Here is a 121,896-nt window from a genome sequence, read left to right as displayed (position 1 = left end):
GCCCTATCCCTAATACCTACATGTCAAAACCCTAATATTGATATAATCATGTCTTGATTTTTTATACTGTACCATGTCTAATATATTGTATAGAGCCCCAGCTCATTTCCAAATACATCTCAACTGAAAGATACTCTGCAGGCAACCATGTTAAACACTTTTTCTATCCTTCATTCCATATATTGTACCTGTTAGTAGTTACCTGTAACTGAACCGTCGCCTGCACACTCCAACTCTGCTATACAGATATACCTTGTGACCAATGAACCCTAACCATAAAATAGATACATACTCCAAACTAAATACTACTGTGTTCAAGTCCCATTCACTAATCCACCACAAATGTATAACCACAAAGGGTAAAAGGAGGGACACTATTCAGGCAGTGCATACCATTATACCTGTATGATCCAGGAATACCCATACGCTCAATAACTAATACAAACCAGGTGTATCTCTGAACATAAGGTCTAATACTCATTAAAAACAGGCATTTTGACTTTCTTTTAGCTCTATACTCCAACAGTTTGGATGTGAAATCAAACAATTACTATGGGGTCAAAGTAGAGATTCTCAGCTTTAATTCAATGGGTTTTATTTTCAGATTAGGTTCATCATTTAGAAAGTATATCCTTTTTTAAACATACTCCCCCTATTTCAGGGCTCCGAACGAATTGGAAAAAAATCATATAATGTCTAAATAAAGTATGGGGTCATAGAAGAGCCATCCAAAGAATTTGGAGGCATTTGCTTGTACTCAAACAGACAAGGTGTTTCTGTACAGTTCAGAATACTTTTTTTTTCTTCTTAATAATTATGTTAGAAACTGTTGATTTTTGCAAGCCTAAGGTTTTCGATATGTTACTGGTAGTTCTTTCAAAATTTTCAGCCACAAAACGGCTTCCTTGACTTTCAATGACAACGCGTAAAAGGTACATTATTCATGGTTGTTATCCATTGGTTGTAGGCCATGTTTCACTGATGTAGTTGTGGAGACATCGCAGCTCGATCATGTTTTGCCAGGTTCCATATTTAAATCTCACTGCCTCTCATCTCTTTTTGTTTGTGTTTTACTTTAAGCAGTGCCTTAGAATTAGCATTAGTTCCTTGGAAACCATTGTATGCAAAACTTCACATCTTCACATCTTAATTTTAGAAGCACATACAGTATATGTACTGTATTTATTTTGGCATGTTGGTCTTGTATAAGCATCAAGTATATAGAGGGAATTGCATTCTAATATTGTGGATGAGGCTCGTGAAAAATATGTACTTCAACAGTCAAGAGGTTTGACATCTCGTTTGACATCTCGTTTGACTGAGTCTCTGGTGTTTCATAATCTGTTCCCTCAGGAAAAGTTGAGCAATCAAGGATTTTTGGGAAACCTCTGCCTGGAGGTAATTCATGTTTATTGTGCTAGAGTAAATAGTTTAAAAGTGGGTCAACGGTCAGCATTCATAAGATTGTTTCCCGGCTGTTATTAGAGGTTTTAGCAAAGGGTCACTTACAGTAGCCTACTGTTTATCATGCTAATTAATCAAATGGTGGCTCCATACCAAGTGGATGACAATATACCCATTTAGAGTGACAGACAAAAACTATTGTTCTTTTTAGGCTCTTTAGAGATTATCAACACATTTGTCATGTACTATGTATAATCAATGTGTCTAGGATCATTTGGATAACTTTCATATCTTTTCTCAAAGTGGTCACAATAATAAAATGCATTGTCTCTTTTAAGGAGGGATTTGTCATCAGGTCTCTTAATTTAACTCTTTCAACAAATACATCTATGAAATAGAATGACATTTTATTTGTAGATATACTGTTTTTTTTTACCCATGGGATAGTACAAACCTGTTATTTCCTTTAACAGAATTTTTAGATTAGGACATGTTATGGATATACATTATCTAAATGATTCTACACATGATTTTACAATTACCTGAGTACAAAATGTGCTTAAATCTTTTGGGGAAACTCTTTTTGGGTTGAAGGGTTTGGGTTGAGGTGTGAGTGAAGAGCCGTTATATCACATACAGTGAGAGAGGCCATTCAGGATGGAGTTGTGGAGTTTACATGATTCATGTTGTAATAGTCTCTTTTCAAAATTAGGCCCAAAAATCCTGGATTGCTTAACTCCGGCTTTTCCTGAGGAAACAGACTATAAAACATCAGAGACTCAGTGTTCGACACGCACACTTGGAAGATGAAGGCTCCGGTGAATTTGTTCCTCTTACTCACGGTGGCTTCCCTGCTGGTCAAGGCTCAGACACCGGCTGAGAACTATGGAGACTTCATCACAGGTCTGTTTGCTAAGAGACATGGGGATGACAGGACTTTCCATCCACTTCTGGACCAAGTCCAAGTCCATGCTGTGAGTATGACAGGAGGCTGAACGTTGCCCTCTCAGTAAGGATACACATAGGGCTCATGGAAGGAAAGGATCATTTCTTAATTATAATTAAGCATGTTCCACATTTAACAAAATGAATTGTTTCTATTTATATGAATTATATCACATGATATTCGGAACAGTGATACAAACTTCTACAACACATTGAATTAACTATATTTATTGAAATGACTAAGCTTTTGCTGTTTGTTGTCTCTGATCCTAGATGTACCCGAAGGATGTGGACCTCTCTACTATGTCTGTGAGAAGCCTGACCTTCCCTGTCCAGGAAACCCTGTGTGATATGGAACAGGGGCAGCAAGACAAACCATGCCCTCCCAAGACAAATGGGGTAAGAGCAAGTCAAAGTTTTGATAGGTTGATACAAAAACCATTGCCAACGGCAATTGTTATTTTATTTGTTCACTTGTCTGTCAAACACAAAACTACAGCAAAATACTATTTTCCAACTGTGCTCACAGTATGCATCCTGGCTGGTCATCGCACACACTTCTATCGAAAGACATAGACCAAGGGCTTCGCTTGGTGCATGAGGAACAGAATGTATTAGTGAGATAATACACCTTTGTCATTCTTGGCTAACTGCAGACACCTCTCTCTTTAGGAACTATCCTTGTGCAAGGTAAAGGTCACTCATCCAATCCAGGAGGTCAGCAACATCCTCACATGGACTCTGGATTGTGAACCCTGGAGACCAGATGAGGCTTTGCAGGTACTGAGAGCATTGGACATCCTTTCTCTAAGTCACTCTAAATTGGTCAGAAAATGGAATAGTGTGAATAGAACTGACCTTACACCAATAGGATTTGGCTGATCACTGACTGTAAATGTTTTATATATTTATATATTTACTTGATATAGTTTCTCTGTTACAACGGAACCATGGAAAAGTCCAACAAGTGCAAACTTTATGATAAATTCAATAAGATTAAATAAGTACATACCAAGTACATCAAAAGTTCCTGACACAGGGCAAATTGTCAAATACAATGAATTTTTACACCATCTTTTTTTTTTCTCTTGATTACAGCAGAGGATTCGAACAAGAAGAAGCAAGGGCGGGAAAAAGGGAAGGAAGCCAAAGACACGTCCTGGGAGTGGGTCCTCCACCAGCCACCATGGGTAACAAAGGATAACTCCAAGATAGCCCAACTATGAAACTAAATGCATTAGATCTTAAAGTGATGGCTAGCAGGTTATTGTATGCATTAATTCAGATAACGGAGAAGGTCAGAGGACAGCGGGACATGGGCTCTAAATGTTACCTTTAACTTATTTTCCCAAAAGGTGAACTTTGTTTACAATTAGTTTTATACCTTTTCTTCATGCCATTTGTTGCAGTTTAATGCTGAGTATGTTTTTGTGTGAAATGTTTGTTAAACAATGTAATAAATGGCACAATAGGTAAAAATAGTCTCAGTGCATTATGGAATATCTTTCATATCTTGGCAGTGGATGAACTGCTTTGGAAAACAATCTGTGAAAGTAGTGCCAGGACAAAGAATGTCAAGAGAACTGAAAAATGTAAAGCAAATTCACCTTTTTAGAATGTATATTAAATTTTTATTTAAAATGAAGTACATTACATCTTGGGACAAACTTCAATTAATAAATACACACAAGATAAGATTGTTTTGCCTGTATTGAATTACAGAAAAACAAATCAAATGTGTATGGAACTATTACTGAGCAGAGGTAACAACAAGCAGGTCTGTGATTGGCCACAGTGCCTCAGAGGGTCTGGTGTGGACATTAACAATACTACACATGGTCATGCTATGCACATATATTACATACAGTGAGAGAGGCCATTTTCCATCCTAAATTGGACTCTCTGTCCCTTAGCAAGAAAACAGAATATGCAAAGCTATGCAACCTTATTAGAATGTACCGTATATTACACCTGTAAATTTGATTTTAATTTCAAATCAAGCACATCACATCTTGGGACACTGTGATTAGATATACACACATTTAGATTAATTTGTCTCTACTCTGTAACACAAACTAAATGTGCAGAGTAAAGCTGTGTTGAAATTTCTTTATTTTGGCAGAGTTCATTTTCAGCGAGTGTTCTTTCAAAATCAACATAGCAAAAGTTGCAAAAGTGAATTTTGTCTAACCTCAGACAGGATTCAACACTACTATGAAGACGTAGCACCTTATACCAGTCAAATTGTTCATGCTTTTTCATTAGCTTGGTATAGCGCCACCATGTGGCCAATTTACATGGTCTTCTATACGTACGTGCAAAGTTACCATGTAAAAGCTTAAGATATTTTTCATAACACCAACAGAAGGAGGATAACTGGCAAAACAAAATTGAACTGCCATGTCTCGACACCTAGAACTCAGATCAGTGAAACATGTCGTGACAACAAATTAATGACAATAGCAATACCAACGTAGCATTTTGTTGAATACGGCCCTAATTCAATCATGATAGCGGGTTTCCAGGATTATGCAAAAACATATGATTTGCAATAATACATGTGTGGGGGGACATGCAGCTTTCGGCCTGTAGAGGGAGCTACAGGACCGTGGCCAGGGTGACGTCGGCGAGGCTCCGTTGCACACCTGTTGCAAATGAAGCCTCGTTGACTAGATGGTTTAAGATGTGTGTGCCTCTGCGTTCGAGGAGGAAGGAGGGCGACTGGAAAGTCGCCGAGTGTTTGGGTTTTACGAACTTTATGAAAACATTACGTTTATTTTATAAAATGTTCGTAATGTTTTCATAAAGTTCGTAAAACCCAAACACTCGGCGACTTTCCAGTCGCCCTCCTTCCTCCTCGAACGCAGAGATGTTTCTATAAAAGACAAGAAATCCAACATCATAGACACTTAGTTGAACACAAGAATATGATCAATAATGGAAGGTTTAAGAAATATGATAAAAGAGAAACTGTGGGGTTTATTCAACATGATTCCTGCTGTAAGAGATCAAATAACATAATTTGAGAAGATGTCATTGCGTTACATTTAAACAACAGGTATGCCCATATTTTGTTGCTTTTACTTTTACTTTGAACTGTAGCACAGTGAATACAGGCAGAGGTTTCCCAAAATTACTCCCAAAAGTCTGTGGTTGCTCAACCAATTGTTTCTGATTGGATCGTCTTTCAAACAATCACTTCAAATTAGTTTTGCGTCATACCACCAGACTCAAGGGGGAAGGTCAGAATGATTATGGGAAGTGAAACAGAGTGAATATACCAATCAGGCTCATTCCACCAAGCTACAAACCACTGACAATACTACACACAGGACTTTAATGAAATGACTGAATAAAAGTACTGTAATGTTTTTGAATCTGTTCCCAGCTGGACACCAAGGATCCGGACCTCTCTTCTATGTCAGAGAGAACTCTCACCTTCCCTATTCAGGAGACCCTGTGTAATATGGAACAGGGGCAGCAAGACAAACCATACCCTCTGAATAAAATGGAGTAAGAGACAGTAAAAGCCAATACAAAAAGTAATAAAGAACCAATAATGTTGGTTCTGGATTTTCACTTCCCTGTCAAACAAAAAATCATAGCATTTGCCTCGAACTGTGTTAACCATCTGCATCTTCGTTGGTCATAACCCTTCATAACCCATAACTTGTTCTCCTGACCTGGAATCATTTTTCATCACCTGCAGACCGTTTTATTCTCCACGTGAATTCACTTCTTTTATATTGGCTGGCATCTACATCCCTCCGCAAGCTGATGTGAAAGTGGCTCAATGTCAACTCGCCGACCAAATATTAGGAGTGGAGAGAAGGAGAGAGAACATGTATTCCCCAGTTATTGTCATTGGGGACTTTAACAAGGGCAACTTAACTCACAAACTCCCTAAATATAAGCAGTTAATCAAATGCCCGACCAGGGAGGAGAAGATTTTGTATCATTGTTACAGCACCATCAGCAGAGCTTATCACGCAGTTCCCCGCTCGGCTCTGGGACTATCTGACCACGCTCTTATTAATCTGATCCCGGCATACAGGCAGAAACTAAAACTTTCTAAACCTGCTGTGCTGAGACCTAAGAATTGGAGCAGCAGAGAAGTAGTGGAGGAGCTGCGTGACTGCCTAGATAGCACAGACTGGGACATTTTTAAGACTGCTTCCAACAGCCTGGACGAATAGAGTCTGTGACGTCATACATCAGCTTCTGTGAGGACAGATGTATTCCAACACGCACCAGGGTGAGTTACATCAATGACAAGCCCTGGTTCACAGCAAGACTCAAACAGCTTCGTTTGGAGAAGGAGAGGGCTTTCAGGAGAGGAGACAAGGAAAGATTTAGACTGGCTAAGTACACGTTTGGCAAGGAGATTAAGGAGGCCAGACAACAGTACTCAAAGAAGCTGGAACAACAATTTGCAGCCAACGACTCCTCATCAGTCTGGAAAGGCCTTCGAGAGATCACAGACTGCAAAACCAAATCCCCCCACTCTATGGATGACCTCAGACTTGCAAACGACCTGAATGACTTCTACTGTAGATTGACAGACAATGGAACAGTCCTGACTCTGACCCACACAACCAACCCCCCTCCACAGCTACTACCCCCCCTACACGATGGACCCAGACAGCTCCCTCCCCCCCCCCCCCCCCCATCACACTTCTCTCCATCCAGGAGAGAGATATCAACAAACTGTTAAAGAATCGGAACCCCTGCAAGGCAGCTGGACCAGACGCTGTCTCCCCCTCCACACTAAAGCACTGTGTGGTGTTTACAGACATCTTTAACACCTCACTGGTCAAATGCATGGTACTTGCCTGCTTCAAAACATCCACCATCATCCCAGTTCCCAAAAAGCAGAGGATCACAGGCCTTAATGACTACTGACTAGTCGTCCTGATCTCTGGGGTAATGAAGACCTTTGAGCGCCTCGTTCTCACCCACCTCAAGGCCATCCCCAACCCCCTTCCTTGACCCACTGCAGTTTGTCTACAGAGCCAACAGGTGACGACGCAGTCAACATGGGACTCCACTTCATTCTCCAGCACCTAGATTCCCCCGGCACCTACACCAGGATCCTGTTTGTGGACTTCAGCTCCGCAGGACAAGCTATCCCAGCTGAGTGTGCCTGAGCCCACCTGCAGGTGGATCGCTGACTTCCTGACACACAGGAAGCAACACGTGTGGCTGGGCAAGACCATCAGCACTGGAGCCCCACAAGGCTGTGTGCTCTCTCCTCTACTCTTCTCCCTCTACACCAACAGCTGCACCTTTCCACCCTTCTGTCAAACTCCTGAAGTTTGCGGATGACACAAGCCATTTACATTTGTTTACATTTATGGCATTTAGCAGACGCCTTTATCCAAAGCGACTTACAACAAATACACTTGTTTTAGTAAGTGAATCATCTATCCAACAGTCATCATAAGACAAAGTAATCAATGCTCACGCCAGGGGCCATTGGCAGTCGTAATGCCAGAAGCCTTTTTTTTTTTATTAAGAGGAGAGAACTTGTACAGGGGGGTAGTGGGGGTGAAGAGGTCTCTAGGGTTGGGGCTAGGGTTAGTACAGGGGGGGTAGTGGGGGTGAAGAGGTCTTTAGGAGGGACTGTTAAGATGTAGCCTGAAGAGATGGGTTTTCAATCTACAGCGGAAGATCGGTAGTGACTCTGCAGTCCTGACAGTAGTGGGAAGCTCATTCCACCAGCGGGGCGCCAGGACAGTGAAAAGCTGTGACCAAGTGGCGCGGCCGCTGCATCCACATAGACCCAGCGGTGCCAGGCGGGCAGCCGAGGTGGAAGAGCGGAGTGATCGTGCAGGAGTTTGGGGGCTAACCATTGCTTGCAAGTAGGGAGGGGCTGTTAGGTAGGCGAGCACCAGGGTCTTGAATCTGATGCGAGCTGCTACCGGGAGCCAGTGGAGGGTGCAGAGGAGGGGCGTGACATGGGAGAATTTGGGGAGATTGAACACCAGATGAGCAGCAGAAGCCTGATGGCGGAGGCGGGGAGTCTGGTCAAGAGTGTGTTGTAGTAGTCAAGGCGAGAGAAAGTGTTTGGACCAAAAGCTGTGCTGCTTCTCTGGTGAGGAATGGACGTATCCTTCTGATGTTGTAGCAGGGGTGTCAAACTAATTTTCACCCCAGGCCACATCAGCATCATGGTTGCCCTCAAAGGGCTGGTTGTAACTGTAAGTCTGTGTAGCCCTATGGAAAATTAGGCCTAACTATTAAAAGTTCATTGATTAATAAATAGGAATTAATAAATAGTATAAATAGAATAAGTTCATTAATAGAATACATAGGACTTAAAAAGGGTAAATCTATTACTATGTTTGATATTGAATAGAGTTTCATGGGTTAAGTCCATGTATTGAATTATTTACATGATGTAAAATGTATTTTGTTTTCTTAAATACTATGTTCACAATGCTGGCAATATTGTAAAGGAATTTACTTTTGATTTCTGTGAGAAAAGATTCAAATGTAAAGTTTGTGCATTTTGTTTATTTTCATGAGCCAATGAAAATGTGAGTTGAAGGTCAGGTGTCAGGTGGATGAGAAGGAGAAGTTAGATTCGGGATGGCGAACAAAGAGAACGCATGGAATGTGCTGCTGTGCTGAGTAAGGTTAATAGTGTGGAAATAGGTAGCCCACTTATTTCTGTGTTTAGAACAAGGTAATAATGCGAGTGCACAACCCATGAACTTTATAAGTTATTACGTTCGGCGTATGACCTGTTTTGGAACAATTTCTCTGCAGAGGAGTAACCGTTCAGACGGTCAGCCACCTTGCTTAGCCTAGCCTAGCTCAACAGTGAGATAGCTAGCTTTCTTCGGAGTGCATATGGACTGTGATCGACCAACACGGGAGTTCAAGACGTCTATAGCAACCGGGAGAGACAGTGGCACAAAAGATTCCTGCCGTTCGAGAAAACTGCACCAGTTGCCGAGAGAGGAGCTTCGCGCGGCTGCCTGCTCAAGGAACTGGGAGTTTCCGGTTTTGTCTTCTCGCTCGTGAGAGTGAAGGAGCCGCCATTTTAGGTGAGCTGCAACGCACTGGACTTTGGTATTGTTATCATTGCCAGCTTTAGAATAGGTTTTATTTCTTTTCATTGAGGTTTACAGTGTTTACCATTTACATTTGGATATTTGTATGTGCACGTTAAGTGTTATTGTATTTCATTTCATGCAATCTATTTTGGGGATTTAATATCAGTGAAAGAAGACTGATTTGAATAAAATAACAAAAGACATGGAATTGGTGGGACTGTGTTAATGTGAATAGGTAGATGACTTATGGACTGTAAGTTATAAAAGTAGTGCAACCTAGTTATTAATTATAGTGAACAGACAAAGTAAAAATACAATAATAGTTAGAGATAACATTTTATTTAAAGAATTCAGGTTAGCCACCCCTATTAATTGCCCAGACCAGCAAAGGGGCGCTACAACTGTATACATGTTACTTCTCCTTAACATATTGTAACAAATAACTGTCAGCATTTGATTATTGTTTATTCAAGTATACAAATATAGTACATACATTTACATAAATGTAAAAATATATGTAAGCACATTGCACTATTATAACATAAATCCCTTTAATTTATCAGGTTAAGAAACCCACATTACTCCATCAATCAAAGATCAAACTTTTCAAGTGAATAACAAAGACAAATATGATTAAACAAGTTATTACAAATCAACTTTTTTTAAAACTTTTTTTGCCACAGTTGAGAAGGGCAGAACTATGGTAGAACAAATAATTGTGAGCTGCTAAAACATGTGGGACATGTGTGGCATTTAACAAAAACAAATAGCTGTAGACAGCCTTACAGAGGGCATACATCCAACTAATGAGTGTACTCCTCCATCACCGACACTGCCTCGTAACACAGAAGACACATCTGTTTTTCTCCTTGAAGCAAAAACATGTATTCGCCTTCCCACCTTTCATTAAATTGCCTTCCCTCTGCATCACATGTCAAACTCAAGGCCCGCGGGCCGAATCCGGCCCGCCACGTCATTTTATGTGGCCCGCGAGAGCTTAAAAATTACATAATTGTCTAAAAATAAAAGTCTACGCAGCTTTACAGCATACAGTGACCATAAACTACATCTCCCACAATGCATGTGAAATTTGTGACGCGCAAAATGACGGGATCCTGCCGCTAGATCGCATATCGGCGTTTGACTAAACCGGTGATGGATATGAAAAAGATCTACAAATAATCCCAAAATGTCCAAGAAGAGAAAAGTCGACCACGCGCCTGGAACATGGTGGAACACAATTTGATGATAGTTGGAGTTCCAACTCTGATGACCTCTAACCCGAAGTCCTCAGCATCTGCTATACATATTGACTGGCTTGAAATATAGACTCAAATGATGTCCTAGTCATCAACTTGTTTTTAATGGATGATGCGTGTGTGATGCTTTTGTGTGTGTGCAGGTGAATAGAAAAGAGGTTAAAGGCCCTCTGTTTGATTTCGGTCTCCTCATGTTCCACTGAGGAAAGCTGCCTCCTTTTCTCATTCCCATTGCTGCATGACAGATTGAGGTTTACCTGGAGGCAAGACTATGGAAAAACTAAATATTCGTCTGGACGGACAGGCAGATTCCTATCCGCTAGACCATTTAGGAAGACGTGATATTGGCACCCTAAGATCTAAGTGTAATTTCGATGAGGTCTATAGCCGAGGCCATAGAGCACACCAAACAAATAATCAGGTGTTTAAATATCCTTGTCGTTTTGAAAAATGACCATTGTCACCTGCACAGGAATGCCATGCGGCCACCATTGAAGAAATGTGCTTCTCGAATCTATCATTAACGACTGTTTCCACACGCTTTTTTCATTGCATTGCCGTATAATCAATTGGTCATTGATGCGTCACGAATAACGACAATGCGTCGAAAATTAAAGAAATGTAAACATGAATTATGTCATTACTGTCTAAGCATCGCAAAGCTGTATGCGTAAAGGCGTCTGACGTCACAGTGGCTTGCCTGAAACAAAGGAATTGGAGAAACATGTGCTTACAGGGGCGTCGAAGCGGCGGCTGTTACGGTTGTTACATTGACAAAGACAAGCTCCGCGCTCATGGGCAATTCATATGGGGCAACTGTGCTGCGAGTATCTAAGCAGTCGTATTGACTGGATAAAATGCAATGTTTCAAACAGATCTGATGAATTCACCTGCTTTGAAAAAGTGTGCGTCAGGGAGTGCTTTTGACACGAAGCAAAAATCTACAGTCAAGCGTCCTTCAGCAGACAGCCTTGTGTTCTTTAGCCATGAGACTGTTGTCAAAACGGCAGAAAAAAATGGTCACAAACGAAATATTGTTTCTACACTTAAAATGAACAAAGAAAAAATGAGCTAGCCTGATATAACTCATGTTCATGACGATTGTTATTTATTAACAGGGAAATTGAAATGTCTTTAGATCCCCAAACTACAACAAAAAGGAGGCAAATTCCCTATGGGCGCAGGGGAAATCAAAGAAACAAATAAACAATAATCACAAAAGAAAACTGGACTCCAAAAAGAGTGAGTCCCTGCTCCTATATGAGCTAAAATAAAAGTAAATACCAATAAACCAAAACCTCACTAACTAAACAACAATCTCAAACAAAAGTACATAAACCCACAGTCGCCCTAGTGTTTCTAACATTAACAAACTACGTTACAAGGTGAAGTTATGTGAATCAGTGACTAATAATAATAAAGTGAAATACTGTTACCTGTTCCTCAATCTAAACCTCCTCAGAATCACACACACACAGCAACCAATATCCCTAAATGGATAATCACTAATACACTAAACAAGATGCAAATCGAACAAATACACGCAAAGTGGTGAGCTAGCACAGCTCCAGAACAGTGACTCAGTAGGCTTTTTATAGTTCATGTGGCTTGGGCTGATTGGTGGAATGGATTGATCAACCAGGAAGTGGGCGGAGCCTTCGGACCATGGACCATATGGAGCCTGCTGCACAACATTCAGGAAACAAACACAGAACACACACAACAACAAACACAGACCCGGGCGGAGTGTAGCTGCGACCGTCACAACGATGCAAATGTAAAGAGATTTCGAACTGGTCTGTTGCACACGTTGGGACTCATTTTATTTTTCTACGAGAATCATTGTCTGTAGCCGAGGCCATAGAGCACACCAAACAAATAATCAGGTGTTTAAATATCTTTTTAAAATTTAGTGAAGCCCAATTGCCAGATGCACGAAAACCACGATTTGACTACCACTGCACTATGCAGTTTGACTCAAATTGCGACTCCTACCAAGAACAAATTTGGCAGGAGCAAACTAAAAATGTGGTTGTCCCATTAATGTCACAATACATCATAGTGGGAAAACAGGGAGCAGCTATGCAAATAGATGAGTCAGAATTTGTACAAAAATGGTATAATATACCTAATGCTGCTCCTCATGTGTCATTAATGGTAAATAAAGGGTATAGAGCAAGAGACTTGGGACCAATGATGAGAACCGCATTCAAAAGTGATTGGAAAAAAACAAGTAACCCATTGGTAAAACATTCTGCAGACCAGGAATTCATAAAAATAATATGTGCCACGCCTATGAATGGTATACCACAGGAAGTAGCCATATTGGTTAAACAACAAGTTCAGATGAAAGAAAAATCAGATAATCAATTGAGAGATGACATGGAAAAACAGATTCCAGAAAGTCTCTGGTCAAAACATGACACTTACGTGGGCTTAGTAAAATCAGCAAGCCCTATAATTATAAGAACAAAACAGGGCAGTGTATTACCAAGAAAAGCCCAATATCCTATGAAACCTGAAGCTGAGGAAGGAATAAGCAAAACAATAGAGGGTTTGATAGCAGCTGGAGTTTTAGAAAGAATAAACAGCCCGTGCAATACCCCCCTTCTTCCAATTCTAAAAGCAGATAAGTAAAAAATGGAGATTGGTGCATGACTTAAGAGCAGTAAATGAGGTGGTGCAGGATTGGCCAGCAGAAGTACCAAATCCTCATACACTGTTAACAAATGTTCCTCCGACAGCCAAATACTATACAGTGATAGATTTATGCTCAGCTTTTTTCAGTGTACCGTTAGCAGAAGAAAGTTGGTACTTGTTTGCATTCACCTACAGAGGACAACAATACACATACACTAGAATACCTCAAGGGTTCAAACATTCGCCTCATGTGTTCAACCAGGTGCTAAAAGCAGATCTAGAAGACCTGGAGATAAACAGCACAGTAATCCAATACGTGGAAGATTTGATTGGAACAATGTCATGAGGACTCCATAAGAGTTCTCCAAAAATTGGCAAAGGGGGGACACAAAGTGTCAAAAACTAAATTGCAGTATTGCTTACCTCAGGTTGACTATCTGGGAAGAACTATAGCGCATGGGTCAAAAGCAATGTCACCAGGACAATTAGAAGGCATAAGTAAAACACCAAAACCAGTAAATGTGGGCCAAATGATGACATTCTTGGGAATGACAGGATTCAGCGGAGATTGGATAGAGGACTATGCGATAAAAACAGCAGCTCTGAGGGTGCTGATGAAAACAGCGGGTCAGCAGAACTTAAGAGCCCCTTTAATATGGACAACAGAAGCTACAATGGCATTTGAAATGTTGAAAAAAGAAATGCAACGGGCACCAGCATTGGCTGTGCCCGATTATAACAAACCATTCCTATTGTATGTGGCAAACAGAAGGAGTGGGTATGCTTCAGCAGTGTTAGTACAGGAAACGTGTAGTGGTAGGAAAAAGCAAGCGTTAGCCTACTATAGCACCAAACTAGACAGTGTTGCCCAGGGGTACCTGCCCTGTTTTCAGCAGCTATGCACTATGCCTATGAGAAGGCCTCGTCAATCACAACGGGCTACCCAATAACAATATACACACACATCACAAGACAGTGGAACTGTTAGAACAGGGAAGGTTTGTTCTAACACAAGCTAGGAACCTGTCATATTTGTCGTTATTAACATACCCAGACATCACTATCAAGAGATGTAGCACAGTAAATCCAGCTGAGTTAATACCACTGGCAGATGAAGGGGAAGAACATGATTGTATAGCACACTCGCTAACATTCACCAGGTTAAGACCAGATTTAGAATCAACACCCTTACTATATGCAGAAGAGACATATTTTGTAGATGGTTCATGTTATAGAGATCATTTAGGAAATCATGCAGGGTACGGCATAGTCAAACAAATAGGGCAGACATTCAGCTGTCCACAACCGTGTTCTGCCCAGTTGGCAGAACTAAGGGCACTGACAGAAGCCTGTAAAATGGGGGAAGGCAAATCAGTGAACATTTTTAATGACTCAGCGTATGCGCATGGAGTCTGGATTGTGGAGATTGCATGAGGGTACTATAGTGGCACCTACGGTGCTACTGGGGATTTTGATCGCTGATGCGTATGGTTTTGACCATTGGGCAAGGAGGGAAGTTTTGAGAAACATAAAACTCCAAGGGTATTGGTCACCCTATTTACAGGCAATGGTAGAAAATGCATTGGCAGAATGCACAGTATGCGCACAAAACAATGTGAGAAAGGAATCAAAACACCCTTCGGACACATACCGGTTCCAGACGGACCATTTAAACATTTGGTAATGGACTATGTAGACAGGATAAAAAAGGTCAATGGAAAAGATACATGCTTGTTGTCATAGATAGATTTAGCAGATGGGTAGAAGCAACGCCATCGGCAGAATTAGGGGCAGGAACAGTGGTTAAATTTGGTTAAAAGTGGTTAAAAACAAGAGAAGTAATACCCAGATTTGGAATACCTAATGAGATTAGCTCAGATAATGGTGCAGCATTTATTCAGAAAACTGTGAAACAAGTCATACAGCAGTTAAGGATAAAGCAAAGATTGAGTTGTGTCTACCATCCACAATCACAAGGAACGGTAGAAAGAATAAATGGTACCCTCAAAACAAAGCTGAATAAGATATGTGCCTTATAATATATACCTTACTAAGGACCACCACTGGAACAACTCCAGATGGAACTAAAGCAGTACATGAAACAACTAACTGAGATACATAAAGTTATATATTCACAGGAAAAAGACTAGCAGCCGGAGCCGGAGCCACCCCTGCCCAATCCGATAACTCCAGGAGACCAGGTGTACATCAAAGTCTTCCGGAGGAAGTGGAACGAGCCAAGGAGGGAGAGACCGTACGAGGTAGTGCGAGCCACCCCCACTGCAATACAAGTCCGAGGGAGTCTAACCTGGTACCACTTGAACCACTGCACCAGGGTCCCGAGGCAAGAAGAAAAAGCAAACCAGAGAAGAAGACGAAGGAACGGGTAAGATCGAACAGGAGCACAGAGTAAATGAAGGAACAGGTACAGAGGCTGAACATGGGCCGGAAATCCAGCCCCCAGCCGAACGGGAAGGACAGTAGAGCCTGGGGGATCCTGGGGAAGTGACTAGTGATATATAAAGTAATAATACTAATCTATATGCTGTCCCAAATAGAACAGGCCCTGCCTAGAGAATTGAGTCAGGAAGTGAAGCAAACACAGGTTGAAACCAAAAGAGATAGGGACAGAGAATATAAGGTAAATACATTATGGGAACAGGCAAAGCAAAATTATTGGTATAAATGGGTAGAGTTTACAGCCCAGTCAGTAACAGAAGGAGATTGCCTCATGTGTAGTCCATCACCACTTAAAAAACTATGAGTTGTACCTAACCCACACACATACCAGGCATGTGTCCTGTCCCATAGAAGAATCAAAACGACCATATTGTCCAGCCGAATGTTTGGGTATCTTAAGCAACACCAGATACCATCCGTTTTATGATCAAACTTTTAGAGACCAATGCAGAAAAATAGATGTGAGAATAGATGAGAAAAAGAGGGAGATCCCCGGATTCAATTGATTGGAAGCAAAAGTTTGAATGCTTCGACAAACCACTTAACACAACATATGGCACCGCAAACCAGGGGAAATTTAAAGGGGACTGTCACGTCACGTGGCGTATTGTACCTTGGAATATGGAACAACCTAGGCCAAAAGTACCTTATAACCAAGCAATATACCAATGCGACCCGTAAGGTAGTACTAAAGTAGCCCTAACATGTTTGAGACAGAAGAAGTATCCAATGAGAGGCGCAGGATAAAACAAGATAGGCAAAGAAACTGTTCTGGACCACTGGTACTGAGATTAGGGGCTCCTGGGGCACCAGGAGGCATACCTCTAATCGATATACAGTCATGAGAAAAAATTAGGACACCCTATGAAAACCTTTGTCTTCTTCAACATATTCAAACATATGGACATTTGATATTCATTTGAACAATATTGAAAAATTGAGGTAATATAACTAAACAAATACAACTGAAACAAATTATTTAAAAAATGATTGGTAAAATGTAATTAATAGAAATGCAATCTTCTTGTGAGGAAAAAGTTAGGACACCCCCACATTTAGTTCCACTTAAAATGCCTAAAATTATAATAAAGAGCACCACATCAGGTGCAAATGATTAGAACAGCGTTACAGAGGATTTTGGAGGAGCCTGTCCTATTTAAACCTCAGATATTTAGTTTGGTTTGCTCTTGATTGTTGAAGTGAGTTGCATCACCATGGCGAGATCAAAAGAGCTCTCTGAGGCCTTCAGAAGAAAAATTGTAGATGCATATGAGTCTGGGAAGGGATATAAAAAGATCTCCAAACTATTCGAAATTGGCCATTCCACTGTCCGGAAAATAATTTACAAGTGGAGAACATTTAAAACCACCACCAACATGGCCAGGTCAGGCCGCCCAAGCAAGTTCAGCCTAAGAGCTGACCGAAAGATGCTTAAAGAAGTCTCCAACAATCCCAGAATGTCATCACGAGACCTACAGGTATCTCTTGCCACAATTGATGTCAAAGTACATGCATCCACCATAAGAAAGAGACTGAACAAGTTTGCATTACATGGGAGGTGTGCAAGGAGGAAACCCCTGCTGTCAAAAAAAAACATCAGGGCAAGACTAAAGTTTGCCAGAGAACACCTAGAGAAAGACCAGAACTTCTGGAACAATGTGCTTTGGACAGATGAATCCAAAGTTGAACTATTTGGGCACAGTAAGAGTAGACATGTTTGGCGCAAAACCAAGACAGCATTTGAGAACAAGAACCTTATACCAACTGTGAAGCATGGGGGTGGAAATGTCATGGTTTGGGGCTGCTTTTCTGCAGCAGGGCCTGGTCAGCTCACCATCATAGAATCCACTATGAATTTTGTATTGTATCAGAGGGTGCTTGAGGAAAATGTGAGACCATCTGTTCGAAAGTTGAAGCTGAAGCAGATGTGGACCATGCAACATGACAATGACCCAAAACATTCCAGTAAATCTACCAAGGAATGGCTCAAGAAAAATAAATTGAGAGTTCTGGAATGGTCAAGTCAAAGCCCGGATCTTAATCTTATTGAGATGCTGTGGATTGATTTGAAACTGGCTGTGCATGCAAGACACCCCTCGAACATCACACAGCTGAAAGAATTCTGCAAGGAGGAGTGGGAAAAACTTTCTCCCAATTGATGTCAGAGACCTGTAGACAGTTATAAGAAACGTCTAATTGAGGTTATTTCAGCCAAGGGGGGCAATACTAGCTATTAGGGCATAGGGTGTCCTAACTTTTTCCTCAGTAGGAATTGGCATTATTGTTAATTTTTCGTTAAATAAATGATTACAAAGTTACATTTTCATAGTTTTTTGTTCAATTACATCCCCTTTATCTATAGACATTGTTAGAAAGAAGATAACATATTGATATGTCCATATTTTTAAGAGAATAACTTAATATTTTGGGGGGTGTCCTAACTTTTTCTCATGACTGTATATCTTAGCCAGAATGAGCCAGTGGCAGATTACTATTGGGTATGTGGAGAAGGAAGGCTAATGGCGGCATTACCCGCTGATTGGTCAGGAATATGTGCTAGGGTTCGGAATCGGAATAAATATCATGACTTTAAAATACCTCTCCGCACGTTTTAAAGTTTGATTAGTCTAAATAGCTTGAACGCTGTAGGAGGAGTAGCATACCAAAAAATCGGAAGAATTGGAATAATAATGATAAGAAAAAGAAGAATAAGTATGAGCAATAACAATAGTTAGACTCTCTCTGAACCACTCAATATTTGTTGTGAAACAACACAGCACAAGTCCAAAATGCATGTAGGTGACTAGCAAGCTAGCTAGTTCAAGCTAAAGCTAACAATGCTACCATTGCTACTAACTGACAAATAGTCATGCCATTACCCAGATACATTTGTTGACTGTGTCTACTACTGTAAAATGTAATTAAACGTCACACAGCCCTGCAAAAAAGAAAACAACAACAACAACCTGTCGTAGAAACGGCTGCCCCAGTCCACGCACAGCCAATCCTGAAAAACACGAAGGCATTTTTCAGGCCTTCCTTGCTAATGCTCGTGTCGTAGAATTTAAGTTATAATACTTAAAAATAAAATACCGTTAACCAGAGCTGTTGATTCATTCAAAGACTTTATTCCCGCAGAACATGAGAGCCGACCCCGTTATCTCCTCAGTCACCTGTCTTTATAGATTTCACACAGGTTAACGCCTTCTATTCAACGTGTTTCTGATTCCTGTCTACATACACCAATAACATTCAAGAACTACATTTCGTCATCAAGTTGTCTAATCAGGCCTTTTGTTCTGACTGTTTGACTTTGTTTATTACTTAATAGTCTTAGTCTTGAATGTTAGTCTTGGTTGCGATAAAAGTTTCCTCTGCACAGCCTCAGCTTTTAACCCACTAACAAAACGGTCACGGAGTGCATCATTAAGATGTGCACCAAACTCACAAAGAGTTGAAAGTTGCTTCAAAGCTACTATGTAATCAGACATAGACTCACCGTCTTGTTGATTTTTTTTTTTGAAAACGGAAACGTTCCGCGATGACAAGCGGTTTCGACTTGTAATGCTCACTGAGCGACTCGCTTAGCTCCTCGCAGGTTTGTGTGCTAGGTTTTTCAGGACTGACTAATTCTTTGCTAAGTCTGTAGGCATCCGCTCCGATTACCGACAGAAACACGCTGACCTTTTTGTCAGTGTCCACCTCGTTTGCGATCATCCACTGTTCCAGTCTTTCCAAGTAAGATTCGAAATCTTCCTGTCCTTCTTTGTATTCAGCTAACGCACCGATTTGGAAACTAGCTATCTTGCTAGCTTGTAGTCGCCTTTAGCTACTTAGCTTCCGTTTGCTAGCCTCTTTCTTTCGAGCTACAAAGTTCGTTTATTGCGTTCTACTTGCTGCAAAGTTGTCTCTCGTCACTGGGATCAGCTTTCATTAGATATCCCATCCTCGTCGCCAAATTGTAATATATTTAGAGTTATATATATATTCACGGTTTCAATAACGGAGACAGAACATTACGTGGATGCTCGTTTACTGATCAATTTTGAGACAGAATACAGCGCATGTGCACAACAGCTAAGGACTCTTACACAGCCAATAGGGAAAGCCCTTATTAATACATTGGAAACACAAAGTTGTAATAATGCCAATACATTAGTGACGTATTTTTGAAAATTGTTGAAAATACATGTCATGCATCATTATTACAAAATTAGTGCTACTGACAATTGTCGTTGCTAGGATTGCGTCTTTCTTGTGCCATTTCCCCAGCAACGTGTGTGTAAGACTAGAGTGGTAGGTTAGAACAGAGCCAAATGAGGTGTAATTAAGCCATTACAACAACAACAATCAAATGACCACACACACCTGACATCACTGTCCTGCCCTCCCATCAGGCAGAATATCTAGCATGTGTGTGTGAGTGTTGTACATAGTCAGAAGGTAGTCCTAGATGATGTACCAGGAAGAACGAAACCCAGATAACAATTCCCAAACCTATCACTAGGTAACATAGAGTAGGCCATTAGAACACAAATCCAATAAGTGTTGTTCAATATGCTTAAGCTGGGTAGTTGAGACCTAGTGACTTTGGAGTCTGCTATTGATGTCTGTCAACATGAAATCTGTCAAGAAATCTGCCTTATTTCACTCTATGGGAAATCCCATAGGAATGACTTTCGTCCAGTGGAGAGATGGAAATAGAAATTTAGTAAAGTGTCTTATTGGTCAATAATGGTCTGTAATGAGAGTTGGTGTCATTACAGATTCACACAAAACAAACTCAAGCAGTAGTCAGTCACCATTTCAAGTTATATTTAATAGTCTAAGACAGTTCAGATTAAAATACATGTTCATCTGGGTTTAAAGGTGAGAGCATAAAACCTCTTCTGATAGAGAGGGACTTCAAAAATGTAATTGGATATAGGGCCATCGCAGATTTTGTCCACAGCCACTCCCATGGCAGTCATAAAAAACAATTCAAAAAAACATTGCTAATGCTTATATGTGAAATACCAAATTTCCTGATTCATGGCTCATTCTGAGAATTGGAATCACATACCAGCTATATACTAACTATGTATAACTTTGGTTTGTGGTCTCACTGAGGTCCAGCTCTCCACCCAGGGCACTGCAGAGGGACACAGCACGCCTCACCGGGACCAGGTACAGGAGCTGCAGGAGGAGGGCTTTGCTGGAGCTGAGGAGAGACAGAGGAGGGAGCGTACATTGTACAATGAGAAATCCTCCTCATCAGAGATCAGTGTGTCTGTCCTTACGCCAGACGGACTGTGTCTAAGTGGAATAGCTGGTCTAGTCTGGCCTCCTCTACCTCACAGTCTTAGTTAAAGCTAAAGCTAACAATGCTACCACCGTTGCTACTGACGGACTAACAGTCATGCCATTACACAGATGCATTTGTTTACCACGTGTCTACTGTAAAATGTAATTAAACGTGACATACCTGCTTCGAAGTCGCTGTACTCTCAAAAAGAAAACAGGAACAACAACTTGTCGTAGAAATGGCAGTCCGCTATCCATGCACTCCCGCAGCCAAACCTGAAAAACACCGAGGCATTTCTCAGTACCTTTCGTTGCTAATGCTCATGGCTTAGTTATGCTAGCTCTCAGAAAACCAGCGGGTTCTCCTCAATGTAAACATCAACAGAAGTGTGTTGCTGCGTAGCGCTGGATCAACCATTCCATAGAATGCTGCTCATGTTCTATTTCTAGAGGTCACATGGTAACGCATTTTTGAAAAGTCTTTATGATACATGTCATCTATGATTATTATGAATTATTTTCAAAATGGTGTGTTGCTATGCAACCTTTCAATATAGAACATTAGCAACATTCTATGGAATGTTCAATCCGCTCCAGATAACAACAAACTTGAGTTGATGTTTACATCGACACAAACCAGCTGATTTTCGGAGCAAAACGGGCTGAAAAATGCCTCAGTGTTTTTCAGGTTTTGACTGCGGCCTGCCGTTTTTACTTCCGTGTTTTCTTTTTTGCTGGGTCCGCGATCGTGAAGAGGGAAGCGACGGCAGCGACCTCGGAGAGGGTATGTGACGATAGTTGGATCATATCTGAACGATAGTTAGACAACCACTCGATACGTGTTGCTAAAACAACACGGCACAAGTCGAACATGCATGTTGGTGACGAGCAAGCGAGCTAGTTCAAGCTAAAGCTAACAATGCTACCACCGTTGCTACTGACGGACTAACAGTCATGCCATTACACAGATGCATTTGTTTACCACGTGTCTACTGTAAAATGTAATTAAACGTGACATACCTGCTTCGAAGTCGCTGTACTCTCAAAAAGAAAACAGGAACAACAACCTGTCGTAGAAATGGCAGTCCGCTATCCATGCACTCCCGCAGCCAAACCTGCGTTTCTCAGTACCTTTCGTTGCTAATGCTAGTGGCGTAGTAATGCTAGCGCTCAGAAGACTAGCTGGGTCTCGTCAATGTCAACATCATCAGAGGTGTGTTGCTGCGTAGCGCTGGATCAAACATAGAAGGCTGCTCATGTTCTATTTCTAGAGGTCACATGGTAACGCATTTTTGAAAAGTGTTCATGATACATGTCATGCATCATTATTACTCATTATTTTCAAAACGGTGTGTTGCTATGCAACCTTTCAATATAGAACATTAGCAACATTCTATGGAATGTTCAGTCCGCTCCAGATAACAACAGACTTCAGTTGATGTTCACATCGACACAAACCTGCTGATTTTCTGAGCAAAACGGACTGAAAAATGCCTCGGTGATATTCAGGATTGGCTGCGCGAGTGCGTGGACTGCGGTCTGCCGTCTCTACGACGGGTTGTTCGTGTTTTCTTTTTTGCAAGGTTCGCGATCGTGAAGAGGAAAGCGACAGCGACTTTGAAGAGGGTATGTGACATTTAATTACATTTTACAGGAGACACATATCTCACAAATTGTGTGTGCAATGATTATTTTGCCAGTTAGAAGCAATGATAGCATTGTTAGCTGCTAGGTGGCTAAGTAACCCGTTGACAGTGTCTAAGGGCGTTGCTAAGAGTTACCTTTAGCTTGAACTAGCTAGCTTGCTAGCCACCTCCATGCATTTTAGCTAAAGAGATGTGTGTATGTGTGTGTGTTGTGAGTAGCAGACAGACATCTCTGTGGTGAATACCGTCCTGCGTATGGGACCGGATGGGCAGCTGTCCTCCACTGCGTGGTCGGGGGCTGACTCTTTCTCCACACCCGCTCAGCAGCAGTACACTGATCCTGAGCCACAGGGCCAGAACTGCTATGAGGTCAAACTTAACACTTAAGCCTTTACCATATTATCAAGCCTTTACCATATTATCACTTAGTAACTCCACCGGTTTACATGCGTCATTCTCTCCCATAGCCTCTATTTGACCACCAAGAGGACTGAGGACATTGCCCTGAGGGTCACCACCCTACGCCAGGCCTTCACAGTGAGTCAACCACCCTTTCTCTGTGCTTTCTCTCTTCTGTCTTCTGTCAGATGGTGTCTCACTATTTTTTCCCCCTTTACCAGACCCTGCGCAGTTCCACCCAGAGCAAGAACCAGCTGTACGTGGCTGGGAAGGTCCTGCTGGGAGCACTGGTTCAGGCCAATCACAAGGTAAGACATTGGCTTCCTCCAACAGAGTGAATTATCAAGAGAAAATGTAACAACCGTTTACTGACATTGTCTCTCTTGTTCTGTATAGGACGAGGCACAGTTCATCCGTGCCTATGATGACCTTGTTGGGTACCTGAGTGATCCCTCCAAACAGGGTGACATTGAGATGGAGCTGGCAGAACATCAGGTTAGTTCATTCACTTCAGTAGTCTCACATTGATTACCTGTGCCTGTATTGGGTCCTTCTTTTTAATATCATTGCTATTTTGTTGTAAATGTTTTTGTCTTTTGTTAGATTAGCCATGTCAACCTCATAGACATCCTCTATGAGCTGGTTCTGTTTGGGGTGATGGTGGGGAGGCCCCTGGTGGTGGTGAGTACTGTTCTTATACTGAAGACTGTTACAGGGTGACTTTGTTGACAAGTTCATATGACTCTCTGCTCTCTCCTCCTATGTTTGCTGTTAGCAACCTGGTGGTTTTGTGGAGCGTCTGTACTCTCTCCTACACTCCTGCCTGCCTGCCAGCAACATGAAACCAGAGGCTGAGCGATGCCTGCTGCACCTGAAGGTACAGACAAGTTCTGATGTTGTTACTGTTCCTTCTCTCAAGTATTTAGCATCCAATCTATTGTTCAGTTTAAATGAGTACTGTGAACTAGCAGTAACTCAAGAGCCTTACCTCAGGGCGGGCTGATGATGCTTCTGGACGACATGTTTGGTCAGGAGGTTCCCTGGTACTTCAACACGGAGTCTCTGGTCGTTGGAGTCTCGAGCCTCCTGGAGCACCACCTTCAGCTTCTCATGGCGTCCTTCTGAGGGGGCACGCACACACACACACACGCTATTAAGTAATCGGAATAAGTCATTTTAAATGATTGGAAGTAATTTTATTCTTACCACTAAAGTTGCACTCCCCCTCCCCCTCTCTTTCTCTTTTTTTCTGTCTTTCTTTTTTAGGAATTCCACAGGGTCAAACTCCATCAGTAACCGCAAAGGATACTTCAGTGAAATCCAATAAGTATTCTAGTTAAAGTTTAAATAATAACCTCACATGCCTTCTTGTTATGTCCCCCCCTCTCTCCCTTTCCCCTCTCTCTCTCTGATATGCAGGGCCACAGGAGTCTCATTGTCTTTACTTACAGACACTTATTACATATATTTGCAAATAAATGAGTGATGGAGTATCTCAAATTGATTTAATGTCTCTGTGTTTTCTTTTCTTTTGGTGACACTTAACACTAAGGTTTCCTTTTATAATGGGTTTATAATTCAGTTTGCACATTATAAGCATGTGTTGCATTTATAGCATTAGTAACAGTGCAGCCACATATTTTCAAATTATTTGAATTGTCACTATCTATGAATGAATCATTAAAGAGAAGCTACGGGATATGGCAATAACTATTTCTGTATTATTTAACCTCTTATTTTGTGTGAATTATCAATGCATAGTTTGTACAAATATAATCAATTGAATCACTGTTTTATCTCATTCAGCCACAGACTCCCTAGTTTATCATCGCCAACTTTAGAAGCAGCATTACTGTTAAGTGTGTCGATGTCACTGGTCTACGTGGAATCCACACACATACGCACCACACTGAGGGCATGTAACAGGGACCCGTTTCCAACTCATTAGCGCTACATTGAGAACTGTAGGCTGAGATTATAGAAATTATCTCGTAGAATCACTTTAATAGTCAAGAAACTACTCAGAAATCATACCACAATTAAACTTGAAAAAGTTCCAGAAGAAACATTGTTTCTCTTTAACAGAGCAATATCCAAGACTGCGTAAAGAGGGAGAAAAATATCTTTCTTAAAGATCAGATTTTAGTAAATAGATATTATTGCACACAATTGGGCTATAAGAATCTCAAAGACAGAATCAAACATTTCACTCTCTAGAGTAGTGATTTTGGTGTCTAGTGTCAGAGGAACATATTTCATCCCCACATTAAGTAAACACAAATAAACTAATTCATATGTAATGTCCTCCAACTTTCCATCAAGAATAAAGACACACTGTGTACTGTGTACCAGTATAGTAACACTACTACTAGAATATATAGACTTGCAATGGAATTTGGCCTTGGAGGGCTTCAGGTCCTAGGCCCCCCATTCCCTAGCATCTGATTTCATGTCTCTGCATTGTGTACTGGTTATGGCATGGTACCACTAGGTGAAAGGTCGAGAGGCACATAGAATATTGTACAATTCCAACAGTCCCCTCTTTGATTATTTTAAACAAAGTATAATAATCAAGAATTACCAAAATGAATAATAAAAACATGAAAAAATATGACAGGAAATATAAAAGAACCACTTTCCTCATCTTACTAGTGAGTGAGATCTGCTTGTCCTATTTTACACATACAATACGTTGAGTTGACACCATGAGCATCATGTACAGGACTGAGTGAGCGCTGCAAAACATGTTTGTCTACTGATGCTGTATCTTGAACCGTCATCTGCGTTTAACTCACTCACCGCCAAAGAATTCCGGTACACTCACCACCTGGAGTGCCAAGTGTTTTATGTGGTATTCACCTAGCAATAATACTTGGATTGGCTACAAAATGAAGTCGCCCTTGGTGCTCTAGAATGTTGACAATTTGGCGCAAACAACGCTTAGGTTGTGGGTTATATTTCTGCTGGGACCATACATACTGAAAAAATATGCACTCACTGCAATGTAAGTCGCTTTGGATAAAAGCGGTAGCTAAATTGCATATATTATTATATATTAGTCTCATTTCCCAATATTTCTCGTGATTACGTGGTACCATTAGCCAATTTATCCATCTCCTCTGCCAAAGTCCTGATATCAGTCAGGGCATAGTAAACACCTACAGGAGCTACAACAGAGAGAAGAAAATGTTGAATACCTGTAGTGTGAGACAGTTTGAATATTACATCAGTCTTAAGTAAACGTCTAGTGTACTGTCCTCCTTCAAGTGTATCTAACCAAAATTAGACAGCCCAAAAATTAGACAGACACGCAAACACAAAATAAATATAACATTGAGTGCTAAAAACAACGCATTAAATGCAGAGCAGAATAATTAGTGCTATTGACAATTGTCGTTGCTAGGATTGCGTCTTTCTTGTGCCATTTCCCTAGATTCACATGACCGTACCTGTTTTCAATTAGTGGCATTTTGGTTAATAAAATGGAGAGCACGCTCCGAAGTTTCAGTCTCCGTTATTAAAACCCAACACCTATCACAGAGTTAGAGTAGTAACATAGAGTAGGCCATTAGAACACAAATAAATAAGTGTTGTTCAATATGCTTCAGCTGGGTAGTTGAGACCTAGTGACTTTGGAGTCTGCTATTGATGTCTGTCAACATGAAATCTGTCAAGAAATCTGCCCTATTTCACTCTATGAGAAATCCCATAGGAATGATTTTCGTCCTGTGGAGATAGAAATAGAAATGTAGTAAAGTGTCTTATTGGTCAATAATGGTCTGTAATGAGAGTTGGTGTCATTACAGATTCACACAAAACAAACTCAAGCAGTAGTCAGTCACCATTTCAAGTTATATTTAATAGACTAGGACAGTTCAGATTAAAATACATGTTCATCTGGGTTTAAAGATGAGAACATAAAACCTCTTCTGATAGAGAGGGACTTCAAAAATGTAATTGGATATAGGGCCATTGCAGATTTTGTCCACAGCCACTCCCATGGCAGTCATTAAAAAACAATTTAAAAAAACATTGCTAATTATGTGAAACACCAAATTTCCTGATTCATGGCTCATTCTGAGAATTGGAATCATATACCAGCTATATACTAACTATGTATAACTTTGGTTTGTAGTCTCACTGAGGTCCAGCTCTCCACCAAGGGCACTGCAGAGGGACACAGCACGCCTCACCGCCCCCCTCTCACCTCCCACAGGGACCAGGTACAGGAGCTGCAGGAGGAGGGCTTTGCTGGAGCTGAGGGGAGACAGAGGAGGGAGCGTACATTGTACAATGAGAAATCCTCCTCCCTCCTCCTCATCAGAGATCAGTGTGTCTGTCCTTACCCCAGACGGACTGTGTCTAAGTGGGATGAGCTCTGTGCTGTGTCCCTCTGCTCCTATGCTGACAGGTCCACAAAGGAGGAGCAGGAAAAATCCAGCCTGTGCTGCAAAGCCCTGAGCTGCTCTGCTGCTGCCCCCTGCTGGATGTGTGAGGCAGTGCAGCAGTGGAGGAACCTCAGCAGCAGCCTCCTGTCAACACTGCAGCAAGGGATACAGGGTCAGCTGTACCTGGTGGAAGACCTCGTTGATGAAGATGATGTTGTCCCGCCAGCCGGACAGCGTGCTGCTGTTGGAGTGGCTCTTCTCTGGCTCGGCAGGCCCGTTGGGCTCCCCCTACTCTCCAGTCCTTCTCCTTCCCCTGGAGAATTGCACAACTTTTTTTTATAGATTGGTGTTACAAATTCTTTAGCTGAGTAGTTTTACTGAGTTAATACCTATGTCTGATCTAAATTTCATGTGAATGGCTGCAATGGAAATATGTTGAATTAAACATTTGTTGATGTGTTGAATACTTATTTTCCCGCACTGTATATACACAGTCACTGAGCACGTTATTAGGAACACTATACTATACTCGGTAGGGCCTCCCTTTGCTCTGAAAACAGCCTCAATTCTTTGTGGCATTGATTCCACAAGATGTTTATAACATTTCTTTGACATTCTGGTCCATGATGACATGATTGCATCACGCGATTGCTGTAGATTTTTCAGGTGCACTTTCAAGCTGTGAATCTCCCGTTCTACCACATCCCAAAGGTGTTCTATTTGATTCAGATCTGGTGGCTGGGAAGGCCACTGAAGAACACAGAACTCATTGTTATGTTTCTGAAACCAGTTTGAGATGACTTTTGCTTTGCGACATGGTGCATTATCATGCTGGAAGTAGCCATTAGAAGATGGGTAAATTGTGGCCATGAAGGCATGCACATGGTCAGCAACAATACTCAAATAGGCTGCGGCATTCAAGCAATATGATTGATTGGTATTAACAGGCCCAGAGTGCCAAATAAACATTCCCCACACAATTACACCACCTCCACCATGAGAATGTGTACAGGTGTTCCTAATAAAGTGTTTGTTGAGTGTATATAATATATATATATATATATATATATATATATATATTTGTATTTATTATACTACAGCATGTATTATACTTCATCACTTTCATATTTATTTGTGTCTCTGTGTGTGGTTTACATATGTATGTATATATAGTGTGTGATTTTCTCGAATTGTAGGACATCAGCACTTATTACCGTCTACCTTTTTCTAAAATGTTTGTTAATATATCACAACACTTACGCATGGCCACTTTATTATGGGGGTTTTACGTCCTGTTATCTCTAATTGTCTTATCACTATGCGTATTACTAATTTATTACATGTCCCCAGCATTTTCTTTTTATCTTAAAATTGTTATTATCTATTTATATAGGCAGGCCTATATTTGCACTTTCGCCCACGTAGCACTTCATCTCCTAAAGACCATTTGGGAAGACGTGATATCTGCACCCTAAGATATCTAAGTGTCATTTCGATGAGGTCTGTAGCAGAGGCCATAGAGCACAGCAAACAAATAATCATGTGTTTAAATATCCTTGTCGTTTTGAAAAATTACCATTGTCACCTGCACAGGAATGCCATGCGGCCAACATTGAAGAAATGTGCTTCTCAAATCTGTCATTAACACTGTTTTCCACACGCTTTTTTCATTGCATTGCCATATAATCAATTGGTCATTGATGCGTCACGAATAACGACAATGCGTCGAAAATTAAAGAAATGTAAACATGAATTATGTTATTACTGTCTAAGCATCGCAAAGCTGTATGCGCAAAGGCGTCTGACGTCACTGTGGCTTGCCTGAAACAAAGGAATTAGAGAAACATGTGCTTTCAAGGGCGTCGAACCGGCTTGTCCCCCTGATGGAGCAAAGTTGCTACAGTGACAAAGACAAGCTCCGCGCTCATGGGCAATTTGTATGGGGCAACTGTGCTGCGAGTATCTAAGCAGTCGTCGTGCATGGATAAAATGCAATGTTTCAAACAGATCTGATGAATTCACCTACTTTGAAAAAGTGTGCGTTAAGGGAGTCCTTTTGACACAAAGCGAAAATCTACAGTCAAGCGTCAATCAGCAGACAGCCGTGTGTTCTTTAGTCATGAGCCTGTTGTCAAACGGCAGAAAAAAATGGTCACAAACGAAATATTGTTTCTACACTTAAAATTAACAAAGAAAAAATGAGCTAGCCTGATATAAGTCATGTTCATGACAATGCAAATGTAACGAGATTTCGAACTGTTCTGTTGGACACGTTGGGACTCATTTTATTTTTCTACAAAAATAATTTGCCATGACGGGAATCGAACCCGGTCCGCCCTGCGTTACAAGGCAGATTCCTATCCGCTAGACCATTTGGGAAGATTTCATATGTAAACCCTAAGATATCTAAGTGTCATTTCGATGAGGTCTGTAGCAGAGGCCATAGAGCACAACAAACAAATAATCATGTGTTTAAATATCCTTGTCGTTTTGAAAAATTACCATTGTCACCTGCACAGGAATGCCATGCGGCCAACATTGAAGAAATGTGCTTCTCAAATCTGTCATTAACACTGTTTTCCACACGCTTTTTTCATTGCATTGCCATATAATCAATTGGTCATTGATGCGTCACGAATAACGACAATGCGTCGAAAATTAAAGAAATGTAAACATGAATTATGTTATTACTGTCTAAGCATCGCAAAGCTGTATGCGCAAAGGCGTCTGACGTCACTGTGGCTTGCCTGAAACAAAGGAATTAGAGAAACATGTGCTTACAGGGGCGTCGAACCAGCTTGTCCCCCTGATGGAGCAAAGTTGCTACAGTGACAAAGACAAGCTCCGCGCTCATGGGCAATTTATATGGGGCAACTGTGCTGCGAGTATCTAAGCAGTCGTCGTGCATGGATAAAATGGAATGTTTCAAACAGATCTGATGAATTCACCTACTTTGAAAAAGTGTGTGTTAAGGGAGTCCTTTTGACACAAAGCGAAAATCTACAGTCAAGCGTCAATCAGCAGACAGCCGTGTGTTCTTTAGTCATGAGCCTGTTGTCAAAACGGCAGAAAAAAATGGTCACAAACGAAATATTGTTTCTACACTTAAAATGAATAAAGAAAAAATGAGCTAACCTGATATAAGTCATGTTCATGACGATGCAAATGTAACGAGATTTCGAACTGTTCTGTTACACACGTTGGGACTCATTTTATTTTTCTACAAGAATCATTTGCCATGACGGGAATCGAACCCGGGCCGCCCTGCGTTACAAGGCAGATTCCTATCCGCTAGACCATTTGGGAAGATTTCAAATGTAGACCCTAAGATATCTAAGTGTCATTTCGATGAGGTCTGTAGCAGAGGCCATAGAGCACAACAAACAAATAATCATGTGTTTAAATATCCTTGTCATTTTGAAAAATTACCATTGTCACCTGCACAGGAATGCCATGCGGCCAACATTGAAGAAATGTGCTTCTCAAATCTGTCATTAACACTGTTTTCCACACGCTTTTTTCATTGCATTGCCATATAATCAATTGGTCATTGATGCGTCACGAATAACGACAATGCGTCGAAAATTAAAGAAATGTAAACATGAATTATGTTATTACTGTCTAAGCATCGCAAAGCTGTATGCGCAAAGGCGTCTGACGTCACTGTGGCTTGCCTGAAACAAAGGAATTAGAGAAACATGTGCTTTCAAGGGCGTCGAACCGGCTTGTCCCCCTGATGGAGCAAAGTTGCTACAGTGACAAAGACAAGCTCCGCGCTCATGGGCAATTTGTATGGGGCAACTGTGCTGCGAGTATCTAAGCAGTCGTCGTGCATGGATAAAATGCAATGTTTCAAACAGATCTGATGAATTCACCTACTTTGAAAAAGTGTGCGTTAAGGGAGTCCTTTTGACACAAAGCGAAAATCTACAGTCAAGCGTCAATCAGCAGACAGCCGTGTGTTCTTTAGTCATGAGCCTGTTGTCAAACGGCAGAAAAAAATGGTCACAAACGAAATATTGTTTCTACACTTAAAATTAACAAAGAAAAAATGAGCTAGCCTGATATAAGTCATGTTCATGACAATGCAAATGTAACGAGATTTCGAACTGTTCTGTTGGACACGTTGGGACTCATTTTATTTTTCTACAAAAATAATTTGCCATGACGGGAATCGAACCCGGTCCGCCCTGCGTTACAAGGCAGATTCCTATCCGCTAGACCATTTGGGAAGATTTCATATGTAAACCCTAAGATATCTAAGTGTCATTTCGATGAGGTCTGTAGCAGAGGCCATAGAGCACAACAAACAAATAATCATGTGTTTAAATATCCTTGTCGTTTTGAAAAATTACCATTGTCACCTGCACAGGAATGCCATGCGGCCAACATTGAAGAAATGTGCTTCTCAAATCTGTCATTAACACTGTTTTCCACACGCTTTTTTCATTGCATTGCCATATAATCAATTGGTCATTGATGCGTCACGAATAACGACAATGCGTCGAAAATTAAAGAAATGTAAACATGAATTATGTTATTACTGTCTAAGCATCGCAAAGCTGTATGCGTAAAGACGTCTGACGTCACTGTGGCTTGCCTGAAACAAAGGAATTAGAGAAACATGTGCTTACAGGGGCATCGAACCGGCTTGTCCCCCTGACGGAGCAAAGTTGCTACAGTGACAAAGACAAGCTCCGCGCTCATGGGCAATTTATATGGGGCAACTGTGCTGCGAGTATTTAAGCTGTCATCGTGCATGGATAAAATGCAATGTTTCAAACAGATCTGATGAATTCACCTACTTTGAAAAAGTGTGCGTTAAGGGAGTCCTTTTGACACAAAGCGAAAATCTACAGTCAAGCGTCAATCAGCAGACAACCGTGTGTTCTTTAGTCATGAGCCTGTTGTCAAAACGGCAGAAAAAAATGGTCACAAACGAAATATTGTTTCTACACTTAAAATGAATAAAGAAAAAATGAGCTAGCCTGATATAAGTCATGTTCATGACGATGCAAATGTAACGAGATTTCGAACTGTTCTGTTGCACACGTTGGGACTCATTTTATTTTTCTACAAGAATCATTTGCCATGACGGGAATCGAACCCGGGCCGCCCTGCGTTACAAGGCAGATTCCTATCCGCTAGACCATTTGGGAAGATTTCATATGTAGACCCTAAGATATCTAAGTGTCATTTCGATGAGGTCTGTAGCAGAGGCCATAGAGCACAGCAAATAAATAATCATGTGTTTAAATATCCTTGTCGTTTTGAAAAATTACCATTGTCACCTGCACAGGAATGCCATGCGGCCAACATTGAAGAAATGTGCTTCTCAAATCTGTCATTAACACTGTTTTCCACACGCTTTTTTCATTGCATTGCCATATAATCAATTGGTCATTGATGCGTCACGAATAACGACAATGCGTCGAAAATTAAAGAAATGTAAACATGAATTATGTTATTACTGTCTAAGCATCGCAAAGCTGTATGCGTAAAGACGTCTGACGTCACTGTGGCTTGCCTGAAACAAAGGAATTAGAGAAACATGTGCTTACAGGGGCATCGAACCGGCTTGTCCCCCTGACGGAGCAAAGTTGCTACAGTGACAAAGACAAGCTCCGCGCTCATGGGCAATTTATATGGGGCAACTGTGCTGCGAGTATTTAAGCTGTCGTCGTGCATGGATAAAATGCAATGTTTCAAACAGATCTGATGAATTCACCTACTTTGAAAAAGTGTGCGTTAAGGGAGTCCTTTTGACACAAAGCGAAAATCTACAGTCAAGCATCAATCAGCAGACAGCCGTGTGTTCTTTAGTCATGAGCCTGTTGTCAAAAAGGCAGAAAAAAATGGTCACAAACGAAATATTGTTTCTCCACTTAAAATGAACAAAGAAAAAATGAGCTAGCCTGATATAAGTCATGTTCATGACGATGCAAATGTAACGAGATTTCGAACTGTTCTGTTGGACACATTGGGACTCATTTTATTTTTCTACAAAAATCATTTGCCATGACGGGAATCGAACCCGGGCCGCCCTGCGTTACAAGGCAGATTCCTATCCGCTAGACCATTTGGAAAGATTTCATATGTAGACCCTAAGATATCTAAGTGTCATTTCGATGAGGTCTGTAGCAGAGGCCATAGAGCACAACAAACAAATAATCATGTGTTTAAATATCCTTGTCGTTTTGAAAAATTACCATTGTCACCTGCACAGGAATGCCATGCGGCCAACATTGAAGAAATGTGCTTCTCAAATCTGTCATTAACACTGTTTTCCACACGCTTTTTTCATTGCATTGCCATATAATCAATTGGTCATTGTTGCGTCACGAATAACGACAATGCGTCGAAAATTAAAGAAATGTAAACATGAATTATGTTATTACTGTCTAAGCATCGCAAAGCTGTATGCGCAAAGGCGTCTGACGTCACAGTGGCTTCCCTGAAACAAAGGAATTAGAGAAACATGTGCTTAAAGGGGCGTCGTACCGGCTTGTCCCCCTGATGGAGCAAAGTTCCTACAGTGACAAAGACAAGCTCCGCGCTCACGGGCAATTTATATGGGGCAACTGTGCTGCGAGTATCTAAGCAGTCGTCGTGCATGGATAAAATGCAATGTTTCAAACAGATCTGATGAATTCACCAACTTTGAAAAAGTGTGCGTTAAGGGAGTCCTTTTGACACAAAGCGAAAAATCTACAGTCAAGCGTCAATCAGCAGACAGCCGTGTGTTCTTTAGTCATGAGCCTGTTGTCAAACGGCAGAAAAAAATGGTCACAAACGAAATATTGTTTCTACACTTAAAATTAACAAAGAAAAAATGAGCTAGCCTGATATAAGTCATGTTCATGACGATGCAAATGTAACGAGATTTCGAACTGTTCTGTTGGACACGTTGGGACTCATTTTATTTTTCTACAAAAATCATTTGCCATGACGGGAATCGAACCCGGGCCGCCCTGCGTTACAAGGCAGATTCCTATCCGCTAGACCATTTGGGAAGATTTCATATGTAAACCCTAAGATATCTAAGTGTCATTTCGATGAGGTCTGTAGCAGAGGCCATAGAGCACAACAAACAAATAATCATGTGTTTAAATATCCTTGTCGTTTTGAAAAATTACCATTGTCACCTGCACAGGAATGCCATGCGGCCAACATTGAAGAAATGTGCTTCTCAAATCTGTCATTAACACTGTTTTCCACACGCTTTTTTCATTGCATTGCCATGTAATCAATTGGTCATTGATGCGTCACGAATAACGACAATGCGTCGAAAATTAATGAAATGTAAACATGAATTATGTTATTACTGTCTAAGCATCGCAAAGCTGTATGCGCAAAGGCGTCTGACGTCACAGTGGCTTGCCTGAAACAAAGGAATTGGAGAAACATGTGCTTACAGGGGCGTCGAACCGGCTTCTCCCGCTGATGAAGCAAAGTTGCTACAGTGACAAAGACAAGCTCCGCGCTCATGGGCAATTTATATGGGGCAACTGTGCTGCGAGTATCTAAGCAGTCGTCGTGCATGGATAAAATGCAATGTTTCAAACAGATCTGATGAATTCACCTACTTTGAAAAAGTGTGCGTTAGGGAGTTCTTTTGACACAAAGCGAAAATCTACAGTCAAGCGTCAATCAGCAGACAGCCGTGTGTTCTTTAGTCATGAGCCTGTTGTCAAAACGGCAGAAAAAAATGGTCACAAACGAAATATTGTTTCTACACTTAAAATGAACAAAGAAAAAATGAGCTAGCCTGATATAAGTCATGTTCATGACGATGCAAATGTAACGAGATTTCGAACTGTTCTGTTGCACACGTTGGGACTCATTTTATTTTTCTACAAAAATCATTTGCCATGACGGGAATCGAACCCAGGCCGCCCTGCGTTACAAGGCAGATTCCTATCCGCTAGACCATTTGGGAAGACGTGATATGTGCACCCTAAGATATTTAAGTGTCATTTCGATGAGGTCTGTAGCAGAGGCCATAGAGCACACCAAACAAATAATCATGTGTTTAAATATCCTTGTCGTTTTGAAAAATTACCATTGTCACCTGCACAGGAATGCCATGCGGCCAACATTGAAGAAATGTGCTTCTCAAATCTGTCATTAACACTGTTTTCCACACGCTTTTTTCATTGCATTGCCATATAATCAATTGGTCATTGATGCGTCACGAATAACGACAATGCGTCGAAAATTAAAGAAATGTAAACATGAATTATGTTATTACTGTCAAAGCATCACAAAGCTGTATGCGTAACGGCGTCTGACGTCACAGTGGCTTGCTTGAAACAAAGGAATTAGAGAAACATGTGCTTACAGGGGCGTCGAACCGGCTTGTTCTTCAGTGGCTTTCCCAGTCACCGGACCTGAATCCAATAGAACACCTTTGGGATGTGGCAGAACGGGAGATTCACATCTTGAAATTCCACCTGAAAAATGTACAGGAATTGCGTGATGCAATCATGTCATCATGGACCAGAATCTCAAAGGAATCAATGTCACAAAGAATTGAGGCTGTTTTGAGAGCAAAGGGAGGCTCTACCCAGTATTAGTATAGTGTTCCTAATAAAGTGTTGGGTGAGTGTATATCTAACTATCTTTGTTTTTGCTGGTCTGTAGGATCTATGATGGCTGTCAGCCCGTCCTGTGTATCATGGACACAGCCATGATCTAAACCATCCTCATCAAGGAATGCTACCATCTTTTCAGTAACAGGAGGGTAATACGCTAAATTGAAGTTGTTGTATGGGGAAAAAAACATAAGGGCTTCTTAAATAGATAATATCCTTGTTATTATAGCATTATTAATATTAGGTTAATCTTGCAGTATATAATAATTATTATTTTTCTAGAATTTCTATCTCAACGGGCCTCTGTATGACGCCGTGTTTATCGCTGAGGATGATACATGGAGACGGATCCGCAGTGTCCTGTCTCCCTCCTTCACCAGTGGGCGGATCAAAGAGGTACAGTCCCATCTCTCCTCTCCTTCTTTTATTCATTCCAACAACACAAATAAATGAATGACTAACAACTCTGACGTGTGTGTGTGTTTATGTGATTTGTACTATGTGTATAGTGTGCATTCATTGTTGTTTGTTGTTGTGTGAATTAGCAACTTTAATTGTCCAAGACAAATTTCTATCCGGGACAATAAAGCATATTTAATCTTATCTTAGATAAGTTCAGTGGTCAGATGACAGTATAGAATAATAGTTCATCTTTGGAGTCACTTATTCCTTGACTATATACATAATGTATCCTGTATGAATGTATATTCTCAGGCTATATAAATATTAAAATAATTCCTGTTTCAAACATGATATTAACCCATGTTTTGCACATATTAATCCATGTATCAATCATCATGTTTTTCCATGTATCCTTCCCAACTCAGATGTTCGGGATCATGAAGCAGCACTCTGGTAATTTGGTCAGCAATCTGAAGAAGACGTCCGATAACGAAGAGCCCATTGAACTAAAAGAGTGAGTATTTCTCTCCGAGAAGATAAGGTGAATTTGTAATTTCAGTGAACTCCCCCTTTAATTTTGTGGTTGTGGTTCTGGTGGTCAAAGATTGTGTGGTTGTGTTCCAGGGTCTTTGGACCATACAGTATGGATGTGGTCGTCAGCACTTCATTCAGTGTCGACATCGACTCAGTCCACAACCCCTCTGACCCCTTTATGACCAACATCAAGAAAATGCTCAAGTTTGACATCTTCAGCCCACTGTTCCTCACAGTCGGTAAAACTGCCCCCATATAGCTTTCAGTCTAAATCATTTTGTGCTTAATAAATGAAGCTATCGATTTCATTGATTAGACTGACATACACTGTGGAAACACTCTAATAAGTCCCTTTCTCACACCTACCACCCCATTTCTCCCACTCTCTCCATCGTCATAGGATTGAGCGATCATGAGATCTTGTCCCAGGCGATGATTTTCATCTTTGCTGGCTATGAGACCACCAGTAGCTCTCTGTCCTTCCTGGCCTACAATCTGGCAACCAACCCTCACATCATGACCAAGCTGCAGGAGATAAACACTGTGTTTCCCAACAAGGTAACCCCTCTGCAGACTCCTATATAGTACTATTCATGTGGAACAGGAAATATGATAGTGACAGTATTTTAGAGGGTACTGATGAGTGTGTAACCCCTGTGCACTGTAGACTCCTACAGTATATATTACTGTTGCTTTGGAACAGATGGTTAGATAGGTGACAGTATTTTGCAGTGTGCTAATGTGTCTGTAGCATCCCTGTGCAGACTTCTGCCCAGTGCTATTCATTTGAAACACGAAGTAGATAGGTGTTGTTGGAATCTTCAGAATAGTTAAAAGGCCAGTACCTGAGGACCTGAGGGATCTACAGGGTATATACCTTAAAAGCATGTCTGACATGCAGTGGTGTGCGTGACCATAGACTCTAGAATCTAGATCAAGAGAAGGCTGAGTGAGTCACCAATTCTTAGCAGGTGGTTTTGGAGCAAATTGGATAAACTGTTCAAAATAGCAATATGAAACTGGAGCTGTGTTCACACTACAGCACTGTTATAACTACAGTGGTGATACAATAGTACACCCTACTGGTCGAAATGAGGAAAAGCTTACGGCACCGGATCCTCAACCGACCAATGGTTGAGCGCCGTTGAGCAAAGTTGAGCGCTAACCCACCAATGACTTTGTCTTTTCTATTCCTAAATGAACCAGCTGATCAGGTTTTTTTGTTGAATTGAAAGATGTTTTAATATTTTGTAGCGCTCAACTCACCAATCATTGAGCGAGGAATTTCAAACGTCATCTAATGTATACGGCTCCGGCGGCCACTATCGGTGAATCTCATGTACGATGTCCCTGTTACTCAGGTAAGTTTTATCCTCTTCATCCTTCGCTAGTTAGACATTTGTTAGGCATGTATAAAGCTGTGCCGATTTTGTCAAAAGATAAAAAATTGTCTGGAAATCAGCAACTGACCATACCATCGTTGACATATGCGGGATTTGGCTTGTTAATGTGTAATGACAACGTATTGACAACCTGTCAGTAGGCTAGCTGGCTAGCGCTAGCAGCTAACGGGTCTGGTGACACGGAGTTGAGAACGAACAAACATCCCATAAAAAGTGTACCCACACACTTAGAACAAGCGCATGGCGAGAGGTCTCATTGCCCGGTTTCGACGTGCCAATGCTCCTGCGCCAAAAGTCTTATATGCAGACAACAACTGCTGTCGGTAAGTTTAATAACAATTCCATTGAAACCTATGATGAAATTGATAATCCAAGTGATGTACATATCAGTTAACTTCATATAATTTTTTTGCAAGACACACATGGATAACACAGTTATAAAAACATGTAACACACGTACACAAAATGTTGATATAATTTCAGTGACAGCGGTTCATCCTTCCTGGAGAATCTGTTTGGTGACTGGGTGCAGAGGGGTACTGTGGTCAGGCTGGACATCCGACACTGGCTGCACCGCTGGGATACTGTTGTCATCAAACAGAGCCACGCCAAGTACGGTGTGTTCATGAGTGCCTTGGCAGGTGCGGTGCTCGCCTACAACAAGGTGGACATGATGCTCCTAGTCCAGGCGGTCAGGAGTGGCAATCAAGAGCTGTACGCCAGGTATTCGGACGAGGAGATGATGGCGTTCCTCAAGCCTCACCAGGTCAGGTCGTATGTCAGGCGCATTACCCGCGGGGTTGTGGTAAGTGTGATATTGATCCATGTATGAATTTCATGAATAAGAAGCAAACATACTTGCTTATTTGTCAATATGGATTCAACTGTACTGGACTAAGGTGCCACTCAGATCTAGTTTTGAAAATAAATGTAAGATCATTAGGAGTAACGACTGATTTAACACTGTGACGGCCCGCTGGCCTGTGCCTTTCCCTTCACCATATTTAACCCTCTGTTTGTCCTCGTTGTTTCTGTGAGTATTCCAGGTGTGCAGACTCTACCTGTGTCATGCTGTTTCCTACGTTGCAGACGTTTTGCCCATTTGTTTGTTTGATAATTGCACCATATGGGAAAATAAAGCCAGTTTTGTTATTGGTAAAACCTACTCCGTCCATCAGTTGTGTTACACTCATTCTAGTTGTGACAACACTCAAAGCTGAGAATATATATGTTACAGGAGACCGCTTTGGTGATTGAGTCCATCATTGCCGAGTTCAGGGGACCAGCAGGCCTTGACATTGACGGAATCCACCTGTTCAAGTCGACAGAGGCAGTTGATGCTCACTGGGCAACTGCAAGCAAGCATCTCAGTTGCATGCAGGTGGGTTAATGTCTTTGCAGTCATCGTGTGTCATTATAAAACCATTCAAACTTGTATGGCAACATTTCAAAGGACACCAGAATAAATAAGGAACTTGCAATTCGTTGTGCTTTACAGGATCCCCCTGTGCTGAATGGCGTTCGGCTGAACAAGCACAGGTGCCGGCGAGGCAGTAACTCTTTGGAGGGGTTGCACGCACACCTGTACAATGCCATTCCTTCACAGAGATGTGGGATTATGCCATTCCAAGTGAGTAATTAAAAAAAACAAAAACACTTCGATATAGCGTAGTTTCAATGATGCATTTTATTTCACAGCTTTAGTCATCGCTTCTAAGCATATACAATAACAGTCAAAATGGTCATGTGTTTCAGGTATACCTGATGGCCTTTGCTGTGCAGTGGAACAACCGCATGGCATCACTCCGGGTTGCTGGTGGTCAGGGTCGGCAGACGTCGTGCATGGACGTGCGACAGATCCAGCGCATCAATCAGCAGGCCGAGGTTATCTTCGGCAAGGATCACATCCTGGAGCCCAACTTTGCTGCTCCAATGCCCGTCCCTGATGCGTACGAGCACCCAGACGAGGAGGAGCTCCTTGGCGTGGAGTATGCCATGTGCCAGTCCACCAGCTTCACTCCTAGGGACTACTATGTCCAGAAAGGTACAGTACTTAATCACACACTTACGCAAGGTTATCCTTAGTTATCCATAGTTTTTCATGCATATTCTAGCAATGACGACAAACATGGTATAAAGTTACGTTTTAAAAGCAAAGAAGCAAAGAAACCGTGCAAATTATTGAATGAATCCACAAGTGGTTGTTGTAACTACGCAGACATATTTGTGATTAGTACAATTACATATTTGCAGTTGAGGAAGAGCAGTCTCGTGAGGAGTCGGAGTCGGAGTCGGTTGAACAGGAACAAGGTGAAGATGAGGAGATGGCAGACGAGGGTCTTGGCATGTCTGCAGAGTCAGAGGAGGATCCTATCGACAGCGTCTGTAGGAAGCATGCCATCCTAACCCAGGCAGAACAGGTGGAGGAGGAGGATAGTCCTGCTCTGCAAGATGTGCTCATGAGCCAGAGACATCTGCATCTGCCAGGAATAGAGGAAGTGGAGACACTGGCCTTGCTGCTTCTAGAACTGGCAGACAACAGCGACCTCCACCTAGTGCCAGCCGACCTCAGGCAGAAGATCACCACCGCCGCCAGCTCTCTTCACGAGCACGACAAGACCGCCGCCCTATTCGTCAAACAGTATGAGTCCAGGTGGGGCTACACCTTGTTTGGTCGGTGCCTTGTTTGAGTCAGTGTTTCAAAGTGTTTTAGCAAGTAGAGCAATACAGTCAGCCTATTTATTTATATTGTAGTTAAAAATGCACTTTGTAGTTTAATTAAAGAATGTTCTTGTCTTTTTTTATTATTTATATTGTAGTTAAAAATGCACTTTGTAGTATTTTTTTATACAAACATGTTCTGGTCTATGTCCAATATCCGGTCCAATCTAACCTCTGTTTCAATCTAACACAATTCATTTACATACCCTTTATTGTTAGTTTATGTTCAATTAATCGGTGTTTTTGTCATGCGTGTCCTCGTGCCGTTTTTTTGTGTGCATGTCCTTGTGATGTTTGTATGTCTTTGTCAGCTCCATGTTTAACTAAATGTTTGTAAATGTTTGTCTCTCGTCATCTCACTCATGGCCTGTACCTTGACGTGGTGAGTGGGCTTTCAACTAAACAGGTCTGCCTACTTGTGTTTGTGTGTCATAAAAATAATATATCTGTGCCCCATACATGGAATCTGAGTGCATATGTAGTAAATGGAAAAATGTGCATGTTGAAACCTTTACATTGGGTTCTTTGTACATTTTGAATGCATTTTCGTTTCACAAAATGCACTGTTCTCATGTCTTATTCAGTAACTGTTGGTGACCATCTGCGGCATTTTAGCAACATTTTAAAGAATAAAACTGTAATACTATTTGGTAATTTGTGAATAACATTTTTAAGTAATAATATAAATAAAAGTATTATAAAAGTATTTCAAGTATTTTGGAGTCTCTGTATGCTTGGGTTTCAGAAAAAAAGAGGAGGGTGGGACATGTCAAAAATGATTGTAGGTGAAACACCTAGAGTATAAGCTCTAAGAAAATACTTTTACCAACACCCAGTTTATTAATTATGGGCTGCATGGTAAGTAGGATGGTGGGGCATATCTCATGTCACACATCATAACACGAGGTGCAAGCATTCAGAAATGGTATGGTTTGTAAGATCAGTTTCCCCTTATAAAGGGGAAATACACTATGGTATTTTTTGGTCAAAGCAATGCATCAATGGTGATCAAGTATTATAGACTACAATTTAATCTGACTCCAATAAGATTAGTAGGTTGACCTCGAATGTAGTTTATCAACTAATAACACATGAGTAAGGCTAAGAAGGGCTACGGAGGAAAGAGATATGAATGATGGTTTATTTAACAGTTACCAATAACCTTAAATGTAACCAAGTAAACCAAATGAGAGAAATCAAGTTACATAAGTTAAAACCAGATAAAACAGAGAAGTTGTCTTTGTGTCTTCTCCCAGACTCAGAGGTGTCAATATGCATTGCTAATTAGATTGTGCTGGCTGCACCCCCTCGGTGGTCATTACAATGAGTCGTGTGAATGGCTCAGATGTCTTCCAGACAAAGTGAGAGTGCATTAAATACATTCTTACACCCTTTATAGTTCAGGCCAAAAATGTAATAAATGTACACTTTTCCACCTAAATATATAAATCTCATCAATCTACATACCTGTTTATACCTGTTTATACTGTTCATACGGCATTCCATTTTTATATTTATTCTGCTATCTACCCTATTGTTACTGTTAATACATATATACTGCTAGACTGCATTGCCTATACAACTCATATGCTGATACACTGTTCATACTGTAACCTATTTATTCTGCTTATAATGCTACTGCTATTCATTTACTGCTTACACTGCACTACTATACTATACTGCACTACTTACTTCTCACATACTGCACTACTTGTATATACTGTTCATTGCACTTTCTGCTTTTTGCACTTCTGGTTAGACGCTAACTGCATTTCGTTGTCTCTGTACTTATACTCTGCACAATGACAATGAAGATGAATCTAATCTAATCTAATCATCTACATCAACTCAAACTATGCAAATAATGCAAACAACATTCAGCAGCCAAGTGGATTTCAATCAATTCTTATACATGACATTTCTGTAAATAAAACTTCAGGCCAGTGAACACCAGGGGGCATCCTTCTTTCTGATCAATTTTCATCCGATCCCAGGTTGAGCAATAGGGACTTGGGGGGGTCATGAGCCATTCCCAGGCGGTCACCCATCCAAGTACTAACCCGGCCCGACTCTGCTTAGCTTCCGAGATCGGACGAGATCGGGCGTGCTCAGCGTGGTATGGCCGTAAGCGAAGGAACCAGCCCTCTGCACTGTATATAAAGTCGAGGAAAGGAGACGCCCGCCACTTGACAACACAAACAATACTGCAGTTGATACGCAGAAGGCAGGGAGTTATCTGGGGGGGACAAAACACCAAAACTGCAATTGACATTGCTTTACCACTCCACGGCTCATAGTTCATAGTTGTCAGTCTAGAATCGAGCTCAAGAGAAGGCTGAGTGAGTCACCAATTCTTAGCAGGTGGTTTTGGAGCAAACTGTATAAACTGTTCAAAACAGCAATATGAAACTGGAGCTGTGTTCACACTACAGCACTGTTCAAACTACAGTGGTGATACAATAGTACACCCTACTGGTCGAAATAAGGAAAAGCTTACTGCACCGGGTATTCCCAGGCGGTCACCCATCCAAGTACTAACCCGGCCCGACTCTGCTTAGCTTCCGAGATCGGACGAGATCGGGCGTGCTCAGCGTGGTATGGCCGTAAGCGAAGGAACCAGCCCTCTGCACTGTATATAAAGTCGAGGAAAGGAGACGCCCGCCACTTGACAACACAAACAATACTGCAGTTGATACGCAGAAGGCAGGGAGTTATCTGGGGGGGACAAAACACCAAAACTGCAATTGACATTGCTTTACCACTCCACGGCTCATAGTTCATAGTTGTCAGTCTAGAATCGAGCTCAAGAGAAGGCTGAGTGAGTCACCAATTCTTAGCAGGTGGTTTTGGAGCAAACTGTATAAACTGTTCAAAACAGCAATATGAAACTGGAGCTGTGTTCACACTACAGCACTGTTCAAACTACAGTGGTGATACAATAGTACACCCTACTGGTCGAAATAAGGAAAAGCTTACTGCACCGGGTATTCCCAGGCGGTCACCCATCCAAGTACTAACCCGGCCCGACTCTGCTTAGCTTCCGAGATCGGACGAGATCGGGCGTGCTCAGCGTGGTATGGCCGTAAGCGAAGGAACCAGCCCTCTGCACTGTATATAAAGTCGAGGAAAGGAGACGCCCGCCACTTGACAACACAAACAATACTGCAGTTGATACGCAGAAGGCAGGGAGTTATCTGGGGGGGACAAAACACCAAAACTGCAATTGACATTGCTTTACCACTCCACGGCTCATAGTTCATAGTTGTCAGTCTAGAATCGAGCTCAAGAGAAGGCTGAGTGAGTCACCAATTCTTAGCAGGTGGTTTTGGAGCAAACTGTATAAACTGTTCAAAACAGCAATATGAAACTGGAGCTGTGTTCACACTACAGCACTGTTCAAACTACAGTGGTGATACAATAGTACACCCTACTGGTCGAAATAAGGAAAAGCTTACTGCACCGGGTATTCCCAGGCGGTCACCCATCCAAGTACTAACCCGGCCCGACTCTGCTTAGCTTCCGAGATCGGACGAGATCGGGCGTGCTCAGCGTGGTATGGCCGTAAGCGAAGGAACCAGCCCTCTGCACTGTATATAAAGTCGAGGAAAGGAGACGCCCGCCACTTGACAACACAAACAATACTGCAGTTGATACGCAGAAGGCAGGGAGTTATCTGGGGGGGACAAAACACCAAAACTGCAATTGACATTGCTTTACCACTCCACGGCTCATAGTTCATAGTTGTCAGTCTAGAATCGAGCTCAAGAGAAGGCTGAGTGAGTCACCAATTCTTAGCAGGTGGTTTTGGAGCAAACTGTATAAACTGTTCAAAACAGCAATATGAAACTGGAGCTGTGTTCACACTACAGCACTGTTCAAACTACAGTGGTGATACAATAGTACACCCTACTGGTCGAAATAAGGAAAAGCTTACTGCACCGGGTATTCCCAGGCGGTCACCCATCCAAGTACTAACCCGGCCCGACTCTGCTTCGCTTCCGAGATCGGACGAGATCGGGCGTGCTCAGCGTGGTATGGCCGTAAGCGAAGGAACCAGCCCTCTGCACTGTATATAAAGTCGAGGAAAGGAGACGCCCGCCACTTGACAACACAAACAATACTGCAGTTGATACGCAGAAGGCAGGGAGTTATCTGGGGGGGACAAAACACCAAAACTGCAATTGACATTGCTTTACCACTCCACGGCTCATAGTTCATAGTTGTCAGTCTAGAATCGAGCTCAAGAGAAGGCTGAGTGAGTCACCAATTCTTAGCAGGTGGTTTTGGAGCAAACTGTATAAACTGTTCAAAACAGCAATATGAAACTGGAGCTGTGTTCACACTACAGCACTGTTCAAACTACAGTGGTGATACAATAGTACACCCTACTGGTCGAAATAAGGAAAAGCTTACTGCACCGGGTATTCCCAGGCGGTCACCCATCCAAGTACTAACCCGGCCCGACTCTGCTTCGCTTCCGAGATCGGACGAGATCGGGCGTGCTTTTTTTTAAACTTTTTATTATCAAAAATACATATTACAAAGCATATTTTACATTATTTACAAAAGGTGTTCAATACATCTAATATGGACATGACATAAACACACTACATTAAACGTGACGGACATAACACACACAGAACATTTGTGAAATTGTATTCAAAACCCCAAAAACAAATCAAAGAACTAAAAAAAAGTGCCCAATGCTACACATTAAAAACTAAATCCCCAAATCCGGTTGCTGATATCAGAGTGCTGTTTTTTACAAAGTGTTTTTCAAAATCCACCCTCCCAAAAGTGTACACTAATCTAATATTCTTTTTAAAAAGTGACACAAACAGATCCCACACCCTCATAACTCTCACCTCATAATGTGCTACATTCCTCCTACATACAATAGCATACCTTACATTACTCATTATTACATTCACCAAATTAACATTAACATTTTTCTTTATTCCACACATTCCAAACAACAATAGTTTCTTCCATTCCTTTTCATTTCCGACTTTCACCCCACAGTGTACATTCAACACATTTTTCACATTCTCAAACAGTACAGACAACATTGAACATTCAAAAAATAAGTGATTAAAATTTTCATCTTCTCTTTTACATACATCACATTCCCTACATACATTCTTGTCAATTTGGTGCAAAACAACATTTGTGTAAACCCTATTGTGCCTAATTTTAAAATCATTGTGCTCACAGTCAATACTATTATATTTTACATTCAAATTTCCCCATACCTCTTTGACATTTAACCCCTCAAAAACCTTTTCCCACACCTTTTCCGACGCTGGCCTCTCCATCCCATCACCCAGTAAATCCGTGTATATACATTTAGTTGTGACATTTTCAAATTTAACCCTAAAACCCTTCCTCTCTACACTCAACTCTACCATCCTGTTTGATTCACCTACCTCTCCCTGTCCTAACATTAATATTTTCCAACCCTTACTAATGCTGTCCCTAATTCTCTTGTACATTCCTATAATAACCTGCCTTCTTACATCCTTATCTACTCTTCTTATTCCCTGTATGATTTCCTGTTCTGATTTGAAATTGTTATTGCTTTTGGATATTAAATGTTTGACCTGTTTTATTCCTGCTTTTTCAAAATGTTTATTTACCAGAATTGCATTGTTGTGAGTTATTTTTGTGTTGTGAAAGATTGGTTGATTTAACACCTCCCCCTTGTCCACACACTCATACTTTACATGTTTTAAATATTTCCCCCACGCTTCAAAAACCTCCTTATAAAAATCTGATACTCCCTCACACCTTGGTTTGTTAAAAATCATACAAAGACCATTCACACCACATCCACCACACCTGTGCAAGTAATCCTCAAAAAAACCCATCCAACAATACTCATCCCTACTATATAAATATTTTTTAATCGTTTTAACCCTCAAAGCCCTTTTTTTCACCTCTACATCTATCAATTTTAACCCTCCATCCTTAAACCCATTCATTAATACCCTGTGCCTAATTTTTGCCTGCTTCCCATCCCACAAAAAACTATTAATGGCCCTATTTAACTCATTTACAACCCACAACGGCAGCTCTAGTGCACTCAACACGTGATTCACCTGTGATAAAATTAAACAATTTACTACTATCACCCTGCCCCTCAACTTTAACTTCCTCATTTTCCATAAATTCAAATTCTGCTTTACCTTATTCACTACCCCTGCCCATGTAACATCCCTTGCTTCCTTTTCATTCTCACCTACATTCACTCCTAACACTTTTATCATCCCTTTCGCAACTTTCATTGGTACCTTAAATTCCCTCATATCTACCTTCCCTACACACATAATTTCTGACTTCTCTATGTTCATTCTCGCCCCTGATGCTTTCCCATATTTCTCTAATAAATACATAACCCTATTTAAACTGCCTACATTTTTCACTGTTATGTTTGTATCGTCTGCATATTGATGAATTAAACTCCTCCCTCCCCCTGGAATATTGATGCTTTGTATGTGTTGATCTTTTTTTAACATGGTGGCTAATGGTTCTGCTGTTATGCTGTATAATAAAGATGATAATGGACACCCCTGCCTAACTGATCTTTCTAAACTAAAACTATCTGTCACTACCCCATTACACTTCACCCTACTCTTTGCGCTACTATACAATAATCTAATCCAGTTCACTAATCTATTTCCAAACCCAAATCTCTCTAATGTCCTAAACATAAACTCGTGTTCTACTCTATCAAATGCCTTGTTGAAATCTACACTCAAAACTATACCTCCCTCTTCCTTCATATGCCTCACTACATCCCTGACTGACCCTATCGTATCTGCTATATCTCTCCCTGGAATACTGTATGCTTGTGTTGATGAGACTATGGACCCTACTACTGACTTAATTCTATTTGCTAATACTTTTGCTAATATTTTGTAATCCGTATTTAATAAGCTAATCCCTCTGTAATTCCCTAACTGCAACTTGCTACCCTTATTCTTATATAATACTGTAATTAAACCTGTTGACATTGTTTCACTAACCTTCCCTATCCTTTCCATTTCCCTATATACCTTTAACAAAATTGGACTAAATAACTCGCTAAAACATTTATAAAACTCACCTGGCAGGCCATCAGAGCCTGGGCTTTTGTTGTTAGATAGACTTCTGATGGCCGCATTCACTTCAAATTCTGATAACTCACTCTCACACACTCCCCTATCACTATCTGATAACCTATGCTCAACTGTCCCTAATACCTCATCTACACTATCTTTATCTACACTACCTTTCTTAAATAAATCACTATAAAACCCCTGTACTGTTTCCAATATCCCTACATAATCATTCACTATCTCTCCTCTTTCATTCTCTATTTCTTCTATATAACTCCTACACTGTGTCCGTTTCTCTAACCTCAAAAAAAAAGATGTGCATTTTTCCCCTTCCACCGCATATTGTGCCCTACTCCTAACTATTGCTCCTTTACATTTTTCTTTTTCATGTGCTTCTAATTCTCCTTTGATACCTATATATTCTGCTATGTTTCTATTCGGATTCCTATCTATTTGTCTTAGTTCTTCAGCCATTCTTTCTCTCAATACCCATTCTTTTCTCTTTCTTGCTTGATTCCTTTTCCTACAATATCTCATACTTAAACTTTTCACTTGCTTTTTTACACATTCCCACCATTCACACACATCCTCCTCATATTTTTCACACATACTTTGCTCCACAACACACTTCATCACCATCTCTCTATACTCCTTTTCTGCTAACACACTCGCATTCAAACACCACACTCCCCCCCCTTTCCCTTTCTGCCTGTTTCCAAATTGAAATGTGATTGCTGCATGATCGCTATATCCTGTAAATGTGTACTGTATATTAGTTATTTCCCTTGTGATTTCTTGAAAAGCTAAAACTAAATCTATCCTACTCTGTTTCAAAACCCCATTAACTATCTGCCTCCTTGAAAATTCCCTTTTACTTGCATTTCCCTCCCTCCATACATCTATCAAATTCCTAACCTCAATCATTTCTAATAAGCCCCTCCTCCCTGAATCTTGCTTAAAACTATCTACCCTATATGTATCTAACTTGGTGCAACATACATTGAAATCCCCCACCAGAATACAATTTCCCTTACAGTGCACACCCAGTGAAACAAAAAACTCTCTCTTTTCAATCTCCCTATTTGGTGCATACACATTTATCAATCTATACTTAACATTATTGACATCAAACTCTACACCTAGCACTCTCCCTTTCCCATCATTCAAAACCTCTGTTATATTTTGCACCGCATTTTCTTTTACAAATATTGCAACCCCACATGATTTCCCCAATCCACAATTTACAAACAACAAACCCCTCCATTTTCCCTTGACTTCTATGATTTTATCTGTTGACCACTTCGTTTCTTGTATTAGTAAAATGTCCGTTGTAAAACTTGCCAGGACTTCCTCTAATTTCTCCATGTCATTTAAACCATTGACATTAAGCGAGGCAATCGTGACCATTATAAACAAGTTAAATAGAGTGTATGTCATTTTCAATATCATTTTTTCTTTTTCCCTTTCCTCCTTTCTTTGATTTTCTGCCAGCTGGCCAATTTGTTCGGTTGTCCTGCATATGCCCTCTTTCTCATTCCTTTTCCCATCAACATTTCCTCCTCAGACCCACTGTCACTCTTCTCCTCCTCAGTTACCATTGACACCATCGAGTCAGACATTTGGGGTGGGGGAGTTTTAGGTATTCCACCTCGCCAGCTAGCCGTTTGGTCTAGCGTGGGTGTATGGGTCGCCTCTCTAGACTCCATAGCTGCTTTCTTCCCTTCATTCGGGCGCACAGTTCTCGGAGGCAAAGGCTCCCATTGAGATCCTCTCCCTCCGGTCTTCTGTCCGCCCCCTTCACCCCCTGTTGCCGGGTCCACCAATGCAGCTACTTCCTCATCTAGGCTCGACCCTATACCCCACTTCTCCCCCGTCTGCTCCTCCATCTGGGTGTCTGGCACACCTATCACCCCTTCATTAATTGAGTCCTCTACCACTGCCCCTTCCTCATCCTCCTCACTCCCCGATTTACCTTCCTCCTCCGTCTCTACCGCGAGAGCGCTTCCCTCCTCCTCCCCTGCTTTACATACACAACCCGCTTCCCTATTTCCACACACTCCACACTTGTTTATAATGGTCACGCATTCCCTCGCATAGTGTCCCTGGTCCCCACATTTCCTACATAGGAAGTCCGGACACTCACGTACAATGTGTCCTGGTTGTAGGCACATCCTACAAACTTTGACCTGTCTATCGTGAATAACGCGGAAAAACTCCGCTCCCTTTTCTGTATCGAATCTTGTTGAATACGGTAAAGACCTAACTACGTCGTTGAATTTTACTTTGACAAACCTTGTTCCTTCACATATCCTCGTCCCCGGCCACATTCTCCTTTTTATCGGCGACACTGCCATCACTCCCCAGTCCATAAGCTTCTTTAAGATTTCTTCGTCCGTTGTGTATACAGGCAGCCCCAGGAACGATACCACCATCTCATCGCTCGTTAGCTCCTTAGCCATGATCCTGGTCTCGCGGATTTTGAAGCCGTCCATCAGGCGCCTCTTCCCATTAGGGTGACTCATAGTCAGTTCGTATTTGTTTATTCCAATGAACCGACATCCAACCACCAGCCCACATAAATCCTTCGTCGTTTTCAGCATCTCCATCATCGTAATCTTCTCTTCTCCTACTAATTCCAACAACACCGTTAAATCTTTGCTGTAGCTTGGCTCGTCCGCCGCCTTTTCGTTCCCTCTCACTCTCTCTCCTTTCTCCGCATTCACCGTCTGTCTCGTCTCCACTCCAGCTTTCTCCACCACTCTCGCCTTCTCTATGTTTTCGCCATTCGTCTTGCCGTCATCCGTGTTCTTAGCCATGTCGTCTGTCGTTGTCCTGTTCATATCCATTTATCCAATCCGAAAACAAAACTACACTCAAACTGAAACAGATATCCCCCCAAACAGCAAGCTGTTGGGGGAATACACAAAACAAAACAAAACTCACTTCTTTTTTTTTTTTTTTCACTATTTTTCACATAAACAAACAGAAAACACTAATCTCCACAAACGCTGTTTCAAATTCTCCCGCTTCCAAACGCTCTCGACTTCCCAGAATCCTTTGCACTGTGACGTGTTCAGGGTGGTATGGCCGTAAGCGAAGGAACCAGCCCTCTGCACTGTATATAAAGTCGAGGAAAGGAGACGCCCGCCACTTGACAACACAAACAATACTGCAGTTGATACGCAGAAGGCAGGGAGTTATCTGGGGGGGACAAAACACCAAAACTGCAATTGACATTGCTTTACCACTCCACGGCTCATAGTTCATAGTTGTCAGTCTAGAATCGAGCTCAAGAGAAGGCTGAGTGAGTCACCAATTCTTAGCAGGTGGTTTTGGAGCAAACTGTATCAACTGTTCAAAACAGCAATATGAAACTGGAGCTGTGTTCACACTACAGCACTGTTCAAACTACAGTGGTGATACAATAGTACACCCTACTGGTCGAAATAAGGAAAAGCTTACTGCACCGGGTATTCCCAGGCGGTCACCCATCCAAGTACTAACCCGGCCCGACTCTGCTTAGCTTCCGAGATCGGACGAGATCGGGCGTGCTCAGCGTGGTATGGCCGTAAGCGAAGGAACCAGCCCTCTGCACTGTATATAAAGTCGAGGAAAGGAGACGCCCGCCACTTGACAACACAAACAATACTGCAGTTGATACGCAGAAGGCAGGGAGTTATCTGGGGGGGACAAAACACCAAAACTGCAATTGACATTGCTTTACCACTCCACGGCTCATAGTTCATAGTTGTCAGTCTAGAATCGAGCTCAAGAGAAGGCTGAGTGAGTCACCAATTCTTAGCAGGTGATTTTGGAGCAAACTGTATAAACTGTTCAAAACAGCAATATGAAACTGGAGCTGTGTTCACACTACAGCACTGTTCAAACTACAGTGGTGATACAATAGTACACCCTACTGGTCGAAATAAGGAAAAGCTTACTGCACCGGGTATTCCCAGGCGGTCACCCATCCAAGTACTAACCCGGCCCGACTCTGCTTAGCTTCCGAGATCGGACGAGATCGGGCGTGCTCAGCGTGGTATGGCCGTAAGCGAAGGAACCAGCCCTCTGCACTGTATATAAAGTCGAGGAAAGGAGACGCCCGCCACTTGACAACACAAACAATACTGCAGTTGATACGCAGAAGGCAGGGAGTTATCTGGGGGGGACAAAACACCAAAACTGCAATTGACATTGCTTTACCACTCCACGGCTCATAGTTCATAGTTGTCAGTCTAGAATCGAGCTCAAGAGAAGGCTGAGTGAGTCACCAATTCTTAGCAGGTGGTTTTGGAGCAAACTGTATAAACTGTTCAAAACAGCAATATGAAACTGGAGCTGTGTTCACACTACAGCACTGTTCAAACTACAGTGGTGATACAATAGTACACCCTACTGGTCGAAATAAGGAAAAGCTTACTGCACCGGGTATTCCCAGGCGGTCACCCATCCAAGTACTAACCCGGCCCGACTCTGCTTAGCTTCCGAGATCGGACGAGATCGGGCGTGCTCAGCGTGGTATGGCCGTAAGCGAAGGAACCAGCCCTCTGCACTGTATATAAAGTCGAGGAAAGGAGACGCCCGCCACTTGACAACACAAACAATACTGCAGTTGATACGCAGAAGGCAGGGAGTTATCTGGGGGGGACAAAACACCAAAACTGCAATTGACATTGCTTTACCACTCCACGGCTCATAGTTCATAGTTGTCAGTCTAGAATCGAGCTCAAGAGAAGGCTGAGTGAGTCACCAATTCTTAGCAGGTGGTTTTGGAGCAAACTGTATAAACTGTTCAAAACAGCAATATGAAACTGGAGCTGTGTTCACACTACAGCACTGTTCAAACTACAGTGGTGATACAATAGTACACCCTACTGGTCGAAATAAGGAAAAGCTTACTGCACCGGGTATTCCCAGGCGGTCACCCATCCAAGTACTAACCCGGCCCGACTCTGCTTAGCTTCCGAGATCGGACGAGATCGGGCGTGCTCAGCGTGGTATGGCCGTAAGCGAAGGAACCAGCCCTCTGCACTGTATATAAAGTCGAGGAAAGGAGACGCCCGCCACTTGACAACACAAACAATACTGCAGTTGATACGCAGAAGGCAGGGAGTTATCTGGGGGGGACAAAACACCAAAACTGCAATTGACATTGCTTTACCACTCCACGGCTCATAGTTCATAGTTGTCAGTCTAGAATCGAGCTCAAGAGAAGGCTGAGTGAGTCACCAATTCTTAGCAGGTGGTTTTGGAGCAAACTGTATAAACTGTTCAAAACAGCAATATGAAACTGGAGCTGTGTTCACACTACAGCACTGTTCAAACTACAGTGGTGATACAATAGTACACCCTACTGGTCGAAATAAGGAAAAGCTTACTGCACCGGGTATTCCCAGGCGGTCACCCATCCAAGTACTAACCCGGCCCGACTCTGCTTAGCTTCCGAGATCGGACGAGATCGGGCGTGCTCAGCGTGGTATGGCCGTAAGCGAAGGAACCAGCCCTCTGCACTGTATATAAAGTCGAGGAAAGGAGACGCCCGCCACTTGACAACACAAACAATACTGCAGTTGATACGCAGAAGGCAGGGAGTTATCTGGGGGGGACAAAACACCAAAACTGCAATTGACATTGCTTTACCACTCCACGGCTCATAGTTCATAGTTGTCAGTCTAGAATCGAGCTCAAGAGAAGGCTGAGTGAGTCACCAATTCTTAGCAGGTGGTTTTGGAGCAAACTGTATAAACTGTTCAAAACAGCAATATGAAACTGGAGCTGTGTTCACACTACAGCACTGTTCAAACTACAGTGGTGATACAATAGTACACCCTACTGGTCGAAATAAGGAAAAGCTTACTGCACCGGGTATTCCCAGGCGGTCACCCATCCAAGTACTAACCCGGCCCGACTCTGCTTAGCTTCCGAGATCGGACGAGATCGGGCGTGCTCAGCGTGGTATGGCCGTAAGCGAAGGAACCAGCCCTCTGCACTGTATATAAAGTCGAGGAAAGGAGACGCCCGCCACTTGACAACACAAACAATACTGCAGTTGATACGCAGAAGGCAGGGAGTTATCTGGGGGGGACAAAACACCAAAACTGCAATTGACATTGCTTTACCACTCCACGGCTCATAGTTCATAGTTGTCAGTCTAGAATCGAGCTCAAGAGAAGGCTGAGTGAGTCACCAATTCTTAGCAGGTGGTTTTGGAGCAAACTGTATAAACTGTTCAAAACAGCAATATGAAACTGGAGCTGTGTTCACACTACAGCACTGTTCAAACTACAGTGGTGATACAATAGTACACCCTACTGGTCGAAATAAGGAAAAGCTTACTGCACCGGGTATTCCCAGGCGGTCACCCATCCAAGTACTAACCCGGCCCGACTCTGCTTAGCTTCCGAGATCGGACGAGATCGGGCGTGCTCAGCGTGGTATGGCCGTAAGCGAAGGAACCAGCCCTCTGCACTGTATATAAAGTCGAGGAAAGGAGACGCCCGCCACTTGACAACACAAACAATACTGCAGTTGATACGCAGAAGGCAGGGAGTTATCTGGGGGGGACAAAACACCAAAACTGCAATTGACATTGCTTTACCACTCCACGGCTCATAGTTCATAGTTGTCAGTCTAGAATCGAGCTCAAGAGAAGGCTGAGTGAGTCACCAATTCTTAGCAGGTGGTTTTGGAGCAAACTGTATAAACTGTTCAAAACAGCAATATGAAACTGGAGCTGTGTTCACACTACAGCACTGTTCAAACTACAGTGGTGATACAATAGTACACCCTACTGGTCGAAATAAGGAAAAGCTTACTGCACCGGGTATTCCCAGGCGGTCACCCATCCAAGTACTAACCCGGCCCGACTCTGCTTAGCTTCCGAGATCGGACGAGATCGGGCGTGCTCAGCGTGGTATGGCCGTAAGCGAAGGAACCAGCCCTCTGCACTGTATATAAAGTCGAGGAAAGGAGACGCCCGCCACTTGACAACACAAACAATACTGCAGTTGATACGCAGAAGGCAGGGAGTTATCTGGGGGGGACAAAACACCAAAACTGCAATTGACATTGCTTTACCACTCCACGGCTCATAGTTCATAGTTGTCAGTCTAGAATCGAGCTCAAGAGAAGGCTGAGTGAGTCACCAATTCTTAGCAGGTGGTTTTGGAGCAAACTGTATAAACTGTTCAAAACAGCAATATGAAACTGGAGCTGTGTTCACACTACAGCACTGTTCAAACTACAGTGGTGATACAATAGTACACCCTACTGGTCGAAATAAGGAAAAGCTTACTGCACCGGGTATTCCCAGGCGGTCACCCATCCAAGTACTAACCCGGCCCGACTCTGCTTAGCTTCCGAGATCGGACGAGATCGGGCGTGCTCAGCGTGGTATGGCCGTAAGCGAAGGAACCAGCCCTCTGCACTGTATATAAAGTCGAGGAAAGGAGACGCCCGCCACTTGACAACACAAACAATACTGCAGTTGATACGCAGAAGGCAGGGAGTTATCTGGGGGGGACAAAACACCAAAACTGCAATTGACATTGCTTTACCACTCCACGGCTCATAGTTCATAGTTGTCAGTCTAGAATCGAGCTCAAGAGAAGGCTGAGTGAGTCACCAATTCTTAGCAGGTGGTTTTGGAGCAAACTGTATAAACTGTTCAAAACAGCAATATGAAACTGGAGCTGTGTTCACACTACAGCACTGTTCAAACTACAGTGGTGATACAATAGTACACCCTACTGGTCGAAATAAGGAAAAGCTTACTGCACCGGGTATTCCCAGGCGGTCACCCATCCAAGTACTAACCCGGCCCGACTCTGCTTAGCTTCCGAGATCGGACGAGATCGGGCGTGCTCAGCGTGGTATGGCCGTAAGCGAAGGAACCAGCCCTCTGCACTGTATATAAAGTCGAGGAAAGGAGACGCCCGCCACTTGACAACACAAACAATACTGCAGTTGATACGCAGAAGGCAGGGAGTTATCTGGGGGGGACAAAACACCAAAACTGCAATTGACATTGCTTTACCACTCCACGGCTCATAGTTCATAGTTGTCAGTCTAGAATCGAGCTCAAGAGAAGGCTGAGTGAGTCACCAATTCTTAGCAGGTGGTTTTGGAGCAAACTGTATAAACTGTTCAAAACAGCAATATGAAACTGGAGCTGTGTTCACACTACAGCACTGTTCAAACTACAGTGGTGATACAATAGTACACCCTACTGGTCGAAATAAGGAAAAGCTTACTGCACCGGGTATTCCCAGGCGGTCACCCATCCAAGTACTAACCCGGCCCGACTCTGCTTAGCTTCCGAGATCGGACGAGATCGGGCGTGCTCAGCGTGGTATGGCCGTAAGCGAAGGAACCAGCCCTCTGCACTGTATATAAAGTCGAGGAAAGGAGACGCCCGCCACTTGACAACACAAACAATACTGCAGTTGATACGCAGAAGGCAGGGAGTTATCTGGGGGGGACAAAACACCAAAACTGCAATTGACATTGCTTTACCACTCCACGGCTCATAGTTCATAGTTGTCAGTCTAGAATCGAGCTCAAGAGAAGGCTGAGTGAGTCACCAATTCTTAGCAGGTGGTTTTGGAGCAAACTGTATAAACTGTTCAAAACAGCAATATGAAACTGGAGCTGTGTTCACACTACAGCACTGTTCAAACTACAGTGGTGATACAATAGTACACCCTACTGGTCGAAATAAGGAAAAGCTTACTGCACCGGGTATTCCCAGGCGGTCACCCATCCAAGTACTAACCCGGCCCGACTCTGCTTAGCTTCCGAGATCGGACGAGATCGGGCGTGCTCAGCGTGGTATGGCCGTAAGCGAAGGAACCAGCCCTCTGCACTGTATATAAAGTCGAGGAAAGGAGACGCCCGCCACTTGACAACACAAACAATACTGCAGTTGATACGCAGAAGGCAGGGAGTTATCTGGGGGGGACAAAACACCAAAACTGCAATTGACATTGCTTTACCACTCCACGGCTCATAGTTCATAGTTGTCAGTCTAGAATCGAGCTCAAGAGAAGGCTGAGTGAGTCACCAATTCTTAGCAGGTGGTTTTGGAGCAAACTGTATAAACTGTTCAAAACAGCAATATGAAACTGGAGCTGTGTTCACACTACAGCACTGTTCAAACTACAGTGGTGATACAATAGTACACCCTACTGGTCGAAATAAGGAAAAGCTTACTGCACCGGGTATTCCCAGGCGGTCACCCATCCAAGTACTAACCCGGCCCGACTCTGCTTAGCTTCCGAGATCGGACGAGATCGGGCGTGCTCAGCGTGGTATGGCCGTAAGCGAAGGAACCAGCCCTCTGCACTGTATATAAAGTCGAGGAAAGGAGACGCCCGCCACTTGACAACACAAACAATACTGCAGTTGATACGCAGAAGGCAGGGAGTTATCTGGGGGGGACAAAACACCAAAACTGCAATTGACATTGCTTTACCACTCCACGGCTCATAGTTCATAGTTGTCAGTCTAGAATCGAGCTCAAGAGAAGGCTGAGTGAGTCACCAATTCTTAGCAGGTGGTTTTGGAGCAAACTGTATAAACTGTTCAAAACAGCAATATGAAACTGGAGCTGTGTTCACACTACAGCACTGTTCAAACTACAGTGGTGATACAATAGTACACCCTACTGGTCGAAATAAGGAAAAGCTTACTGCACCGGGTATTCCCAGGCGGTCACCCATCCAAGTACTAACCCGGCCCGACTCTGCTTAGCTTCCGAGATCGGACGAGATCGGGCGTGCTCAGCGTGGTATGGCCGTAAGCGAAGGAACCAGCCCTCTGCACTGTATATAAAGTCGAGGAAAGGAGACGCCCGCCACTTGACAACACAAACAATACTGCAGTTGATACGCAGAAGGCAGGGAGTTATCTGGGGGGGACAAAACACCAAAACTGCAATTGACATTGCTTTACCACTCCACGGCTCATAGTTCATAGTTGTCAGTCTAGAATCGAGCTCAAGAGAAGGCTGAGTGAGTCACCAATTCTTAGCAGGTGGTTTTGGAGCAAACTGTATAAACTGTTCAAAACAGCAATATGAAACTGGAGCTGTGTTCACACTACAGCACTGTTCAAACTACAGTGGTGATACAATAGTACACCCTACTGGTCGAAATAAGGAAAAGCTTACTGCACCGGGTATTCCCAGGCGGTCACCCATCCAAGTACTAACCCGGCCCGACTCCGCTTAGCTTCCGAGATCGGACGAGATCGGGCGTGCTCAGCGTGGTATGGCCGTAAGCGAAGGAACCAGCCCTCTGCACTGTATATAAAGTCGAGGAAAGGAGACGCCCGCCACTTGACAACACAAACAATACTGCAGTTGATACGCAGAAGGCAGGGAGTTATCTGGGGGGGACAAAACACCAAAACTGCAATTGACATTGCTTTACCACTCCACGGCTCATAGTTCATAGTTGTCAGTCTAGAATCGAGCTCAAGAGAAGGCTGAGTGAGTCACCAATTCTTAGCAGGTGGTTTTGGAGCAAACTGTATAAACTGTTCAAAACAGCAATATGAAACTGGAGCTGTGTTCACACTACAGCACTGTTCAAACTACAGTGGTGATACAATAGTACACCCTACTGGTCGAAATAAGGAAAAGCTTACTGCACCGGGTATTCCCAGGCGGTCACCCATCCAAGTACTAACCCGGCCCGACTCTGCTTAGCTTCCGAGATCGGACGAGATCGGGCGTGCTCAGCGTGGTATGGCCGTAAGCGAAGGAACCAGCCCTCTGCACTGTATATAAAGTCGAGGAAAGGAGACGCCCGCCACTTGACAACACAAACAATACTGCAGTTGATACGCAGAAGGCAGGGAGTTATCTGGGGGGGACAAAACACCAAAACTGCAATTGACATTGCTTTACCACTCCACGGCTCATAGTTCATAGTTGTCAGTCTAGAATCGAGCTCAAGAGAAGGCTGAGTGAGTCACCAATTCTTAGCAGGTGGTTTTGGAGCAAACTGTATAAACTGTTCAAAACAGCAATATGAAACTGGAGCTGTGTTCACACTACAGCACTGTTCAAACTACAGTGGTGATACAATAGTACACCCTACTGGTCGAAATAAGGAAAAGCTTACTGCACCGGGTATTCCCAGGCGGTCACCCATCCAAGTACTAACCCGGCCCGACTCTGCTTAGCTTCCGAGATCGGACGAGATCGGGCGTGCTCAGCGTGGTATGGCCGTAAGCGAAGGAACCAGCCCTCTGCACTGTATATAAAGTCGAGGAAAGGAGACGCCCGCCACTTGACAACACAAACAATACTGCAGTTGATACGCAGAAGGCAGGGAGTTATCTGGGGGGGACAAAACACCAAAACTGCAATTGACATTGCTTTACCACTCCACGGCTCATAGTTCATAGTTGTCAGTCTAGAATCGAGCTCAAGAGAAGGCTGAGTGAGTCACCAATTCTTAGCAGGTGGTTTTGGAGCAAACTGTATAAACTGTTCAAAACAGCAATATGAAACTGGAGCTGTGTTCACACTACAGCACTGTTCAAACTACAGTGGTGATACAATAGTACACCCTACTGGTCGAAATAAGGAAAAGCTTACTGCACCGGGTATTCCCAGGCGGTCACCCATCCAAGTACTAACCCGGCCCGACTCTGCTTAGCTTCCGAGATCGGACGAGATCGGGCGTGCTCAGCGTGGTATGGCCGTAAGCGAAGGAACCAGCCCTCTGCACTGTATATAAAGTCGAGGAAAGGAGACGCCCGCCACTTGACAACACAAACAATACTGCAGTTGATACGCAGAAGGCAGGGAGTTATCTGGGGGGGACAAAACACCAAAACTGCAATTGACATTGCTTTACCACTCCACGGCTCATAGTTCATAGTTGTCAGTCTAGAATCGAGCTCAAGAGAAGGCTGAGTGAGTCACCAATTCTTAGCAGGTGGTTTTGGAGCAAACTGTATAAACTGTTCAAAACAGCAATATGAAACTGGAGCTGTGTTCACACTACAGCACTGTTCAAACTACAGTGGTGATACAATAGTACACCCTACTGGTCGAAATAAGGAAAAGCTTACTGCACCGGGTATTCCCAGGCGGTCACCCATCCAAGTACTAACCCGGCCCGACTCTGCTTAGCTTCCGAGATCGGACGAGATCGGGCGTGCTCAGCGTGGTATGGCCGTAAGCGAAGGAACCAGCCCTCTGCACTGTATATAAAGTCGAGGAAAGGAGACGCCCGCCACTTGACAACACAAACAATACTGCAGTTGATACGCAGAAGGCAGGGAGTTATCTGGGGGGGACAAAACACCAAAACTGCAATTGACATTGCTTTACCACTCCACGGCTCATAGTTCATAGTTGTCAGTCTAGAATCGAGCTCAAGAGAAGGCTGAGTGAGTCACCAATTCTTAGCAGGTGGTTTTGGAGCAAACTGTATAAACTGTTCAAAACAGCAATATGAAACTGGAGCTGTGTTCACACTACAGCACTGTTCAAACTACAGTGGTGATACAATAGTACACCCTACTGGTCGAAATAAGGAAAAGCTTACTGCACCGGGTATTCCCAGGCGGTCACCCATCCAAGTACTAACCCGGCCCGACTCTGCTTAGCTTCCGAGATCGGACGAGATCGGGCGTGCTCAGCGTGGTATGGCCGTAAGCGAAGGAACCAGCCCTCTGCACTGTATATAAAGTCGAGGAAAGGAGACGCCCGCCACTTGACAACACAAACAATACTGCAGTTGATACGCAGAAGGCAGGGAGTTATCTGGGGGGGACAAAACACCAAAACTGCAATTGACATTGCTTTACCACTCCACGGCTCATAGTTCATAGTTGTCAGTCTAGAATCGAGCTCAAGAGAAGGCTGAGTGAGTCACCAATTCTTAGCAGGTGGTTTTGGAGCAAACTGTATAAACTGTTCAAAACAGCAATATGAAACTGGAGCTGTGTTCACACTACAGCACTGTTCAAACTACAGTGGTGATACAATAGTACACCCTACTGGTCGAAATAAGGAAAAGCTTACTGCACCGGGTATTCCCAGGCGGTCACCCATCCAAGTACTAACCCGGCCCGACTCTGCTTAGCTTCCGAGATCGGACGAGATCGGGCGTGCTCAGCGTGGTATGGCCGTAAGCGAAGGAACCAGCCCTCTGCACTGTATATAAAGTCGAGGAAAGGAGACGCCCGCCACTTGACAACACAAACAATACTGCAGTTGATACGCAGAAGGCAGGGAGTTATCTGGGGGGGACAAAACACCAAAACTGCAATTGACATTGCTTTACCACTCCACGGCTCATAGTTCATAGTTGTCAGTCTAGAATCGAGCTCAAGAGAAGGCTGAGTGAGTCACCAATTCTTAGCAGGTGGTTTTGGAGCAAACTGTATAAACTGTTCAAAACAGCAATATGAAACTGGAGCTGTGTTCACACTACAGCACTGTTCAAACTACAGTGGTGATACAATAGTACACCCTACTGGTCGAAATAAGGAAAAGCTTACTGCACCGGGTATTCCCAGGCGGTCACCCATCCAAGTACTAACCCGGCCCGACTCTGCTTAGCTTCCGAGATCGGACGAGATCGGGCGTGCTCAGCGTGGTATGGCCGTAAGCGAAGGAACCAGCCCTCTGCACTGTATATAAAGTCGAGGAAAGGAGACGCCCGCCACTTGACAACACAAACAATACTGCAGTTGATACGCAGAAGGCAGGGAGTTATCTGGGGGGGACAAAACACCAAAACTGCAATTGACATTGCTTTACCACTCCACGGCTCATAGTTCATAGTTGTCAGTCTAGAATCGAGCTCAAGAGAAGGCTGAGTGAGTCACCAATTCTTAGCAGGTGGTTTTGGAGCAAACTGTATAAACTGTTCAAAACAGCAATATGAAACTGGAGCTGTGTTCACACTACAGCACTGTTCAAACTACAGTGGTGATACAATAGTACACCCTACTGGTCGAAATAAGGAAAAGCTTACTGCACCGGGTATTCCCAGGCGGTCACCCATCCAAGTACTAACCCGGCCCGACTCTGCTTAGCTTCCGAGATCGGACGAGATCGGGCGTGCTCAGCGTGGTATGGCCGTAAGCGAAGGAACCAGCCCTCTGCACTGTATATAAAGTCGAGGAAAGGAGACGCCCGCCACTTGACAACACAAACAATACTGCAGTTGATACGCAGAAGGCAGGGAGTTATCTGGGGGGGACAAAACACCAAAACTGCAATTGACATTGCTTTACCACTCCACGGCTCATAGTTCATAGTTGTCAGTCTAGAATCGAGCTCAAGAGAAGGCTGAGTGAGTCACCAATTCTTAGCAGGTGGTTTTGGAGCAAACTGTATAAACTGTTCAAAACAGCAATATGAAACTGGAGCTGTGTTCACACTACAGCACTGTTCAAACTACAGTGGTGATACAATAGTACACCCTACTGGTCGAAATAAGGAAAAGCTTACTGCACCGGGTATTCCCAGGCGGTCACCCATCCAAGTACTAACCCGGCCCGACTCTGCTTAGCTTCCGAGATCGGACGAGATCGGGCGTGCTCAGCGTGGTATGGCCGTAAGCGAAGGAACCAGCCCTCTGCACTGTATATAAAGTCGAGGAAAGGAGACGCCCGCCACTTGACAACACAAACAATACTGCAGTTGATACGCAGAAGGCAGGGAGTTATCTGGGGGGGACAAAACACCAAAACTGCAATTGACATTGCTTTACCACTCCACGGCTCATAGTTCATAGTTGTCAGTCTAGAATCGAGCTCAAGAGAAGGCTGAGTGAGTCACCAATTCTTAGCAGGTGGTTTTGGAGCAAACTGTATAAACTGTTCAAAACAGCAATATGAAACTGGAGCTGTGTTCACACTACAGCACTGTTCAAACTACAGTGGTGATACAATAGTACACCCTACTGGTCGAAATAAGGAAAAGCTTACTGCACCGGGTATTCCCAGGCGGTCACCCATCCAAGTACTAACCCGGCCCGACTCTGCTTAGCTTCCGAGATCGGACGAGATCGGGCGTGCTCAGCGTGGTATGGCCGTAAGCGAAGGAACCAGCCCTCTGCACTGTATATAAAGTCGAGGAAAGGAGACGCCCGCCACTTGACAACACAAACAATACTGCAGTTGATACGCAGAAGGCAGGGAGTTATCTGGGGGGGACAAAACACCAAAACTGCAATTGACATTGCTTTACCACTCCACGGCTCATAGTTCATAGTTGTCAGTCTAGAATCGAGCTCAAGAGAAGGCTGAGTGAGTCACCAATTCTTAGCAGGTGGTTTTGGAGCAAACTGTATAAACTGTTCAAAACAGCAATATGAAACTGGAGCTGTGTTCACACTACAGCACTGTTCAAACTACAGTGGTGATACAATAGTACACCCTACTGGTCGAAATAAGGAAAAGCTTACTGCACCGGGTATTCCCAGGCGGTCACCCATCCAAGTACTAACCCGGCCCGACTCTGCTTAGCTTCCGAGATCGGACGAGATCGGGCGTGCTCAGCGTGGTATGGCCGTAAGCGAAGGAACCAGCCCTCTGCACTGTATATAAAGTCGAGGAAAGGAGACGCCCGCCACTTGACAACACAAACAATACTGCAGTTGATACGCAGAAGGCAGGGAGTTATCTGGGGGGGACAAAACACCAAAACTGCAATTGACATTGCTTTACCACTCCACGGCTCATAGTTCATAGTTGTCAGTCTAGAATCGAGCTCAAGAGAAGGCTGAGTGAGTCACCAATTCTTAGCAGGTGGTTTTGGAGCAAACTGTATAAACTGTTCAAAACAGCAATATGAAACTGGAGCTGTGTTCACACTACAGCACTGTTCAAACTACAGTGGTGATACAATAGTACACCCTACTGGTCGAAATAAGGAAAAGCTTACTGCACCGGGTATTCCCAGGCGGTCACCCATCCAAGTACTAACCCGGCCCGACTCTGCTTAGCTTCCGAGATCGGACGAGATCGGGCGTGCTCAGCGTGGTATGGCCGTAAGCGAAGGAACCAGCCCTCTGCACTGTATATAAAGTCGAGGAAAGGAGACGCCCGCCACTTGACAACACAAACAATACTGCAGTTGATACGCAGAAGGCAGGGAGTTATCTGGGGGGGACAAAACACCAAAACTGCAATTGACATTGCTTTACCACTCCACGGCTCATAGTTCATAGTTGTCAGTCTAGAATCGAGCTCAAGAGAAGGCTGAGTGAGTCACCAATTCTTAGCAGGTGGTTTTGGAGCAAACTGTATAAACTGTTCAAAACAGCAATATGAAACTGGAGCTGTGTTCACACTACAGCACTGTTCAAACTACAGTGGTGATACAATAGTACACCCTACTGGTCGAAATAAGGAAAAGCTTACTGCACCGGGTATTCCCAGGCGGTCACCCATCCAAGTACTAACCCGGCCCGACTCTGCTTAGCTTCCGAGATCGGACGAGATCGGGCGTGCTCAGCGTGGTATGGCCGTAAGCGAAGGAACCAGCCCTCTGCACTGTATATAAAGTCGAGGAAAGGAGACGCCCGCCACTTGACAACACAAACAATACTGCAGTTGATACGCAGAAGGCAGGGAGTTATCTGGGGGGGACAAAACACCAAAACTGCAATTGACATTGCTTTACCACTCCACGGCTCATAGTTCATAGTTGTCAGTCTAGAATCGAGCTCAAGAGAAGGCTGAGTGAGTCACCAATTCTTAGCAGGTGGTTTTGGAGCAAACTGTATAAACTGTTCAAAACAGCAATATGAAACTGGAGCTGTGTTCACACTACAGCACTGTTCAAACTACAGTGGTGATACAATAGTACACCCTACTGGTCGAAATAAGGAAAAGCTTACTGCACCGGGTATTCCCAGGCGGTCACCCATCCAAGTACTAACCCGGCCCGACTCTGCTTAGCTTCCGAGATCGGACGAGATCGGGCGTGCTCAGCGTGGTATGGCCGTAAGCGAAGGAACCAGCCCTCTGCACTGTATATAAAGTCGAGGAAAGGAGACGCCCGCCACTTGACAACACAAACAATACTGCAGTTGATACGCAGAAGGCAGGGAGTTATCTGGGGGGGACAAAACACCAAAACTGCAATTGACATTGCTTTACCACTCCACGGCTCATAGTTCATAGTTGTCAGTCTAGAATCGAGCTCAAGAGAAGGCTGAGTGAGTCACCAATTCTTAGCAGGTGGTTTTGGAGCAAACTGTATAAACTGTTCAAAACAGCAATATGAAACTGGAGCTGTGTTCACACTACAGCACTGTTCAAACTACAGTGGTGATACAATAGTACACCCTACTGGTCGAAATAAGGAAAAGCTTACTGCACCGGGTATTCCCAGGCGGTCACCCATCCAAGTACTAACCCGGCCCGACTCTGCTTAGCTTCCGAGATCGGACGAGATCGGGCGTGCTCAGCGTGGTATGGCCGTAAGCGAAGGAACCAGCCCTCTGCACTGTATATAAAGTCGAGGAAAGGAGACGCCCGCCACTTGACAACACAAACAATACTGCAGTTGATACGCAGAAGGCAGGGAGTTATCTGGGGGGGACAAAACACCAAAACTGCAATTGACATTGCTTTACCACTCCACGGCTCATAGTTCATAGTTGTCAGTCTAGAATCGAGCTCAAGAGAAGGCTGAGTGAGTCACCAATTCTTAGCAGGTGGTTTTGGAGCAAACTGTATAAACTGTTCAAAACAGCAATATGAAACTGGAGCTGTGTTCACACTACAGCACTGTTCAAACTACAGTGGTGATACAATAGTACACCCTACTGGTCGAAATAAGGAAAAGCTTACTGCACCGGGTATTCCCAGGCGGTCACCCATCCAAGTACTAACCCGGCCCGACTCTGCTTAGCTTCCGAGATCGGACGAGATCGGGCGTGCTCAGCGTGGTATGGCCGTAAGCGAAGGAACCAGCCCTCTGCACTGTATATAAAGTCGAGGAAAGGAGACGCCCGCCACTTGACAACACAAACAATACTGCAGTTGATACGCAGAAGGCAGGGAGTTATCTGGGGGGGACAAAACACCAAAACTGCAATTGACATTGCTTTACCACTCCACGGCTCATAGTTCATAGTTGTCAGTCTAGAATCGAGCTCAAGAGAAGGCTGAGTGAGTCACCAATTCTTAGCAGGTGGTTTTGGAGCAAACTGTATAAACTGTTCAAAACAGCAATATGAAACTGGAGCTGTGTTCACACTACAGCACTGTTCAAACTACAGTGGTGATACAATAGTACACCCTACTGGTCGAAATAAGGAAAAGCTTACTGCACCGGGTATTCCCAGGCGGTCACCCATCCAAGTACTAACCCGGCCCGACTCTGCTTAGCTTCCGAGATCGGACGAGATCGGGCGTGCTCAGCGTGGTATGGCCGTAAGCGAAGGAACCAGCCCTCTGCACTGTATATAAAGTCGAGGAAAGGAGACGCCCGCCACTTGACAACACAAACAATACTGCAGTTGATACGCAGAAGGCAGGGAGTTATCTGGGGGGGACAAAACACCAAAACTGCAATTGACATTGCTTTACCACTCCACGGCTCATAGTTCATAGTTGTCAGTCTAGAATCGAGCTCAAGAGAAGGCTGAGTGAGTCACCAATTCTTAGCAGGTGGTTTTGGAGCAAACTGTATAAACTGTTCAAAACAGCAATATGAAACTGGAGCTGTGTTCACACTACAGCACTGTTCAAACTACAGTGGTGATACAATAGTACACCCTACTGGTCGAAATAAGGAAAAGCTTACTGCACCGGGTATTCCCAGGCGGTCACCCATCCAAGTACTAACCCGGCCCGACTCTGCTTAGCTTCCGAGATCGGACGAGATCGGGCGTGCTCAGCGTGGTATGGCCGTAAGCGAAGGAACCAGCCCTCTGCACTGTATATAAAGTCGAGGAAAGGAGACGCCCGCCACTTGACAACACAAACAATACTGCAGTTGATACGCAGAAGGCAGGGAGTTATCTGGGGGGGACAAAACACCAAAACTGCAATTGACATTGCTTTACCACTCCACGGCTCATAGTTCATAGTTGTCAGTCTAGAATCGAGCTCAAGAGAAGGCTGAGTGAGTCACCAATTCTTAGCAGGTGGTTTTGGAGCAAACTGTATAAACTGTTCAAAACAGCAATATGAAACTGGAGCTGTGTTCACACTACAGCACTGTTCAAACTACAGTGGTGATACAATAGTACACCCTACTGGTCGAAATAAGGAAAAGCTTACTGCACCGGGTATTCCCAGGCGGTCACCCATCCAAGTACTAACCCGGCCCGACTCTGCTTAGCTTCCGAGATCGGACGAGATCGGGCGTGCTCAGCGTGGTATGGCCGTAAGCGAAGGAACCAGCCCTCTGCACTGTATATAAAGTCGAGGAAAGGAGACGCCCGCCACTTGACAACACAAACAATACTGCAGTTGATACGCAGAAGGCAGGGAGTTATCTGGGGGGGACAAAACACCAAAACTGCAATTGACATTGCTTTACCACTCCACGGCTCATAGTTCATAGTTGTCAGTCTAGAATCGAGCTCAAGAGAAGGCTGAGTGAGTCACCAATTCTTAGCAGGTGGTTTTGGAGCAAACTGTATAAACTGTTCAAAACAGCAATATGAAACTGGAGCTGTGTTCACACTACAGCACTGTTCAAACTACAGTGGTGATACAATAGTACACCCTACTGGTCGAAATAAGGAAAAGCTTACTGCACCGGGTATTCCCAGGCGGTCACCCATCCAAGTACTAACCCGGCCCGACTCTGCTTAGCTTCCGAGATCGGACGAGATCGGGCGTGCTCAGCGTGGTATGGCCGTAAGCGAAGGAACCAGCCCTCTGCACTGTATATAAAGTCGAGGAAAGGAGACGCCCGCCACTTGACAACACAAACAATACTGCAGTTGATACGCAGAAGGCAGGGAGTTATCTGGGGGGGACAAAACACCAAAACTGCAATTGACATTGCTTTACCACTCCACGGCTCATAGTTCATAGTTGTCAGTCTAGAATCGAGCTCAAGAGAAGGCTGAGTGAGTCACCAATTCTTAGCAGGTGGTTTTGGAGCAAACTGTATAAACTGTTCAAAACAGCAATATGAAACTGGAGCTGTGTTCACACTACAGCACTGTTCAAACTACAGTGGTGATACAATAGTACACCCTACTGGTCGAAATAAGGAAAAGCTTACTGCACCGGGTATTCCCAGGCGGTCACCCATCCAAGTACTAACCCGGCCCGACTCTGCTTAGCTTCCGAGATCGGACGAGATCGGGCGTGCTCAGCGTGGTATGGCCGTAAGCGAAGGAACCAGCCCTCTGCACTGTATATAAAGTCGAGGAAAGGAGACGCCCGCCACTTGACAACACAAACAATACTGCAGTTGATACGCAGAAGGCAGGGAGTTATCTGGGGGGGACAAAACACCAAAACTGCAATTGACATTGCTTTACCACTCCACGGCTCATAGTTCATAGTTGTCAGTCTAGAATCGAGCTCAAGAGAAGGCTGAGTGAGTCACCAATTCTTAGCAGGTGGTTTTGGAGCAAACTGTATAAACTGTTCAAAACAGCAATATGAAACTGGAGCTGTGTTCACACTACAGCACTGTTCAAACTACAGTGGTGATACAATAGTACACCCTACTGGTCGAAATAAGGAAAAGCTTACTGCACTGGGTATTCCCAGGCGGTCACCCATCCAAGTACTAACCCGGCCCGACTCTGCTTAGCTTCCGAGATCGGACGAGATCGGGCGTGCTCAGCGTGGTATGGCCGTAAGCGAAGGAACCAGCCCTCTGCACTGTATATAAAGTCGAGGAAAGGAGACGCCCGCCACTTGACAACACAAACAATACTGCAGTTGATACGCAGAAGGCAGGGAGTTATCTGGGGGGGACAAAACACCAAAACTGCAATTGACATTGCTTTACCACTCCACGGCTCATAGTTCATAGTTGTCAGTCTAGAATCGAGCTCAAGAGAAGGCTGAGTGAGTCACCAATTCTTAGCAGGTGGTTTTGGAGCAAACTGTATAAACTGTTCAAAACAGCAATATGAAACTGGAGCTGTGTTCACACTACAGCACTGTTCAAACTACAGTGGTGATACAATAGTACACCCTACTGGTCGAAATAAGGAAAAGCTTACTGCACCGGGTATTCCCAGGCGGTCACCCATCCAAGTACTAACCCGGCCCGACTCTGCTTAGCTTCCGAGATCGGACGAGATCGGGCGTGCTCAGCGTGGTATGGCCGTAAGCGAAGGAACCAGCCCTCTGCACTGTATATAAAGTCGAGGAAAGGAGACGCCCGCCACTTGACAACACAAACAATACTGCAGTTGATACGCAGAAGGCAGGGAGTTATCTGGGGGGGACAAAACACCAAAACTGCAATTGACATTGCTTTACCACTCCACGGCTCATAGTTCATAGTTGTCAGTCTAGAATCGAGCTCAAGAGAAGGCTGAGTGAGTCACCAATTCTTAGCAGGTGGTTTTGGAGCAAACTGTATAAACTGTTCAAAACAGCAATATGAAACTGGAGCTGTGTTCACACTACAGCACTGTTCAAACTACAGTGGTGATACAATAGTACACCCTACTGGTCGAAATAAGGAAAAGCTTACTGCACCGGGTATTCCCAGGCGGTCACCCATCCAAGTACTAACCCGGCCCGACTCTGCTTAGCTTCCGAGATCGGACGAGATCGGGCGTGCTCAGCGTGGTATGGCCGTAAGCGAAGGAACCAGCCCTCTGCACTGTATATAAAGTCGAGGAAAGGAGACGCCCGCCACTTGACAACACAAACAATACTGCAGTTGATACGCAGAAGGCAGGGAGTTATCTGGGGGGGACAAAACACCAAAACTGCAATTGACATTGCTTTACCACTCCACGGCTCATAGTTCATAGTTGTCAGTCTAGAATCGAGCTCAAGAGAAGGCTGAGTGAGTCACCAATTCTTAGCAGGTGGTTTTGGAGCAAACTGTATAAACTGTTCAAAACAGCAATATGAAACTGGAGCTGTGTTCACACTACAGCACTGTTCAAACTACAGTGGTGATACAATAGTACACCCTACTGGTCGAAATAAGGAAAAGCTTACTGCACCGGGTATTCCCAGGCGGTCACCCATCCAAGTACTAACCCGGCCCGACTCTGCTTAGCTTCCGAGATCGGACGAGATCGGGCGTGCTCAGCGTGGTATGGCCGTAAGCGAAGGAACCAGCCCTCTGCACTGTATATAAAGTCGAGGAAAGGAGACGCCCGCCACTTGACAACACAAACAATACTGCAGTTGATACGCAGAAGGCAGGGAGTTATCTGGGGGGGACAAAACACCAAAACTGCAATTGACATTGCTTTACCACTCCACGGCTCATAGTTCATAGTTGTCAGTCTAGAATCGAGCTCAAGAGAAGGCTGAGTGAGTCACCAATTCTTAGCAGGTGGTTTTGGAGCAAACTGTATAAACTGTTCAAAACAGCAATATGAAACTGGAGCTGTGTTCACACTACAGCACTGTTCAAACTACAGTGGTGATACAATAGTACACCCTACTGGTCGAAATAAGGAAAAGCTTACTGCACCGGGTATTCCCAGGGGCGGTCACCCATCCAAGTACTAACCCGGCCCGACTCTGCTTAGCTTCCGAGATCGGACGAGATCGGGCGTGCTCAGCGTGGTATGGCCGTAAGCGAAGGAACCAGCCCTCTGCACTGTATATAAAGTCGAGGAAAGGAGACGCCCGCCACTTGACAACACAAACAATACTGCAGTTGATACGCAGAAGGCAGGGAGTTATCTGGGGGGGACAAAACACCAAAACTGCAATTGACATTGCTTTACCACTCCACGGCTCATAGTTCATAGTTGTCAGTCTAGAATCGAGCTCAAGAGAAGGCTGAGTGAGTCACCAATTCTTAGCAGGTGGTTTTGGAGCAAACTGTATAAACTGTTCAAAACAGCAATATGAAACTGGAGCTGTGTTCACACTACAGCACTGTTCAAACTACAGTGGTGATACAATAGTACACCCTACTGGTCGAAATAAGGAAAAGCTTACTGCACCGGGTATTCCCAGGCGGTCACCCATCCAAGTACTAACCCGGCCCGACTCTGCTTAGCTTCCGAGATCGGACGAGATCGGGCGTGCTCAGCGTGGTATGGCCGTAAGCGAAGGAACCAGCCCTCTGCACTGTATATAAAGTCGAGGAAAGGAGACGCCCGCCACTTGACAACACAAACAATACTGCAGTTGATACGCAGAAGGCAGGGAGTTATCTGGGGGGGACAAAACACCAAAACTGCAATTGACATTGCTTTACCACTCCACGGCTCATAGTTCATAGTTGTCAGTCTAGAATCGAGCTCAAGAGAAGGCTGAGTGAGTCACCAATTCTTAGCAGGTGGTTTTGGAGCAAACTGTATAAACTGTTCAAAACAGCAATATGAAACTGGAGCTGTGTTCACACTACAGCACTGTTCAAACTACAGTGGTGATACAATAGTACACCCTACTGGTCGAAATAAGGAAAAGCTTACTGCACCGGGTATTCCCAGGCGGTCACCCATCCAAGTACTAACCCGGCCCGACTCTGCTTAGCTTCCGAGATCGGACGAGATCGGGCGTGCTCAGCGTGGTATGGCCGTAAGCGAAGGAACCAGCCCTCTGCACTGTATATAAAGTCGAGGAAAGGAGACGCCCGCCACTTGACAACACAAACAATACTGCAGTTGATACGCAGAAGGCAGGGAGTTATCTGGGGGGGACAAAACACCAAAACTGCAATTGACATTGCTTTACCACTCCACGGCTCATAGTTCATAGTTGTCAGTCTAGAATCGAGCTCAAGAGAAGGCTGAGTGAGTCACCAATTCTTAGCAGGTGGTTTTGGAGCAAACTGTATAAACTGTTCAAAACAGCAATATGAAACTGGAGCTGTGTTCACACTACAGCACTGTTCAAACTACAGTGGTGATACAATAGTACACCCTACTGGTCGAAATAAGGAAAAGCTTACTGCACCGGGTATTCCCAGGCGGTCACCCATCCAAGTACTAACCCGGCCCGACTCTGCTTAGCTTCCGAGATCGGACGAGATCGGGCGTGCTCAGCGTGGTATGGCCGTAAGCGAAGGAACCAGCCCTCTGCACTGTATATAAAGTCGAGGAAAGGAGACGCCCGCCACTTGACAACACAAACAATACTGCAGTTGATACGCAGAAGGCAGGGAGTTATCTGGGGGGGACAAAACACCAAAACTGCAATTGACATTGCTTTACCACTCCACGGCTCATAGTTCATAGTTGTCAGTCTAGAATCGAGCTCAAGAGAAGGCTGAGTGAGTCACCAATTCTTAGCAGGTGGTTTTGGAGCAAACTGTATAAACTGTTCAAAACAGCAATATGAAACTGGAGCTGTGTTCACACTACAGCACTGTTCAAACTACAGTGGTGATACAATAGTACACCCTACTGGTCGAAATAAGGAAAAGCTTACTGCACCGGGTATTCCCAGGCGGTCACCCATCCAAGTACTAACCCGGCCCGACTCTGCTTAGCTTCCGAGATCGGACGAGATCGGGCGTGCTCAGCGTGGTATGGCCGTAAGCGAAGGAACCAGCCCTCTGCACTGTATATAAAGTCGAGGAAAGGAGACGCCCGCCACTTGACAACACAAACAATACTGCAGTTGATACGCAGAAGGCAGGGAGTTATCTGGGGGGGACAAAACACCAAAACTGCAATTGACATTGCTTTACCACTCCACGGCTCATAGTTCATAGTTGTCAGTCTAGAATCGAGCTCAAGAGAAGGCTGAGTGAGTCACCAATTCTTAGCAGGTGGTTTTGGAGCAAACTGTATAAACTGTTCAAAACAGCAATATGAAACTGGAGCTGTGTTCACACTACAGCACTGTTCAAACTACAGTGGTGATACAATAGTACACCCTACTGGTCGAAATAAGGAAAAGCTTACTGCACCGGGTATTCCCAGGCGGTCACCCATCCAAGTACTAACCCGGCCCGACTCTGCTTAGCTTCCGAGATCGGACGAGATCGGGCGTGCTCAGCGTGGTATGGCCGTAAGCGAAGGAACCAGCCCTCTGCACTGTATATAAAGTCGAGGAAAGGAGACGCCCGCCACTTGACAACACAAACAATACTGCAGTTGATACGCAGAAGGCAGGGAGTTATCTGGGGGGGACAAAACACCAAAACTGCAATTGACATTGCTTTACCACTCCACGGCTCATAGTTCATAGTTGTCAGTCTAGAATCGAGCTCAAGAGAAGGCTGAGTGAGTCACCAATTCTTAGCAGGTGGTTTTGGAGCAAACTGTATAAACTGTTCAAAACAGCAATATGAAACTGGAGCTGTGTTCACACTACAGCACTGTTCAAACTACAGTGGTGATACAATAGTACACCCTACTGGTCGAAATAAGGAAAAGCTTACTGCACCGGGTATTCCCAGGCGGTCACCCATCCAAGTACTAACCCGGCCCGACTCTGCTTAGCTTCCGAGATCGGACGAGATCGGGCGTGCTCAGCGTGGTATGGCCGTAAGCGAAGGAACCAGCCCTCTGCACTGTATATAAAGTCGAGGAAAGGAGACGCCCGCCACTTGACAACACAAACAATACTGCAGTTGATACGCAGAAGGCAGGGAGTTATCTGGGGGGGACAAAACACCAAAACTGCAATTGACATTGCTTTACCACTCCACGGCTCATAGTTCATAGTTGTCAGTCTAGAATCGAGCTCAAGAGAAGGCTGAGTGAGTCACCAATTCTTAGCAGGTGGTTTTGGAGCAAACTGTATAAACTGTTCAAAACAGCAATATGAAACTGGAGCTGTGTTCACACTACAGCACTGTTCAAACTACAGTGGTGATACAATAGTACACCCTACTGGTCGAAATAAGGAAAAGCTTACTGCACCGGGTATTCCCAGGCGGTCACCCATCCAAGTACTAACCCGGCCCGACTCTGCTTAGCTTCCGAGATCGGACGAGATCGGGCGTGCTCAGCGTGGTATGGCCGTAAGCGAAGGAACCAGCCCTCTGCACTGTATATAAAGTCGAGGAAAGGAGACGCCCGCCACTTGACAACACAAACAATACTGCAGTTGATACGCAGAAGGCAGGGAGTTATCTGGGGGGGACAAAACACCAAAACTGCAATTGACATTGCTTTACCACTCCACGGCTCATAGTTCATAGTTGTCAGTCTAGAATCGAGCTCAAGAGAAGGCTGAGTGAGTCACCAATTCTTAGCAGGTGGTTTTGGAGCAAACTGTATAAACTGTTCAAAACAGCAATATGAAACTGGAGCTGTGTTCACACTACAGCACTGTTCAAACTACAGTGGTGATACAATAGTACACCCTACTGGTCGAAATAAGGAAAAGCTTACTGCACCGGGTATTCCCAGGCGGTCACCCATCCAAGTACTAACCCGGCCCGACTCTGCTTAGCTTCCGAGATCGGACGAGATCGGGCGTGCTCAGCGTGGTATGGCCGTAAGCGAAGGAACCAGCCCTCTGCACTGTATATAAAGTCGAGGAAAGGAGACGCCCGCCACTTGACAACACAAACAATACTGCAGTTGATACGCAGAAGGCAGGGAGTTATCTGGGGGGGACAAAACACCAAAACTGCAATTGACATTGCTTTACCACTCCACGGCTCATAGTTCATAGTTGTCAGTCTAGAATCGAGCTCAAGAGAAGGCTGAGTGAGTCACCAATTCTTAGCAGGTGGTTTTGGAGCAAACTGTATAAACTGTTCAAAACAGCAATATGAAACTGGAGCTGTGTTCACACTACAGCACTGTTCAAACTACAGTGGTGATACAATAGTACACCCTACTGGTCGAAATAAGGAAAAGCTTACTGCACCGGGTATTCCCAGGCGGTCACCCATCCAAGTACTAACCCGGCCCGACTCTGCTTAGCTTCCGAGATCGGACGAGATCGGGCGTGCTCAGCGTGGTATGGCCGTAAGCGAAGGAACCAGCCCTCTGCACTGTATATAAAGTCGAGGAAAGGAGACGCCCGCCACTTGACAACACAAACAATACTGCAGTTGATACGCAGAAGGCAGGGAGTTATCTGGGGGGGACAAAACACCAAAACTGCAATTGACATTGCTTTACCACTCCACGGCTCATAGTTCATAGTTGTCAGTCTAGAATCGAGCTCAAGAGAAGGCTGAGTGAGTCACCAATTCTTAGCAGGTGGTTTTGGAGCAAACTGTATAAACTGTTCAAAACAGCAATATGAAACTGGAGCTGTGTTCACACTACAGCACTGTTCAAACTACAGTGGTGATACAATAGTACACCCTACTGGTCGAAATAAGGAAAAGCTTACTGCACCGGGTATTCCCAGGCGGTCACCCATCCAAGTACTAACCCGGCCCGACTCTGCTTAGCTTCCGAGATCGGACGAGATCGGGCGTGCTCAGCGTGGTATGGCCGTAAGCGAAGGAACCAGCCCTCTGCACTGTATATAAAGTCGAGGAAAGGAGACGCCCGCCACTTGACAACACAAACAATACTGCAGTTGATACGCAGAAGGCAGGGAGTTATCTGGGGGGGACAAAACACCAAAACTGCAATTGACATTGCTTTACCACTCCACGGCTCATAGTTCATAGTTGTCAGTCTAGAATCGAGCTCAAGAGAAGGCTGAGTGAGTCACCAATTCTTAGCAGGTGGTTTTGGAGCAAACTGTATAAACTGTTCAAAACAGCAATATGAAACTGGAGCTGTGTTCACACTACAGCACTGTTCAAACTACAGTGGTGATACAATAGTACACCCTACTGGTCGAAATAAGGAAAAGCTTACTGCACCGGGTATTCCCAGGCGGTCACCCATCCAAGTACTAACCCGGCCCGACTCTGCTTAGCTTCCGAGATCGGACGAGATCGGGCGTGCTCAGCGTGGTATGGCCGTAAGCGAAGGAACCAGCCCTCTGCACTGTATATAAAGTCGAGGAAAGGAGACGCCCGCCACTTGACAACACAAACAATACTGCAGTTGATACGCAGAAGGCAGGGAGTTATCTGGGGGGGACAAAACACCAAAACTGCAATTGACATTGCTTTACCACTCCACGGCTCATAGTTCATAGTTGTCAGTCTAGAATCGAGCTCAAGAGAAGGCTGAGTGAGTCACCAATTCTTAGCAGGTGGTTTTGGAGCAAACTGTATAAACTGTTCAAAACAGCAATATGAAACTGGAGCTGTGTTCACACTACAGCACTGTTCAAACTACAGTGGTGATACAATAGTACACCCTACTGGTCGAAATAAGGAAAAGCTTACTGCACCGGGTATTCCCAGGCGGTCACCCATCCAAGTACTAACCCGGCCCGACTCTGCTTAGCTTCCGAGATCGGACGAGATCGGGCGTGCTCAGCGTGGTATGGCCGTAAGCGAAGGAACCAGCCCTCTGCACTGTATATAAAGTCGAGGAAAGGAGACGCCCGCCACTTGACAACACAAACAATACTGCAGTTGATACGCAGAAGGCAGGGAGTTATCTGGGGGGGACAAAACACCAAAACTGCAATTGACATTGCTTTACCACTCCACGGCTCATAGTTCATAGTTGTCAGTCTAGAATCGAGCTCAAGAGAAGGCTGAGTGAGTCACCAATTCTTAGCAGGTGGTTTTGGAGCAAACTGTATAAACTGTTCAAAACAGCAATATGAAACTGGAGCTGTGTTCACACTACAGCACTGTTCAAACTACAGTGGTGATACAATAGTACACCCTACTGGTCGAAATAAGGAAAAGCTTACTGCACCGGGTATTCCCAGGCGGTCACCCATCCAAGTACTAACCCGGCCCGACTCTGCTTAGCTTCCGAGATCGGACGAGATCGGGCGTGCTCAGCGTGGTATGGCCGTAAGCGAAGGAACCAGCCCTCTGCACTGTATATAAAGTCGAGGAAAGGAGACGCCCGCCACTTGACAACACAAACAATACTGCAGTTGATACGCAGAAGGCAGGGAGTTATCTGGGGGGGACAAAACACCAAAACTGCAATTGACATTGCTTTACCACTCCACGGCTCATAGTTCATAGTTGTCAGTCTAGAATCGAGCTCAAGAGAAGGCTGAGTGAGTCACCAATTCTTAGCAGGTGGTTTTGGAGCAAACTGTATAAACTGTTCAAAACAGCAATATGAAACTGGAGCTGTGTTCACACTACAGCACTGTTCAAACTACAGTGGTGATACAATAGTACACCCTACTGGTCGAAATAAGGAAAAGCTTACTGCACCGGGTATTCCCAGGCGGTCACCCATCCAAGTACTAACCCGGCCCGACTCTGCTTAGCTTCCGAGATCGGACGAGATCGGGCGTGCTCAGCGTGGTATGGCCGTAAGCGAAGGAACCAGCCCTCTGCACTGTATATAAAGTCGAGGAAAGGAGACGCCCGCCACTTGACAACACAAACAATACTGCAGTTGATACGCAGAAGGCAGGGAGTTATCTGGGGGGGACAAAACACCAAAACTGCAATTGACATTGCTTTACCACTCCACGGCTCATAGTTCATAGTTGTCAGTCTAGAATCGAGCTCAAGAGAAGGCTGAGTGAGTCACCAATTCTTAGCAGGTGGTTTTGGAGCAAACTGTATAAACTGTTCAAAACAGCAATATGAAACTGGAGCTGTGTTCACACTACAGCACTGTTCAAACTACAGTGGTGATACAATAGTACACCCTACTGGTCGAAATAAGGAAAAGCTTACTGCACCGGGTATTCCCAGGCGGTCACCCATCCAAGTACTAACCCGGCCCGACTCTGCTTAGCTTCCGAGATCGGACGAGATCGGGCGTGCTCAGCGTGGTATGGCCGTAAGCGAAGGAACCAGCCCTCTGCACTGTATATAAAGTCGAGGAAAGGAGACGCCCGCCACTTGACAACACAAACAATACTGCAGTTGATACGCAGAAGGCAGGGAGTTATCTGGGGGGGACAAAACACCAAAACTGCAATTGACATTGCTTTACCACTCCACGGCTCATAGTTCATAGTTGTCAGTCTAGAATCGAGCTCAAGAGAAGGCTGAGTGAGTCACCAATTCTTAGCAGGTGGTTTTGGAGCAAACTGTATAAACTGTTCAAAACAGCAATATGAAACTGGAGCTGTGTTCACACTACAGCACTGTTCAAACTACAGTGGTGATACAATAGTACACCCTACTGGTCGAAATAAGGAAAAGCTTACTGCACCGGGTATTCCCAGGCGGTCACCCATCCAAGTACTAACCCGGCCCGACTCTGCTTAGCTTCCGAGATCGGACGAGATCGGGCGTGCTCAGCGTGGTATGGCCGTAAGCGAAGGAACCAGCCCTCTGCACTGTATATAAAGTCGAGGAAAGGAGACGCCCGCCACTTGACAACACAAACAATACTGCAGTTGATACGCAGAAGGCAGGGAGTTATCTGGGGGGGACAAAACACCAAAACTGCAATTGACATTGCTTTACCACTCCACGGCTCATAGTTCATAGTTGTCAGTCTAGAATCGAGCTCAAGAGAAGGCTGAGTGAGTCACCAATTCTTAGCAGGTGGTTTTGGAGCAAACTGTATAAACTGTTCAAAACAGCAATATGAAACTGGAGCTGTGTTCACACTACAGCACTGTTCAAACTACAGTGGTGATACAATAGTACACCCTACTGGTCGAAATAAGGAAAAGCTTACTGCACCGGGTATTCCCAGGCAAATGCTCCTCCAAGTCCCTATCCGATCCTCAACCGACCAATGGTTATGCGCCGTTTAGTAAAGTTGATGCAGTGGTTATGCGCCGTTTAGTAAAAATGATCTCTAACCCACCAATCATTATGCGAGGAATTTCAAACGTCATCTAATTTATACGGCTCCGGCGGCCACTATCGGTGAATCTCATTTACGACGTCCCTGTTACTCAGGTAAGTTTCATCCTCTTCATCCTTTGCTAGTTAGACATTTGTTAGGCATGTATAAAGCTGTGCCGATTTTGTCAAAAGATAAAATATTGTCTGGAAATCAGCAACTGACCATACCATCGTTTGCGGGATTTGGCTTGTTAATGTGTAATGACAACGTATTGACAACCTGTCAGTAGGCTAGCTGGCTAGCGCTAACAGCTAACGGGTCCCATAAAAAGTGTACCCACACACTTAGAACAACGCTTTCTTAAAGGAATAATCCATAATACGTTGCAATTATTTTGAGTTGGGGGCTATCAACAAAGTTTTCTGTCATGGTTCATCCGCCCCCCCAAGCCGTGTCATCCGCCCCCCTCCCCGCCACCAGTGTGCTGAACGAGCGGGGCCAGTTCTTGACGACAGTGGTGGTGGCAGCTGAGTCCGAGGGGTGCTACGCGCGCATGGCGAGAGGTCTCATTGCCCGGTTTCGACGTGCCAATGCTCCTGCGCCAAAAGTCTTGCAGACAACTGCTGTCGGTAAGTTTAATAACAATTCCATTGAAACCTATGATGAAATTGATAATCCAAGTGATGTACATATCAGTTAACTTCATATAATTTTTTTGCAAGACACACATGGATAACACAGTTATAAAAACATGTAACACATGTACACAAAATGTTGATATAATTTCATTGACAGCGGTTCATCCTTCCTGGAGAATCTGTTTGGTGACTGGGTTGCAGAGGGGTACTGTGGTCAGACTGGACATCCGACACCGGCTGCACCGCTGGGATGCTGTTGTCATCAAACAGAGCCACGCCAAGTATGGGGTGTTCATGAGTGCCTTGGCAGGTGCGGTGCTCGCCTACAACAAGGCGGACATGATGCTCCTAGTCCAGGCGGTCAGGAGTGGCAACCAAGAGCTGTACGCCAGGTATTCGGACGAAGAGATGATGGCGTTCCTCAAGCCTCACCAGGTCAGGTTGTATGTCAGGCGCATTACCCGTGGGGTTGTGGTAAGTGTGATATTGATCCATGTTTGAATTTCATGAATAAGAAGCAAACATACTTGCTTATTTGTCAATATGGATTCAACTGTACTGGACTAAGGTGTCACTCAGATCTAGTTTTGAAAATACATGTAAGATCATTAGGAGTAACGACTGATTTAACACTGTGACGGCCCGCTGGCCTGTGCCTTTCCCTTCACCATATTTAACCCTCTGTTTGCCCTCGTTGTTTCTGTGAGTGTTCCAGGTGTGCAGACTCTACCTGTGTCATGCTGTTTCCTTTGTTTTGCCTTTGCTATCTTTTGTCTTTGTCATTTGGTTTTGGTGCAGACGTTTCGCACATTTGTTTGTTTGATAATTGCACCATATGGGAAAATAAAGCCAGTTTTGTTATTGGTAAAACCTACTCCGTCCATCAGTTGTGTTACACTCATTCTAGTTGTGACAACACTCAAAGCTGAGAATATATATGTTACAGGAGACCGCTTTGGTGATTGAGTCCATCATTGCAGAGTTCAGGGGACCAGCAGGCCTTGACATTGACGGAATCCACCTGTTCAAGTCGACAGAGGCAGTTGATGCTCACTGGGCAACTGCAAGCAAGCATCTCAGTTGCATGCAGGTGGGTTCATGTCTTTGCAGTCATCGTGTGTCATTATAAAACCATTCAAACTTGTATGGCAAAAATTTCAAAGGACACCAGAATAAATAAGGAACTTGCAATTCGTTGTGCTTTACAGTATCCCCCTGGCATACAGCTCTATGTTTCTGTGAAGGTGGTGGTGCTGAATGGCGTTCGGCTGAACAAGCACAGGTGCCGGCGAGGCAGTAACTCTTTGGAGGGGTTGCACGCACACCTGTACAATGCCATTCCTTCACAGAGATGTGGGATTATGCCATTCCAAGTGAGTAATTAAAAAAAAAAAAAAAAAAAAACTTCGATATAGCGTAGTTTCAATGATGCATTTTATTTCACAGTTTTAGTCATCACTTCTAAGCATATACAATAACAGTCAAAATGGTCATGTGTTTCAGGTATACCTGATGGCCTTTGCTGTGCAGTGGAACAACCGCATGGCATCACTCCGGGTTGCTGGTGGTCAGACGTCGTGCATGGACGTGCGACAGATCCAGCGCATCAATCAGCAGGCCGAGGTTCTCTTCGGCAAGGATCACGTCCTGGAGCCCAACTTTGCTGCTCCAATGCCCGTCCCTGATGCGTACGAGCACCCAGACGAGGAGGAGCTCCTTGGCGTGGAGGATGCCATGTGCCAGTCCACCAGCTTCACTGCTAGGGACTACTATGTCCAGAAAGGTACAGTACTTAATCACACACTTACGCAAGGTTATCCATAGTTTTTCATGCATATTCTAGCAATGACGACAAACATGGTATAAAGTTAAGTTTTAAAAAGCAAAGAAGCAAAGAAACCGTGCATATTATTGAATGAATCCACAAGTGGTTGTGACACATTTGTGATTAGTACAATTACATATTTGCAGTTGAGGAAGAGCAGTCTCGTGAGGAGTCGGAGTCGGAGTCGGTTGAACAGGAACAAGGTGAAGATGAGGAGATGGCAGACGAGGGTCTTGGCATGTCTGCAGAGTCAGAGGAGGATCCTATCCACAGCGTCTGTAGGAAGCATGCCGTCCTAACCCAGGCAGAACAGGTGGAGGAGGAGGATAGTCCTGCTCTGCAAGATGTGCTTATGAGCCAGAGACATCTGCATCTGCCAGGAATAGAGGAAGTGGAGGCACTGGCCTTGCTGCTTCTAGAACTGGCAGACAACAGCGACCTCCACCTAGTGCCAGCCGACCTCAGGCAGAAGATCGCCACCGCCGCCAGCTCTCTTCACGAGCACGACAAGACCGCCGCCCTATTCGTCAAACAGTATGAGTCCAGGTGGGGCTACACCTTGTTTGGTCGGTGCCTTGTTTGAGTCAAAGTGTTTCAAAGTGTTTTAGCAAGTAGAGCAATACAGTCAGCCTATTTATTTATATTGTAGTTAAAAATGCACTTTGTTGTATCTTTTTTATACAAACATGTTCTGGTCTATGTCCAATATCCGGTCCAATCTAACCTCTGTTTCAATCTAACACAATTCATTTACATACCCTTTATTGTTAGTTTATGTTCAATTAATCTGTGTTTTTGTCATGCGTGTCCTCGTGCCGTTTTTTTGCGTGCATGTCCTTGTGATGTTTGTATGTCTTTGTCAGCTCCATGTTTAACTAAATGTTTGCAAATGTTTGTAAATGTTTGTCTCTCATCATCTCACTCATGGCCTGTACCTTGACGTGGTGAGTGGGCTTTCAACTAAACAGGTCTGCCTACTTGTGTTTGTGTGTCATAAAAATAATATATCTGTGCCCCATACATGGAATCTGAGTGCATATGTAGTAAATGGAAAAATGTGCATGTTGAAACCTTTACATTGGGTTCTTTGTAAATTTTGAATGCATTTTCGTTTCACAAAATGCACTGTTCTCATGTCTTATTCAGTAACTGTTGGTGACCATCTGCGGCATTTTAGCAACCACACTCTCGCAGTTCGTTGGGACGAAACACATTCTAGTTAAAGAATAAAACTGTAATACTATTTGGTAATTTGTGAATAACACTTTTAAGTAATAGTATAAATAAAAGTATTATAAAAGTATTTCAAGTATTTTGGAGTCTCTGTATGCTTGGGTTTCAGAAAAAAAGAGGAGGGTGGGACATGTCAAAAATGATTGTAGGTCAAACACCTAGAGTATAAGCTCTAATAAAATACTTTTACCAACACCCAGTTTATTAATTATGGGCTGTATGGTGAGTAGGATGGTGGGGCATATCTCATGTCACACATCATAACACGAGGTGCAAGCATTCATAAATGGTATGGTTTGTATGATCAGTTTCCCCTTATAAAGGGGAAATACACTATGCTATTTTTTGGTCAAAGCAATGCATCAATGGTGATCAAGTATTATAGACTACAATTTAATCTGACTCCAATAAGATTAGTAGGTTGACCTCGAATGTAGTTTATCAACTAATAACACATGAGTAAGGCTAAGAAGGGCTACGGAGGAAAGAGATATGAATGGTGGTTTATTTAACAGTTACCAATAACCATAAATGGCTTCCGAGATCGGACGAGATCGGGCGTGCTCAGCGTGGTATGGCCGTAAGCGAAGGAACCAGCCCTCTGCACTGTATATAAAGTCGAGGAAAGGAGACGCCCGCCACTTGACAACACAAACAATACTGCAGTTGATACGCAGAAGGCAGGGAGTTATCTGGGGGGGACAAAACACCAAAACTGCAATTGACATTGCTTTACCACTCCACGGCTCATAGTTCATAGTTGTCAGTCTAGAATCGAGCTCAAGAGAAGGCTGAGTGAGTCACCAATTCTTAGCAGGTGGTTTTGGAGCAAACTGTATAAACTGTTCAAAACAGCAATATGAAACTGGAGCTGTGTTCACACTACAGCACTGTTCAAACTACAGTGGTGATACAATAGTACACCCTACTGGTCGAAATAAGGAAAAGCTTACTGCACCGGGTATTCCCAGGCGGTCACCCATCCAAGTACTAACCCGGCCCGACTCTGCTTAGCTTCCGAGATCGGACGAGATCGGGCGTGCTCAGCGTGGTATGGCCGTAAGCGAAGGAACCAGCCCTCTGCACTGTATATAAAGTCGAGGAAAGGAGACGCCCGCCACTTGACAACACAAACAATACTGCAGTTGATACGCAGAAGGCAGGGAGTTATCTGGGGGGGACAAAACACCAAAACTGCAATTGACATTGCTTTACCACTCCACGGCTCATAGTTCATAGTTGTCAGTCTAGAATCGAGCTCAAGAGAAGGCTGAGTGAGTCACCAATTCTTAGCAGGTGGTTTTGGAGCAAACTGTATAAACTGTTCAAAACAGCAATATGAAACTGGAGCTGTGTTCACACTACAGCACTGTTCAAACTACAGTGGTGATACAATAGTACACCCTACTGGTCGAAATAAGGAAAAGCTTACTGCACCGGGTATTCCCAGGCGGTCACCCATCCAAGTACTAACCCGGCCCGACTCTGCTTAGCTTCCGAGATCGGACGAGATCGGGCGTGCTTTTTTTTTTTTTAACTTTTTATTATCAAAAATACATATTACAAAGCATATTTTACATTATTTACAAAAGGTGTTCAATACATCTAACATGGACATGACATAAACACACTACATTAAACGTGACGGACATAACACACACAGAACATTTGTGAAAATGTATTCAAAACCCCAAAACCAAATCAAAGAACTAAAAAAAAAGTGCCCAATGCTACACATTAAAAACTAAATCCCCAAATCCGGTTGCTGTTATCAGAGTGCTGTTTTTTACAAAGTGTTTTTCAAAATCCACCCTCCCAAAAGTGTACACTAATCTAATATTCTTTTTAAAAAGTGACACAAACAGATCCCACACCCTCATAACTCTCACCTCATAATGTGCTACATTCCTCCTACATACAATAGCATACCTTACATTACTCATTATTACATTCACCAAATTAACATTAACATTTTTCTTTATTCCACACATTCCAAACAACAATAGTTTCTTCCATTCCTTTTCATTTCCGACTTTCACCCCACAGTGTACATTCAACAAATTTTTCACATTCTCAAACAGTACAGACAACATTGAACATTCAAAAAATAAGTGATTAAAATTTTCATCTTCTCTTTTACATACATCACATTCCCTACATACATTCTTGTCAATTTGGTGCAAAACAACATTTGTGTAAACCCTATTGTGCCTAATTTTAAAATCATTGTGCTCACAGTCAATACTATTATATTTTACATTCAAATTTCCCCATACCTCTTTGACATTTAACCCTTCAAAAACCTTTTCCCACACCTTTTCCGACGCTGGCCTCTCCATCCCATCACCCAGTAAATCCGTGTATATACATTTAGTTGTGACATTTTCAAATTTAACCCTAAAACCCTTCCTCTCTACACTCAACTCTACCATCCTGTTTGATTCACCTACCTCTCCCTGTCCTAACATTAATATTTTCCACCCATTACTAATGCTGTCCCTAATTCTCTTGTACATCCCTATAATAACCTGCCTTCTTACATCCCTATCTACTCTTCTTATTCCCTGTATGATTTCCTGTTCTGATTTGAAATTGTTATTGCTTTTGGATATTAAATGTTTGACCTGTTTTATTCCTGCTTTTTCAAAATGTTTATTTACCAGAATTGCATTGTTGTGAGTTATTTTTGTGTTGTGAAAGATTGGTTGATTTAACACCTCCCCCTTGTCCACACACTCATACTTTACATGTTTTAAATATTTCCCCCACGCTTCAAAAACCTCCTTATAAAAATCTGACACTCCCTCACACCTTGGTTTGTTAAAAATCATACAAAGACCATTCACACCACATCCACCACACCTGTGCAAGTAATCCTCAAAAAAACCCATCCAACAATACTCATCCCTACTATATAAATATTTTTTAATCGTTTTAACCCTCAAAGCCCTTTTTTTCACCTCTACATCTATCAATTTTAACCCTCCATCCTTAAACCCATTCATTAATACCCTGTGCCTAATTTTTGCCTGCTTCCCATCCCACAAAAAACTATTAATGGCCCTATTTAACTCATTTACAACCCACAACGGCAGCTCTAGTGCACTCAACACGTGATTCACCCGTGATAAAATTAAACAATTTACTACTATCACCCTGCCCCTCAACTTTAACTTCCTCATTTTCCATAAATTCAAATTCTGCTTTACCTTATTCACTACCCCTGCCCATGTAACATCCCTTGCTTCCTTTTCATTCTCACCTACATTCACTCCTAACACTTTTATCATCCCTTTCGCAACTTTCATTGGTACCTTAAATTCCCTCATATCTACCTTCCCTACACACATAATTTCTGACTTCTCTATGTTCATTCTCGCCCCTGATGCTTTCCCATATTTCTCTAATAAATACATAACCCTATTTAAACTGCCTACATTTTTCACTGTTATGTTTGTATCGTCTGCATATTGATGAATTAAACTCCTCCCTCCCCCTGGAATATTGATGCTTTGTATGTGTTGATCTTTTTTTAACATGGTGGCTAATGGTTCTGCTGTTATGCTGTATAATAAAGATGATAATGGACACCCCTGCCTAACTGATCTTTCTAAACTAAAACTATCTGTCACTACCCCATTACACTTCACCCTACTCTTTGCGCTACTATACAATAATCTAATCCAGTTCACTAATCTATTTCCAAACCCAAATCTCTCTAATGTCCTAAACATAAACTCGTGTTCTACTCTATCAAATGCCTTGTTGAAATCTACACTCAAAACTATACCTCCCTCTTCCTTCATATGCCTCACTACATCCCTGACTGACCCTATCGTATCTGCTATATCTCTCCCTGGAATACTGTATGCTTGTGTTGATGAGACTATGGACCCTACTACTGACTTAATTCTATTTGCTAATACTTTTGCTAATATTTTGTAATCCGTATTTAATAAGCTAATCCCTCTGTAATTCCCTAACTGCAACTTGCTACCCTTATTCTTATATAATACTGTAATTAAACCTGTTGACATTGTTTCACTAACCTTCCCTATCCTTTCCATTTCCCTATATACCTTTAACAAAATTGGACTAAATACCTCGCTAAAACATTTATAAAACTCACCTGGCAGGCCATCAGAGCCTGGGCTTTTGTTGTTAGATAGACTTCTGATGGCCGCATTCACTTCAAATCCTGACAACTCACTCTCACACACTCCCCTATCACTATCTGATAACCTATGCTCAACTGTCCCTAATACCTCATCTACACTATCTTTATCTACACTACCTTTCTTAAATAAATCGCTATAAAACCCCTGTACTGTTTCCAATATCCCTACATAATCATTCACTATCTCTCCTCTTTCATTCTCTATTTCTTCTATATAACTCCTACACTGTGTCCGTTTCTCTAACCTCAAAAAAAAAGATGTGCATTTTTCCCCTTCCACCGCATATTGTGCCCTACTCCTAACTATTGCTCCTTTACATTTTTCTTTTTCATGTGCTTCTAATTCTCCTTTGATACCTATATATTCTGCTATGTTTCTATTCGGATTCCTATCTATTTGTCTTAGTTCTTCAGCCATTCTTTCTCTCAATACCCATTCTTTTCTCTTTCTTGCTTGATTCCTTTTCCTACAATATCTCATACTTAAACTTTTCACTTGCTTTTTTACACATTCCCACCATTCACACACATCCTCCTCATATTTTTCACACATACTTTGCTCCACAACACACTTCATCACCATCTCTCTATACTCCTTTTCTGCTAACACACTCGCATTCAAACACCACACTCCCCCCCCTTTCCCTTTCTGCCTGTTTCCAAATTGAAATGTGATTGCTGCATGATCGCTATATCCTGTAAATGTGTACTGTATATTAGTTATTTCCCTTGTGATTTCTTGAAAAGCTAAAACTAAATCTATCCTACTCTGTTTCAAAACCCCATTAACTATCTGCCTCCTTGAAAATTCCCTTTTACTTGCATTTCCCTCCCTCCATACATCTATCAAATTCCTAACCTCAATCATTTCTAATAAGCCCCTCCTCCCTGAATCTTGCTTAAAACTATCTACCCTATATGTATCTAACTTGGTGCAACATACATTGAAATCCCCCACCAGAATACAATTTCCCTTACAGTGCACACCCAGTGAAACAAAAAACTCTCTCTTTTCAATCTCCCTATTTGGTGCATACACATTTATCAATCTATACTTTACATTATTGACATCAAACTCTACACCTAGCACTCTCCCTTTCCCATCATTCAAAACCTCTGTTATATTTTGCACCACATTTTCTTTTACAAATATTGCAACCCCACATGATTTCCCCAATCCACAATTTACAAACAACAAACCCCTCCATTTTCCCTTGACTTCTGTTATTTTTTCTGTTGACCACTTTGTTTCTTGTATAAGCAAAATGTCTGTTGTGAATCTTGCCAGGACTTCCTCTACTTTCTCCATGTCATTTAAACCATTGACATTAAGCGAGGCAATCGTGACCATTATAAACAAGTTAAATAGAGTGTATGTCATTTTCAATATCATTTTTTCTTTTTCCCTTTCCTCCTTTCTTTGATTTTCTGCCAGCTGGCCAATTTGTTCGGTTGTCCTGCATATGCCCTCTTTCTCATTCCTTTTCCCATCAACATTTCCTCCTCAGACCCACTGTCACTCTTCTCCTCCTCCGTTACCATTGACACCATCGAGTCAGACATTTGGGGTGGGGGAGTTTTAGGTATTCCACCTCGCCAGCTAGCCGTTTCGTCTAGCGTGGGTGTATGGGTCGCCTCTCTAGACTCCATAGCTGCTTTCTTCCCTTCATTCGGGCGCACAGTTCTCGGAGGCAAAGGCTCCCATTGAGATCCTCTCCCTCCGGTCTTCTGTCCGCCCCCTTCACCCCCTGTTGCCGGGTCCACCAATGCAGCTACTTCCTCATCTAGGCTCGACCCTATACCCCACTTCTCCCCCGTCTGCTCCTCCATCTGGGTGTCTGGCACACCTATCACCCCTTCATTAATTGAGTCCTCTACCACTGCCCCTTCCTCATCCTCCTCACTCCCCGATCTGCCTTCCTCCTCCGTCTCTACGGCGAGAGCGCTTCCCTCCTCCTCCCCTGCTTTACACACACAACCCGCTTCCCTATTTCCACACACTCCACACTTGTTTATAATGGTCACGCATTCCCTCGCATAGTGTCCCTGGTCCCCACATTTCCTACATAGGAAGTCCGGACACTCACGGACAATATGTCCTGGTTGTAGGCACATCCTACAAACTTTGACCTGTCTATCGTGAATAACGCGGAAAAACTCCGCTCCCTTTTCTGTATCAAATCTTGTTGAATATGGTAAAGACCTAACTACGTCGTTGAACTTTACCTTAACAAACCTTGTTCCTTCACATATCCTCGTCCCCGGCCACATTCTCCTTTTTATCGGCGACACTGCCATCACTCCCCAGTCCATAAGCTTCTTTAAGATTTCTTCGTCCGTTGTGTATACAGGCAGCCCCAGGAACGATACCACCATCTCATCGCTCGTTAGCTCCTTTGCCATGATCCTGGTCTCGCGGATTTTGAAGCCGTCCATCAGGCGCCTCTTCCCATTAGGGTGACTCATAGTCAGTTCGTATTTATTTATTCCAATGAACCGACATCCAACCACCAGCCCACATAAATCCTTCGTCGTTTTCAGCATCTCCATCATCGTAATTTTCTCTTCTCCTACTAATTCCAACAACACCGTTAAATCTTTGCTGTAGCTTGGCTCGTCCGCCGCCTTTTCGTTCCCTCTCACTCTCTCTCCTTTCTCCGCATTCACCGTCTGTCTCGTCTCCACTCCAGCTTTCTCCACCACTCTCGCCTTCTCTATGTTTTCGCCATTCGTCTTGCCGTCATCCGTGTTCTTAGCCATGTCGTCTGTCGTTGTCCTGTTCGTATCCATTTATCCAATCCGAAAACAAAACTACACTCAAACTGAAACAGATATCCCCCCAAACAGCAAGCTGTTGGGGGAATACACAAAACAAAACAAAACTCACTTCTTTTTTTCTTTTTTTCGCTATTTTTCACATAAACAAACAGAAAACACTAATCTCCACAAACGCTGTTTCAAATTCTCCCGCTTCCAAACGCTCTCGACTTCCCAGAATCCTTTGCACTGTGACGTGTTCAGGGTGGTATGGCCGTAAGCGAAGGAACCAGCCCTCTGCACTGTATATAAAGTCGAGGAAAGGAGACGCCCGCCACTTGACAACACAAACAATACTGCAGTTGATACGCAGAAGGCAGGGAGTTATCTGGGGGGGACAAAACACCAAAACTGCAATTGACATTGCTTTACCACTCCACGGCTCATAGTTCATAGTTGTCAGTCTAGAATCGAGCTCAAGAGAAGGCTGAGTGAGTCACCAATTCTTAGCAGGTGGTTTTGGAGCAAACTGTATAAACTGTTCAAAACAGCAATATGAAACTGGAGCTGTGTTCACACTACAGCACTGTTCAAACTACAGTGGTGATACAATAGTACACCCTACTGGTCGAAATAAGGAAAAGCTTACTGCACCGGGTATTCCCAGGCGGTCACCCATCCAAGTACTAACCCGGCCCGACTCTGCTTAGCTTCCGAGATCGGGCGTGCTCAGCGTGGTATGGCCGTAAGCGAAGGAACCAGCCCTCTGCACTGTATATAAAGTCGAGGAAAGGAGACGCCCGCCACTTGACAACACAAACAATACTGCAGTTGATACGCAGAAGGCAGGGAGTTATCTGGGGGGGACAAAACACCAAAACTGCAATTGACATTGCTTTACCACTCCACGGCTCATAGTTCATAGTTGTCAGTCTAGAATCGAGCTCAAGAGAAGGCTGAGTGAGTCACCAATTCTTAGCAGGTGGTTTTGGAGCAAACTGTATAAACTGTTCAAAACAGCAATATGAAACTGGAGCTGTGTTCACACTACAGCACTGTTCAAACTACAGTGGTGATACAATAGTACACCCTACTGGTCGAAATAAGGAAAAGCTTACTGCACCGGGTATTCCCAGGCGGTCACCCATCCAAGTACTAACCCGGCCCGACTCTGCTTAGCTTCCGAGATCGGACGAGATCGGGCGTGCTCAGCGTGGTATGGCCGTAAGCGAAGGAACCAGCCCTCTGCACTGTATATAAAGTCGAGGAAAGGAGACGCCCGCCACTTGACAACACAAACAATACTGCAGTTGATACGCAGAAGGCAGGGAGTTATCTGGGGGGGACAAAACACCAAAACTGCAATTGACATTGCTTTACCACTCCACGGCTCATAGTTCATAGTTGTCAGTCTAGAATCGAGCTCAAGAGAAGGCTGAGTGAGTCACCAATTCTTAGCAGGTGGTTTTGGAGCAAACTGTATAAACTGTTCAAAACAGCAATATGAAACTGGAGCTGTGTTCACACTACAGCACTGTTCAAACTACAGTGGTGATACAATAGTACACCCTACTGGTCGAAATAAGGAAAAGCTTACTGCACCGGGTATTCCCAGGCGGTCACCCATCCAAGTACTAACCCGGCCCGACTCTGCTTAGCTTCCGAGATCGGGCGTGCTCAGCGTGGTATGGCCGTAAGCGAAGGAACCAGCCCTCTGCACTGTATATAAAGTCGAGGAAAGGAGACGCCCGCCACTTGACAACACAAACAATACTGCAGTTGATACGCAGAAGGCAGGGAGTTATCTGGGGGGGACAAAACACCAAAACTGCAATTGACATTGCTTTACCACTCCACGGCTCATAGTTCATAGTTGTCAGTCTAGAATCGAGCTCAAGAGAAGGCTGAGTGAGTCACCAATTCTTAGCAGGTGGTTTTGGAGCAAACTGTATAAACTGTTCAAAACAGCAATATGAAACTGGAGCTGTGTTCACACTACAGCACTGTTCAAACTACAGTGGTGATACAATAGTACACCCTACTGGTCGAAATAAGGAAAAGCTTACTGCACCGGGTATTCCCAGGCGGTCACCCATCCAAGTACTAACCCGGCCCGACTCTGCTTAGCTTCCGAGATCGGACGAGATCGGGCGTGCTCAGCGTGGTATGGCCGTAAGCGAAGGAACCAGCCCTCTGCACTGTATATAAAGTCGAGGAAAGGAGACGCCCGCCACTTGACAACACAAACAATACTGCAGTTGATACGCAGAAGGCAGGGAGTTATCTGGGGGGGACAAAACACCAAAACTGCAATTGACATTGCTTTACCACTCCACGGCTCATAGTTCATAGTTGTCAGTCTAGAATCGAGCTCAAGAGAAGGCTGAGTGAGTCACCAATTCTTAGCAGGTGGTTTTGGAGCAAACTGTATAAACTGTTCAAAACAGCAATATGAAACTGGAGCTGTGTTCACACTACAGCACTGTTCAAACTACAGTGGTGATACAATAGTACACCCTACTGGTCGAAATAAGGAAAAGCTTACTGCACCGGGTATTCCCAGGCGGTCACCCATCCAAGTACTAACCCGGCCCGACTCTGCTTAGCTTCCGAGATCGGACGAGATCGGGCGTGCTCAGCGTGGTATGGCCGTAAGCGAAGGAACCAGCCCTCTGCACTGTATATAAAGTCGAGGAAAGGAGACGCCCGCCACTTGACAACACAAACAATACTGCAGTTGATACGCAGAAGGCAGGGAGTTATCTGGGGGGGACAAAACACCAAAACTGCAATTGACATTGCTTTACCACTCCACGGCTCATAGTTCATAGTTGTCAGTCTAGAATCGAGCTCAAGAGAAGGCTGAGTGAGTCACCAATTCTTAGCAGGTGGTTTTGGAGCAAACTGTATAAACTGTTCAAAACAGCAATATGAAACTGGAGCTGTGTTCACACTACAGCACTGTTCAAACTACAGTGGTGATACAATAGTACACCCTACTGGTCGAAATAAGGAAAAGCTTACTGCACCGGGTATTCCCAGGCGGTCACCCATCCAAGTACTAACCCGGCCCGACTCTGCTTAGCTTCCGAGATCGGACGAGATCGGGCGTGCTCAGCGTGGTATGGCCGTAAGCGAAGGAACCAGCCCTCTGCACTGTATATAAAGTCGAGGAAAGGAGACGCCCGCCACTTGACAACACAAACAATACTGCAGTTGATACGCAGAAGGCAGGGAGTTATCTGGGGGGGACAAAACACCAAAACTGCAATTGACATTGCTTTACCACTCCACGGCTCATAGTTCATAGTTGTCAGTCTAGAATCGAGCTCAAGAGAAGGCTGAGTGAGTCACCAATTCTTAGCAGGTGGTTTTGGAGCAAACTGTATAAACTGTTCAAAACAGCAATATGAAACTGGAGCTGTGTTCACACTACAGCACTGTTCAAACTACAGTGGTGATACAATAGTACACCCTACTGGTCGAAATAAGGAAAAGCTTACTGCACCGGGTATTCCCAGGCGGTCACCCATCCAAGTACTAACCCGGCCCGACTCTGCTTAGCTTCCGAGATCGGACGAGATCGGGCGTGCTCAGCGTGGTATGGCCGTAAGCGAAGGAACCAGCCCTCTGCACTGTATATAAAGTCGAGGAAAGGAGACGCCCGCCACTTGACAACACAAACAATACTGCAGTTGATACGCAGAAGGCAGGGAGTTATCTGGGGGGGACAAAACACCAAAACTGCAATTGACATTGCTTTACCACTCCACGGCTCATAGTTCATAGTTGTCAGTCTAGAATCGAGCTCAAGAGAAGGCTGAGTGAGTCACCAATTCTTAGCAGGTGGTTTTGGAGCAAACTGTATAAACTGTTCAAAACAGCAATATGAAACTGGAGCTGTGTTCACACTACAGCACTGTTCAAACTACAGTGGTGATACAATAGTACACCCTACTGGTCGAAATAAGGAAAAGCTTACTGCACCGGGTATTCCCAGGCGGTCACCCATCCAAGTACTAACCCGGCCCGACTCTGCTTAGCTTCCGAGATCGGACGAGATCGGGCGTGCTCAGCGTGGTATGGCCGTAAGCGAAGGAACCAGCCCTCTGCACTGTATATAAAGTCGAGGAAAGGAGACGCCCGCCACTTGACAACACAAACAATACTGCAGTTGATACGCAGAAGGCAGGGAGTTATCTGGGGGGGACAAAACACCAAAACTGCAATTGACATTGCTTTACCACTCCACGGCTCATAGTTCATAGTTGTCAGTCTAGAATCGAGCTCAAGAGAAGGCTGAGTGAGTCACCAATTCTTAGCAGGTGGTTTTGGAGCAAACTGTATAAACTGTTCAAAACAGCAATATGAAACTGGAGCTGTGTTCACACTACAGCACTGTTCAAACTACAGTGGTGATACAATAGTACACCCTACTGGTCGAAATAAGGAAAAGCTTACTGCACCGGGTATTCCCAGGCGGTCACCCATCCAAGTACTAACCCGGCCCGACTCTGCTTAGCTTCCGAGATCGGACGAGATCGGGCGTGCTCAGCGTGGTATGGCCGTAAGCGAAGGAACCAGCCCTCTGCACTGTATATAAAGTCGAGGAAAGGAGACGCCCGCCACTTGACAACACAAACAATACTGCAGTTGATACGCAGAAGGCAGGGAGTTATCTGGGGGGGACAAAACACCAAAACTGCAATTGACATTGCTTTACCACTCCACGGCTCATAGTTCATAGTTGTCAGTCTAGAATCGAGCTCAAGAGAAGGCTGAGTGAGTCACCAATTCTTAGCAGGTGGTTTTGGAGCAAACTGTATAAACTGTTCAAAACAGCAATATGAAACTGGAGCTGTGTTCACACTACAGCACTGTTCAAACTACAGTGGTGATACAATAGTACACCCTACTGGTCGAAATAAGGAAAAGCTTACTGCACCGGGTATTCCCAGGCGGTCACCCATCCAAGTACTAACCCGGCCCGACTCTGCTTAGCTTCCGAGATCGGACGAGATCGGGCGTGCTCAGCGTGGTATGGCCGTAAGCGAAGGAACCAGCCCTCTGCACTGTATATAAAGTCGAGGAAAGGAGACGCCCGCCACTTGACAACACAAACAATACTGCAGTTGATACGCAGAAGGCAGGGAGTTATCTGGGGGGGACAAAACACCAAAACTGCAATTGACATTGCTTTACCACTCCACGGCTCATAGTTCATAGTTGTCAGTCTAGAATCGAGCTCAAGAGAAGGCTGAGTGAGTCACCAATTCTTAGCAGGTGGTTTTGGAGCAAACTGTATAAACTGTTCAAAACAGCAATATGAAACTGGAGCTGTGTTCACACTACAGCACTGTTCAAACTACAGTGGTGATACAATAGTACACCCTACTGGTCGAAATAAGGAAAAGCTTACTGCACCGGGTATTCCCAGGCGGTCACCCATCCAAGTACTAACCCGGCCCGACTCTGCTTAGCTTCCGAGATCGGACGAGATCGGGCGTGCTCAGCGTGGTATGGCCGTAAGCGAAGGAACCAGCCCTCTGCACTGTATATAAAGTCGAGGAAAGGAGACGCCCGCCACTTGACAACACAAACAATACTGCAGTTGATACGCAGAAGGCAGGGAGTTATCTGGGGGGGACAAAACACCAAAACTGCAATTGACATTGCTTTACCACTCCACGGCTCATAGTTCATAGTTGTCAGTCTAGAATCGAGCTCAAGAGAAGGCTGAGTGAGTCACCAATTCTTAGCAGGTGGTTTTGGAGCAAACTGTATAAACTGTTCAAAACAGCAATATGAAACTGGAGCTGTGTTCACACTACAGCACTGTTCAAACTACAGTGGTGATACAATAGTACACCCTACTGGTCGAAATAAGGAAAAGCTTACTGCACCGGGTATTCCCAGGCGGTCACCCATCCAAGTACTAACCCGGCCCGACTCTGCTTAGCTTCCGAGATCGGACGAGATCGGGCGTGCTCAGCGTGGTATGGCCGTAAGCGAAGGAACCAGCCCTCTGCACTGTATATAAAGTCGAGGAAAGGAGACGCCCGCCACTTGACAACACAAACAATACTGCAGTTGATACGCAGAAGGCAGGGAGTTATCTGGGGGGGACAAAACACCAAAACTGCAATTGACATTGCTTTACCACTCCACGGCTCATAGTTCATAGTTGTCAGTCTAGAATCGAGCTCAAGAGAAGGCTGAGTGAGTCACCAATTCTTAGCAGGTGGTTTTGGAGCAAACTGTATAAACTGTTCAAAACAGCAATATGAAACTGGAGCTGTGTTCACACTACAGCACTGTTCAAACTACAGTGGTGATACAATAGTACACCCTACTGGTCGAAATAAGGAAAAGCTTACTGCACCGGGTATTCCCAGGCGGTCACCCATCCAAGTACTAACCCGGCCCGACTCTGCTTAGCTTCCGAGATCGGACGAGATCGGGCGTGCTCAGCGTGGTATGGCCGTAAGCGAAGGAACCAGCCCTCTGCACTGTATATAAAGTCGAGGAAAGGAGACGCCCGCCACTTGACAACACAAACAATACTGCAGTTGATACGCAGAAGGCAGGGAGTTATCTGGGGGGGACAAAACACCAAAACTGCAATTGACATTGCTTTACCACTCCACGGCTCATAGTTCATAGTTGTCAGTCTAGAATCGAGCTCAAGAGAAGGCTGAGTGAGTCACCAATTCTTAGCAGGTGGTTTTGGAGCAAACTGTATAAACTGTTCAAAACAGCAATATGAAACTGGAGCTGTGTTCACACTACAGCACTGTTCAAACTACAGTGGTGATACAATAGTACACCCTACTGGTCGAAATAAGGAAAAGCTTACTGCACCGGGTATTCCCAGGCGGTCACCCATCCAAGTACTAACCCGGCCCGACTCTGCTTAGCTTCCGAGATCGGACGAGATCGGGCGTGCTCAGCGTGGTATGGCCGTAAGCGAAGGAACCAGCCCTCTGCACTGTATATAAAGTCGAGGAAAGGAGACGCCCGCCACTTGACAACACAAACAATACTGCAGTTGATACGCAGAAGGCAGGGAGTTATCTGGGGGGGACAAAACACCAAAACTGCAATTGACATTGCTTTACCACTCCACGGCTCATAGTTCATAGTTGTCAGTCTAGAATCGAGCTCAAGAGAAGGCTGAGTGAGTCACCAATTCTTAGCAGGTGGTTTTGGAGCAAACTGTATAAACTGTTCAAAACAGCAATATGAAACTGGAGCTGTGTTCACACTACAGCACTGTTCAAACTACAGTGGTGATACAATAGTACACCCTACTGGTCGAAATAAGGAAAAGCTTACTGCACCGGGTATTCCCAGGCGGTCACCCATCCAAGTACTAACCCGGCCCGACTCTGCTTAGCTTCCGAGATCGGACGAGATCGGGCGTGCTCAGCGTGGTATGGCCGTAAGCGAAGGAACCAGCCCTCTGCACTGTATATAAAGTCGAGGAAAGGAGACGCCCGCCACTTGACAACACAAACAATACTGCAGTTGATACGCAGAAGGCAGGGAGTTATCTGGGGGGGACAAAACACCAAAACTGCAATTGACATTGCTTTACCACTCCACGGCTCATAGTTCATAGTTGTCAGTCTAGAATCGAGCTCAAGAGAAGGCTGAGTGAGTCACCAATTCTTAGCAGGTGGTTTTGGAGCAAACTGTATAAACTGTTCAAAACAGCAATATGAAACTGGAGCTGTGTTCACACTACAGCACTGTTCAAACTACAGTGGTGATACAATAGTACACCCTACTGGTCGAAATAAGGAAAAGCTTACTGCACCGGGTATTCCCAGGCGGTCACCCATCCAAGTACTAACCCGGCCCGACTCTGCTTAGCTTCCGAGATCGGACGAGATCGGGCGTGCTCAGCGTGGTATGGCCGTAAGCGAAGGAACCAGCCCTCTGCACTGTATATAAAGTCGAGGAAAGGAGACGCCCGCCACTTGACAACACAAACAATACTGCAGTTGATACGCAGAAGGCAGGGAGTTATCTGGGGGGGACAAAACACCAAAACTGCAATTGACATTGCTTTACCACTCCACGGCTCATAGTTCATAGTTGTCAGTCTAGAATCGAGCTCAAGAGAAGGCTGAGTGAGTCACCAATTCTTAGCAGGTGGTTTTGGAGCAAACTGTATAAACTGTTCAAAACAGCAATATGAAACTGGAGCTGTGTTCACACTACAGCACTGTTCAAACTACAGTGGTGATACAATAGTACACCCTACTGGTCGAAATAAGGAAAAGCTTACTGCACCGGGTATTCCCAGGCGGTCACCCATCCAAGTACTAACCCGGCCCGACTCTGCTTAGCTTCCGAGATCGGACGAGATCGGGCGTGCTCAGCGTGGTATGGCCGTAAGCGAAGGAACCAGCCCTCTGCACTGTATATAAAGTCGAGGAAAGGAGACGCCCGCCACTTGACAACACAAACAATACTGCAGTTGATACGCAGAAGGCAGGGAGTTATCTGGGGGGGACAAAACACCAAAACTGCAATTGACATTGCTTTACCACTCCACGGCTCATAGTTCATAGTTGTCAGTCTAGAATCGAGCTCAAGAGAAGGCTGAGTGAGTCACCAATTCTTAGCAGGTGGTTTTGGAGCAAACTGTATAAACTGTTCAAAACAGCAATATGAAACTGGAGCTGTGTTCACACTACAGCACTGTTCAAACTACAGTGGTGATACAATAGTACACCCTACTGGTCGAAATAAGGAAAAGCTTACTGCACCGGGTATTCCCAGGCGGTCACCCATCCAAGTACTAACCCGGCCCGACTCTGCTTAGCTTCCGAGATCGGACGAGATCGGGCGTGCTCAGCGTGGTATGGCCGTAAGCGAAGGAACCAGCCCTCTGCACTGTATATAAAGTCGAGGAAAGGAGACGCCCGCCACTTGACAACACAAACAATACTGCAGTTGATACGCAGAAGGCAGGGAGTTATCTGGGGGGGACAAAACACCAAAACTGCAATTGACATTGCTTTACCACTCCACGGCTCATAGTTCATAGTTGTCAGTCTAGAATCGAGCTCAAGAGAAGGCTGAGTGAGTCACCAATTCTTAGCAGGTGGTTTTGGAGCAAACTGTATAAACTGTTCAAAACAGCAATATGAAACTGGAGCTGTGTTCACACTACAGCACTGTTCAAACTACAGTGGTGATACAATAGTACACCCTACTGGTCGAAATAAGGAAAAGCTTACTGCACCGGGTATTCCCAGGCGGTCACCCATCCAAGTACTAACCCGGCCCGACTCTGCTTAGCTTCCGAGATCGGACGAGATCGGGCGTGCTCAGCGTGGTATGGCCGTAAGCGAAGGAACCAGCCCTCTGCACTGTATATAAAGTCGAGGAAAGGAGACGCCCGCCACTTGACAACACAAACAATACTGCAGTTGATACGCAGAAGGCAGGGAGTTATCTGGGGGGGACAAAACACCAAAACTGCAATTGACATTGCTTTACCACTCCACGGCTCATAGTTCATAGTTGTCAGTCTAGAATCGAGCTCAAGAGAAGGCTGAGTGAGTCACCAATTCTTAGCAGGTGGTTTTGGAGCAAACTGTATAAACTGTTCAAAACAGCAATATGAAACTGGAGCTGTGTTCACACTACAGCACTGTTCAAACTACAGTGGTGATACAATAGTACACCCTACTGGTCGAAATAAGGAAAAGCTTACTGCACCGGGTATTCCCAGGCGGTCACCCATCCAAGTACTAACCCGGCCCGACTCTGCTTAGCTTCCGAGATCGGACGAGATCGGGCGTGCTCAGCGTGGTATGGCCGTAAGCGAAGGAACCAGCCCTCTGCACTGTATATAAAGTCGAGGAAAGGAGACGCCCGCCACTTGACAACACAAACAATACTGCAGTTGATACGCAGAAGGCAGGGAGTTATCTGGGGGGGACAAAACACCAAAACTGCAATTGACATTGCTTTACCACTCCACGGCTCATAGTTCATAGTTGTCAGTCTAGAATCGAGCTCAAGAGAAGGCTGAGTGAGTCACCAATTCTTAGCAGGTGGTTTTGGAGCAAACTGTATAAACTGTTCAAAACAGCAATATGAAACTGGAGCTGTGTTCACACTACAGCACTGTTCAAACTACAGTGGTGATACAATAGTACACCCTACTGGTCGAAATAAGGAAAAGCTTACTGCACCGGGTATTCCCAGGCGGTCACCCATCCAAGTACTAACCCGGCCCGACTCTGCTTAGCTTCCGAGATCGGACGAGATCGGGCGTGCTCAGCGTGGTATGGCCGTAAGCGAAGGAACCAGCCCTCTGCACTGTATATAAAGTCGAGGAAAGGAGACGCCCGCCACTTGACAACACAAACAATACTGCAGTTGATACGCAGAAGGCAGGGAGTTATCTGGGGGGGACAAAACACCAAAACTGCAATTGACATTGCTTTACCACTCCACGGCTCATAGTTCATAGTTGTCAGTCTAGAATCGAGCTCAAGAGAAGGCTGAGTGAGTCACCAATTCTTAGCAGGTGGTTTTGGAGCAAACTGTATAAACTGTTCAAAACAGCAATATGAAACTGGAGCTGTGTTCACACTACAGCACTGTTCAAACTACAGTGGTGATACAATAGTACACCCTACTGGTCGAAATAAGGAAAAGCTTACTGCACCGGGTATTCCCAGGCGGTCACCCATCCAAGTACTAACCCGGCCCGACTCTGCTTAGCTTCCGAGATCGGACGAGATCGGGCGTGCTCAGCGTGGTATGGCCGTAAGCGAAGGAACCAGCCCTCTGCACTGTATATAAAGTCGAGGAAAGGAGACGCCCGCCACTTGACAACACAAACAATACTGCAGTTGATACGCAGAAGGCAGGGAGTTATCTGGGGGGGACAAAACACCAAAACTGCAATTGACATTGCTTTACCACTCCACGGCTCATAGTTCATAGTTGTCAGTCTAGAATCGAGCTCAAGAGAAGGCTGAGTGAGTCACCAATTCTTAGCAGGTGGTTTTGGAGCAAACTGTATAAACTGTTCAAAACAGCAATATGAAACTGGAGCTGTGTTCACACTACAGCACTGTTCAAACTACAGTGGTGATACAATAGTACACCCTACTGGTCGAAATAAGGAAAAGCTTACTGCACCGGGTATTCCCAGGCGGTCACCCATCCAAGTACTAACCCGGCCCGACTCTGCTTAGCTTCCGAGATCGGACGAGATCGGGCGTGCTCAGCGTGGTATGGCCGTAAGCGAAGGAACCAGCCCTCTGCACTGTATATAAAGTCGAGGAAAGGAGACGCCCGCCACTTGACAACACAAACAATACTGCAGTTGATACGCAGAAGGCAGGGAGTTATCTGGGGGGGACAAAACACCAAAACTGCAATTGACATTGCTTTACCACTCCACGGCTCATAGTTCATAGTTGTCAGTCTAGAATCGAGCTCAAGAGAAGGCTGAGTGAGTCACCAATTCTTAGCAGGTGGTTTTGGAGCAAACTGTATAAACTGTTCAAAACAGCAATATGAAACTGGAGCTGTGTTCACACTACAGCACTGTTCAAACTACAGTGGTGATACAATAGTACACCCTACTGGTCGAAATAAGGAAAAGCTTACTGCACCGGGTATTCCCAGGCGGTCACCCATCCAAGTACTAACCCGGCCCGACTCTGCTTAGCTTCCGAGATCGGACGAGATCGGGCGTGCTCAGCGTGGTATGGCCGTAAGCGAAGGAACCAGCCCTCTGCACTGTATATAAAGTCGAGGAAAGGAGACGCCCGCCACTTGACAACACAAACAATACTGCAGTTGATACGCAGAAGGCAGGGAGTTATCTGGGGGGGACAAAACACCAAAACTGCAATTGACATTGCTTTACCACTCCACGGCTCATAGTTCATAGTTGTCAGTCTAGAATCGAGCTCAAGAGAAGGCTGAGTGAGTCACCAATTCTTAGCAGGTGGTTTTGGAGCAAACTGTATAAACTGTTCAAAACAGCAATATGAAACTGGAGCTGTGTTCACACTACAGCACTGTTCAAACTACAGTGGTGATACAATAGTACACCCTACTGGTCGAAATAAGGAAAAGCTTACTGCACCGGGTATTCCCAGGCGGTCACCCATCCAAGTACTAACCCGGCCCGACTCTGCTTAGCTTCCGAGATCGGACGAGATCGGGCGTGCTCAGCGTGGTATGGCCGTAAGCGAAGGAACCAGCCCTCTGCACTGTATATAAAGTCGAGGAAAGGAGACGCCCGCCACTTGACAACACAAACAATACTGCAGTTGATACGCAGAAGGCAGGGAGTTATCTGGGGGGGACAAAACACCAAAACTGCAATTGACATTGCTTTACCACTCCACGGCTCATAGTTCATAGTTGTCAGTCTAGAATCGAGCTCAAGAGAAGGCTGAGTGAGTCACCAATTCTTAGCAGGTGGTTTTGGAGCAAACTGTATAAACTGTTCAAAACAGCAATATGAAACTGGAGCTGTGTTCACACTACAGCACTGTTCAAACTACAGTGGTGATACAATAGTACACCCTACTGGTCGAAATAAGGAAAAGCTTACTGCACCGGGTATTCCCAGGCGGTCACCCATCGAAGTACTAACCCGGCCCGACTCTGCTTAGCTTCCGAGATCGGACGAGATCGGGCGTGCTCAGCGTGGTATGGCCGTAAGCGAAGGAACCAGCCCTCTGCACTGTATATAAAGTCGAGGAAAGGAGACGCCCGCCACTTGACAACACAAACAATACTGCAGTTGATACGCAGAAGGCAGGGAGTTATCTGGGGGGGACAAAACACCAAAACTGCAATTGACATTGCTTTACCACTCCACGGCTCATAGTTCATAGTTGTCAGTCTAGAATCGAGCTCAAGAGAAGGCTGAGTGAGTCACCAATTCTTAGCAGGTGGTTTTGGAGCAAACTGTATAAACTGTTCAAAACAGCAATATGAAACTGGAGCTGTGTTCACACTACAGCACTGTTCAAACTACAGTGGTGATACAATAGTACACCCTACTGGTCGAAATAAGGAAAAGCTTACTGCACCGGGTATTCCCAGGCGGTCACCCATCCAAGTACTAACCCGGCCCGACTCTGCTTAGCTTCCGAGATCGGACGAGATCGGGCGTGCTCAGCTTGGTATGGCCGTAAGCGAAGGAACCAGCCCTCTGCACTGTATATAAAGTCGAGGAAAGGAGACGCCCGCCACTTGACAACACAAACAATACTGCAGTTGATACGCAGAAGGCAGGGAGTTATCTGGGGGGGACAAAACACCAAAACTGCAATTGACATTGCTTTACCACTCCACGGCTCATAGTTCATAGTTGTCAGTCTAGAATCGAGCTCAAGAGAAGGCTGAGTGAGTCACCAATTCTTAGCAGGTGGTTTTGGAGCAAACTGTATAAACTGTTCAAAACAGCAATATGAAACTGGAGCTGTGTTCACACTACAGCACTGTTCAAACTACAGTGGTGATACAATAGTACACCCTACTGGTCGAAATAAGGAAAAGCTTACTGCACCGGGTATTCCCAGGCGGTCACCCATCCAAGTACTAACCCGGCCCGACTCTGCTTAGCTTCCGAGATCGGACGAGATCGGGCGTGCTCAGCGTGGTATGGCCGTAAGCGAAGGAACCAGCCCTCTGCACTGTATATAAAGTCGAGGAAAGGAGACGCCCGCCACTTGACAACACAAACAATACTGCAGTTGATACGCAGAAGGCAGGGAGTTATCTGGGGGGGACAAAACACCAAAACTGCAATTGACATTGCTTTACCACTCCACGGCTCATAGTTCATAGTTGTCAGTCTAGAATCGAGCTCAAGAGAAGGCTGAGTGAGTCACCAATTCTTAGCAGGTGGTTTTGGAGCAAACTGTATAAACTGTTCAAAACAGCAATATGAAACTGGAGCTGTGTTCACACTACAGCACTGTTCAAACTACAGTGGTGATACAATAGTACACCCTACTGGTCGAAATAAGGAAAAGCTTACTGCACCGGGTATTCCCAGGCGGTCACCCATCCAAGTACTAACCCGGCCCGACTCTGCTTAGCTTCCGAGATCGGACGAGATCGGGCGTGCTCAGCGTGGTATGGCCGTAAGCGAAGGAACCAGCCCTCTGCACTGTATATAAAGTCGAGGAAAGGAGACGCCCGCCACTTGACAACACAAACAATACTGCAGTTGATACGCAGAAGGCAGGGAGTTATCTGGGGGGGACAAAACACCAAAACTGCAATTGACATTGCTTTACCACTCCACGGCTCATAGTTCATAGTTGTCAGTCTAGAATCGAGCTCAAGAGAAGGCTGAGTGAGTCACCAATTCTTAGCAGGTGGTTTTGGAGCAAACTGTATAAACTGTTCAAAACAGCAATATGAAACTGGAGCTGTGTTCACACTACAGCACTGTTCAAACTACAGTGGTGATACAATAGTACACCCTACTGGTCGAAATAAGGAAAAGCTTACTGCACCGGGTATTCCCAGGCGGTCACCCATCCAAGTACTAACCCGGCCCGACTCTGCTTAGCTTCCGAGATCGGACGAGATCGGGCGTGCTCAGCGTGGTATGGCCGTAAGCGAAGGAACCAGCCCTCTGCACTGTATATAAAGTCGAGGAAAGGAGACGCCCGCCACTTGACAACACAAACAATACTGCAGTTGATACGCAGAAGGCAGGGAGTTATCTGGGGGGGACAAAACACCAAAACTGCAATTGACATTGCTTTACCACTCCACGGCTCATAGTTCATAGTTGTCAGTCTAGAATCGAGCTCAAGAGAAGGCTGAGTGAGTCACCAATTCTTAGCAGGTGGTTTTGGAGCAAACTGTATAAACTGTTCAAAACAGCAATATGAAACTGGAGCTGTGTTCACACTACAGCACTGTTCAAACTACAGTGGTGATACAATAGTACACCCTACTGGTCGAAATAAGGAAAAGCTTACTGCACCGGGTATTCCCAGGCGGTCACCCATCCAAGTACTAACCCGGCCCGACTCTGCTTAGCTTCCGAGATCGGACGAGATCGGGCGTGCTCAGCGTGGTATGGCCGTAAGCGAAGGAACCAGCCCTCTGCACTGTATATAAAGTCGAGGAAAGGAGACGCCCGCCACTTGACAACACAAACAATACTGCAGTTGATACGCAGAAGGCAGGGAGTTATCTGGGGGGGACAAAACACCAAAACTGCAATTGACATTGCTTTACCACTCCACGGCTCATAGTTCATAGTTGTCAGTCTAGAATCGAGCTCAAGAGAAGGCTGAGTGAGTCACCAATTCTTAGCAGGTGGTTTTGGAGCAAACTGTATAAACTGTTCAAAACAGCAATATGAAACTGGAGCTGTGTTCACACTACAGCACTGTTCAAACTACAGTGGTGATACAATAGTACACCCTACTGGTCGAAATAAGGAAAAGCTTACTGCACCGGGTATTCCCAGGCGGTCACCCATCCAAGTACTAACCCGGCCCGACTCTGCTTAGCTTCCGAGATCGGACGAGATCGGGCGTGCTCAGCGTGGTATGGCCGTAAGCGAAGGAACCAGCCCTCTGCACTGTATATAAAGTCGAGGAAAGGAGACGCCCGCCACTTGACAACACAAACAATACTGCAGTTGATACGCAGAAGGCAGGGAGTTATCTGGGGGGGACAAAACACCAAAACTGCAATTGACATTGCTTTACCACTCCACGGCTCATAGTTCATAGTTGTCAGTCTAGAATCGAGCTCAAGAGAAGGCTGAGTGAGTCACCAATTCTTAGCAGGTGGTTTTGGAGCAAACTGTATAAACTGTTCAAAACAGCAATATGAAACTGGAGCTGTGTTCACACTACAGCACTGTTCAAACTACAGTGGTGATACAATAGTACACCCTACTGGTCGAAATAAGGAAAAGCTTACTGCACCGGGTATTCCCAGGCGGTCACCCATCCAAGTACTAACCCGGCCCGACTCTGCTTAGCTTCCGAGATCGGACGAGATCGGGCGTGCTCAGCGTGGTATGGCCGTAAGCGAAGGAACCAGCCCTCTGCACTGTATATAAAGTCGAGGAAAGGAGACGCCCGCCACTTGACAACACAAACAATACTGCAGTTGATACGCAGAAGGCAGGGAGTTATCTGGGGGGGACAAAACACCAAAACTGCAATTGACATTGCTTTACCACTCCACGGCTCATAGTTCATAGTTGTCAGTCTAGAATCGAGCTCAAGAGAAGGCTGAGTGAGTCACCAATTCTTAGCAGGTGGTTTTGGAGCAAACTGTATAAACTGTTCAAAACAGCAATATGAAACTGGAGCTGTGTTCACACTACAGCACTGTTCAAACTACAGTGGTGATACAATAGTACACCCTACTGGTCGAAATAAGGAAAAGCTTACTGCACCGGGTATTCCCAGGCGGTCACCCATCCAAGTACTAACCCGGCCCGACTCTGCTTAGCTTCCGAGATCGGACGAGATCGGGCGTGCTCAGCGTGGTATGGCCGTAAGCGAAGGAACCAGCCCTCTGCACTGTATATAAAGTCGAGGAAAGGAGACGCCCGCCACTTGACAACACAAACAATACTGCAGTTGATACGCAGAAGGCAGGGAGTTATCTGGGGGGGACAAAACACCAAAACTGCAATTGACATTGCTTTACCACTCCACGGCTCATAGTTCATAGTTGTCAGTCTAGAATCGAGCTCAAGAGAAGGCTGAGTGAGTCACCAATTCTTAGCAGGTGGTTTTGGAGCAAACTGTATAAACTGTTCAAAACAGCAATATGAAACTGGAGCTGTGTTCACACTACAGCACTGTTCAAACTACAGTGGTGATACAATAGTACACCCTACTGGTCGAAATAAGGAAAAGCTTACTGCACCGGGTATTCCCAGGCGGTCACCCATCCAAGTACTAACCCGGCCCGACTCTGCTTAGCTTCCGAGATCGGACGAGATCGGGCGTGCTCAGCGTGGTATGGCCGTAAGCGAAGGAACCAGCCCTCTGCACTGTATATAAAGTCGAGGAAAGGAGACGCCCGCCACTTGACAACACAAACAATACTGCAGTTGATACGCAGAAGGCAGGGAGTTATCTGGGGGGGACAAAACACCAAAACTGCAATTGACATTGCTTTACCACTCCACGGCTCATAGTTCATAGTTGTCAGTCTAGAATCGAGCTCAAGAGAAGGCTGAGTGAGTCACCAATTCTTAGCAGGTGGTTTTGGAGCAAACTGTATAAACTGTTCAAAACAGCAATATGAAACTGGAGCTGTGTTCACACTACAGCACTGTTCAAACTACAGTGGTGATACAATAGTACACCCTACTGGTCGAAATAAGGAAAAGCTTACTGCACCGGGTATTCCCAGGCGGTCACCCATCCAAGTACTAACCCGGCCCGACTCTGCTTAGCTTCCGAGATCGGACGAGATCGGGCGTGCTCAGCGTGGTATGGCCGTAAGCGAAGGAACCAGCCCTCTGCACTGTATATAAAGTCGAGGAAAGGAGACGCCCGCCACTTGACAACACAAACAATACTGCAGTTGATACGCAGAAGGCAGGGAGTTATCTGGGGGGGACAAAACACCAAAACTGCAATTGACATTGCTTTACCACTCCACGGCTCATAGTTCATAGTTGTCAGTCTAGAATCGAGCTCAAGAGAAGGCTGAGTGAGTCACCAATTCTTAGCAGGTGGTTTTGGAGCAAACTGTATAAACTGTTCAAAACAGCAATATGAAACTGGAGCTGTGATCACACTACAGCACTGTTCAAACTACAGTGGTGATACAATAGTACACCCTACTGGTCGAAATAAGGAAAAGCTTACTGCACCGGGTATTCCCAGGCGGTCACCCATCCAAGTACTAACCCGGCCCGACTCTGCTTAGCTTCCGAGATCGGACGAGATCGGGCGTGCTCAGCGTGGTATGGCCGTAAGCGAAGGAACCAGCCCTCTGCACTGTATATAAAGTCGAGGAAAGGAGACGCCCGCCACTTGACAACACAAACAATACTGCAGTTGATACGCAGAAGGCAGGGAGTTATCTGGGGGGGACAAAACACCAAAACTGCAATTGACATTGCTTTACCACTCCACGGCTCATAGTTCATAGTTGTCAGTCTAGAATCGAGCTCAAGAGAAGGCTGAGTGAGTCACCAATTCTTAGCAGGTGGTTTTGGAGCAAACTGTATAAACTGTTCAAAACAGCAATATGAAACTGGAGCTGTGTTCACACTACAGCACTGTTCAAACTACAGTGGTGATACAATAGTACACCCTACTGGTCGAAATAAGGAAAAGCTTACTGCACCGGGTATTCCCAGGCGGTCACCCATCCAAGTACTAACCCGGCCCGACTCTGCTTAGCTTCCGAGATCGGACGAGATCGGGCGTGCTCAGCGTGGTATGGCCGTAAGCGAAGGAACCAGCCCTCTGCACTGTATATAAAGTCGAGGAAAGGAGACGCCCGCCACTTGACAACACAAACAATACTGCAGTTGATACGCAGAAGGCAGGGAGTTATCTGGGGGGGACAAAACACCAAAACTGCAATTGACATTGCTTTACCACTCCACGGCTCATAGTTCATAGTTGTCAGTCTAGAATCGAGCTCAAGAGAAGGCTGAGTGAGTCACCAATTCTTAGCAGGTGGTTTTGGAGCAAACTGTATAAACTGTTCAAAACAGCAATATGAAACTGGAGCTGTGTTCACACTACAGCACTGTTCAAACTACAGTGGTGATACAATAGTACACCCTACTGGTCGAAATAAGGAAAAGCTTACTGCACCGGGTATTCCCAGGCGGTCACCCATCCAAGTACTAACCCGGCCCGACTCTGCTTAGCTTCCGAGATCGGACGAGATCGGGCGTGCTCAGCGTGGTATGGCCGTAAGCGAAGGAACCAGCCCTCTGCACTGTATATAAAGTCGAGGAAAGGAGACGCCCGCCACTTGACAACACAAACAATACTGCAGTTGATACGCAGAAGGCAGGGAGTTATCTGGGGGGGACAAAACACCAAAACTGCAATTGACATTGCTTTACCACTCCACGGCTCATAGTTCATAGTTGTCAGTCTAGAATCGAGCTCAAGAGAAGGCTGAGTGAGTCACCAATTCTTAGCAGGTGGTTTTGGAGCAAACTGTATAAACTGTTCAAAACAGCAATATGAAACTGGAGCTGTGTTCACACTACAGCACTGTTCAAACTACAGTGGTGATACAATAGTACACCCTACTGGTCGAAATAAGGAAAAGCTTACTGCACCGGGTATTCCCAGGCGGTCACCCATCCAAGTACTAACCCGGCCCGACTCTGCTTAGCTTCCGAGATCGGACGAGATCGGGCGTGCTCAGCGTGGTATGGCCGTAAGCGAAGGAACCAGCCCTCTGCACTGTATATAAAGTCGAGGAAAGGAGACGCCCGCCACTTGACAACACAAACAATACTGCAGTTGATACGCAGAAGGCAGGGAGTTATCTGGGGGGGACAAAACACCAAAACTGCAATTGACATTGCTTTACCACTCCACGGCTCATAGTTCATAGTTGTCAGTCTAGAATCGAGCTCAAGAGAAGGCTGAGTGAGTCACCAATTCTTAGCAGGTGGTTTTGGAGCAAACTGTATAAACTGTTCAAAACAGCAATATGAAACTGGAGCTGTGTTCACACTACAGCACTGTTCAAACTACAGTGGTGATACAATAGTACACCCTACTGGTCGAAATAAGGAAAAGCTTACTGCACCGGGTATTCCCAGGCGGTCACCCATCCAAGTACTAACCCGGCCCGACTCTGCTTAGCTTCCGAGATCGGACGAGATCGGGCGTGCTCAGCGTGGTATGGCCGTAAGCGAAGGAACCAGCCCTCTGCACTGTATATAAAGTCGAGGAAAGGAGACGCCCGCCACTTGACAACACAAACAATACTGCAGTTGATACGCAGAAGGCAGGGAGTTATCTGGGGGGGACAAAACACCAAAACTGCAATTGACATTGCTTTACCACTCCACGGCTCATAGTTCATAGTTGTCAGTCTAGAATCGAGCTCAAGAGAAGGCTGAGTGAGTCACCAATTCTTAGCAGGTGGTTTTGGAGCAAACTGTATAAACTGTTCAAAACAGCAATATGAAACTGGAGCTGTGTTCACACTACAGCACTGTTCAAACTACAGTGGTGATACAATAGTACACCCTACTGGTCGAAATAAGGAAAAGCTTACTGCACCGGGTATTCCCAGGCGGTCACCCATCCAAGTACTAACCCGGCCCGACTCTGCTTAGCTTCCGAGATCGGACGAGATCGGGCGTGCTCAGCGTGGTATGGCCGTAAGCGAAGGAACCAGCCCTCTGCACTGTATATAAAGTCGAGGAAAGGAGACGCCCGCCACTTGACAACACAAACAATACTGCAGTTGATACGCAGAAGGCAGGGAGTTATCTGGGGGGGACAAAACACCAAAACTGCAATTGACATTGCTTTACCACTCCACGGCTCATAGTTCATAGTTGTCAGTCTAGAATCGAGCTCAAGAGAAGGCTGAGTGAGTCACCAATTCTTAGCAGGTGGTTTTGGAGCAAACTGTATAAACTGTTCAAAACAGCAATATGAAACTGGAGCTGTGTTCACACTACAGCACTGTTCAAACTACAGTGGTGATACAATAGTACACCCTACTGGTCGAAATAAGGAAAAGCTTACTGCACCGGGTATTCCCAGGCGGTCACCCATCCAAGTACTAACCCGGCCCGACTCTGCTTAGCTTCCGAGATCGGACGAGATCGGGCGTGCTCAGCGTGGTATGGCCGTAAGCGAAGGAACCAGCCCTCTGCACTGTATATAAAGTCGAGGAAAGGAGACGCCCGCCACTTGACAACACAAACAATACTGCAGTTGATACGCAGAAGGCAGGGAGTTATCTGGGGGGGACAAAACACCAAAACTGCAATTGACATTGCTTTACCACTCCACGGCTCATAGTTCATAGTTGTCAGTCTAGAATCGAGCTCAAGAGAAGGCTGAGTGAGTCACCAATTCTTAGCAGGTGGTTTTGGAGCAAACTGTATAAACTGTTCAAAACAGCAATATGAAACTGGAGCTGTGTTCACACTACAGCACTGTTCAAACTACAGTGGTGATACAATAGTACACCCTACTGGTCGAAATAAGGAAAAGCTTACTGCACCGGGTATTCCCAGGCGGTCACCCATCCAAGTACTAACCCGGCCCGACTCTGCTTAGCTTCCGAGATCGGACGAGATCGGGCGTGCTCAGCGTGGTATGGCCGTAAGCGAAGGAACCAGCCCTCTGCACTGTATATAAAGTCGAGGAAAGGAGACGCCCGCCACTTGACAACACAAACAATACTGCAGTTGATACGCAGAAGGCAGGGAGTTATCTGGGGGGGACAAAACACCAAAACTGCAATTGACATTGCTTTACCACTCCACGGCTCATAGTTCATAGTTGTCAGTCTAGAATCGAGCTCAAGAGAAGGCTGAGTGAGTCACCAATTCTTAGCAGGTGGTTTTGGAGCAAACTGTATAAACTGTTCAAAACAGCAATATGAAACTGGAGCTGTGTTCACACTACAGCACTGTTCAAACTACAGTGGTGATACAATAGTACACCCTACTGGTCGAAATAAGGAAAAGCTTACTGCACCGGGTATTCCCAGGCGGTCACCCATCCAAGTACTAACCCGGCCCGACTCTGCTTAGCTTCCGAGATCGGACGAGATCGGGCGTGCTCAGCGTGGTATGGCCGTAAGCGAAGGAACCAGCCCTCTGCACTGTATATAAAGTCGAGGAAAGGAGACGCCCGCCACTTGACAACACAAACAATACTGCAGTTGATACGCAGAAGGCAGGGAGTTATCTGGGGGGGACAAAACACCAAAACTGCAATTGACATTGCTTTACCACTCCACGGCTCATAGTTCATAGTTGTCAGTCTAGAATCGAGCTCAAGAGAAGGCTGAGTGAGTCACCAATTCTTAGCAGGTGGTTTTGGAGCAAACTGTATAAACTGTTCAAAACAGCAATATGAAACTGGAGCTGTGTTCACACTACAGCACTGTTCAAACTACAGTGGTGATACAATAGTACACCCTACTGGTCGAAATAAGGAAAAGCTTACTGCACCGGGTATTCCCAGGCGGTCACCCATCCAAGTACTAACCCGGCCCGACTCTGCTTAGCTTCCGAGATCGGACGAGATCGGGCGTGCTCAGCGTGGTATGGCCGTAAGCGAAGGAACCAGCCCTCTGCACTGTATATAAAGTCGAGGAAAGGAGACGCCCGCCACTTGACAACACAAACAATACTGCAGTTGATACGCAGAAGGCAGGGAGTTATCTGGGGGGGACAAAACACCAAAACTGCAATTGACATTGCTTTACCACTCCACGGCTCATAGTTCATAGTTGTCAGTCTAGAATCGAGCTCAAGAGAAGGCTGAGTGAGTCACCAATTCTTAGCAGGTGGTTTTGGAGCAAACTGTATAAACTGTTCAAAACAGCAATATGAAACTGGAGCTGTGTTCACACTACAGCACTGTTCAAACTACAGTGGTGATACAATAGTACACCCTACTGGTCGAAATAAGGAAAAGCTTACTGCACCGGGTATTCCCAGGCGGTCACCCATCCAAGTACTAACCCGGCCCGACTCTGCTTAGCTTCCGAGATCGGACGAGATCGGGCGTGCTCAGCGTGGTATGGCCGTAAGCGAAGGAACCAGCCCTCTGCACTGTATATAAAGTCGAGGAAAGGAGACGCCCGCCACTTGACAACACAAACAATACTGCAGTTGATACGCAGAAGGCAGGGAGTTATCTGGGGGGGACAAAACACCAAAACTGCAATTGACATTGCTTTACCACTCCACGGCTCATAGTTCATAGTTGTCAGTCTAGAATCGAGCTCAAGAGAAGGCTGAGTGAGTCACCAATTCTTAGCAGGTGGTTTTGGAGCAAACTGTATAAACTGTTCAAAACAGCAATATGAAACTGGAGCTGTGTTCACACTACAGCACTGTTCAAACTACAGTGGTGATACAATAGTACACCCTACTGGTCGAAATAAGGAAAAGCTTACTGCACCGGGTATTCCCAGGCGGTCACCCATCCAAGTACTAACCCGGCCCGACTCTGCTTAGCTTCCGAGATCGGACGAGATCGGGCGTGCTCAGCGTGGTATGGCCGTAAGCGAAGGAACCAGCCCTCTGCACTGTATATAAAGTCGAGGAAAGGAGACGCCCGCCACTTGACAACACAAACAATACTGCAGTTGATACGCAGAAGGCAGGGAGTTATCTGGGGGGGACAAAACACCAAAACTGCAATTGACATTGCTTTACCACTCCACGGCTCATAGTTCATAGTTGTCAGTCTAGAATCGAGCTCAAGAGAAGGCTGAGTGAGTCACCAATTCTTAGCAGGTGGTTTTGGAGCAAACTGTATAAACTGTTCAAAACAGCAATATGAAACTGGAGCTGTGTTCACACTACAGCACTGTTCAAACTACAGTGGTGATACAATAGTACACCCTACTGGTCGAAATAAGGAAAAGCTTACTGCACCGGGTATTCCCAGGCGGTCACCCATCCAAGTACTAACCCGGCCCGACTCTGCTTAGCTTCCGAGATCGGACGAGATCGGGCGTGCTCAGCGTGGTATGGCCGTAAGCGAAGGAACCAGCCCTCTGCACTGTATATAAAGTCGAGGAAAGGAGACGCCCGCCACTTGACAACACAAACAATACTGCAGTTGATACGCAGAAGGCAGGGAGTTATCTGGGGGGGACAAAACACCAAAACTGCAATTGACATTGCTTTACCACTCCACGGCTCATAGTTCATAGTTGTCAGTCTAGAATCGAGCTCAAGAGAAGGCTGAGTGAGTCACCAATTCTTAGCAGGTGGTTTTGGAGCAAACTGTATAAACTGTTCAAAACAGCAATATGAAACTGGAGCTGTGTTCACACTACAGCACTGTTCAAACTACAGTGGTGATTCAATAGTACACCCTACTGGTCGAAATAAGGAAAAGCTTACTGCACCGGGTATTCCCAGGCGGTCACCCATCCAAGTACTAACCCGGCCCGACTCTGCTTAGCTTCCGAGATCGGACGAGATCGGGCGTGCTCAGCGTGGTATGGCCGTAAGCGAAGGAACCAGCCCTCTGCACTGTATATAAAGTCGAGGAAAGGAGACGCCCGCCACTTGACAACACAAACAATACTGCAGTTGATACGCAGAAGGCAGGGAGTTATCTGGGGGGGACAAAACACCAAAACTGCAATTGACATTGCTTTACCACTCCACGGCTCATAGTTCATAGTTGTCAGTCTAGAATCGAGCTCAAGAGAAGGCTGAGTGAGTCACCAATTCTTAGCAGGTGGTTTTGGAGCAAACTGTATAAACTGTTCAAAACAGCAATATGAAACTGGAGCTGTGTTCACACTACAGCACTGTTCAAACTACAGTGGTGATACAATAGTACACCCTACTGGTCGAAATAAGGAAAAGCTTACTGCACCGGGTATTCCCAGGCGGTCACCCATCCAAGTACTAACCCGGCCCGACTCTGCTTAGCTTCCGAGATCGGACGAGATCGGGCGTGCTCAGCGTGGTATGGCCGTAAGCGAAGGAACCAGCCCTCTGCACTGTATATAAAGTCGAGGAAAGGAGACGCCCGCCACTTGACAACACAAACAATACTGCAGTTGATACGCAGAAGGCAGGGAGTTATCTGGGGGGGACAAAACACCAAAACTGCAATTGACATTGCTTTACCACTCCACGGCTCATAGTTCATAGTTGTCAGTCTAGAATCGAGCTCAAGAGAAGGCTGAGTGAGTCACCAATTCTTAGCAGGTGGTTTTGGAGCAAACTGTATAAACTGTTCAAAACAGCAATATGAAACTGGAGCTGTGTTCACACTACAGCACTGTTCAAACTACAGTGGTGATACAATAGTACACCCTACTGGTCGAAATAAGGAAAAGCTTACTGCACCGGGTATTCCCAGGCGGTCACCCATCCAAGTACTAACCCGGCCCGACTCTGCTTAGCTTCCGAGATCGGACGAGATCGGGCGTGCTCAGCGTGGTATGGCCGTAAGCGAAGGAACCAGCCCTCTGCACTGTATATAAAGTCGAGGAAAGGAGACGCCCGCCACTTGACAACACAAACAATACTGCAGTTGATACGCAGAAGGCAGGGAGTTATCTGGGGGGGACAAAACACCAAAACTGCAATTGACATTGCTTTACCACTCCACGGCTCATAGTTCATAGTTGTCAGTCTAGAATCGAGCTCAAGAGAAGGCTGAGTGAGTCACCAATTCTTAGCAGGTGGTTTTGGAGCAAACTGTATAAACTGTTCAAAACAGCAATATGAAACTGGAGCTGTGTTCACACTACAGCACTGTTCAAACTACAGTGGTGATACAATAGTACACCCTACTGGTCGAAATAAGGAAAAGCTTACTGCACCGGGTATTCCCAGGCGGTCACCCATCCAAGTACTAACCCGGCCCGACTCTGCTTAGCTTCCGAGATCGGACGAGATCGGGCGTGCTCAGCGTGGTATGGCCGTAAGCGAAGGAACCAGCCCTCTGCACTGTATATAAAGTCGAGGAAAGGAGACGCCCGCCACTTGACAACACAAACAATACTGCAGTTGATACGCAGAAGGCAGGGAGTTATCTGGGGGGGACAAAACACCAAAACTGCAATTGACATTGCTTTACCACTCCACGGCTCATAGTTCATAGTTGTCAGTCTAGAATCGAGCTCAAGAGAAGGCTGAGTGAGTCACCAATTCTTAGCAGGTGGTTTTGGAGCAAACTGTATAAACTGTTCAAAACAGCAATATGAAACTGGAGCTGTGTTCACACTACAGCACTGTTCAAACTACAGTGGTGATACAATAGTACACCCTACTGGTCGAAATAAGGAAAAGCTTACTGCACCGGGTATTCCCAGGCGGTCACCCATCCAAGTACTAACCCGGCCCGACTCTGCTTAGCTTCCGAGATCGGACGAGATCGGGCGTGCTCAGCGTGGTATGGCCGTAAGCGAAGGAACCAGCCCTCTGCACTGTATATAAAGTCGAGGAAAGGAGACGCCCGCCACTTGACAACACAAACAATACTGCAGTTGATACGCAGAAGGCAGGGAGTTATCTGGGGGGGACAAAACACCAAAACTGCAATTGACATTGCTTTACCACTCCACGGCTCATAGTTCATAGTTGTCAGTCTAGAATCGAGCTCAAGAGAAGGCTGAGTGAGTCACCAATTCTTAGCAGGTGGTTTTGGAGCAAACTGTATAAACTGTTCAAAACAGCAATATGAAACTGGAGCTGTGTTCACACTACAGCACTGTTCAAACTACAGTGGTGATACAATAGTACACCCTACTGGTCGAAATAAGGAAAAGCTTACTGCACCGGGTATTCCCAGGCGGTCACCCATCCAAGTACTAACCCGGCCCGACTCTGCTTAGCTTCCGAGATCGGACGAGATCGGGCGTGCTCAGCGTGGTATGGCCGTAAGCGAAGGAACCAGCCCTCTGCACTGTATATAAAGTCGAGGAAAGGAGACGCCCGCCACTTGACAACACAAACAATACTGCAGTTGATACGCAGAAGGCAGGGAGTTATCTGGGGGGGACAAAACACCAAAACTGCAATTGACATTGCTTTACCACTCCACGGCTCATAGTTCATAGTTGTCAGTCTAGAATCGAGCTCAAGAGAAGGCTGAGTGAGTCACCAATTCTTAGCAGGTGGTTTTGGAGCAAACTGTATAAACTGTTCAAAACAGCAATATGAAACTGGAGCTGTGTTCACACTACAGCACTGTTCAAACTACAGTGGTGATACAATAGTACACCCTACTGGTCGAAATAAGGAAAAGCTTACTGCACCGGGTATTCCCAGGCGGTCACCCATCCAAGTACTAACCCGGCCCGACTCTGCTTAGCTTCCGAGATCGGACGAGATCGGGCGTGCTCAGCGTGGTATGGCCGTAAGCGAAGGAACCAGCCCTCTGCACTGTATATAAAGTCGAGGAAAGGAGACGCCCGCCACTTGACAACACAAACAATACTGCAGTTGATACGCAGAAGGCAGGGAGTTATCTGGGGGGGACAAAACACCAAAACTGCAATTGACATTGCTTTACCACTCCACGGCTCATAGTTCATAGTTGTCAGTCTAGAATCGAGCTCAAGAGAAGGCTGAGTGAGTCACCAATTCTTAGCAGGTGGTTTTGGAGCAAACTGTATAAACTGTTCAAAACAGCAATATGAAACTGGAGCTGTGTTCACACTACAGCACTGTTCAAACTACAGTGGTGATACAATAGTACACCCTACTGGTCGAAATAAGGAAAAGCTTACTGCACCGGGTATTCCCAGGCGGTCACCCATCCAAGTACTAACCCGGCCCGACTCTGCTTAGCTTCCGAGATCGGACGAGATCGGGCGTGCTCAGCGTGGTATGGCCGTAAGCGAAGGAACCAGCCCTCTGCACTGTATATAAAGTCGAGGAAAGGAGACGCCCGCCACTTGACAACACAAACAATACTGCAGTTGATACGCAGAAGGCAGGGAGTTATCTGGGGGGGACAAAACACCAAAACTGCAATTGACATTGCTTTACCACTCCACGGCTCATAGTTCATAGTTGTCAGTCTAGAATCGAGCTCAAGAGAAGGCTGAGTGAGTCACCAATTCTTAGCAGGTGGTTTTGGAGCAAACTGTATAAACTGTTCAAAACAGCAATATGAAACTGGAGCTGTGTTCACACTACAGCACTGTTCAAACTACAGTGGTGATACAATAGTACACCCTACTGGTCGAAATAAGGAAAAGCTTACTGCACCGGGTATTCCCAGGCGGTCACCCATCCAAGTACTAACCCGGCCCGACTCTGCTTAGCTTCCGAGATCGGACGAGATCGGGCGTGCTCAGCGTGGTATGGCCGTAAGCGAAGGAACCAGCCCTCTGCACTGTATATAAAGTCGAGGAAAGGAGACGCCCGCCACTTGACAACACAAACAATACTGCAGTTGATACGCAGAAGGCAGGGAGTTATCTGGGGGGGACAAAACACCAAAACTGCAATTGACATTGCTTTACCACTCCACGGCTCATAGTTCATAGTTGTCAGTCTAGAATCGAGCTCAAGAGAAGGCTGAGTGAGTCACCAATTCTTAGCAGGTGGTTTTGGAGCAAACTGTATAAACTGTTCAAAACAGCAATATGAAACTGGAGCTGTGTTCACACTACAGCACTGTTCAAACTACAGTGGTGATACAATAGTACACCCTACTGGTCGAAATAAGGAAAAGCTTACTGCACCGGGTATTCCCAGGCGGTCACCCATCCAAGTACTAACCCGGCCCGACTCTGCTTAGCTTCCGAGATCGGACGAGATCGGGCGTGCTCAGCGTGGTATGGCCGTAAGCGAAGGAACCAGCCCTCTGCACTGTATATAAAGTCGAGGAAAGGAGACGCCCGCCACTTGACAACACAAACAATACTGCAGTTGATACGCAGAAGGCAGGGAGTTATCTGGGGGGGACAAAACACCAAAACTGCAATTGACATTGCTTTACCACTCCACGGCTCATAGTTCATAGTTGTCAGTCTAGAATCGAGCTCAAGAGAAGGCTGAGTGAGTCACCAATTCTTAGCAGGTGGTTTTGGAGCAAACTGTATAAACTGTTCAAAACAGCAATATGAAACTGGAGCTGTGTTCACACTACAGCACTGTTCAAACTACAGTGGTGATACAATAGTACACCCTACTGGTCGAAATAAGGAAAAGCTTACTGCACCGGGTATTCCCAGGCGGTCACCCATCCAAGTACTAACCCGGCCCGACTCTGCTTAGCTTCCGAGATCGGACGAGATCGGGCGTGCTCAGCGTGGTATGGCCGTAAGCGAAGGAACCAGCCCTCTGCACTGTATATAAAGTCGAGGAAAGGAGACGCCCGCCACTTGACAACACAAACAATACTGCAGTTGATACGCAGAAGGCAGGGAGTTATCTGGGGGGGACAAAACACCAAAACTGCAATTGACATTGCTTTACCACTCCACGGCTCATAGTTCATAGTTGTCAGTCTAGAATCGAGCTCAAGAGAAGGCTGAGTGAGTCACCAATTCTTAGCAGGTGGTTTTGGAGCAAACTGTATAAACTGTTCAAAACAGCAATATGAAACTGGAGCTGTGTTCACACTACAGCACTGTTCAAACTACAGTGGTGATACAATAGTACACCCTACTGGTCGAAATAAGGAAAAGCTTACTGCACCGGGTATTCCCAGGCTGTCACCCATCCAAGTACTAACCCGGCCCGACTCTGCTTAGCTTCCGAGATCGGACGAGATCGGGCGTGCTCAGCGTGGTATGGCCGTAAGCGAAGGAACCAGCCCTCTGCACTGTATATAAAGTCGAGGAAAGGAGACGCCCGCCACTTGACAACACAAACAATACTGCAGTTGATACGCAGAAGGCAGGGAGTTATCTGGGGGGGACAAAACACCAAAACTGCAATTGACATTGCTTTACCACTCCACGGCTCATAGTTCATAGTTGTCAGTCTAGAATCGAGCTCAAGAGAAGGCTGAGTGAGTCACCAATTCTTAGCAGGTGGTTTTGGAGCAAACTGTATAAACTGTTCAAAACAGCAATATGAAACTGGAGCTGTGTTCACACTACAGCACTGTTCAAACTACAGTGGTGATACAATAGTACACCCTACTGGTCGAAATAAGGAAAAGCTTACTGCACCGGGTATTCCCAGGCGGTCACCCATCCAAGTACTAACCCGGCCCGACTCTGCTTAGCTTCCGAGATCGGACGAGATCGGGCGTGCTCAGCGTGGTATGGCCGTAAGCGAAGGAACCAGCCCTCTGCACTGTATATAAAGTCGAGGAAAGGAGACGCCCGCCACTTGACAACACAAACAATACTGCAGTTGATACGCAGAAGGCAGGGAGTTATCTGGGGGGGACAAAACACCAAAACTGCAATTGACATTGCTTTACCACTCCACGGCTCATAGTTCATAGTTGTCAGTCTAGAATCGAGCTCAAGAGAAGGCTGAGTGAGTCACCAATTCTTAGCAGGTGGTTTTGGAGCAAACTGTATAAACTGTTCAAAACAGCAATATGAAACTGGAGCTGTGTTCACACTACAGCACTGTTCAAACTACAGTGGTGATACAATAGTACACCCTACTGGTCGAAATAAGGAAAAGCTTACTGCACCGGGTATTCCCAGGCGGTCACCCATCCAAGTACTAACCCGGCCCGACTCTGCTTAGCTTCCGAGATCGGACGAGATCGGGCGTGCTCAGCGTGGTATGGCCGTAAGCGAAGGAACCAGCCCTCTGCACTGTATATAAAGTCGAGGAAAGGAGACGCCCGCCACTTGACAACACAAACAATACTGCAGTTGATACGCAGAAGGCAGGGAGTTATCTGGGGGGGACAAAACACCAAAACTGCAATTGACATTGCTTTACCACTCCACGGCTCATAGTTCATAGTTGTCAGTCTAGAATCGAGCTCAAGAGAAGGCTGAGTGAGTCACCAATTCTTAGCAGGTGGTTTTGGAGCAAACTGTATAAACTGTTCAAAACAGCAATATGAAACTGGAGCTGTGTTCACACTACAGCACTGTTCAAACTACAGTGGTGATACAATAGTACACCCTACTGGTCGAAATAAGGAAAAGCTTACTGCACCGGGTATTCCCAGGCGGTCACCCATCCAAGTACTAACCCGGCCCGACTCTGCTTAGCTTCCGAGATCGGACGAGATCGGGCGTGCTCAGCGTGGTATGGCCGTAAGCGAAGGAACCAGCCCTCTGCACTGTATATAAAGTCGAGGAAAGGAGACGCCCGCCACTTGACAACACAAACAATACTGCAGTTGATACGCAGAAGGCAGGGAGTTATCTGGGGGGGACAAAACACCAAAACTGCAATTGACATTGCTTTACCACTCCACGGCTCATAGTTCATAGTTGTCAGTCTAGAATCGAGCTCAAGAGAAGGCTGAGTGAGTCACCAATTCTTAGCAGGTGGTTTTGGAGCAAACTGTATAAACTGTTCAAAACAGCAATATGAAACTGGAGCTGTGTTCACACTACAGCACTGTTCAAACTACAGTGGTGATACAATAGTACACCCTACTGGTCGAAATAAGGAAAAGCTTACTGCACCGGGTATTCCCAGGCGGTCACCCATCCAAGTACTAACCCGGCCCGACTCTGCTTAGCTTCCGAGATCGGACGAGATCGGGCGTGCTCAGCGTGGTATGGCCGTAAGCGAAGGAACCAGCCCTCTGCACTGTATATAAAGTCGAGGAAAGGAGACGCCCGCCACTTGACAACACAAACAATACTGCAGTTGATACGCAGAAGGCAGGGAGTTATCTGGGGGGGACAAAACACCAAAACTGCAATTGACATTGCTTTACCACTCCACGGCTCATAGTTCATAGTTGTCAGTCTAGAATCGAGCTCAAGAGAAGGCTGAGTGAGTCACCAATTCTTAGCAGGTGGTTTTGGAGCAAACTGTATAAACTGTTCAAAACAGCAATATGAAACTGGAGCTGTGTTCACACTACAGCACTGTTCAAACTACAGTGGTGATACAATAGTACACCCTACTGGTCGAAATAAGGAAAAGCTTACTGCACCGGGTATTCCCAGGCGGTCACCCATCCAAGTACTAACCCGGCCCGACTCTGCTTAGCTTTCGAGATCGGACGAGATCGGGCGTGCTCAGCGTGGTATGGCCGTAAGCGAAGGAACCAGCCCTCTGCACTGTATATAAAGTCGAGGAAAGGAGACGCCCGCCACTTGACAACACAAACAATACTGCAGTTGATACGCAGAAGGCAGGGAGTTATCTGGGGGGGACAAAACACCAAAACTGCAATTGACATTGCTTTACCACTCCACGGCTCATAGTTCATAGTTGTCAGTCTAGAATCGAGCTCAAGAGAAGGCTGAGTGAGTCACCAATTCTTAGCAGGTGGTTTTGGAGCAAACTGTATAAACTGTTCAAAACAGCAAT

At 45.0% G+C, this 121,896-nt stretch overlaps 1 protein-coding gene across 1 annotated transcript; it reads left to right on the top strand.

Annotated features, from left to right (window-relative positions):
- Positions 1-2,210: 2,210 nt before the first annotated feature.
- Positions 2,211-82,593, top strand: LOC310824744 (uncharacterized protein; the record flags this gene model as incomplete). Its single annotated transcript, XM_083698001.1, has 4 exons — positions 2,211-2,307; positions 3,448-3,539; positions 81,286-81,538; positions 81,727-82,593. The coding sequence occupies 4 exons, from the start codon at positions 2,211-2,213 to the stop codon at positions 82,161-82,163; spliced, it is 879 nt and encodes a 292-aa protein (XP_083554127.1). The 3' UTR covers positions 82,164-82,593.
- Between the last annotated feature and the right edge of the window lie 39,303 nt (positions 82,594-121,896).

This window comes from Argentina silus (assembly GCF_951799395.1).
Source record: "Argentina silus genome assembly, contig: scaffold_75, whole genome shotgun sequence".
In the NCBI taxonomy this organism is placed as follows: Eukaryota; Metazoa; Chordata; class Actinopteri; order Argentiniformes; family Argentinidae; genus Argentina; species Argentina silus.
Note: the sequence above shows the minus strand (reverse complement) of the source record. Positions and strands in the feature narration are given on the sequence as shown.